At 39.8% G+C, this 114567-nt stretch overlaps 3 protein-coding genes across 7 annotated transcripts; 1 reads left to right on the top strand and 2 right to left on the bottom strand.

Annotated features, from left to right (window-relative positions):
- The first annotated feature begins 18277 nt into the window (after positions 1–18277).
- Positions 18278–28453, top strand: BTBD17 (BTB domain containing 17). The gene is made up of 3 exons (XM_034412741.3): positions 18278–18450; positions 24741–25017; positions 26499–28453. The coding sequence occupies exons 1-3, from the start codon at positions 18312–18314 to the stop codon at positions 27577–27579; spliced, it is 1497 nt and encodes a 498-aa protein (XP_034268632.2). The 5' UTR covers positions 18278–18311; the 3' UTR covers positions 27580–28453.
- A 3517-nt stretch (positions 28454–31970) lies between these two features.
- KIF19 (kinesin family member 19) lies at positions 31971–73105 on the bottom strand. 5 transcript variants are annotated; one of them, XM_034412738.3, is made up of 20 exons: positions 72600–73105; positions 69956–70036; positions 56215–56325; positions 54129–54216; positions 52300–52436; positions 50823–50948; positions 47997–48191; positions 47370–47516; positions 46449–46571; positions 44647–44794; positions 43375–43549; positions 42993–43191; positions 42552–42822; positions 41484–41605; positions 39015–39169; positions 37797–37902; positions 36931–37027; positions 35328–35728; positions 33249–33408; positions 31971–32267 (listed from the first exon to the last, which is right to left on the bottom strand). In XM_034412738.3, the coding sequence occupies exons 1-20, from the start codon at positions 72636–72638 to the stop codon at positions 32113–32115; spliced, it is 3036 nt and encodes a 1011-aa protein (XP_034268629.2). In that variant the 5' UTR covers positions 72639–73105; the 3' UTR covers positions 31971–32112. The 5 variants fall into 5 exon arrangements, with proteins under 5 accessions (XP_034268629.2, XP_087743168.1, XP_087743167.1 ...); XM_087887042.1 differs by lacking the exon at positions 31971–32267 and adding an exon at positions 70123–70240 and having other exon boundaries at positions 32952–33408; positions 72600–73052; XM_087887041.1 differs by lacking the exon at positions 31971–32267 and having other exon boundaries at positions 32952–33408.
- A 5431-nt stretch (positions 73106–78536) lies between these two features.
- On the bottom strand, positions 78537–111561 carry DNAI2 (dynein axonemal intermediate chain 2). Its single transcript, XM_087887047.1, has 14 exons — positions 111358–111561; positions 108256–108446; positions 105112–105273; positions 104827–104948; positions 103145–103287; positions 101774–101887; positions 100166–100305; positions 99225–99347; positions 89254–89477; positions 86087–86222; positions 84570–84716; positions 83680–83907; positions 81324–81368; positions 78537–78670 (listed from the first exon to the last, which is right to left on the bottom strand). Exons 2-14 carry the CDS (start codon positions 108436–108438, stop codon positions 78644–78646), a joined length of 1794 nt encoding a protein of 597 aa, XP_087743173.1. The 5' UTR covers positions 108439–108446; positions 111358–111561; the 3' UTR covers positions 78537–78643.
- Positions 111562–114567: the final 3006 nt, after the last annotated feature.

The following is a 114567-nucleotide window of genomic DNA, read 5'->3' as shown; positions in this document are numbered from 1 at the left end:
TTAGGCCAAAAGGCTTCTTCAGACCCTGAGATCCCCACTTGTCCAGAAACATGCAGTTCCTCTGGGAGACCTAATTTAATTAACTTTGTGTTTGCGGGCCTTATCCTTTGATATGTGGATTAGGTCTGGGTAACTTATTTAAGGGTTTGAGGAAGTTGCTAATTTTAGTTGATTAACATAGTTTCAGCTTGAATGTCAATTATCTAGTGGAGGCACTGATGTTGCCCGGCAGTGGGTGTGCCACAGCGAGGCTTCCTGCCTTTGAGCTTACCTATAGCAATAGTATGGTGGATATAATCAAATCGGAGGACATAGAGCTGGCACAGAAGGAGTGAAAAGAGGTGAAGACTGCTAGAAGCAACAGATTGCTTCGCTCTCGTCCTGCTGACAGTTTGTGTCAAGATCAGCCATAGAGGTGTTTTTTTTTTTTTTTAAAGGTTACTGTGTCTGCAATTTAATGTGATCAAAGCTGCCATCTTGACTTTTTTTTTTGTTGGCTCCTCTGGCATCTCTGATGTCGATTCTTACTCCCTAAAGTGGTTTTCCTCCCAACAGAGAGCTTCGCGTGCATGTCTGTGTAATGCATAGTCTTCTTTAACGTCGCCTCTTTTTTCCTCTCCCAAAGCTGAACGTTTTACGATGCATTGGAGATGCAGATGGAGACGAGAACTTTGAGAACCTTTAGGTAGGGGTACCTACTACGGCAAAGAGGATGTTCCTCCAGGATCCCTGCCCAAACCAATCAGTGCTTCAAAAGTGAGTATCAATAGTTTGATTTGGACCTGGAAAGAGACAACAGCTAGTGCAGATGGACAAGCTCAAGCCTAATGTGTTTGGATGGGCAGCTCCCACGCAGCAGCTTAGCTGTCCTGGTTTTGATTAACTGGCACTTTTGGACAATGTTCAAAAGCAGTCCCAGATATATTACAGATCATCGACCCAAGCAGGTGGTTACCAGAATGTGAATAATCGTTGCAAAGTTTTTTTTTGTCCAAGAACATCAGCCAACCCATTGATCAAACATGCTTTGAGCCACAGGTTCTTCTAGTAAACAGAGAGGAGGCCCAGACGGCATGCTTCCCTGCTTAGATTAGATCAGGGGAAGGCAACCCTTCTAGGCCTACTGAATTTCTCCCCCTATTTTTTTTTTCAGTTATGAGAAGTTGTATATCCAAATATATTTTATTCTTTATACTGTTTCCATCTTCCCTTAAAATATCAACAGAATCCACAATAGTTTGAGAATCAGTGTCTCCACTAGATAACTGTCAGTCAAGCTGAAACTATGTTAATCAACTAAAATTAGCAACTTCCTCCAGCCCTTAAATAAGTTACCCAGACCTAATCTACATATCAAAGGATAAGGCCTGCAAACACAGAGTTAATTAAATTAGGTCTCCCAGAGGAATTGCACGCTCACAAGAATAAACATATCTTCACACACACATGCACAAACATACACAAACACACCTCAAGTTGTACATTCAGCACATAGACATTTCACCCTGGACAAGCTCCCCCTATAAAAATCTACCGTTGTACCCCATTTCTCTGCAGCCTGCCCATATAGGCAAACTGTTTTGCTTTTAGGAATAAATGTTTCTTCTTTCCTCACAGCTGTCTGGATCCCATTTTTATTTATTCTTGTGCAGCCCTAGCTCGAGTTGGAACCCCAAATTATTCTTCTGACACAATGATTGAGGAATGTGGCAATGATGTAATGACAGTAGAGGGAGAAAAGGAGAGATTTTAACCATTTACTTCTACAATACTTTTTTGGAGGTGTGTGTGTGTGCATTGAACTTATTGGAATCCAGCTATTTATTTATTATTTATTAATTCAATTTGTATGCCGCCCCTCTCCGAAGACTCAGGGCGGCTCACAATGCATTTAAAATCATTATAAAAAACATTTAAAAATTAAGAACATTAAAAACATTAAAACTCATTCACACCATTCATGGCCGGAACTCACCGGATCGCAAGAGCGAGATCAACAGCCCCAGGCCTGCCGGAAAAGCCAGGTCTCACCGCTTTTCGGAAGGCCAATAGGGTGGGGATGGTCCGGACCTCAGGAGGTAACTGGTCCCAGAGAGCTGGGGCAGCCACAGAGAAGGCCCTCCCTCATGGGCCCGCCAGCCGGCATTGTTTAGCTGACGGGACCCGGAGGAGACCAACTCTGTGGGATCTTACTGGTCATTGGGAGTTATGCGATAGAAGGTGGTCTCGAAGATACCCTGGCCCTGAGCCATGTAGGGCTTTAAAGGTAAGAACCAACACCTTGAATTGTGAACGGAGACCAATAGGGAGCCAGTGCAGCTCACGGAGAATTGGTGTAATGTGGGTGTACCTAGGTGCACCCACGACAGCTTGCGCGGCTGCGTTCTGGACCAAACCTTTTGTTTGGCTGTTACTGGTGCAAACCTTTTCTCTCCACTTCCAAACAAATAAAAAAATCTCTCTCACACAGTGGTGGTATTTAGCCAGTTCTATCCGGTTCGGGCGAATTGGTAGCAGCTGCTGTGGGAGGCTCCGCCCACCCACCTGGACGTCATCACATCCCATTTTTGATGCTCTGTACATGTGCGGAAGGCTCTGCGCATTCGCGGAGGTCGTGTGTGCACTCATATTATATATCTACATATATTATATCTACATATTATGTATGTAGCGAAGGTAAGTGAATACCATCCCTGCTCTCACACAAGCACACACGCAAACACGTTCCCTGTGAAAGGAGACAGTGTTAGCAAGTGGCTTAGTGTGGTTCCTCCCTGACTCATTGGGGTATTGGTGTGTCAGGGGGGAAGAAAAGCACAATCACACTTGCAAGTTTCTGCTACTTTGGCTTACCTTAATAAAGTGTAGTTTTAGTTATCCCGCCTGATATGGTCTACCTTATCAGGCTGCTAGATAGAATTGAACTTGGCTCTGGATGATACACCCATGCAGTTTTCTTCCGTGAGTTATGAAAGTAATTCGCCAAGCTTCTCCTTGGATCTTTGTCCTTCTACTGTGTCATGAATGTTACCAGGAGGTAGAGCAGGGGTGTTAAACTTGTGTTGTCATGGCAGCGTCACGCGACCTATTGCAACTTCCCCGCCCCTTCGCTAAACTGGGTGTGGGAGTGCCCAGCGCGTGACGCATCCGGCCCATGGGCCGCGAGTTTGACAGCCCTGAGGTATTTATTTATTTATTATTTGTATTTCTATGCTGCCCACTCTCCAAGGACTCTGGGCGGCTTACACCAAAGACAGTATACTAAATAGCATATTGCCCCCAATAATCTGGGTCCTCATTTTACCCACCTCGGAAGGATGGAAGGCTGAGTCAACCGTGAGCCGGTGAGATTTGATCCGCTGATCTGCTGAACTAGCAGTCAGCTGAACTAGCTGCAGTACTGCACTCTAACCACTGTGCCACCTCGGCTCTTAGAGCACATTAGCAGGAGATTTTAAAAACACATCTGGATAGCCTCTGCCATTCACTTAAGAATCTCTCATTGAGTCCATCACCTGGTTCAAGAACTGCTTCACAACATCAGCTGCTTCAGAGGCAGAGCATATTTCCATCTAGGTCAGTGATGGCTAACCTTTTTGGCACCATGCGTTTAACCACCCAGACCCCTAGCATGCACCCTGCCCCCCACGCCCCCTGCTCCCCACACATACAAGCGCGACCCCCATGCATGCACGTGTGATCACTCATGCATGCGTGTGCGTCTCCCCATGCGCCTCCTGTGCATGTGCATCAGAGACCCCAAAACCAGCTGGCTGGTGGGAAGCGCACAAGCATGTGCGGCAGAGCTGAGCTGCGATGGCTTGCGTGCCCGTAGAGAGGGCTCTGCGTGCCACCTGTGGCACATGTGCCACAGGTTCACCATCACGGATCTAGGTGACATCTCAGCCCATCTCCCTATTAAACTTCTCCCAAGAAGCAAATTCTTACATGGTTCAAAGCAGAAATTCTATGATCTTGTTAATGAGGAGACCCAGATGGCATAGATGCTGGAATGTTAGATAAGTATTAGGAAATAATAAGTTGGAAAGTCTGCTGAGCCAATGACACTTACTGAAAGGCCAATGGGCTCCTATGAAAATTCATCTTCTTATCCTATTCATAGAAAGCTAGTGGCCTTCAGTGGTTACTGTTTGTGATTATTCTCTCCAGAATTACAGATGGCCTGCCTTAAATACTACCATAGTTATTTGAATGCATCTATTGGGATGCTGAATGTTGGAGCAGATGGATCCTTGCTTGGTTAGTAGAGCTTATATTAAAAGTCACTGAGATAAGAAGGAAGAATGTTACTACGTGATGCCTCTTGGAAAAATGGTACATAAGGAACATAAATCAGTCAATCATTGTCCTGTTAGTTTCCTATTTGACTGAAAGAGAGACGTTACAATATATATTTTAGGAGTTATGGGTGAAGCTTGAAAAGATAGAAATACTCAATTTCTTTCCATGAAAATTCTGAAAAATTGGTTTAGCTAGTTACTGATATGGTCAGCTTGACTTCAGATGGGAGATGGTATCCGTTAGTTGAAATATATATGCTTTCCATCTGCATTCTGTTTTAAATACGCAACATTAAAAAATATGGAAGGAGAAAATAAAACTGGAACAAAGCAGCATGCAGTTAGCATATAATTTAGACCCAATGCTTTTTTTAAAAAAATGTTTATTTTATTTTAATACAAACAGTTCATCTTCCATTAAACCGTGTATCATCTGTGTACAAATATCTAGTGCAGTAGTAATTAAAAATTACAGTCATATTCATTACATTGGTATTAATTCTCTTTTCTTATCTTAATACTAATATACTTAATATATCTAATCATAATAACAATCATCAACAACATACTTAATTCTATCTTAACTTATATTTTACTAATCTTCTTTTATTTTTAGCTTTCATATTTATTCTCTAACCATCGATAAAATACATCCCATATCATATAGTATTCAGTTTGTTCCTTCTCTTTGATTGCAAGTGTTAGTCTATTCATTTCTGCACATTCTAATATTTTTCTGATCACATTCTCATCAGACCCAGTGCTTGATAGAATGGGGATGAATGAAGCTCTGCACCAGGGGTGGGTTCTACTTACCTTTACTACTGGTTCGCATCATGCCCGTGTGTGTGTGCTGGCTTTGCTCATGCATGCGCTCTTCTGCACATGCGCAGAAGCTTCTACGCACGCACAGATCACTTATGATGCCATCCGGGTCAGTGGGCGGAGCCTCCCACCGATTTTACTACCAGTTCTTGCGAACCGGTCCAAACTGGGGGCAACCCACCACTGCTCTGCACCCAAAAATAGCAAACAGAGATGTGATTGCAACATTGTCCTCTCGTCAGAACTAGTATTCCAAGAGAAAGATGAATCTTAAAGAAAAAAAAAATCTGTTCTGCTACTAGTAGATCTAGTAAGACTGGGAAGACTTCATGTATGCTAAGAATCCAGAAATGGAGCCCTGGGGATTTAGAGAGCAGATCAGAACAACCTTAGTCCTAGGGATAGTAGCAAGATTGGGGTTTGAGATCCTCCATGAGCAACATTTTTAGCACAACCCAGCTTCTGGCCTCTCTTCTGAAGGCCATTTTACACCTGCCTTTTCTCTTTGCTTGATCAGAGAGCCATGTTGTAGCCTTTAGTCATCATGTGATATTATCGGTTAATGCTGTTGTTATTATCGGCTAATTCCTCTATTTTACAGATGGCTGCATTTAACATGTGCTCATCTGGCCATTTCAAGCATCCCTTGGCTGATGGATTTTTTCCTTCTTATCAGCTGTGTAGAGAACAACAACATGAAAGGGACCTGGCGTATGTGTCATACAACCAGAACACCCAACCACACCAAGGCAGGAGAAAACTTTGAGGCATCTTCCTTTGCTATTCACCTAATAGAAATCTGCTGTTATTCACCAGGTTTCCATTATACCACTAATTAAAGAGGGGGTGAGGCAATGGTGGGATTCCTTTTTTTTTTTACTACCGGTTCTGTGGGCGTGGCTTGCTGGGCGTGGCATGGCTTGCCGGGCATGGCTTGCTGGGTGTGGCAGGGGAGGGATACTGTAAAATCTCCATTCCCTTCCCAATCCAGGGGAAGGTTCCTGCAAAATCCCCATTTCCTCCTGATCAGCTGGGACTCGGGAGGCAGAGAATAGATGGGGACGGGGTCAGTCAGAGGTGGTATTTACTGGTTCTCCGAACTACTCAAAATTTCCGCTACCGGTTCTCCAGAACTGGTCAGAACCTGCTGAATACCTCCTCTGAGGTGAGGTACACGGGTGACGTGTGAAAAAATATGAGCATGGCCACTGCTTGTCTAAGCCAAGGTATGTCCCTGAGTTCCTTTCCTCTTATTGATCTCAGTAAGAGGGGGCTCCTATGTTTCCTCTTTATCTACCTATCCAAAGCTGATTTTTGTTCTCTTGTTTTTCTCTCTCCGTCGCTTTGTTTTTCCTCTTATAGGCTGTGTGCCTTTTCTCATCAAGCTGTTGTTTTTCGCACCAATGGCTAAATGAGCCGATCAGCAGATGGACTGCCAAGTGATTAGCCTACAAATGGCAGGCAGCACTGAGCACCGTTGCCACTAGTAATATAAGAATCCATATTTGCCTGGTTATGGCACACTCACTTAGTGGCAGGTAGAGATAGGTGTGAGTTGACAAATGGAGCTGTACTTGATATCTGAAAGGGCCAAGGAACTACTTTGTTTTTGATCTTTGATCTCTTTTTCCCCAGCTGCACTTCATATTTTCAGCTTGAAATAATTCTTTCTCAAGAGCCAAATCTTTCTCTCCTGTTCTTTTCTAAACTTGGATCTTCCTTCCTTCCTTCCTTGCTTCCTTCCTTCCTTCCTTCCTTCCTTCCTTCCTTCCTTCCTTCCTTCCTTCCTCCCTCCCTCCCTCCCTCCCTCCCTCCCTCCCTTCCTTTTTTTCAGCTTGGAATATTTCTTTCTTAAGAGCCAAATCTTTCTCCTGTTCTTCTCTAAACTTGGATACTCTTTCCTTCCTTCCATCCATCCTGCCTGCCTACCTTCCTTCCCCCTAAAGGTTATATTCTAATGGTGCATTTTTAAAAAGATATACATGAATATATCTATAAAACAGGGTCAGCAATTCAGCAGACCACAATCAATATTGGGTTGTGACAAGACATGTAGGAATAACTTTGATCATGAGATGAAACTACCTTGGGTTCTACGTGCCTTTTTAGCCACATCCTTGATTTCATAAGCAAGAATGTAGAAGAAGAGCTAAGTTAGTCTGCAGAGGCTAAAAAAATCAGGAGGAACCAAGTACAATAGCACCTTTTCCAATACACGGTATGTGTTTTTGTGAGCTGCAGCTCATTTCATCAGATTCATCTACGTTGAATGAAAGATTACAAATATTCCTCGACTTGTGACCACAATTGAGCCCAACATTTCTATTGCTAAGTGAGACTCTTGTTAAGTGAGTTTTGCCACATTTTATGACCCTTTTTCCACAATTGTTAAGTGAATCCCTGCAATGGTTAAGTTAGCAAGATGGTTGTTACTATGTTGGCTTTCCCATTGACTTTGCTTGACAGAAGGTTGCAAAAGGGCATCACATGATTTTAGGACACCGCAGTCGTCAGTTGCCAAGCGTCTGAATTTTGATCACATGGCCCACGGGGACGCTGCAATAGTCATACATGTGAAAAATGGTCATAAGTCACTTTTTTCAGTGCTGTTATAACTTTGAACAATCACTGAACAATTGGTGTAAATCGAGGAATACAGGTATGCTTTTTAATAAAATTGTTAGCTGGAAAAGGTGCTACCGGATCTTTATTTTATTTTTTTTATTGCAATAGTTTTACAATTACATTTTCACCCCTTTTCCCCCCCCCCACAACCCCCCCCACACTTCCCAACCTCCCTAGCCCTCCCTAACCCTCCCCTCCCCCCCAGACTTCCACACAATATAGTCATGTCACATAAAGAAACCCCCCTTAATATAAAACTTGAACCCCTCCCTCCCCCCTTATAATTTTCATTACATTAAAATATTTCTAATACATTATTTTCAAATGAAAGCTATTTGGTACTTCCTAGTTTGGTATTTGTTCTGAATATATTCTATCCACTTTTTCCATTCCCATTCATAAGTCTCTTGTGAACAGTCCTTTAGATATGCTGAAATCTTCGCCATCTCCGCAAAACTGGCCATCTTCAAAGTCCATTCCTCAATAGTGGGCAAAGCTTCATTTTTCCAATATTTACCTATCAACAATCTTGCTGCTGTTATCATATACAATATCAATTTTGTTTCACCCAATGTAAAACCCTTAACTATACCCAACAAAAACAATTGTGGAGAAAATTGAATTTTTTTCTTCAAAACATTCTGCATGACCCACCAGATTTTTATCCAAAAAGCCTTAACTTTCCTACAGGTCCACCAAACATGATAATATGTAGCATCTAAACAGTCACATCTCCAACATTTTGGCTGAACATTAGGGTACATACACGACAACTTTTTGGGATCTAAATGCCATCTATAAAACATTTTGTAGAAATTTTCCCTCAAATTCTGCGACTGTGTAAACTTAACATTCTGAACCCAGATTTTTTCCCATGTTTCCAGCATCACTGGTTCTTCAAAATTTTGTGCCCACTTAATCATGCAATCTTTAACTAATTCGGTTTCTGAATCCCTTTCTAACAAAACATTATAAAGCCTTTTGATATGCATTGGACCTTTCTCTTTTATATGTCTAACCAATTCTTCCTCATGCAACATAATACCAGTTTTTTGGTCCTCTTTCCATCTCAATTGTAGTTGATTATATTGTAACCAAGTTAAATTAATCCCTTCATCCAACAGTGTCTGTAATGTCTTTAGCTGCCATCTGCCCGCATCTGTAAAAAGAACCTCTTTGTATAAACCCCCCCCGAGTGACATTATATTTGTATTCCACAAAACGTGACCAAGATCCAGCCATAGCGGTATTTTATAATCCCATTTGAATCGGTGCTTCTTCCAAACTCTCATTAAGGAATCTCTAAGTATATGGCTTTTAAATAGTTTATCAACTTTATCATCATAAAATAAGTAGGCATGCCATCCAAATTGAAGATCAAAACTTTCTGCATTCAATATTCCAGTCTTTTTCCTTCCAAACCAATCACTTGTTAGAGTCAAAGCTGCTGCATCATAATATAGCTGTAGGTTTGGAAGTTTAAGGCCTCCCCTTTCTGGAACATCTTGCATAATTTTCAGTTTCACTCTCGGCTTTTTCTCGTTCCAGACAAACTTATTCACTCCAGTTTGCCACACTTTCAGTTGTTTGTCACTTTTAAGCACCGGAATCATTTGAAACAAAAAAAGAAATCTTGGCAAAATGTTCATCTTCACTGCTGCTATTCTTCCAAGTAGAGACAGCTGCAGTTTTTTCCAAGTCTCCATATCTTTCTGAACCTCTCGCCACAACACCTCATAATTATTTTGAAACAATTTCATGTTTGATTCTGCAACCTGAACTCCTAGATATTTTACCTTAGGTACAATCTCAAAACCTGCCCTCCTTTCAAGCTCGTGTTTACGATCTTGTGTCATGTTTTTAACTATCATTTTAGTCTTTTGTTGATTCAGTCTAAAACCTGAAACTTTACCATAATCTTGTATAATGTCCTTCATCAGGATTATTGATTCCATTGGTTGTGTTAGGGTCACAACCAGATCGTCTGCAAATGCTTTTATTCTGTAATCCTCTTGCCTTATCATTATACCTTTCAAGATTTTAGAGCCCCGTATTGTATTTAGCAAGACTTCCAATGTTAAAATAAATAGAAGTGGGGACAACGGACATCCCTGTCTTGTTCCTTTTTCAATTTTAAACTCTGTTGTCAGACTTCCATTGATAATAATCTGTGCCTTTTGCTCTTGGTAAATTGCTGAAATCGCCTGTATAAATTGATCCCCAAAGTCCATCTTTTTTAAAGTCTTTAGTAGAAAATTCCAATCCACTCTATCAAAGGCCTTCTCTGCATCCAAGAAAACCAGCACTGCAGGGATCTGTTTATTCTTCTCAAGATATTCCAATAAATCTATTACTTGCCTTACATTATCCTTCATGTATCTGCCCTCGATAAATCCCGCTTGATCATCATGAATCACCTTTTGAATTACTGGCATCAACCTGTTGGCTAATACCTTTGCATATATTTTATAGTCTGTATTCAGAAGAGAAATTGGTCTATAATTCTCTGGTTTTTTAGGACCAACTTGCTCTTTTGGTATCAAAGATATAAAAGCTGTTGTCCATGATGGGGGTATTTTACCCCCTTGTTGAATATTACGAAATAGATCTCTAAGTTGTTCCACCATCTCCGCTTGCAAAGTTTTATAATACACTGCTGTCAAACCATCCGTTCCAGGAGCTTTGGCTGTTTTTAATTGTTTAATTGCTAGTATTATCTCCTCCTCTGTTATAGGATAATTCATTCTTTCCTTTTGTTGATCAGTAATTTTTATAACTCTTTTATCATCTAAGTATTTTTCTATAAGTCCATTCTGTATCTCCTCTTTAGCGTATAGTTTGGAATAATAGTCCACAAAAGCTTCTTTAATTAATTTTTGTTGAAAAATTTCTTTCCCTCCAATATCAATACTATCAATAGTCCGTATACTCTGTTTTTTCCTCAATGTGTAGGCCAACCATCTGCCCAGTTTATTAGCATTGCAAAAAGTATTATGCTTCGCATATTGTAAGTTTGTTGCAACTTGTTCCGCCATCAGCGTTTGAAATTGGTCTTTCAAGAGTTTTATAGCACCACGTATTCTTTCATCTGTTGGATTTTTAATAAGTAACTGTTCTTTATTCTTTATTTCTGCTTCCAATTCAGATCTTTTCTTTTGTCGTATCAATCTATGTTTAGAGTTCATGTAGATAAGCACCCCTCTCATATATGCTTTGCTTGCATCCCACACAATTTCTATTGGGGTACCTTTATTCAAATTTATTTCAAAAAATTCTTTCAAGTGTTTCTTAAGTTCAATTGTATTTTTTTCATATCTGAACAAGTTCTCATTTAATCTCCAAGAACGTCTCTCAGTCTTATCTATCTCCATTTCTATCCATACTGGGCTATGGTCAGTCAAAGTTCTTGGAAAAATCTTTGTTCTTTTTGTTTTAACAAGCAAGTCATCTGATAACAAAATGAAATCAATCCTAGAGAAGGATCTATGTCTATCTGAGAAGAAAGTATAATCCAATTCTTTTGGGTTGTGTATTCTCCAAATATCTTTTAATTCTAGATCTTCTTTCATATCAAAAAAGGTCTGAGGTAACCTGATCCTAAACTTCACCAAACTCCTTTTATCTAATTTAGAGTCAATTACTCCATTCCAGTCTCCCATGATTAAAATAGATCTATAGTCCCATTGCAGTATTTTGGTATGTAACATTTTGTAAAAGTGATCCTGTTGTTGATTGGGAGCATAAATTCCGATCAAAAGAATTTGGCCATTTGTTGTAAGTAATTCAATTGCTACAAACCTACCATCTTCATCTGCTTCTATAATTTTAGCCATAAGCTTTTTATTTACATAAATAACCACCCCATTCTTTTTTTGTGACGTTGAAGATATAAAATGTGTTCCAAGTTTGGAGTTTATCAAATATTTTTGATCTTGAACTGTAATATGCGTTTCTTGTAAACAGATTATATCATTATTAAATTGTTTCAAATATGTGAATAATTTCTTCCTTTTCTGTGCTAAGTTCAACCCATTCACATTCCAAGATAAACACTTAAGCGTCATCATCATCTTTCTGGAACAAAGAGCAGAATAACCGAATATCATCCGGAATCTTCGGAATCGCTCCTCCCATGGCTCCAGTCTCTTGTATAGTAGTCTTAGCTCCCTTCTTGTCTTGTCTTTCCTGTTGTTGTTGTTGCTTTTGTTTAAGTAACTTAGATTGAGCTCGAGTTATACGTTGATCCTTAACTTCTATCATCCCAACCGGGTCCAAAATTGGAGAAGGGTCCAGCAAAGGCTCATCCAGAAAACCTCCTTCTGCACCTTGCACTTCCTCTAGTTCCTGCTTAGACTGTTCTTGCAATTCTCGTTGAGGTTGCCTCTCATCACTCTCCTTAATCTCCAAAACTGTAGATGTACGTGGGGATGGTGTTCTTTCCTTAAGAATAGAAGTATAAAATTGCTCTGCCTTCTCCACGGTATTCAGACGATGTCTTTCTCCCTTGTATCTCAAAATTATACCAGCTGGGGCGTCCCACCGGTATTGTATCTGTTGATTTTGCAATTCCTTAACAAGAAAGCCAAAATCTTTTCTGGTTTTCAACATTTTAGGTGGTAGTTCTTTGTAGACTCTAATTTGCGAGCCCCCCACTTGCACAGAGGTGTAGAAGGATTTTTGCAGGATATCATTTCTTATTTCTCTGTCTGTAAAATATATGACCACATCTCTAGGCAATTGTCTTTGTCTGGCCACCCAGGAATTCACCGGATCTTTATTTTTAGCCATACCCTATAAATGTAATAATATGGAGTGGAGGTTAGTCACAGGCAACTCAATGGCTCAGTGTACTTAATGTCTTCCCAACAGGTATCCCAATGTAGCCAGTAAGGTTTCCTGCAAACATTATCAGTCCATAGCTGAAGAAGCTTCTTGGATGAGAAACGAAACGTCTTCAAAGTAAAAACAGAATATCCAGTTGCCTCTTGAAAAAGCACCTTTGGGGTTATCAGTCCAGGCTGAGCCAACATAAGAAAGGCCCTTCCATCACTCCTCTCCCAGTACGAACCATGATAACTGCTGTCCTAAGTATCTCTTCTTGGTTTAGTTACTAAATCCTTAATACTGAGAAGAGGAAAAAGAGTCTGATCAGATGACAGCAAAAGCAACAATTACTCTGATAGAGATAAGGAACTGATTTTAATGTACCTTTTCACTTATCCAGGCTCGGTAAGGACAGTTCTCAAGCTTTGACCGAATCCTCCTTTGCCTTCTGTCTCCAAAAATATTTGTTATTTGAAGTATCAGCTCTCGATGGTAAGGTGCCTAGATATTCAATCCATTCATGTGGCCACTAGGAGATGCTCTTTGTCCAGAGTGGTATGAAATGGTATGAAATCTATTGTCTGGCAGCTCAAAGATACCAATTCTATCTGTCTATCATTCAACCTGCCATCTCTATGCATAGAAGACTACAGTGGAAGAACGTTAAAGGGTTTAACGTTAAAGTTAAACTGAATAATCAAATTAACTCAAATGAATTTTTTTAAACTAGACAGGGACTTCAGATGTCATCTTTTGTTATCTATTTGTCTCGTCCTGCCAAAGTAGAAGACTGTGCTTTGGGAAATTGAAAATATTTAAATCGGCCCTGAGATTATCAGTGGGTAAGGAGATAACTGATTCAATTTATTAGTTCTCTGATTTGAGAATACATCACTTGAGAAATTTAGATATTTAATTATATAAATGTGAACCACTAAAAATGTGGTTTCCAGACATAGGTGTTTTATTGGCTGAGTGACTGTTAATGGGATAAAAAAAAAGAATAAAATGTATTACTAACTTACTAATCAAATGTAGACATTGATTCTAGTACAAATGAAATGAATTAACTGTGGAGCCCAATTAACTGCTGAATTTAAAGATATTTACATATTATTATAAATACGTGATTTTCTGAATTTGATTAACAGATGATCCAAAGTCCATGTAGCATTTGCCATACTATATTTGCTGAAAATCACTGAAGAGTAATTATCATTTTATGTTCTTTAGCTATTCCAAGTGTCCAATATTAGAAACTAATAAGTAGATCAATCCATTCATTTAATTTCTGTTACGTAATGTATATTAAAAATATATTTATAAGGGGTTGGATATTCTAACTTGATCAACATACTATTGGTTGAATTCTCTCCTGCTTGGAAAGATGTTTGCACATAAAATAGTGTCTTTAGCAAGCTTTCAAGACTCTGTTATCATACCCTAAATAATAAAGTAGTGTTCCTGTAATTCTTGTGGCATATGTTTCCTGATCTTGTCACCTTCAGACATCAACCTTGAAAGCCTCCAGAACTTCTCTCTGCCCCTTAGAATAGAATAGAATAGAATAGAATAGAATAGAATAGAATAGAATAGAATAGAATAGAATAGAATAGAATTTTATTGGCCAAGTGTGATTGGACACACAAGAAATTTTTCTCAATGCTCTCAATGTACATAAATGTACATAAAAGAAAAGAATGAATGTGGAGTAATTTGGACTTACTTTCTTGCGTTTTCTATTTTTCCAGGACATTTATAGTTTCCCTCCCATAACAGATCATACATTCTTCCATCAAGAATCTATCCATGACCCTTTATACTTATGACAATTCTTTGGTCATTCAGAATGGAAAGCTAGACACACAGAGCCTATATATAATGTAGGAACATCTCTAGGGGTAGCATTGAGTCTTTTGCCAAGTGAACCAAGAGGGGATATTACAAGAATAATGGGCTACTTCTACAACCATATTAAAACCCCTTGACAGAATGATTAGGAGCTGAGTAGGCTCCAATTATACAGGCAAGGCTGCTAAATAGGGGTGATTGGTTCTGAGGATGGGACTCCATTTGCTGGGCCAAGAGAAGTCGCCCTGCTGTGGATGTGGATTTTTGCCAGCGAAAGTTGCACGGAGGGGGCCTCCTCTTCCTCTGTCTCAGCACAGCCTCATTTTCATCTATCCCAGGGTCATGCTCTGGCAAACACAATGACTTTCATCTGAGATACATCCAATTTGGTCACAGCTGGGGAAATATTAGCTTGTTCCTATTTATTGAGTAGCTGTCTGGATTTATGCAGACATCTGGGTTGAATTAAGCAAGCAACTGAAGTGTAAACTCTTCTCTGCCTCCTCCTGTGCAAGCTTTTCATGTCTGGCCCGATAGTTTGATTCCCATCTCGCTGCCCAGATTTGGGCCATCCTGCCATCATCTCCTTTCCCACCGTCTCAGTCAAGCTATTTTCATAACTCAGGACAAGCAGAATGATTTGAAACATTTGAAGCTCACATTTACATCATGGCTCCACAGACATTTCACTCTTTGGCACTGTTAGATTACTGAGAAAATTCAGATAATGAAATAAAAAAAAAAACCTAATGATAAAAATCCAGTGAGTTCTGAACACTGCAAGAAGAAATAGTGAACAGATTACTCGATATATTTAAGGGCTTCAATATACCCCCCGCCCCAACATTATTTTTGATTTAAAAAGAAAACCAATTTCCCCGCTGCAACTGTTTAAATTACCCAACTGTTATACAGTAGGCAGGGTATCCTTTTAAGAATGTCTCTTCAGATAAAGCTTCATTTATTGATTAAATTGCACTTTATTGGTTGTCACTGGAGGAAAAGCATCTATAATATTTTACCATTAATTGAACGTACAGTATGCATATAGAATACACATGATAAAAACAAGGATAGCTTTATACGATGATTTACTATGAAGATGAATTCCCTCTCTGAACAAAGTCCAAATGGCAATCTGTATGCATGTAAACATGAAAGAATGTATGACAAATTACAACTAGAAAAACTGACATAATTACACACACACACACACACACACAGTACGACTTTTGTAAAAATGTCATAACGGAGATAGCTCTGATACAAAAACGCTGAAATGGTTCAAGAGAATTTTTACAGAATGGGACAACTCGCCACAACCAACTCACTGCAGCCAACTCTCTATGGGATAATTCAACAAATGCAAAAATTAAATTAATTTTGACTTAACAGTGACCAATAATAATAAAATAAAATCAGTCCAGAAATACAAGATTTACAGTAATTTTGATGCAAACGTGTTCATCAATAATAAAAGTACCTGAATGAAATCATTAATACAGTATTGAATTGGCAAATTATAATGTCTGGTGACAAATTGGTTGTGATGAGTTGTCCTAGACCCAAATTTTTATACTATTTTTTGTTGAGAAGCTTAACATAGTCCATATGGGAGTCTTTCGTTATATTGTCCTCATAACAAAAACCATGGTTGGTATGTATGCATGCATGTATGTATGTATGTATGTATGTATGTATGTATATGCATGCATGTAATATATTTTTATAGCCACTCAACTTGCAAATTGCAGCTCTGACTAACTAGTGTTGGATTAAAAGCAAACTATAAAGCAACAAGATGCAAACAACAGAAGGAAAAGAAGCTGAGGCCAACCCACAATCAGTCAGTTTTCTACTGTATCAGACAGGTTCATCCAGCACCCTTGTGCAACGCCTGGGGGAAAGACCTTCTGGAAGGCCAACAGAGCCAGGATTATTTGAATCTTGGGGCAGAGGTATGTAGCTCCAAAGGGCAGGCACCACAACAGAGAAAACACAATTGCTGGGTCCCATAAATGACTCTGTTTTGTAGAAAGGACTTGAAGCATATCCAACCTGTTGGATCTTATGAGATGGGCAGAATTAATAGGTGGTCCAGCAAGTAACCCAAGCCTGTGCCATGAATATCCATCTATCTATCTATCTATCTATCTATCTATCTATCTATCTATCTATCTATCTATCATTTATCTATCATCTATCTATCCAGTTCATAATTCAATGAATTCCTTGGTCAACTGGCAATTTGAATATGGGTTCTTCTCTCCCCATTCAATACTGATAAAAGATGTTCCATGCCAGGTCAGTTCATTTATGGCTGATTCATATTCCTTTCACATAATATTTCTGCATGAGCAGATATAATCAGCTGGATCTTTCCCACACTGTTGATCACCAAACTGGGAGCTCTGTTTTCTTGAAAAGAGAATAGATGGAGAGTGAAAAGTTAGGATACTCTCCAGAAAAAGCCTTAAGCATCATCTATGCATAGCAGGGTTGGGTTTCAAAACCCGTTGCTACTGGTTTGCTCATGGGAGCGCATGCGTGCGCATGTGTGACGCTTCTGCACATGCGCCAAAGCATCCGGGAGGGTGGGTGGAGCCTCCTGTTGCCTCTGCTACTGGTTTGCCTGATCTGGGGCGAACCGGTAGCAATCCACCACTGATGCATAGACTTGCCAATTTTAATTTTTTTTATCTCTTCTTTTGTTCTAATTTTGATAGATTCTGAACTGCCTATAATGTGGACAGATAAACCTGGTTCTAAGTTATTAGCCAAGCATTCAGTCAATAGATTACTGTACACTGAAGTCTTTATTGGCTACACAGGCCAATAACCTTATGAATTTGAAATAGTGCAGGACGCTGTAAATCTCTGCTGGGATGCTGAATTGCAACTTTCAGAGTGCAAGCCAGATTTTTCTTGCTTCCTGCTAGTAAGTATATTTAAGCGTATGGTAGTAAGGTCATATACTTATATATCTTGCAGGGGAGATATTATAATCATATGTAACACAGTCCACTCTCTTTCCCCCTTCTGTGATACTGCCCAGTTGCGATACTGTGGAAATACCCTCATATCACTGTTTAGCTCATTTAGAGATTTTATCAGATTTATCTAGAGTGCTATGCGATGTCACTGGAAAATTAGGCTGTTCGCTGAAGACTATTATACGGTGACATGCACCTCTTTTGGAACAAACAAATGTCAAAAAGCAGAATATCCCATACTTTAGCAAACAGAGAAAAACTGAAGTAAGGAGAAATTTACTGATAGTGAGAACACTTAATCAATGGAATAGTTAGCCTTCCGGAGTTGTGAATGTTCCATCACTGGAGGTTTTCAAAAACAGACCGGAGAACCATTTGACTGGGATGGGCAAGGGATTGAATTAGATAGAAGACCGAGATCTCTTACAGCCCTATGATTCTGTGTTCTATGAAGCTCTGCTGCAAACCTTCAGTCAGCTGATAACAACAGACCCATCTACCCCCTATAAAATATGCAAAGATAAAAGCTGGAGAGAGAATTCATTCCTTTGTAACATTCTTTCTATCTTCAGTATTTTTGGACCGTTGTGTTGGGAAGAAAAGAACTTTTCTAACTTTTGAAACGGAGATACCAGAAAAGCAAAAGCGAAAAGATGGATGCCCTTTGTTCAACTGCTTAGCTTCCAGCTTGCTGAGGGATCAAGGTAGCCTTACTTCCTCAGGGAGACTCTGCCAACCTCCTGGGAGTCCCACAATGCCCCAAAGGCATCCATTCACAATCTTAACCGGTTTCCTTGGTAACAGCTGTTACTAGTTTTCCACCAATCAATGGCAAGCGGGACCGGGGGAGTCAGTGTCCTACATAAAGAGTCAGACAGATTAGCCCGCTCAGATGAGGGCTTATTCCTTCTCTGGACCTTCTCCAGGAAAAAAAGCCATGGCTAAAGGACTAGGGACCCAGCAAGATGCACCCCGGCGATGGGCCTGCTTCTTGGCTGCCCTGTCACTGCTGTGTCTGGCTGTCCAAGCAGGTAAGAGGGAAGGCTTCTGGGAAAGAACACTCCAGGTGAACTTGCTGGGGTTGGTGGTGATGGAAAGGTGGTATGGGGGTCACATTGGTGCATGGTATGAGTGTGGAAACCCCAAAACAGTAGAATGGGGAATGTTTCTTGCAGAAACATTGGAGTCAGCAAAGGCTTTTCTAAGGAGTGTTCTCCAAAAGTGTGTTAACCACGTGCAATGCATTTATAATAGATTTTTTTAAAAAAAATCAAATACTGTAGCCTTAGACGGTCGTATAACTTCAGCATGAGGAAATAAGAGGAATGAGTTGGCCTCTTCTATTCCACAGCAAAGCATTCAACATTGCTGACTCCAAGGTTAGAAAAGCGCTTAGCTTCATATTCAGGAGCCCAAGAAGTTGTGATCTTGCTCTCTAACTATTAAAGCTCCTTGAGACAGCAATAGTCTCAAGTCAAATTAATGTGTGTGGCTTGAACAGACCGTCAAGAGGGTTTCAGATCTAACTTGAACAGAGTGAGGATTCTCATAGCTTTGAAACTCTGACCCTTTTAGCTTTCACCTAGCAACTCACTTGGTCTTTAAACTCTGATTTAATAGGACTGTACTGGAAAGAGCATACATGCCTTGGTATCTTATTTGCCTTCACGACAGCCACTTGGATTATGTCTGAAATAGAAAAGGGGGTTTCAACAACAATAGCAAACCACACAGATAACCTCTGGTACCTTTTTGCTGCTGGATTTCATGTTGTTCAGAAAGGCTGCATCCTTTACTTTCAATCTTCAATTCAGCTTGATCAGAGCAGGATTTGTTTCTAGAGGAAGCTAATCCTTTGGCTGAGATAAAGATTTTTTTTAAATATATAATCTAAACCAGACTCGCTTGGCACTGAAGGGTGCAAGAAAATCAAAAGGAAAAGTCTGGCTTGAATCAGTTGATAGACCAGCTGGATGGGAGTTTGAATGGATAAAAATTCATGACTGGGAGTTATCTTTTGACTGTATTTACTGTGCTGCCGCCACCTATGCAAAAAGAAACGATGATATTGGGAATGAGATTGTGTTTTTGTGTTTTAATGTCACTTTTTTGACATTCTAAATGTTAGCTATTAGCACTTTGTGGCAAGCCAAAGGCATGAACTTTCTTCAATTTTGAACAAAGAAGTGGGGTGAGGTGGGGAGTTGGAAACCAGGGTTAAAATGAGAAAATGGCCTCATTAATATGCTCTGCCTCACTGCAAAACAAGCATATCAATTTCCCCACAGCCGAATGCAGGAAGCACCTCACATAAACATCAAACGAATTTGGAATACGGCTATGTGGAAGCCCACAAAAAACGAGCTGCAGAGAGAGATGGACAATATGAGGCTGAAAGAGGACATTGTGTGGTTGTTTCCCTTCTCCTCTCTGGAGCGAAGAGTCACCAGTGTTTTTCTTTTTGAAGTGACTTCAACAAAAGTGATGTTTTCCTAGAAATAACCACATTGGGTGCCTTTCTCTTTAAGGAGCCTTTTTCCCACCGCACTGTGTGCCTCTTTGTCCTTGAGAGAGAGGGAGAGAAAGCGGGTTTGTTTACTTGCCATTGAATGTTACCCTTTTATCACTTGCCCAAGTTCGACTGGACGCAAGAACTAAGCCAGGAGACGGAGACTGTGAACAGGCTCCGCTTTCTTTCCCCCAGAGTGGCCCTGAAACACATCTTGGCCCGGGGCAAGCATTTAATTCATTGGACGGCAGTGATTTCATTGAGTTAATGATGGCTAGGGAGCCAGAGGCTGAGATCCAACTCCCAAGAGTCGTGAAGTGCCTGCTCTGACACCCTCAAGGAATAGCAGGAGTAATTGCCATCCTCCTGAGCTTCAGACCATCTGGGGTTATAGTACAGTGTAATTATAAAAGGCTATCCCAAATTGCAATAAGCTAGACATGGTGAGGCATAGTAAAACTCTGAATGTGCCGGTCATCTGGGTTCACTTATATAGATCTAGAAATGATTACAGCAGCTTCTCAAAGTCCAGGAATATAGGTTGCATAAATAAATGTAAATAAGAACCTAATGCTCCTCTTTTAAAGCAGGGTATCAAACTCAATTTCATTGAGGGCTGCATCATGGTTATGTTTGACCTTGGGGTGCAGGGAGGGTGTGGGGGGGCGTGGCCAGCTCGACATCACTCATGTCGGGGGGGGGGGCTGTAGTGGCACAAGCACTCTGCCAGTGAAAACGGGCTCCCGAGCTCTGTTTCCAGCTGTGATGGCCTCCTGCAGCCCTCTGCCAGTGAAAATGGAGCTCAGGAGCCTGTTACTACAGGGGTCTTGGGCCACTACAGGTGCCCCTGACATGAGTGATGTTGATCTGGCCATGCCGCGCCCCCCCCCCCCGAGGTCAAATACAACCAAGAGCTCCATTTTCACTGGCAGAGGTACTGCGGACTGGTCATTTGCTGTTTCCAGGGTGGCCCTGTGGGCCAGATCTAAGCACCCCATGGCCAGATTTGGCCCCCAGTCCTTGAGTTTGATACCCCTGTTCTAAAGTCAATGAATTAAGCACATCAGGGGTGGGTTCTAAATTTTTTTACTACCGGTTCTGTGGGTGTGGCTTATTTTGTGGGCATGGCTTGATGGTCATCTAACAATTATTTAGGATTTAGCAGCGGTCCTGGTCTACCAGGCTTTTAACTGCTTGCAGACCTGTACCGATCTACCCATTTATTTTCGCAGGCACTGCTCTACTCATTTGTTTTTTAACATTGATCAGCTGTAAGGCCCTTTGAAGCCCCGTGGCAAGAGTTTAAACAGTTTTTTTCTGTCTAGCCGATAGCTGGGACTCAGGAGGCAGCAATAGATTGGGGGTGGGGCCAAATAAAAGGTAAGAATAATGCGGGGGTGGGGGAGGCACGGGGGGTGGGGGGCGCCGGGAGGGCAGAACAGGTTTGGTGATGTCATATCATCACTGCTACCGGCTCGGGAGAACCGGGCCGAACCCGGAGGAACCCACCACTGATTGAACCCACCACCCACCACATCCCTTGATTGGAGTCATCCTTAAACACAGTGTTGTTTTGTGCACCAAATGAAGATCATTTCAAAGAGTGAGCATCAGAGATCGTTTCCATCATATGATATAAATGGATAATGTGCCATGAGATAGCCTGTCAAGCCCAGATATTATTTCTTTCTTTCCTGCCTTTATTATTTTTATGAATAACTCAAGGTGGCAAATACATCTAATCCTCCTCCTTTCTCCTATTTTTCTCACAACAACCCTGTGAGGTGGGTTTGGTTGAGTAACAGTGAATGGCCCAAGGTGGCTCTAGCTGGCTTTCATGGCTAAGGTGGGACTTGAACTCACAGTCCCTTGCTTTCTAACCTGGTTCACATCTATTCTTTATATCTGTCTCACCCCCTGCATCAATGAGTACTTATCACAAACACACTTATACTATGCATGCATACACATTTATACAGTTACATTAAATCAAGGATAGGTTGCTTTCTCCAAAGTCTAATGATGATTTCCTTGGAAAAAAACACAGCCCTTGGAAGAAATACATAACACAGGATTATCTCCTCTTAACTCCAGTAAAAAGATGTTGGCCAAACACTTAAGTTCCTTGTGATTCAGAAATCATTGTCGATATCTAGCACAACATCACTCCTTTCATATAAGCAAAGTGGTTATAAAAAGCTTTATGACAAGACATAGCTTTGACCATTATCGTTATTCTGCAAATAATATTTCTCATAGCTTTGAGCTAAGAGATGCTGAAATTGTGATGGATTTTAAGAAGGAAAAATGTCTATCCTTGATTCTTTCTACATGCAGAGAAGATTGTAACTGCTTGATTTGTGTATGCTTTTGAATCAGTGTTTACTGCTGGCAATTGCCTGGATTAATCCCTGCAGGTTTCTTGGCAAGTATTTTCAGAAATAGTTTACCCTTGCCTGTTTCTTAGGGTTGAGAGAGAGGGACTGACCCAAGGTTGCCCATATGACCTTGTGCTTAAAATAGGACCAGAACTTGTGGTCTCCCAGTTTCTAGCTGGTGCCCTAACCACTACTAGAGCAAACTGGCTCTCTAGCTTCTTGATAAATGACCATAATAAGGAACAGCATATCCTATGAAGACACTGCAAGCAATATCCATTTTGGGGGCCCTATTATTCACTTACACCAATTCAAGTGGAGTCATTATTGTCCCCCATCACCAGCAAACACTACCACAGAGTTTCATAGCAGCGAATGCACCCAGAAACAGAGTGATGTATCTAGCTAACAGAATCATTTTGAAGTTTAAGTAAGGAAGCTGTTCTGTTTGTGAGCTGTTTTAAAATTTTATTTACGTGAGGGGTAGCGTGTAAACTTAATTTGATGGGCAACGTGGTGTTCTCTGGTAGTTACTCAAGCCACACTTAGAAGAATAGGAAGCTTGATTGTGCAGATAAATTATGATGTAATGCTGGGGTCATTTCTTGCTTTTCCCTTTTGTGGTTTTCCCCCCCATACACCATGGTTTTGGATTTCACAATGATTTTAGGCAGAAGTAAACTGAGATCTTAGATTCCCAGAGGATCCTTTTCATGGCCGGGAGATTCTCTCCAGCCCCAATGGCTACAACTCAGCAGCAGGGTTTCCCATCATTTTGAGGCAAAAACACATGAATATTCTAGTGGAAGCTATACAATTGTCTAACAACAAGGATGCCCAAAACTGCCAAACTCTGCACAAGAATCCTGGCTCTGTTTGGTAGGTTCACATTGGCCTTTCTCCAATGTGAAAGGAAACAAGTAAACCTAGGAAAACCTAGGGAACAATTTTGTTTCTTTCCCTAATCCACAGATGGGTACATGTTTGATGGCCCTAGGACCCCAATTAATGCTCATCAGACCTCTAGACAAAGTAAATAACCATGGTTAGCTGGAAACGTTATTGAGAGTAATTACATTACTGTGAAAAGCTTTCAAACTTCAGCACACAATAGATACATAATTATGGTAAACTGTGCCAAACTTGATTGCAGAAAATACGACTTCAATAACAGTGGTCAATGCTTGGAATGCACTACCTGACTCTGTGGTTTCTTCCCCAAACCCCCAGAACTTTAACCTTAGACTGTCTACTGTCTACTGTTGACCTCACCCCATTTCTAAGAGGTCTGTAAGGAGCGTGCATAAGGGCACCAGCGTGCCTAATGTCCCTGTCCTAATGTTCCCTTTTATTCGTATCCATTTCATGTATTGGCATGGGCCCTGGGTATCTACGAGACCGCCTTCTGCCACCGATAGCCTCCCATCGACCAGTACACTTCTACAGAGAGGGGCTCCTCCGGGTGCCGTCAGCTAGACAATGCCGGCTGACGACCCCCCAGGGGGACAGCATTCTTTGTGGGGGCCCCTACCCTCTGGAATGAGCTGCCCCCGGAGATTCGTAGGATTACCAACCTGCGTACCTTTTGCTGTGCTCTAAAAACATTACTATTCCAACAAGCAGGGCTGACCTAAATAATAATATTTTTACTATTTTAATGGGTTGTTTTTTAGAATTTTCGGCCAATTGATTTAATTGTTTTAACTTGTTTTTAATTTTTCTATTGTCATGGTTTTATTTCTGGCTGTACACTGCCCTGAGTCCTTCGGGAGAAGGGCGGTATAGAAATTTAATAAAAATAAAATAAATAAATATTAATAATCAAGTTTTCTCTTATATCAGTTATCTAATACATGCTTGACAAAATAAATAAATAAAATGAATGTTTACCTTTTGGCTTAGCTTAGTGGTTCCCAACCTTTTCTTGGCCATGCTCCACCTAAGCATGTCTAAAATCCTGATGCCCCCCCCTCCCCGCCATGACATTTAATACTTACTATTCAAAAAGTGAACTCCTACTCACACAGAGGAAGCCGAAAAGGCCATTAACTTGCTTTAAACAAGGTTCCAAATTGCCCCCATTAAAAATCAAATTGCCCCCCCCGTGGGGCGTGGGCCCCACATTGGGAACCACTGGCTTAGCTGCATGGAGAGGAACCCTGGGTGAGTAGAATGCCACAGAAAAAAATATGCCATGCTCTATTTGTTTTCCTTCTTGCTTGCATGAAGTTTGGTGCAAACTGATTTGAATAGGAGGATATATAACAAAGTCTGGTTGCAAAGGTATCCTATCACATTCTCTTGACAAACTCCTGACTTGAACCAAATGTTAATAACAACATGTCCCTATGGCATTGCATTTTCTTCTGTCCTACTTTCCTGGCTGAATAATCTCACTGCCCATTCGCGCTATTTTTGATCCTATCGACTGCAGTCCAGAAAGCAGATGGCATCGGGGATCCCACAGCGGCTACCATCAACCATTCACACTTACTGCTGAAGCGGCTTCAAGAGCTTCTCCTCAATGGGAACACCAGCGACACCACCCTGAGGGTCCACACGGCTGGCTCTGATGAAATTAAAGTCTTTCACACGCACCAGCTGATGCTCAGCTTACAAAGCGAGACCTTTGAGACTCTCTTGCAGAACCAGACGGTGCTTGACTTACATGAGCCACCTGACAATGTGGCCCTTTTTGAAAAGTTCATCAGGTAAACGGGTGGTGGCCTGCTCTCAGGGGTGGGCTGCTGGGGCTTTGCAGGGGTTCGGGAGAACCTCTAGCTAAGATTCTGTATAGTTTGGAGAACTCCCAAATCCCACTCTTGGCTTGCCCTGCCCATCCAACCTTGCCCCTCCCAGGAGTCCCCATGCGGCCTGTTTTGGATACATATAAGTGCAGGGCATGCGTGGATGCTCAGGGAGGGCAAAAAACGGGCCTACTGGAAGTTCAGGAAGACTGGAAATGGGTCCGTTTCTGGCCTTGAGAGGGCCTCCAGAGTCTGGGGAGGCCGTTTTCGCCATCCTGGAGGCTCGAGGAAAGCCTTTGGAGGCCGGAGGGGGCAAAAATGCCCCCCTGTGTTGCAGGAAGCCAATTAGGCCACACCCACCATGGCCATGCCCACCCAGCAACCGGGCAGAGAACTCCTTGCTAAAATTTTTGAAGCCCACCCCTATCTGCTCTCCATACAGAGAGAGGGAGGGAAATTCCATGGATTAGTAAGTTAGTGTATGAATTGTTTTCATTGACTCCATACAAGGAGGGGTGCTGGATTTCTGAAGGGAGAGTTTTCTTTCAGGTTTCCCTCCCTCATGCCTACTGACCTTGTTGACATGACCTTGAATAAAACATTGTCAGTGATAAACAGGTTTGAGAACACGACTTGCTAAGAGGTGAAGGGCTTTTCTGACTGGCTCACTAACCATAGTATCACACGATCCTGCTCGTTCTAGGGGTTATGAGCGCAACACTGGGTTCAACTCCACCTCCTGGCCCATTGTGAAACAGCCTACACCCCTCTTGGCTCTTCCAGGGCTTCCCGCTTTCCACTTGCTGTTTAAAAATGACTCCTTTGAAGGGAGTCATGTAAGTCTGGAACTTGGACCTGCCCTTCTGTTATCTGCTTGAGATTGACACAAGCATTTTCTCTTGCTGGTCATTTGTCACCATTTTTCAGTATTGTTCTCTTTTAGGCAGCAGGAAAATGGGAATTCTTCTGCTGTACCGAAAGGTCATCTTTCCCACTTCTATGACCGATTGTATAAAACCTGGCAGCACAACTCTAGATTATTAGGGCTTAGAGAAATAGCAAGAGAAGATTTGGGGAGGCGGGGTAGGGAAGCAATTCTCTTCTTTAAGTTTGGGATTGCAGATCTGTTGGAAGGAGGGAAGTGAGATAGAAGTGGCTCTTTAGTCATCACAGTAAAGCTGCTCCTGCTCGCTTAAGCAGAATAAGCACAGCAATATCGATCACATGTGGATGGGCTGGATGATTTAAAAAAAAAAAAATGCCCAGCAGGGGACACACATCCAGATTTGATACTTATAAGAAATGCATACTACTTTTACTACTTACTTGTGGTGCTGAATCGACTAGGGGATCCTCATTAAAAGGGAGGTTTTGTTGTAAAATGTAGGCATGATGATTATTTAACTTGATATGAAAGACAGATTCTCATTGCCTTCTTTCTCTAGGTATCTGTATTGTGGTGAGATCTTCATATTCCTCCACGAAGCCATCCCACTTCATCGTCTAGCCAGTAAATACCACGTGTCCAGTTTGCAGCGAGGGATAGCGGAGTATATGAGGGGCCACTTGGCTAGTGAATCAAGCCAAGGCCATGTGGTGGGATGGTACCATTACGCAGTGGGGATTGGTGACGAGGCTCTGCAGGAGAGCTGCCTCCAGTTTCTGGCCTGGAACTTCTCTGCTGTCATGAGTAGTCCTGAATGGGCCTCTGTAAGTCTAGATTTGCTGCTACTATTGCTTGAAAGGTCTGACCTAGTTCTCCAAAGTGAACTGGAGTTGTATGCGGGTGTAGAGAAGTGGATTACCACATATCAGCCTGAGGACCCTGTAGTGGAGAAGATCCTGAGATCCCTGCGTTATCCTATGATCTCCCCTAGCCATCTTTTCCACCTGCAGAAACAGTCTCCTGTGATGGTGAAACACTACAGCACTGTGCAAGATCTGCTCTTCCAAGCCTTCCAGTTCCATTCAGCTTCCCCAATCTATTTTGCCAAATACTTTGATGTCAACTGTAGTATGTTCCTGCCCCGTAACTACCTCTCCCTCTCTTGGGGGTCCCAATGGGTCATTAATAACCCTGCTCGAGATGACCGTAGTACCAGTTTCCAGACCCAGCTGGGCCCCAGCAACCATGATTCTGCCAAGAGAGTGACATGGAACGTCTTGTTCTCTCCTCGTTGGCTCCCGGTGAGCCTACGTCCTGTCTATTCCGACTCGGTCTCTGGAGCCATCCAACCTATCAGAATCGAGGATGGACGTCCCCGCCTGGTTATCACTCCAGCCACAACCAGCTCAGATTTTGCAGGCGTCAGTTTCCAGAAGACCATTCTGGTGGGCGTCAGACAGCAGGGCAAACTCTTTGTCAAACACACCTATAACTTCCATCAGAGCACAGATGAAGTTGCCGATTTCCTGATATATGCCGACTTGCAGAAACGCTCCTCCGAGTACCTGATTGAGAATTCTTTGCATTTGCATATCATTGTAAAGCCTGTCTACCACTCACTCATCAAGATCAAAAAGTAGAAGGGAGATGGGAGAAGACACAACTGGACACATCATGGGAAGAGAACCGCTGGTTGCATTGGAGGATGGCAGCGATTCTACCATTCAGTATTAAAGTGTCTGATGCAGGCTCTCTCTGCATCTTTAAGTCATATTGGCCCTGCTGGAGAAACTCTGATAATTCATTTACAAAACAAGCTTCCTTTGAATCTGAGGACTTTGTTTTCTAAGAGGCAATTAATCAGGGAGTGGAGGTTTCTCTTATCTGTCTTTCCATTGTTTTAAGATTTTAACTCCCTCCAATTTGAAGAGACTCAGGTAGAACTGGAGATTCTCATGGTGCTTTGGAATAGGTAATTATCAAAGATGTCACATAGATTTTTTTTTTTTTTATCTTTATCACCTAATTAGAAACTGCCTTATGTTCCCCTTGTTTCCCCAGGAGGTTTTGTTCCCTTGAGATAATTACAAACTGATATCCTGACAGAAAAAACCCTTTGGAATTAGATTGAAATATCCTGACAGAAAAACTCCATTGGAATTAGATTGAAATATCCTGACAGAAAAAACCCTTTGGAATTAGATTGAAATTGGTGTGTGGTTATTCTTCTGTCTACCTTCAGATCTCCCTTGCTTCCTCTAGTACTTTACATACCAACTGCAGGGAATTTCCATGGAGATAATGTTATGTGTGAATTAGGATGTAGTTCCCTGAATCAGTTGAACATGGTTCTGCAATATGGATTTCTGCTAGTTTTGTATTGGAAGTGTTATTGTTACTTGGCCTATTACTATTGTTACTTGGCCTATGACTCTCCTTAGTCATGGAGATTCTGCAGATTTTTGAAACCATATAAAATTCTGCAAAAAATAAAATAAATTCCATTGTTTGTCCTATGCCTACTGCTACTGTCCATAGCTTTTTAAACAAAACTTACGGAGTTATTTTGAGATTGGAACTGTAAATCTTATGTGGAATAGGAAGCGTAACTAAAATATTACAAAACTGATTGAAAAACAGCCCATAAAAACCTTTTTTTTTTTTTTTTTAACACTCTGTGTGATCGAATGTATGTCAACTAATGGCCGGATGATATTTTTTCAGCCCTGTGCAAATCAGAAATGTCTATCATAGCTACTTCCATTAAAAAAAAAACACCTCTAATGCAGATTAAGATCCCCATCTCCTAATACCACATACTCCAAATAATCTTAAGTAACTACTGCAAAAAATTTAGTGGGCACATTGCTTACTCCTGGTTTAAAACTCTTTAATCGCCATTTAAAAATGGCAAACGTGGCAAGCTCGTCTTCTCACCGTCATTGCTCCTTCTCTGTAATATTCTCCTAATTAGAGTATAAGACAACATGGCTAGATGATGCCTGTGGATGGGGCCTTTTTAACATGATAAATGAAAAACAAACCAATCTTTGTAAGTATATATACATCTTGATATCAGAATATCTCTTCCAAGACTTTTACTATTAACCTTACCAAGTGTGAATCGGTGGTGTATTTCTTGACTGCTGGTTTTAAAGTTGATAGTCAGTTCTAAAAGGCAGAAGTAATCCACTCTTTCAATGTCTTCATTGTTGGTTCTAGGATTAGTTGCTGTATTTGTTGTAATTTGTTTGTTGTTTTTTTTATATTTAATCATTCTTTCACTATGTTCCTTGGCTTTCATTACTAGGGGTCCCAGAGCCTTTGCATTGTCTACCATTAGAGTAATGCCACCAGCACTGTACTTGAATTTCAAAATCATGCTCACCTTCAATCCAGCTTCTCCAAAAATATATTCAACATGTAAGTTGACTATATAAGGAGAGAATATACAGCTTTGTCTGTCTCAGTCTTTAAGTCAGACTTTCATTACGTTCCATCCGGACTGTGGCTTCCTGCCCTATATTTAAACTTTACATGAGAAGTTCTGGGATTCTTATTCTTCTAAGGACACCCCACAGCTTCATATGGTCAACACAGCTGAGGACCTTTCTGAAACATATTGGCTTCTTCCAAGGGTGATATTCACTTACCTTCACTACTGGTTCCAAATGTGAACACGCACGCATGTGCAGAGTGTCAAAAACGGGATGTGATGACATCCGGGCAGGTGGGTGGAGCCTCCCACCGCTGCTACCGGTTCGCCTGAATTGGATAGAACTGGCTGAATACCACCACTGGCTTCTTGGAATTCTTTGATTTTCTCAAAAATCCAGTACGCATCAGCAATAATGCCTTTTCAGGGGGAAAAAAAAGCTTGAATATCTGGCATTTCCCTTTCCATGTACAGCTGTAATCTGTGTTGGATGATCCTAAATATTACACTTCTAGCATGAGAAACTATGAATTTGCACACACTGTTAATTCTCCTGTATTCACACTCCTGAAAGACTGTATTCTTTCAATCCGTTAGCCACTGAGTCATTCCCTAAGATTTGCTGGCATAATTTGGCTAGAACATCTACACATTCTTCTTTGCTTGCATTATTTCTGCAAATACTCCATTAATTCCAGAAGCCTTCTGATTTGGTAATGACAACAGTGCTAAACCAACTTTATCTTCCAGTGCTAGAGCTTTTTTTAAAATCAGAATATCTTCTAACAACAATACAATTTTTTACTTGGTAAATTACCAGCAACATAAAATAATAAATAGGGAATAGAAGATAACAAATACAAGCAGGATCAACAAAAAGAAATAAGTACAATTATATATTGGCAACTTTAAAATAAATCAAATGTGGTATACTCTGAACATCCCTATTGCAATAATATTTATTTACCTAACACTAAAAAATCTAATATATTAAAGTTATACCCTAAACTAAATGTCCTCTAAAATTATTTTAAAAATAACTGAATAAAATGTTGATGAAAATAGTAGTCTTTATTTCTTTAATTGGCTTTGCCTTATTAACACCATGGGAGCATAAAATTTGACTACTGCACAAATGGTGGCCGGATTTGAGTCTTCTAAGATGTGTTGGATGTTGACAACCTTAGTATGCAGAATTTCAGAAGTTCCATCTTTGTTCTTACTTGAACCAGTTACTGCTGTCCATTGACTTCCTTCAGCATGCGGATTTGAGAGTTGGAAGATTTCTTCGAGACGTTGTTTTCTGTGTCTGTTTCTGTTTTTAATGTCTGTTTCTTCTTGTTGGTCTTTAAATTTTATTTTTTTTTATTCCCTCTTGATGTCTTCATCTTTTGTGTCTTTATCCAATTCCACACCATTTCAATTCACTGATGTGTAAGACATCAATATGTAGTTGAACTGTTTAATCTTTTACTATGTTGAGTTTCCCTGTGTTCGCGCTTCTTAAATTCCATGTTTTCCACTATAATCTTGCCTTTAGCACAGCCAGTGTGACTAGTGACTAAATGACTGGTACCCAGTGAACTTGGTGACTGAACCTAAATACCATCATAGCAAATCCAATGAAAGAAGAGATAGGGGTGGGTTGATAACAGAGAAAGGTAAATAGACCCAACTGGAAAAAAAATGAAGTCAGATTTTTTTTAAAAAGGAAATTGGGAAAGTGGAATGACAAAAACAGCTGGATCCTGTGGGGAACTCTACAATCATTAGAATTAGGCAGTAAATAAAGTAGAGGTGGATTAGACAATGATATATCCAAACCTGTTCAAGATTGTTGTAAGCAGATCTTTGTGATAGCATAATATGAAGCATCACACATATTGCAAGAAAGGACCCTTGCAACAAAAACTACAAGAGACTGGAAGGATTCTGGAAATACTCTGATGGTGGTATTGGATATTGTTTGCTGTCCCACTTTATTTACAGACAGAGATACAAAAGGCAAGATTTGGGATTCCATCACATACTTTTAAAAAAATCTACTTGCTGAAAAAAGCAATAGTGAATTGTTTTGGAAAAACAATTCTTGCATCCAGCCCAGTTAAAGGATCATCTAAAAATCCATGTAACCCCAAAGGTAAGTATATCCCAGTCGTGAAACTAAGGATGATGCTTGATTGACAACAGCCCCCTTAGTAGAGAATCATGGCCATAGGTAGACATAGTGTGGTTTCAAATGTTGTCCACAAACCTTTTCCTCTGAAGGTCACTGTAGAAAGGTGCTAGTTAAATATATTGAAATTATTTGCCTTGGAATGATGCAAAAGTACAGCAAATGCACACAGCATATCATCTTATTGCCAGGTTACACCAATGCTGTGGCACTGTGTCCTCCTCTAACACATAGTTTAAAAACTAAAGAGCTGTGTTTGCACAATAACCAATCTTCCACACCTATCTTGGTATTACAGCACTGGATATATCTGGTGACAGCCTTCTGTGTACCCATTCAGACAACTACTCATTTCAATTTGGGGGAACCTAGTCCTGGAGATTAAAAGTTTTTTGTGGCCAGAAAATCCTCTTGGCAGCAGCACTGCACCCCACCAGGCAAGCTTTTAGGCCTTCTGTTCAAGTTGGCTATTTCTCTCTAATGCCTTTAGCCACAGTATTCTGACTGGCCATCAAATGCACCTCCCTGGAGCATCTCAACTTCCCTGTGTCCCTTCAGAGCTTAACATCGCCAGTTCTTTCCATCTTTGCCAGGAGGGTTTGTCCCATTCACTGTGACATAGTTCAAGCGTGGGGGGTACTGACTGGGCTGGCTTATTTTCTTGGAGATGCCACTTTGATGTGAAGCAACAGAAAGAGAGGATGCCTCACTGGGACCTGAAGGAATAAAACCAGAAATGAAAAAGAGGACAATCATTAGGGTTTGTACATGGCTACATCACAAGTTGGGGAATAACTGCACAGCCCCTTAATAGGTCCTTAGGCTGACCTTCAGTACAGCTGTGCCATCCCCAAAATCAAACTATCTATCTATCTATCTATCTATCTATCTATCTATCTATCTATCTATCTATCTATCTATCTATCATCTATCTATCTATCTATCTATCTATCTATCTATCTATCTATCTATCATCTCTATCTATCTATCTATCTATCTATCATCTATCTATCATCTATCTATCTATCTATCTATCTATCTATCTATCTATCTATCTATCATCTATCTTTTTCTCTCTCTCTCCCTCCCTCTTTTTTCCTTTTTCTCTTTCTTTCTTTCTTTCTTTCTTTCTTTCTTTCTTTCTTTCTTTCTTTCTCTTTCTTTCTTTCTTTCTTTCTTTCTTTTTCTTTTTCTTTCTCTCTCCCTCCCTCCCTCCCTTTCTCTCTCTCTCTCTCTTTTTCTTTCTTTCTTTCTCTCTGTCTCTCTCTCTTTCTTTCCCTCCTTCCCTCCCTCTCTTCACATTCAAGAAACTTCTGACAACTAGACTAGTCCCTGCAAATTTTTTTGGCCAATGTTTTCATCAGTGGTTTGCTATTATCTAATATTGAAAAAGAGAGCGACTGGCCCCAAGTCACCCATCTGGCTTGGTACCTAAAGCAGAACTATAACTCATGGTCTCTCAGTTTCTAGTATTGACCATTACACCACTACAGGTGGCTTTCAACCTTCAAAGGCAAGCTGGTAATGATTCCAGACATATTGCTTTAAAGTAAAAGAGGTAGATCTAGTATGTGCAGCTGCAGGACAGACATCTTCTGTAAGGTGGTGACGTTCAAATTCTCTGCTGCAGTCATCAGAGACTTTGCTGCATTGAGGAGCAATAACAGAAAATTGTGATTTGGCTGATGCTCGCATACCTGAGGAGGGCTGGACTTGTAGAAGCCTCACTCTTGACAACTGCACAGCAGCTCTTCCAATGCCACGGATATTGTGCATCCCTCCTGCTGCCATTATCTTGTGTTCAGAACTGCTTTCCAGGGGATGTCGTCGAGAGGCATTGTTCTTTGGGCCCTGGAGCTGCCAGGGGCAAGGGATGAATACACTGGTACAGAGGGTATTTCAGGAATAAGGAAACTCTTTTACCCCACCCTGAATTATTAAAGCACAGATTAGGATCCATAAACCAAGAAAAACACTCTGAGTTTCTTCTAAGCAGTTTGCTTTATTATTCCTCACCTATAAACAGAACTTTTGCCAAACAGAAGCAGATTACTTGCACCATTAAATATAACCTTTGAGAACTCCTAGGGAGGAGCAGTCTTAACACTCTTCCACCAGACCAAACTATCTAAACTTAACTGTCTCTTGTTCCTCTGGAATGCAAACCCTCCCTCCCAGGAATTCAGACTAGGTTCCACCACACATTCTGCAAGGAAGATTTGAGTGGGAAGATTTACCAGTTACCAGTTTGGAACAGAGAGAAGTATGTATTGGAGATGGTGTGCCAGTTATGTACTCTGAAAGACCAGTTTTCTGATTTGGTATAGAAAGGAAAAGTGGTCAAATTGATGGGTTGACTTTTCCTGATTTGCTTCCTCCAGATGTGCATGACTACCACAGCCCTATCCAGTTGATCTTACTAAGGACTGTGAGGGATATACATTAAGAATTCGGCTAGGAACCAGTTCAGAGGAAGTTATTCTATAGTTCCTATGCTTCTGATTTTGCACCACTGGGCTTTCAGCAGCATTCCCACTTGTCATTTATAGTTCCCAAAGTTCCCTATGCTGATCTCAAGAGAACTGTAGTTAGGGAAGGAGCAACATTCATTGCACTAACTCAGTGATGGCTAACCTTTTTGCCATCGCGTTCCAGGAGGGGGGCGGGTGTGTGTGCACGTGCACGTGCCCACACCCATAATTCTATGTGCCCCGCCCCCATGCATAACCCCCCTGCTCCTGGCACGTGGTGGCCCAGTAGGCCCGTTTTTCTCTCTCACCTGGCTCCAGAGCCTTTCTAGGTGTCTGGGGAGGGTGAAAACGGGCCTTCCCCCCCCCCCCCCGGAGGCCCTCCAGAGGCCAGAAATGGCCCGTTTGCCAACTTCTGGTGGGACCAGAAGTTGGCAAATGGGCCATTTTCGGCCTTTGGAGGACCTCCGGGGGGTAGGGAAGGCCATTTTTGCCCTCCCCAGACTCCTAGAGAGGCTCTGGAGGATGGGGACAGCAAAAAAGGGGCCTTCCAGTCCCACTGGAAGTTGGTAAACGGGCCATTTCTGGCCTCTGGAGGGCCTCCAGGGGGGTGGGGAAGGCCGTTTTTGCTCTCCCCAGACTCCTAGAAAGGCTCTGGAGCCAGCTGAGAGAGAAAAATGGGCCTTCCCCACCACCCTCCCGAGGCCCTCCGGAGGCAGGAAACAACCTGTTTACCTATTTCTGGTAGGCCCAGAAAGCCCGAAAATCAGCTGGCCGGCACACGCATACGCACCGGAGCTGAGCTTGCATGCCCACTGATATGGCTACGTGTGCCACCTGTGGCACGCGTGCCATAGGTTCACCATCAGGGCACTAACTCATTGCACTAATAATTCATTAATGTAGTTTCTGAGATCTCAGAATTGAGGGGGACCTCACGTGAGCTTTTGCAGCCTGCCTTTAGGAGAAAACAGAGGAAGACTATTACCTCTTAGGACATTGAATCAAGAGTTTATTAGGAGAAATAATCAGCTTAGGGCACTCGATTGCATCAGCGTAGCAGGCCAAGAGTTCACTCCAAGGCTTGCTGAGTGGACCTTGAAGATGGCAGCAGAAACTCAGCACTGGGATTCTGATGCAGCCTGCTAGTGAATTCCTACTTATGCTTGATTATAGCAGAAGCAACCTGATGGGAGTTAGCTTTGGCCCTCAGCTATTGAAGGGAAACCACCAAGGTACCGTCATTGACTGTTTTGCTGTGAATCTTAAATCTTAGCTATTTATAGTGTTGGGATAGGGGAGACGTACCCTCTGTCCAGTAACCTCAAATGAGCGTGACCGCCGTCTCCTCCTCTTAGCCTCTAGTGATTCTTCTCTCTTCTCAAGTTTCTTGCTTCCCTTTTTGTTAACCTGGAGCCAGGGACCAGGGGAACGTCTGGGGACATGTCTCCCAGGAGCAGTATCCTCTGTACTGCTCGACAGATTGTCCTCGCTGATGGCATGTTGCAGGCTGGGACTGGCGGGTTGGCAGAGGGCGGGGGTTTCCCGGCAAAGGGTATCCTCGCTTTCACTCAGAGAGTGGAGGGAGAGGTTGCTGAGCTCCTTGGTTGGCTTCAGCAGGTTCAGCCTATCGGATTCCAGGACTCGTGAACGACGCCGGGCAGCCTTCACCGCAATGTTTTTGATGCCGCTCGCCATCTCCTTGTGTTCTGCCAGAGGTGGAAGCATGTAGCAAAATTAAAAGCTTTTCCTGGATTCCCTTTGCTAGAGTGCCAGCGGCCTGGCAGGAAAAAGGAAAGGGTGGAAAATGCCAGAAAACAGCTTACGGTCTTTTCAAAGTGGGAGGGAGGCCCTCATTGCATTCTTTTTCTGATCTGATGGGTAACTGGGAAGAGTGAGGCAGTTAGAGTTCCCAGTAAGTCAATAAAATAGGTCTCAGCTGCAGACTATTAGCAGCCTAACTACTCATGGAGCGCCATGAGGAAACACAGAACCTTTCAATATTTAATTATAGGATTTGTATCTTGCCTTTATTTTGTACAACTCAAGGCAGAGTACCTAATGGTCCTGCCTATTCTTCCTGCATGAGCTGAGAGAGTATGTGTTATGACCCCGACTCCCGAGCCTGTCCTAACAGAGGAAGAGACTCAGAAGGTGATGGGGAGGAACTGACAAGGCCTCCCTCTCCAGAACCCTCCCCTCTGGCAGTGCCTCAGGTTCCATCCGAAGGCCAGGAGGAACAGCCTGGGATGTGCCAGGAGGAAGGCATATCGGAGCACCAATTGATAGGGAGCGGGGATGATGAATCCTGGCTTGATCCCAGGCAGCGTTGGAGGGAGAAGCATGCGCGGCAATGGAAGAGGCATGGGAGGGCCAGAGATTGAGCTGAGTCACGGAGCCACGCCCCACCAGGAATAAAAGTGGGTGGGATTGCTCTTCAGGCTTTGTGACGGACAAAGTTAAACCCTGCAAGTCACATCGTGATCTCTGAAATTCGACTTGGATATATTTCGGACTGAACATTGACTAAAATCTTGTCTCGTGGATAATTTGTTGCTCCTGGGACGGACTGAAGATAAGTCCTCTTCTACTTTATGGGAGTGGAAATGATCTTGGCAGGCATTCGGCAGTTTGCTGCCAAAACCTTGGTCTGCCAAGAATTCTAATCTATTTATCTAATAAAATATTGGCAGGCTTGCTTGGTATTACATTTTCCTGTGTGAGGAGGGGGGACAGAACAGTGTGACTGGCCCAAAGTCATCCAGCTGGCTTTTAGGTTCGAGGGAAGACTAAAACTCATGATCTTCTGGTTCCCAATTTGGCATTCGTGATCTCTTGGTTCTCAGTCCAGCACTTTAACCACAACATCAATCTGGCTCTCAATAAATATCTAGCATACGCTGTATCTCACCTCCATGCATCAAGATGCCATCAGAACAGTGATCGCTGCTGTCAGGGGAAGAATTCTGGTGGCTGCCCAGGATAAGCAAACTCTCCTGGGGTGTATACTGTGAAGAAGAAAGGAGGCAGGCCATATTAAATTATACAGAGCTTTCCCTGATTGTTATAGCTCCTCCCCTAGTGTACAGTAGCAGCCAAAGTTGCGCTAACCTTTTGGGAAAAGTGAATTTTCTAAAACTAGCTAATAACTACTTTTTTTGGGAGTAGCATCATAAAAATATATATTAATGGAAAGATAATTTAATCAAGAATGTAATGCAATAATTTTTATGAAGGATTTGCTATTAGAATAGCAGTTTCAGTATAAAGAAGGAAAGTGAAACACGTAGAAAAAACGAGATGCACAAAAATTATCACCATAGAAAAAATGAGATATACAAAAATTATCACCATTGCAGTTAATACTTAGTTGGGTAACCTTTAGCATGAATTACGGCCTTACAACGTCTTCCCATGAAGTGAACCAAGTCTTTTAGTTATGGAGCTGTTATAATGTGAAACCAAGATTGAATGATTTCTTCTATTAACTGGGTTTTATTGCTGGATGGCTTCTGACTAACAAGTTTCTTTAGTCTGCTCCATAGATTTTCAATTGGGTTAAGGTCCGGGCTATTCCCAGGCCATTCCAGCAGTGGAATATGATTATCTTGAAATTAAAAAAAAAAAAAAAAGTGGTGTTATTAGCCATCAAACCTCAAAAAAAAAACAGTTTTCCCAAAAGGTTTCCACAATTTTGGCCACTACTGTAGTGGTGAGATCCTGTTTGAATCAAACCATCATATGCATGTCAATCCCCATTTTCTCTACTCTTCATACCTCTTGACTGATCATGCCATTGACATGGATCGGGGGTGGAGTCATCACTGCTGAATGTTTCATCTGCCGAGCCCGAGGTCTTGCCTTGAACACCTGAACTGCTTCACTGTGGAGAAAAGAAAGATAAGTACTTGCTAATTTCAGCACAGCACTAGGCAAACAGACCTCACGTAGCTCCAAACTCCCTTTTTATGGGCTGCTGAGTCTCCACTCCAATCAAATTTAACTGGCAAGACTGCTAAAAATCAATGGCAGGCTGATTCTTAAAGGGAAAACACACAACAACCGTGCTGTAAGTTCTAACAAGGCTTGAAAGAAATAACTAAGAAAATAAAATCCCTGCCCTGTATGTCTATGCGATGGAGTCCTATCCACTGGGAGATGTGATCTGAATTAGATCCTGATTGTGACCGAATGGCCTTGGTTGTTTTTGGTTTTTTTAACCCGTTCTTCCAACCTTCCAACAAGAGGAAGTGGTCTTCATGACAAACTATTTCAAGAGAAGTGGGGATGCATATGGGTTGGGGTCAGACGTGGTATTCAGCGGATTCTGACCAGTTCTGGAGAACTGGTAGCGGAAATTTTGAGTAGTTCAGAGAACTGGTTAATACCACCTCTGACTGGCCCCAGCCCCATCTATTCTCTGCCTCCCAAGTCCCAGCAGATCGGAAGGAAATGGGGTTTTTACAGTATCCTTCCCCTACCACACCCACCAAACCATGCCTATCGAGCCATGCCATGCCCCCAAGACACACCCACAGAACCCAAAATTTGAAACCCACCACTGGTCGGGCTATGAATTGAAAAATAAGGAAGACAATATTAAAGACAAAGTAAGAGGAGGGAGGCCGAGAGCAGTGATGGAGAGAAACACGAAAGAGAAAGACAGAACATCTAAGAAAATGGAAGACAAAAGGGACAGGAGTATATCGACTGTGAGCACTGAATGCGTCTGAAAATTTGCACCCGCTCTCTTAATTTGGCTTTGGTTCCAGGAAGCCTTTCGCTCCAGAGTTTTCAAAGACCCACGTTTCATACAGGTAGACTTCCACTTAACAACAGTTTATTTAGTGAAGAATTGTCCCACTTGGCAACAGAAATTTTGGGCTCAATTGTGGTCGTAAGTCGAGGACTACCTGTATTCTGTGGTGGATGATCCATCCAAATTGGAATGCCACTCTTCTACCTCCCTTTTGAAGAGTTCCGAACAGTTCTTACCTGTCTGATGCTGGAACAAGGGGTGGGAGGGTATTCTTCCGAGAATCCCGCCAAGGCAGCTGCTGACCCTCAGAACCCAACGTCTTGACACTCTCTTGGTCCGAGTCCAGAATATTTTCTGCAGGGAGCGGGGGAAGCTTTGGCACAGAAGTCTCCTGCACATAAACATTTTCTTCATTTTAACTGTTTTTATATTTATCTTTTTACCATTCTGTAAGCCACCCAGAGCTACCTTATCGATGAGATGGGCAGCATATAAATTTACTAAATTAAAAAAACTAAATAATAAAACAAACGAATGAATGAATAACAATTTGAAATGAAACTGAAATGGGACTAATGTAGAAGAAGTATTTTGGAGATTTTTCTGGGAACAATAGTGAAGGGTGGAATTGAAACAAATGCTTCAAAGGTTAATGTCCAAGAAAAAAGATGGATGAAAAAGATGTCACAAGTACTGTGAGAATGCTGAAAAACTCTACGGCTCTAGGAGTAGATAATGGAAATATCAAAATAAGGAAATGGTTTATTTATATGCAATAAACACATAATGCAATTATTATTGTTCATTGTATGTGTAAAAAGGCCCATCTGTTCTTGACTATTGGAAAATAGGGGGAAAGTTAGCAACTGAATGAAAAAAATACACAGGTTATTTGTTAAATATGTCTGGGAAGATGTTTGACAGAATTCTAATCAAAATGGTATGAGAGGTAACAGTGTGCAAAATCCAGGAAGTCTAATAGGGCTTTATGCAGGGAAGAGAATGCTGATTTTTTATTTTTCAGCAAGTCACTGAGAAATGTATGAATGTGAGAAAGATTATTGCACAATGATTGATTTAGAAAATGCATATGATATTTTGAATAGGTTGTATTTATGGAAAGTTTTGCACAAATATGGAATCGAACATCGATTCCTGAATGTGGTAATATGTGAAGCGTGTAGTAGAAGTGAAGTGTGTAAATAAATGGAATATTTAGTGATTGGTTCAATATTGGTCATAAAACAAGAATATATGATGCTCCCTTAAGTTACTTAATGTATTTATGGATCAATGTTTAAGGAATGTTAATGCAATATTAGAGATGAGTTTGTTCAGATGTGAAAATATGTGTGTGTGTGTGTGTATGCATGTATGTATGTATCTATATATTTGAATAAAGAGAGAGCAGCAAATGTTAGACTGTAGATGCAAGAAGAAATATGCATTTGAAAACTAATATATTACAAGACTGTTGTGTTTGACAGTGAAAATTAAGTGAATGACTGCAAGTTTCACATAAATGGCAACAAATTAGAGCAAATAGATGTAATTGTACCCATCTGTATTGGTAGAAGATGGGAAAATGAATGGAGAATTTTTAAGGTATACAAATGGTGGGTAGAATGTGTAGAATGAATGCCTGTCAAAAGAAGCAAAAATTGCTACATATAAAGAGATGTGTATGCCTCCATTTTTATGTGAAAATTGAATATTTCAGAAGGATCATAAATGTTAGTTGAATGCAATGAGAATGGGTTATTTAAGAAACTCATATGGTAAAAACAAGAATAGAGCAAGGAATGAATGAATGTTGAATGAATATGGACTGAATACAAGAGGAATACTCTCGGCATCTATCGAAGTCATTCCACTTTACTAGATCCATTGGAAGTGGATTCAGTACAATTCAGTAATAGTTTTTATGTCCAACATTCATAGAAGATGATATGAAGAGATTTTCAGGATGTTTTAACAGGATTTCGTTTTTTGTTTTTTTTAAAAAAAATTATATACTCTTTGCTTTGCCTTTTATTGGAAAAACTGATTTGTTTCTTGATACTCAGGAGGTTTTTTTCTGGATATATCATTAAATGCAATGATGGGTTCAAGAATAAAACAATCAGTGAAATTAGCTTTTCACTCAATATTCAGAAGAAAAAAAATGCGAGATAGACAGCAGAAGAAAGAATGAACTGTAAAATTGATATTTACCACATAATCTAAATGACTTACTGGAAAGGGTGATGGGCAACTTGAACGCGAGGGCCTTCCCTTTCCATGATTAAAAAGTCTACCCTGACCCAATATTACATTTGCTATATCCAACAAGGTTGTAAGAGCCGTGGTGGCACAGTGGTTAGAATGCAGAATTGCAGGCTGACTCTGCCAACTGCCAGCAGTTCAATCCTGACCAGTTCAAGATTGTCTCAGCCTTTGATCCATCCGAGGGTGGTAAAATGAGGACCCAGAGTGTTGGGGGCAATACGCTGACGCTATAAACTGCTTAGAGAGGGCTGTAAAGCACTATAAAATGGTATATATAAGTCTAAGTGCTATTGCAATTGTCACTCTCTGCATAATAGGATGCCTAGGCTTCTTCTGCTGGTGCAGACAGTTTGTTCTAAATGTGGATACTGCTGAGGCCCAAAGATATTACTTTTGAGTGAGGTGAAAGGATTTCAGCAATGAGAACATCAATGTACCTTAAGAGCTCTAACAGTTGCTTGATTCATGGCTGCCATTCGATCTAAGGCCCCTTCTTCCAGTTCATGCAAGTAAATCTGATACAGTTCTTCCAGATGGGATGGCACCACTAGGTGAGACTCTGGCAGTGAGAAGGGCAAGCAGAAATGAGATCACACAAGAGAGGCAAACAGACCACAGAAGCTTCAACACTGGTCTACAACTGAGATGACAATCCCTTGTAGTATGAAGGGAATGGGACAGATGCTATGACTAGGAAGAAAGACACCAGATACTTTTGATGGGAAAAGCATCAATGGCATGATTGAATAGGCTAAGACAGGGTGACAAGCTGCAAAATAATCCTGGGTCTCAAACACATGACCTGTACGTGGCCCTTCAGGATGATTTTATAGAGCCAGTATCAATAAAGATAAAACAGAAAAACAGAATGCCCCTTGTTTACATATAGACAAGTATAGCATTAAAACGCTCCATTAAGTTCTATACAGTTTGTTCCTAAGGTTAGTTTGAAAAGACTTCATTACTGTGATCTTCAGGTTAATGAACTAGTGTTGATGCTTCTCCCATTATGATTTGAGTTTCAGACTCCTGAGCATAATACTGTGGGATGCCACAAAATTGTGAGGCAAAAAGGTTTTATAATTACATTTGAGAGAGGCCATCAATAGATTATAAGCAAAGGTAAGGCATGTGAATCTGAAAGAAAGGATATAGACCTCTGTTGTGCCTCAGAGAAGTCTGGGAAAGTAGATGATTATTATATAACATCTTTTATTTTCTTACACACAACTTCCTTGATGCAAGAACTGGGGATCACAGAGCCCCCCTCTACCACATTGTATCAAGAATGTATGCGTGTGTGTGTATCCCTGTACCCATGATATACACATCCATCCACCCATCCATCCATCCATCCATCCATCCATCCATCCATCCATCCATCCACCTACCTACCTACCCACCCAGTAAATCATTCTCCCCAGCTGGGTATTAGAATCCAACACCTCTAGAGGGCACTAAATTGTGAAAAATTGATCTGCACTGGGCAACATAGATAGTCATACCATGAATGATTTGTCGTTGTTCTTGGATGATGCGGTGACAGAGGCTGCGATAGTGCTCACAGCGACGCATAGCTCTCTCCTGATGACGGATGAAGTTGTCCTTGAGAAGCGTACTTGATTGTATGGCTGTATTCTCCACTTCCAGTTCATGTACCTTACACAGCAAACTCAGAACCTCTCTCTGCTCTTCTGAGCTGATGCACCACGGCAAGGCCTCCTCTAGCCGCTGCCCACGCTGCCGTATTTCCCAGAAGCGCCTTTCCAGCTCTGCCTGGCACAGAGAAGAGGTACAGAGTCACAGAGCCAGTGAAAGCCATGGATAGCGGATGGGAGGAATGTTGCTGACTGCAGGCTGCTCCACTCTATAAAGTTGCAACATCCCTTTTCCCTTCCCTCCCTTCCTTTAGCTAATATTCAGTCCACCCCACCGGCTTTTGACACCTTCTGCTTATGAAGTTTATCCTGCTCCCCCAGGAGAATAGTGATATGTTCCCGAGCTGCTGCCACTTCCTGTGGCTCTGGTACATCTGAGAGTTCGTCCCCAGTGTCAGAGTCCTTCTCATTTTCATCTTTGTTGTAACTCTCTTTTCTTTGCTCCTCTCGCCACTTTTGCGCTCGACGTGTCTTCTCCTGTTCCCAACTGCAAAGAGGGGGAAGAGGGGAAGGAAGAAAGTTTGAAGAAATGCCTTATGGTCAAGAGCCAGCAAGTGACAGGCAACTGACACATCTAGCCTAAGCTCTCAAAATAAGCTGATGGAAAACAGTGAATTACACAACCAAGGTCCTAGGAATGTGTCCTGTTTGTTCTCTGCTGTCTGCTTACTCAGCAATGGTGAGGAGATGGCGAGAGCTCTCAATCTGTATCTCCATGTAATTATTCTCCAGCTCCATAAGGTGGCGACGCACATCCATCTGTTCCCGAAAGGTGCTGATCAGCTGTTCCCGGAGCTGATCCATCTCCTGCCTCTCAAAATGATTCCCACGGAGCTGTACTTCAGCTATACAGAAGGTGGAGAAAAGAAGTGTAACTGATACGGGAAATCCAACCAAAGTGCTAAGAGAAAAGAAGCTACAGAAGAGCCAAGTTTTTGCTCCCTTTGTTCCATGCCTTTCTATTTCATCCATGCTTTCTGTCTAATTGCCTGCCTCTGACTTTTACAAAACTTTCAGTGCCTCATCAAACCTGTCAATCAGGAGATCCCTTTACAATCCGTAAGACAGAAATATCAACCTATGACCCACACACATACAGAACACATATACACATTTCCCTTTCTTCTTTTTTCTACAGGTGTCAAGATGACATGGCAGGCATATTTCTGGAATGCTTGTGGAATGTGTAATGTAAGACTTTAAACTAAATTGTGCTGGATCAGGAGAAAAGCCTCTATCTTTCAGTGTCCCATTTCTCAATAGTGGCCAAGCAAGTATCAACAAGGAAAATCACAAGCAGGATTTATTTATTGGTTCGATTTATTTATTTATTTATTGGTTCGATTTATATGCTGCCCTTCTCCGGAGACTCAGGGCGGATTACAATGCGTTAAGCAATAGCCTTTCATACTTTTGTATATATCTGCTTAGTAGGGCTTTTGGCCCCCCCTAAGCGGTGTTCTTTTTTTATACAAAGTCAGCTTATTGCCCCCACAATCCGGGTCCTCATTTTACCTACCTCGAAAGCATGGAAGGCTGAGTCAACCTTGAGCCTGGTGAGATTTGAACTTGCAGTAATTGCAGGCAGCTGGTGCTAGTTAACAGCACTTTAGTCTGCTAAACTTTAGGATGTGACAATGAAACCTCTTTCTAATGTTCCTTAGCAATTAGGCATTATACAGAGGCATATTGCTTCTAACATTAAACACATAATGCATAGCCATGCATCAAAGTGACATGCCTCTGTATAATGCCTAATTGCTAAGGAACATTAGCAAGAGGTGTCCTTGGTCACATCCTGCTTGTGATTTTCCTTGTTGATACTTGCTTGGCTGTAGAAGATTCCTGGAAGATGAGGTTATCCACACTTCATATATGGATAACCTCATCTTCCAGGCATCTTCTACAGTTATCGTCATGCTACAGCAGCAATTCAGTCTACCTTGAATACTCCGGATGTCTGACCGTATTGGACGGGGCTCTTGTTGCTCAATTTTGCATTGCAGCCGGTGAATTTCATGATGGAGTTCAGCAATGATACTTGTGTACTGAGCAATGTGGTAGGAGACATTGAGATGGTTGCGCTTCACCTTTAGGAGAGGGAGAGGGAGAGAGGGAGAGAGAGGCGGGATGGGGGAGAGAAAATTACACTGAATGAATGTTGTGTGTGCAAGGAGACTCTGGCAGCATCCAAGACTAGTTAATTATTTAAAGCTCACTTTTTTTTTAGCGTATGGCAGGTGTTAGCCAGGGATCACCGAAGTGGCTGGCTGCCTCTGTGAAAGGAACTTTTTATCTTACCCACGGGATGCCCGAATGCCAGTAGGCAATCGGGGGAGGCTCCTTTCCTGTCCCTACGCAGTTTATTCACTCACAGGAATCGAGCCACCGAGCTGCCGGCCTCAGTGGAGCGCCGGCTCAGCGCCTTACCACGTGAGCCACCGCGGCCCCACTTAAAGCTCACTAATCCAGAGTCTTACAACAATTAAATATCTTGTGGTAGTGAGTAAAGAGAATGGCCTTGAAGAATAGAGAAAAAATCCATGACCAAGGCAACATTCAGATAAATGAGACTTAAAACTCAGGCTAAGAAAGTAAGTTTGAAAGCATCTCAGAACCACCATCACCCTCTCTTAATTCTCATGAAGATGCACACGAGGAAGCACATTCAGACTTGCAAGATTCTATTGCTATAGTTCTAATACAACTTGAGATCTGCACAGTGTTTCTTAGTGTGGTCTACTTTATAGGGCTGATGCTTTTCAAATACTAGATCGTTCCATAAAATAGTAAAGATGCAAGGGTCAGAATCAATATATAACATAAAAACATTGGTTAGAAAATCAACTGTTTAATTAAGACAAATCAAGACTTTCTACTATCTAATAAAAAGGCAAGAAGGAACCAACAGAGAATTAAGGGGCAAATAGTTCTGTAATTTGATTGTAATTATGAGGAGGCCTTTTCTTTTGGCTTTTTTGGCAACTGAATCTGAGCATAAAGAAGGGTTTCTTTGCCCCATTTTTGTTGCAATCATCTATGGCATCCTCCTCAATCAGCTCCATGGACAAGGCAGTGTCACAATGAGTTTCTGCTTAAGTCATGAGAAGGATTTTTTAAAAAGAGAGATTGCAGGTTGATGTCTAGAAGCTTGTTGTACAGTATCTTAAGCTATTGCCATGTCTCCAAAGCTATTTCATGTTTATGTGTTTATGTAGCAATAAATCTTGATTCCTAATTCTCAATTCTATACTCAGGAACTTGCTTAAAACTTGCTAAAGCAGGAGACCCTGTACAATGTAGTGATATAACACAGCTAGGTAAATTGCTTTATCACAGATTAAGACAGAGGTCACATATATACATAAGCTCTGTTAATTGTAAAACATACGAATCAAGTTCTAAGTATTTATCTGTTCTGAGATTTCAATTTTAGACCTTTTCCTCCTGCCTAAAATTAAATTTCTTTAAATTTATCCTTCTGATTGGAAGGCATTTCTTCAATGATTACATGCCGGTGTGCCCAATTTTGGTTCCTGCCTTACCAGATCCAGCTCCTGCATTGATTAGAAAATATTTTGATGATAAGGCTAAATTAATTAATGTTTTGATGACCAGATCTGGAAGACTGGAGAACCGTCTGAATTCGGGTGAAACAAACTGTGTTATCTGAACAACCTTCAAGAGTTGGAATTCTAGACAAAGCAGAAGAAGCAATAAAATGCCAAGAATGCAGCATCCTACCGTGGTGCGGATATTCTTAGCACGTTCAGCATAGGTCAAGGTGCTGCGTGACTCCTCAAAAGCACTACTTGCGGGGCTGATGTGAGCAATCATGACAGTACGGCTGTTCCCACCTAGAGAATCCTGGAAATAGAAACCACAGGACTGAATATATACGCCAGGAAGCAATACCGGGGTTTCAGCAGCAGTCAGAACTCTGTCTGCAGAAAAGGAGAAACATACAGCCAGGTAGGCTGTGATGATTCTAAATCCAAGCTCTAATACAAAAACTGATCTGACTAGCCAGGCACCTTCCTTTCAAGCCCAATCCCATCAAAGCAGGATCCTCAGCACACATTTTTTAAGCCAGGTTTGCTTCGGGAACCACACTCTTCATACTAGGTATTTGAATACTCAGCTTTTACTTATGGACTTTTTGGGAGTCTGGATCAAGAACTATAAAAGCTTTAATTTGAACTCTTAAGTTTTAGCCACAGTTACCAGTATCTGCTTGGAACTCTCCAAGGTCCTGAAACTGTAGCTTGACCCATCATATCTATACTGCACAATAGGTAAGCGTGAACATTGCCCTCTCTTACATAGGTCCACTAGATCAACTTTTATCTCTTCCCCATCTCCCTCAGTTAGTTTAAATTATTCTTGCCATACATGTTTCCTTTTCTCTGTTCTACCTCAGAAGAAAGCAGGCTGTGTATCAAACTTATGACCAAACAAACAAACCAGATTGCTATTTTGTTTATTGGAACATTTCATTCCACTTTTTAGGGGTAGTACAATTAAGCACATATTGTCACAAACACAGCCCACCCACCAAAAAAAATCTTTCTATTCTGTTTTGCCTATCTATTGAAAATACACAGCTTCTTTTAGGCTATTCACTCTCTCTGCTTTTTTGCCAATCCTACAATAGGAACAGTCTACCTTTAGAAGACGAGTAAGCTTGCTGTCCCGGTAATTAACATATTTGACACCTGTCCTGTCACTGAGAGCATTGATGCAATTGCCAAGAGCCAGCAGAGACCGGTTGATGTGAGCGCCCTCCTTCATACGCTGTCCACGATTCTGCGTCTATGGAGGTGGAAAAGGTAGAATGGACATGAGAATGAAATTGCTGTTCCAACACAGACCACTCCTGAGGCAAGCCCTATTTTTCTGAGATATAATTCTGAGGTCAGATTGAAATATATTTTCCCTGTCCTCATTCTTCTGTCACTAATATTTAAGATGCTTTCATCAAAGGAAAAAACCAATGGAAGGTGGATCTTATCTAGAATCAAATTAAGTTCCTGACTTAAGACAAAATATGGTGAGCCAAAGGAAGAGAAGATTGATGCAAAATGGTCTTGATCCAAATATTAGATGGAAACTATATCATTAATGACATTCCGATGAAGCTCTAAAGAATGAGACTTTTAAATGACTGACAGTGGTGGCACAGTGGTTAGAATGCAGTATTGCATGTTAACTCTGTCGATTGCCAGTTCTCTTTTGTCTCCATGTGTGTTTGCACTTTTGAGGTAATTGGCCTTTTCTCCTCCATATCCATACCTGAGAAGCCCGCTCTGAGCCTGCTAAGTCAATCATGAAGAGTCGGCCTATGCGCACCTCCTGCATAATATTTTTGATGCGGCTCTTTTGGCGCACGGTGACCTGCAGCACTGCATGGGAGCGTGAAGATGTTCGGTTGGCTGCTGTAGGCTCCTGTGTCCGTTGCTTATTGCCCTTCATCAACAACTGCATTATCTACATGAACAAAAACAATGTAAGTCTGACCAAACTATTTGGTGTAGGTTAGCAATGTGCCTCCAGTAAGAACCAGGGGGAGGAACAGGGCAGGTTTAATATAGTCTTCAAACTTTCTAAGCCCTATGTACATGAACAAAAGCCAAAGAGTCAGACATATTGTTGGGTGTTCTTTGGGAATATTCATTTGACTTCTGAAATTTTATCATACCTTTGTATCTCGCAGTATATAAAATAATAAAATTGGATAATAAAAGCAGGATAATAAAAACAAGGACAAATAGGCTGAAAAACAGCTTCTATCCCAGAACAGTAACTATATTCAATTCTACTGTATAGTGCAATATGAATGCAATATCGGGGGTTTTCAATTCAATTGCATAGAATGTGAAGGATGTGTGTTTTTGTTTTATTTTTATAGTTTTCTTATGTATGATGTATACTGTGCAATGACAATAAAGTAAAGTAAGTATAGTATATTATTTTCAGTGAAATTACAAACCTATATAGTCTCCTGTCTTCTCCGCTTTCCAGAAAAAAGATCTATCTGGATTTACTGCAACAGATTGTGCCCTGGTAGCAATAGTTATGTAAAGGGACAATTCTGAAGCAGAAACTTCTTTTTCCCAAAGAGGATGGGACATGGGTTAGCATATTGAAGACCTGGTAATGGAAAGCAATTGTCGGCACTGATCAGGAGTTAGTCAGCAAAAGGCCTTCTCTCTCTAATAACTTTTCAAGCCAAAGTGACTTCCATCTATAGGATAACGGGGAGCTGTGGATGGAGAAAGACAAACAGGACACCATCACCAGGAAAAGGCAAAAGGGAACTTTGAGTCCCAGTATGGGGAATTTTATGGAATTTCAGGGGGACTCAAAGCAGAAAATGGGCAACTGAGCAAGCTAAGAGATGCAGAAGAGCCACAGACACAGAATAACAGAGTTTGAAGGAACCTTGGAGGTCTTCTAGTCCACTCCCTGCTCAAGCAGGAGACCATATACCATTCTGGACAAATGGCTGTCTAATATCTTAAAATTCTCCAGTGATAAGAGTACCCACAACTTCTGAAGGCAAGCCATCCCACTGGCTAATTGTTCTGACTGTTAGGAAATTTCTCCTTAGTTCTAGGTTGCTTCTCTCCTTAATTAGTTTCCATCCATTGTTTCTTGTCCTGCCTTCAGGTGCTGTGGAGAATACGTTGACCCCCCCTTTTTTGTGGCAGTCCCTCAAATATTGGGACATTGCTATCATGTCACCCTTAGTCCTTCTTTTCACTAGGCTAGCCATGCCCAGTTCCTGCAACCGTTCATCGTATGTTTTAGCCTCCAGGCCCCTAATCATCTTTGTTGTTCTTCTCTGCACTCTTTCCAGAGTGTTAACATCTCTTTTATATTATGGTGACCAAAACTGGATGCAGTATTCCAAGTGTGATCTTATTAAGGCTTTCTAAGGCTTTTTTCCCCTAATTGCTAAGAAAGCAGCTTCAATATGTCTCTCCCAAAAGCCTGTTGCAATGAAGTGAATACTAACTAAACAAATTTTCCTTGATCTTGTGCCATGTGGTACATTGGTATACAATGCTCATTATTTTTAGTTTGAATGGCTTGGGTAAGGCTGCCCAAAACAATCTTCTTTAACTGAAGAGAAGCTAGGTCACAGGATTTGCAGCAGTGGTTTTTGTAACTAAATCAGTTAAAACTGCAGAGTTATGCACATTTGCTTGGGGTTACTACTTGTGAGATGAACTTTTGAACAAGCTAAAATTACAATTTGGCTGTCTGTTCTTTGAAATCTCTGTGCTACCAGTTGCTAGGGAATACTGGTCTGATTTTAATTCCTTTCACCAATATACAGTGAAAAAGACTGAATTTCCTGTTCCGCCTCAATTGTGTTTCCTCTTGTGTTTCTTCTTCTGCCTCCACGAACAAGAAGCCCAGTCATATTTCCCAGCTTAAAATGTGTGTTATATCCCACTAAGTGACAAAACAAACAAGTGAAGTTCCCAACTCTAGTCACGTAAATATAGTACAAGAATTAAAAAGGGAAAGGAAAGAAAAGACTTTGTTTTTATGTGTGGGACATTAAACAGAATGCTTTCTGGGGATTCTGAGTTGAGATTGTTCCTCCAAACACAGTTCAAGGAGTCACAGACATTGTGAGAAACAAAAAAACTGAGTTAGGAACTGTTACTATAACCAAATTTGCCAGTTGTTTAAAACAAATGGACTGGATTTGGATGTTCAATCAGATCAGACTAGCTATCCATACAAATCCATGGTAGTCCCTTGAAGAAAGTTAAAGTAATAATTAGGATTACTATCTTGTAAGACTGCATTTGGCAACAATGAATTTTTCCCCTTAACCTTTGCAGGGTATATGAGTCACAGTGGTGCAGTGGTTAAAGTGCAGTACTGCAGGCTACTTCTGCTGCCTACCGGCTGCCTGCAATTTGGCAGATCAAATCTCACCGGCTCAAGGTTGACTCAGCCTTCCATCCTTCTGAGGTGGGTAAAATGAGGGCCCAGATTGTAGGGGGCAATAGGCTGAATCTGTAAACCGCTTAGAGAGAGCTGTAAAGCACTGTAATGCGGTATATAAGTCTAAGTGCTATTGCTATTATTCCAGTTCACCTCCTTAGCATTGATGGTTGAGACTTCTGTGATTCCGGCCACTTGGATGAAACCTTTGGCATCCTCACGCAGATCCAGATAGCCCAAGGAAGGGTTCAGGAGGTCTCGGATCATCTCATTGTAAATCTAATTAAAAGAACAAAAGAAAATGTTCATGGTAAAGGCTGGGGAATTATAAGCAGCTTGGGAAAAAAATTATATACTGGTAGGCTTCAGAATAGACAGAAATTGGTTTCTTGGTCACTGCCTTCTTAGATGCATCCTTCTCTTCTCAGAGATGGGGGAAAACATCTTGTTGGAGGTGCAGGGAAGAGCTCAAAATGTCAGTGCTTAAACACTCTATGAAGCGAAATCACAGAACAGAAGCATCTCCACAATTGGGTTCCATGTCCTAGTACCAACTTGCAACACCTGGAATCCCATCAACAACAGTTTACTGGATTGGAGAGATTAGTTGGTAATCAGGCAGCGCCACCATGACTTCTCCTGTGGATTGAATGCAGCCTGGATTTGATATCCGAAATGCTGCTGAAAATGCTGAAAAAAGGTCACAGCCTGAATCACATCATCCACTAGATTCAATATGGTGCAGACATATGTAAACGTAAGAAAGTTGATTTGAGAGTGAAGCCAGATAGAAAAGACTGGATTTCCAAAGTGTAGCGAAGCAAAATGGAAAGATGATCACTCCATTTTCAAACATTTGGACAGACTTGAGGAGAAGGAGAAAGAATCCTTCATTTCTTCAGGAAAGTCTTGTTGTGCTCAGGGTTTTCTTCCAGCCACTACTTCTTGCCTTTCCTGTTTTGTTGCTGAGTGCTGCTTGTTCCAGGCTGCTAATGTGAGTCAATATTATAGTATGAGTCCTAATGGGTTGCTATGGAAATTATCTCCACATACCATATGAAGTATACATCAGCCATAAAGGCGGAGAGGCTGGAGAGGAGAGGATATATTGGACAAGGAGACAAAAATGGCCGGGTCCCATATAACCTTTCACCATTCAGGCAAAACAGGAGATACGCATCACTTAATGTGTAAATAAATATGAATTCAATACAAGCCTGGTGAACTAGCTACTGGGAAGTATGTCCCTTGGTTATACATGTCCCTTTGTATACAGGTAGTCTTCAACTTACAGCCGCAATTGGGACCAGTATTTCTGTTGCTAAGGAAGGCAGGTATTAAGTGAGTCGCACCAGATTGCACAAAAATTAATGGTGAAGTCCTCATACTTTGGAGCATGTTAAAAACATGCACCATTTAACAGAAATTGGGAAATCAAACACGGTATAAGTGAAGGATTGTCTCTCTGTTCCTGGGAAGATAACTGAGCAATTTCAGACTTTCTTATCCTCATTCATTCTTCATTCATTCATTCATTCATTCATTATTCATTCATTCATTCATTCATTCATTCATTCATTCATTCATTCATTCATTCATTTTTCTTTCTGACCCCTTCAAAGTGACCTACCTCCAGATAGGACATGGACACTTCATACTCCATGTCATTGCTGGTCTCCTCAATAGCATGAAAGAGGTCATTGAGTGTCTGGACATAAATGCCAGGCTCATGATCAGTGCCAAGCATGGTATAGGTCTTTCCACAGCCTGAGATGTAAGGAAAGAGATGAGAAAAATGGTTGATAAAATGGGGAAACATTTCTATTCTGGGATGATCCAAAACTGTCATTACATTTTCTTTGAAAGGAACCTTGCATTCTTTTTTAGATTTTTTAAACCCTGTCTTTATTATTTTTATAAATAATTCAAGATGGTGAATATACTTAATACTCTTTCCCCCTTCCATTTCCCCCTCAACAACAATCCTATGAGGTAAGTTAGGCTAAGAGAGCTTTCATGCCTAAGAGGGGACTAAAACTCACAGTTTCCCAATTTCTAGTCTGGTGCTTTAACCACGACAGTAGCTGCTAAAAATGTGTTTTCTGAGGTAGGCCAATCTATGAATGAAGTTATGGAACAGAATAAAGGTTCAATGAACAAATGACTTTGTTTATGAACAGACATTTATATCTTTGTGCTTCCAGTTATCCTGCAATTAATCAACTAGGGAGTTCAGTTTTCAAACAATATTGAGGTACCACATGGTATCACTGTAGCACACAAACCAATTAAAGACCTCCAAAACTTCCTAAGTAAACAAAAGACCCAACAGCCCTTGGAAAAGAAACCAGGAGTCATCTACAACCTTTCTGGACCAGCAGTGGCAGCGGCAGCGGCGGTGGGGGGAAGGGGATATTTTAGCACATGTGTCTGCCACTTGTGCAAGTGGTGCTTTGCATGCTCGCCTGCCGCTTGTGCGGCCCGGTTCCCAGCAGGCCACAGACTGGTACCGGTCTACAGACTGGGGATTGGGGACCCCTGATCTCTAATATACAGGACAGTAACAGCCACTACATCAGACAAACAGGCAGAAGATTAGAAGAACACATCCATGAACACCAACTAGTAGTCAGAAGACATGATGAAAACTCCTTAATTTCACAACACATGGACAGACTTAACCATAGTTTCAAAACGGGGAAATCATGAGCATCCTAGACCAAGCCAAATCCAAAAACACTAGAGAATTCCTGGAAGTCTGGCACTCAGACAAACTGACCATCAACAGTCACATAGAGATCAACATCATCTACATGCCATTCAAAAAGACAATCAAAAAGCCAAAAAGACCAAAACACCTCATCAGCAACCAACATCTAGATGAACAGAGATTAACACAAAGAGTAACAGTAGACCAACAGTTAAGAAGCAAATAATACTCCAATCAAGGAACTAACAAATAAGTTAATCATAAGCAATAGCCCATTTAAGGAACCACCAATACCACTCTCACAGAGCAAGTTACCAATATATAAAATGAAAACAAACTCCACTCTCTACTAGTACTGATAATGTTACCTAGTTTGGTAATGAAACATCTGCAAGAAAACAACCAAGCTGATAGAGCACCAAGGACTCCACAGTTCAACCCTGAGGTACAAAAATTATCTTCTATCAATACTGAGGAATGACTGAAAAAAGCCACAAGTTAAAACACTTGGTCCGAATATTATTTATCTTTTAGCCCTCTTCTATTTCCCATGCAAAGAATATTGCTTTGCATTTATCACCACAGAGGTAGCAGCATTTCTCAGCTGAGTCCAATTGCTTCCAGGACTATACAGTCTATGCTTGCAAGACTACAACAGCCCACAGCTATAGCAACCAGAGCTTGGTTGTTACCAATTAATTGGAAAATGAAATAGACATCTTCAGTCAGAACTGAGCCTATGTTTTTACCTGTTGGGCCATAGGCAAAAATGGTTGCATTGTATCCAGAGATGATCCCTTCTATGAGTCCTTTAGTGGTGGCACGATAGACCATTTCCTGCAGGGAGATATGAAGAGATATGAATAAATGAAAAACATGAAAGAACTTACTTTTAGGGAAGAAGTAATTGCCCTAAAGATAAAGGGATGGATAGCAATGAACCTTATCAGAGGCATCTACAAAAGGGATAGAAAAAGTCAAGATGGTAATTACAAGTGCACAGTTGAATACCTGTGTGTGAAACTGGCACATGTATAACAGAGGTGAGGCTTCAACTGCACAGTCATGATTGCCAACTTGACTTTTTAAACCCTTTACTATGGATATCCTTGAACTTTATCTATTCCTCTTATGCCAGCAGCTCTTCAATTTGGCTTTGCTACTTCCTTGCTATCTGGCATGCAATCTAACCAGTCTGCCCATGGATCATTGACTGAAGAAGCTGGAATGTATCTTGAGATACAAATAAATAAATAGCACATGGAACAACTACTTGAGACAGTCCCACATGTCAGATTTATTGTTCCAGAATTGACAGTGGTTAAGCAGGCCAAAACAACCTAGATTTATAGATCTGAAACAGCTGAGTTAAAACAAGGCAACGACCCACACTTCCCTTTGGCTGGAAAGGCAGTAAACTGAAATTCTGCTTCTGAGCTAAATCAATAAAATAAAAGGGACTTGATTCTCTCTCCCCCTTGGCACTTGTCGGCTCTTCTCTTGAAATGTTCGCATCTTTTCTTTAAAAAATTCTTGGTTTAAGAAATATGGCATGTTGATATTGGCTATATATACACATCCGCACAAAGTGGGCCATGATGACTCTTAAAATGAGAACCACATCTTCTCTTCAAAAACATTCTGAGAAATAATGATCAATGGTTGCAAAAATATCCAAAAGGCAAGAGATATTGGTTCTGTATTTCCAATCATCTACCATATTTTTTGGAGTATAAGACGCACCTTTCCCCCCCCCCCAAAAGTGGGTGAAAATTTAGGTGCGATTTATAGACCGAAAACGGGTGTTTTTGGCCTCTCGAACCCTCCGTGCATCGTGTTTTTGCCCTCCATGGCCCCCAGAAGCACTCTGCAGGCCAAAAATGGGTGTATTTTTGGCAAAAATGGCCCCATGTTTGGCAAAAACAGGCCATATGGAGCATTGCAGAGTGCTTCTGGGGGCCTGGGAGGGCAAAAATCCGATGTGCAGAGGCCAAAAACTATTTTTTTTTTGTTTCCCTCCTGTAAATTTAGATGCATCTTATAGTCCGAGAAATATGGTATATCTCACAAAACTCTTCTTACTTTACTCCTTCTCTGCTCCCCTTTCTGATTCTCAGCCCATGTATAACACCTGGCAGAGGAGGAACGGATCTTACTCAGGAGCTTTAGTTTCAGTCTATGTGCAAATTACTTCAAAATGGAACTCACAGTTTGGCCTAGCTATCCCATCAGATACTTGTACCACCTCTGACACAAGCAGTAGCAGGCGTTAAAGCAATAAAGCTGAGCAAACGGAGTACAGGATAGAGTTAGGGCATCCTTTGCCTTGTTTTGTATGAAAAAAAAAAATCAGAAATATGAGATTAGAAAAAGAGGAGCTGTGTGAGAAACTGTTTATGTGTTTTTCTTCTAGCAATGTCTGGATGTGCTTCTTCCCATCCCCACAACTGAGTGGCTCAAAGTAGATGGGACTCCCTAAATGTTTCTCAAAAAGGGTGATTTGGCTCAAAATTAATAACCCCTCCCCACACAAAATAAGAAGTATAAACATTCACATATTGTAAGGGGAGCAACTATGGCCCCTTTATGACCTGTGGACTTTAATTCCCAGAATTCCTGAACATAGCTGGCTCAGGAATTCTGGGAGTTGAAGTCCAAAGGTCTTGAAAGTTGCCCACCTCTGCTATAATGTAAATGTTAGTTATTCACTGAATTTCTCTCTTTGTCAATCTGCTGCCACAAATTCTTGACACTGGTTTTCATCTATATATTTTTAAAAAGTCAGGGTTCAAAAAAGTTCCTGTTCTGTTCTGAATGCCTGGGGGCAGGCCTCACCTGAGTAGCAGCAAAATCAAAGGCTACATCGAACAGATAGGATTTCTCTCGTGACCGGTTGGCACGAAGCACATCATCAGGGTCCTCCATTGGGTCCATTAGCACAATCATCTGCAGGAATGGATTGGGATTTTGATAAATTATGTTAGGAGTTTTACTGAAGCGGCAGGAACAAATCTTAACAAGGGAGATAAAGAAATGAATAGTATGCAAAGTATTTTTATCCAAGGGGAACATTTTGCAGTCACATCCCATTTTCAATTCCTTTTTTTTTTTGCCCTTCTGTTGCAAGGGAGCCACAGATAAGATACATGTCAGAACTCGCAAACAGCAGACAGGAATCATGCAATAACTTGGACGCCAAAGAGTAAAACTGAAGGAGATGTAATCACAGCATTATTGCATAAGGTAGGATGTTTGTTAATAAATTCTCTTCCACCTTTGTTTCTGGCCAAAGAGAACTGGCACTATTTCAAAACTCTGCAAATTGGTTTGCCGCTAGTAAAGAGAAACAAAGAAAGAGGCACATGATACTGGCCACAACGCTTCGATCGCAGATCTGGATTTTATACTATATTCATCTCTTGACCTTATTTTAGAAAGATTCTGGGCAAAATGTTACCTTGCTTCAGGACTCGTTACGTGTAACCATGAAATGTAATACACTCAATTGCAAGATTTTCCCTCAAGCTCAACGCTAGTTGCCTAGTAACTGGTTTGCTAGCTCAAAGGGAGGCAATTTAATGTACTTCAGTGATTAACCATCACCTATCACGTTGCTAGGGATTTATGAAAGGCATAATCCAAAACATATGGGGGGCACAACCTGCCTACCTTTACGTTAATTCCTTCTAATCTAATAGTAAATATACCCTACTTTAGGAGTCTATATTTGTTCTTTAGCTGGAAGACCTTATAACCTCAAGGTGAAACAAGCAAGTAGCTTAAGAAATAGAAATCTGAAAAGATGCCGGGGCAGAAAGGCCAGTAGGATTGTTGTATGTGTTCTCATCCAATATTCCTAATGGTCTGGAGTTGCCACCCAGTTATTTTTCCTCTCATCATCTCAAAGGCATGTACAGGTACAGGTGGTTCTCGACTTACAACCACAACTGAGCCTGAAATTTCTGTTGCTAATCAAGGCAAGTGAGTTGTGCCTCATTTTATTACCTTTTTACCACAGCTTTTAACTGTATCATGGTGAGGGCTGTGGTGAGATGGCCATCGTGAGTTGGTTGTGATGAGTTATCCTAGACCTATGCTCTACAGGGTGACCACGTGGGCAGAAATTGTGGGGGGGGAGTTAGGCAGATGGGGCAGTTGAAGGGTAGATAGTCCCTTGCCCTGGAAAAACTGAGGCTTAAGGTTGGGAGGGGCCAAGTCAGAAATGGCTTGGATTGGGAAGGGTCCTTGCCTACTGACCATGTGGGTTTTGCTCAATGAAGGCAACAAGTACTGTCCCTAAGCGAGGAAGGTAATGTGATGTTTTGCTTAATGGCCACTTCACTTAGCAACAGATTTGCTAGTTCCAGTTAGGGTCATTAAGTGAAGATTACCCGTACTTCTAAGAGAAACTTCTTGAGTTCATATAAAAAAGGCAAAGGTTTCCCCCTGTCTAGTCATTTGTGACTCTAGGGGGTGATGACCATCTCCGTTTCCTAGTTGAGGGAGCCAGCATTTCCGTGGTCATGTCACCACGACACCAAAGGTGCATAGAACGCTGTTACCTCCCCACGAAAGTGGTACCTATCTATCTACTTGCATTTGCATGCTTTCAAACTGCTAGGTGGCCAGAAGCTATGGCAAGTAATGGGAGCTCACTCCATTGTGCAGCGCTCAGGTCTCGAACCTGGGCTGTCAGCTTTCCAGCTGACAAGCTCAGTGTCTTTAACCGCTGAGCCATTGCATCTCCTTGAGTTCATATAAATAATCTTCATTTAGCAATTGACTTGTTTAGCAACCATTTGTAGTTACAATGGTGATGAAAAAGTAACTTTGCAGCCAGTTCTTGCATTTATGACCTGTAAAGCAATGGAAAGATCATAAGCACAGTCATGGTTTCTCTGAGCAACCACTTCACTTAACGACCAAATTGCTGGTCCCAATTATGGTTGCTAAATGAGGATTATATTTATACTAAATAAAAATCAAACAAATCATAAAGACGAGAGCCAGTTTGGTCTAGCAGTTAAGGCACTAGGCTAGAAAGAGGGAAATTGTGAGTTCAAGTCCCACCTAAGACATGAAAGCTAGGTAGGTGACTTTGGGCCAGTCACTCCCTCAGCCCAATCCACCTCACAGGGTTGCTGATGTGGGGAAAATAGGAGGAAGGTGCACTGGATATGTTCATTGCCTTGAGTTATTTGTAAAAATAATAAAGGTGGAATACAAACATACAAACAAACAAAAAATAATAATCTAGTGCAGAGGTGTCAAACTCGATTTCATTGAGGGCCACATCAGGGTTGTGTTTGACCTCGGGAGGCTGGGGTGGGCCTGGCCAGCTTGACATCACTCGTGTTGGGGGTGCCTGTGGCGGCCCAAGCACTCTGCCAGCAAAAACAGGCTTCCAAGGTCCGTTTGCAGCTGCGATGGCCTCCTGCAGCCCTCCTGAGCTCCGTTTTCACTGGCAGAGGCACCGTGGGTCTGTCCTTTGCTGTTTCCAGGGTGGTCCCATGACCAGATCTAAGCATCCCATGGGCCGGATCTGGCCTCCGGACCTTGAGTTTGACACCCCTGATCTAGTGCAAAGTGAGAACCTAGCCTCAATGCAAGCTTTGATATTAAGTTAATGGGAAGCTGATGACATCCTATTCATTGCAGCTATATAACTTACATCTTCTCCAGTAACTACTTTCTTTGTATTTTCTTTGTCTTTCTTCCTGACGTCATCTCCACAAGGTATAATGGCTATTAATAGCCAGGCAAAGGGCCCATGGATCTCTTGAGTACTCAAGACTGTGGCTGTGAATTGGCTTATATCTAATTAGACAGCCTAGCTATAATAGGGGGAAATGTGCTGGGAAATACTCAGAGGGAGGAAGATCAAGTAACTGGAAGCTGGGATGATATTCCATTGCACCTCAGAACTATGGGTAATGTTGAAGATGCTAATCCTCAGTTCAGGGACAGATCAGGTCTCAGCTGAGATTATTTTGATTGGGGTGCGTTAACATCTGTCTCTTGTCTCCACGGTCCTTTGTAGCTGTTCCTCACTTCAGTGAGGAAGGACCTAAGCTACTCCAGGTATTTGATAGACCCAGTAGTGGTTTTAGAGGGGCTTGGAGTTATTCCTGACTCTCTGGCACAAGACTTTAGTTGCAGCTTGGAATGAGTATGTAATGAGTCACACCTGTACAGATTCTCTTTGATCATGGATCCTATACAGCCCCTGATTTATGGAGATCAGAGTGAAATCAACCAATATTATTTGTGACTATAAAAGTGGCAACGTATGCTTGCATTTCTGCTTATTGCATCCACAGACCAGATGGTCAGAGGCCTTGTTCTTGGTGACCAGGTCCCTTCTGTTTAAGGAGGAACAAGAGGAATCCCTCACAGAACTGCTATGAAGGTTATTCTAGATTTCTGTTGGACAAAATCACTCAATTACACTTGGAGTTTGACTTGTAGACACCTGTGTTCCAGAGCCATGCCCCTCCTGACTGAATAAAGCCTCCCAGAAGATTGTATGAGATTGGGTCCAAGTAGTAGTCAATGCCTCTTTGTGGGAGAGTATAGTTCTACTTGCCTGGAAGAAAGTGGTGGTGGATTTCCTTCTCAAGAAGTCATTCTTGGACCTTGACAGTATTGAGCAACTTTTGTCCAGTTCCAATTGGAGATGGTGATAAGTGCTCTGTTTCAGAGAGTCCTGAATGATGCAGGTATCTAGACCCTTTTCAATTAGGGTTCAGATTCGGTTACAGCATTGAGATAACATTGGTCAGCCTTCGAAGAGATTGGGATGAAGGTGGTATATGGTATATCCATCCTGGTCTTCCTGAATTTCTCAATAACTTTTGTAACATTGACCATGGTATCCTTTTGGATTGGTTTCAATGGTTAGAAGTGGGGAGCACCATTCTGCAGTAGTTCTTTTTTCCTCCATAGCTGGTTCCAATCAGTGTTAATTGGCACTAGGGAGGTCTATCCGTAGGCCCTTTTATGTGAGATGCCTCTGGGCTTGGGCTTCTCACCAGTCCTGTTTATCATCTATATCAGGGGTCCCCAACCCCTGGGTCACAGTCCGCTACTGGGCTGTGGCCTATTTGCAACTGGGCTGTCCAAATGGCGGGCCAATGTGCACAGATGCGCAGTTCAACTTGTGCAAGCAGCAGGCCAGTGCACATGCACAGCTCCACTTACACAAGTGGAGCTATGCATGCATGCACATGTGTGGCACCAACCCACCACTTGCACAAGTTCAGCTGCACCTGTATGTGTACGTGCATGCGCAATGGCCCTGCTTGCAAGGCCCAGTTCCACTCTTCTCCCCCTCCACCAGGCTACCAAGCCGCAAAGGTTAGGGAACACTGATCTACACGAAACTGCTATGTGAAATCAATCAAAAGCATGGAGGCAGTATCATTAGTATGCAAGATATACTTTATTATATATCTCCACCAGAGGTGGGATTCACTCACCTTCCCTACTGGTTCGCAAATGTGAGCATGTACGTGTTAGCTTTGCTCGCACGTGCCACTTCTGTGCATGCGCACAGCCTTCTGTACATGCACAGTAGTCACGCATTACATCCGGGTGGGTGGGTGGAGCCTCCTGCTGTCACAGCTACGGGTTCGCGCGATCCAGAGAGAAGCGGATAAAACCCACCACTGATCTACACCCAGGCCAAGCAAGTAATGCTGTTGAGGTGCTTGCCCAGTACCTAGTGGCTATAACTGGTGGGGGGCAGGACTGACTGCAATTCAACCCCAGCAAGATTGAGTTGTTTTGAGTTTTGGGCACCCTAAACTCTAGTGACTTGTTATCTTTGTCTCTTAAAGGGATAGAATTCCCTCAGAAAAAGTTGGGATGCAACTTGGGGGTCTTCCTAGACTCACAGCTCCTGCTCAATGAGCAGGTGGCAGCTGTGGTCAGGAGGTTTTTGGGATAAATTCATCTTGTGTGCCAATTGTATCCATTCCTGCACTAGGAGGTCTTGCTCACAGTCAGTCCTGCCTTAGTTACTTCTCAACTGGATTATATGACATGTTCTTAATGGAACTACCCTTCAAGACCATGTAGAAGCTACCAGTAGTCCAGAATGTAGCAGAGAGCACCGTCACTCCTTTTTAGTCCAATCTATCATACAGCAAGGAAGAAACGAGGGAGAACCCCATGTAAACTGGAGTAAAAATAGAACATAGAACAATATATATTGTAAGAATGTTACTTTTCATTAGCGTCTTGAGAAGGAGGCAGTTCTATGGGATCACCTCAAACATCTGTAAACACCACTTAAAATCCTCTCAAGAGTCCTTCAATGAAAGCACCTTTATACTGGATCAGATTTATCTGTCACTACAGTGGCTTTCTGGGTAGACTATCTAAACATTAACATAATGCAGTAAACATAGAACACGGAATGGCCCGTGAGCTGTTATAGTCAGCATTAACGAATGGATTAATGAGGTGTCCACCCATCTAATCGTTTTAGGGATAATTAATTTTCTTTTGTGCTGCTCCGATTCCTGTCAACTTTAATCTGGAATGACAGAAAGGACAGGTCTATACTAGCCAGGGGACGCTACTGATCAGGTGTCTGTTTATTAGGCTTAACTCCCACAAGATCAGCAATGAGAGAGAGGGGGGCAGGAAGATGAGGGCATGCATTTAGGTTGGAGGGTCAACAGTGTTGCCATGGGACACAACTGACTTCCAGCTGCACAGTTGGGGCTTCTATCAATGCTGCATATTTACTCTTATGTTTTGTAGTCAAACTTCAAAACATACAATACAATGTAAATTTTAATACATTTGAATCTTGGGAATGTTTCCCATAGGGTTGTGGCTGATCTGTTGGAAAGAATTCTTAGGTTCTTATCATAAAATTTGTTCCAGTAATATCCCCAATAGCTGTTGAAATCGATTCTATGCCTATATTCAGTAGACGCTCAGTATTTATTGAGGATCGAACAGTGGAGAAGTAGAAGTGAATACCTGCTATAGAAGCAACTACTAAAGGCATAGTAGATGTCAGCATGTCTCCCCCTCCCCCTTACACCCTGTGAGCACAGCCTGTTGTCTTTGTGTATATAGAGATCAGATTGCCTTTGACAGCGACATTGGGTTGGGTTTCACCATTTCCAAGAGGCCTTTAAAGGGACTATGTGTAAGGCAGTCATTAATATCAGGGAGCAGAGAGACTGGTTTAAAAAAGCACAAGAACAAATTAACCAGTGGTTAGATCTCAGAATAGTATTGTAGAAACCTGAATTCATGATATTATTTACTCTTAAAGATATCTCACAAGGGTTTTCAATTCTTGTGAAGATTCAAAGTCAGATATGTGAAGCAAATGATGAGTGAACCCTTACACCCAGGAGTGAAATTCAGCAGGTTCTGACAGGTTCTAGAGAACCGGTAGCGGACATTTTGAGTAGTTCGGAGAACTGGCAAATACCACCTCTGGCTGGCCCCAGAGTGGGGAGGGAATGGGGATTTTGCAATATCCTTCCCCCACGAGTGGGGAGGGAATGGGGATTTTGCAGTATCCTTCCCCTGGAGTGGGGTGGGAATGGAGATTTTGCAGTATCCTTCCCCTGCCACACCCACCAAGCCACACCCACAGAACCGGTAGTAAAAAAAATTGAATTCCACCACTGCTTACACCTCTCTCCCCAGGACATGTGTAGCTGGTAAATTATGTAACTGGTAAACTATGGAGGATATCTTGGGACTTCCCAATATTTTATAGCCTAATAACAGCTATAGTCAATATTCAGTTTAAATAGTCAAAAGCTGCACCTTATACTAAATAGCATTTTAATAACAGTCATCTGATTCAAATGTATGAATTAATGTATGTTAAAGGAGGGAGGTAGAACATTTGGCTGGGCTGAATACCTCTTGTTATAGGTTTTGTGCTACAAAGGCAGTAATAGATATAACTTGCAGCTACCACATTTCTTTTTGAGACCTCAAGCCCTACAAAAACATGCTGCTAAAATTTGCGGCAGGCAGCCTAGTTGAGTTTTAGAGAATGGCTGAAAATCGCAACCAAATATTATTAAATAATTGGTCCTGCTCCCTTGGCCATTGGAACAGGGGAGATGGAATTGCACAAACTGACTATAAAAGGGAGAAAGTTATTCTTGACAAAGGGGTCCAAGGCTGCTTTAGTTTTCATCTGAAGCTAAACATTGTTCCATCAGGTTCATTTAATTCTGTCATCACAGGTGTGCCAAGGACAGGATTTCAAGAGCAACACTGCTGCATGAAAAGGAATAATGCACTTCTTTGTAATGAATAAAAGGCTCTGTTAAAGAGAAGAGCCAGTTTGTTGTAGTGGTTAAGGCATCAGGCTGGAAACTGGGAGGCTCTGAGTCCTAGTCCTGCCTTAGGCACAAAGCCAGCTGAATGACCTTGGGCCAATCATTTTCTCTCAGCCCTAGGAAGCATGCAATGGCAAACCACTTCTGAAAAACCTTGCCAAGAAAACTGCAGGGACTTGTTCAGGCAGTCTCTGAGAATTTGACATGATTTAATGGATGAAAAAAAAAGAGACAGAAAGCATCTTTGGTAGGGAATATATTGCTAAACACACAAACAGGTATGGCACCTGCATTTCAAGAACAAATAGTAGGAAGGAACCAAAGAAAGGGTTGAACGGTTGAGAAACTGAACTTTTCATGTGAAGGCTTAATAATGATTGCTTCCACGCAGAGAAAGTAAAATGACTTAATTTCTATTCACTGCATGTGATTCAATTCTCATGACAATTCTCTAAAATGATAGTAAGGATGCTGTAGCTGGCAATAAATAAAATGAGGCCAAGGATTCATGCAATTACTTCTGTTCCTCCTCCCCACTTCAGCTCATTTACACTGCAATGTCTCTTGCCCAGTAAGATATAGCTGACTATGAGAAACCAAAGGTTCCATATGCAATCTGCAAACTTTAAAAATCTGGTGCAGCTTTTAACGTGTATAAACAATTTTTCAAAACCAAGGAGATTATATATTTATAGATTATATAATTATAATTTATTAATCTTAATATGCTAAAATTTACACGCACAGACACCTACATATTCAGGGTACATAACTGATGGCTCACATTGATATTTGTGATGTAATTTTATATTGCATTGTAGCAATGCAGCCTTCTTGTCAAGCTAGTTGAGTTTTGAATGAAGTGTCATTATTGGATAATTAGGCAAGGATCACCTCTTAAATATGCTAACCAGAGGCATCCACAAGCTCTGCCCTTTGGTACGTAGGTTCATATGATGTCACAATGCATACACAGAAGAGGAGGCGTTTGCAATGGTGTAACATTGCTTCCCTTTTTTTTTAATCTTTTGTCCCCCTCTGAAGATGCCTATAATATTTTTTGCAATTCCAAAAATGTCCCAGGATTATGTCACTGCAATCTGATAGCGAAACGTTGCACTCATTTGGTCACTTATTTATTATTTATGCAATTCTATATTGCCCTGATCAATTGATATTAAAACATAAAATAATGAGCCACAGTAAAAAAAAATAATCCTCAGATCAATATAAATAGCTGGAAATGGCTGCCCATTCATCATCAATTCAGGGAAAAAAGTGATCACTCAAAAAGGAGAGTTTTCAATCTGGGTTTTCTTAAAAATAACAATGGGACAATCATGGAGAAGGCCTGGCTTGTGGTTTGCATTCTCTTTATCTGTCATAATCACAAGAAGTTGACTATTTAAGATTTAAAGTAGGAATATTAAGCTTGTTAAACACCTTGCTGTTGTTCTTACCATCTAATATGCTGTTTGGTTGCAGAATCTGCTGATTTTGCACTGAAGTTAACTAGTTCTTATAGTGAAGCTTATGAAGGCATGTTGCAAGGCTGAGTTTTTTCAGCCTACTAATTTGGGCTGAGAGGGAGTAAATGGCCCAAGAACAGACAACTCATTTTTTTGTGCCTAAGGGAAGATTATAACTAGGTCTCCTTGTTCCTAGGTCAGCACATTAACCAATAGATCATCCTGGCTCTATCTTGTTGGAAGATTTAATGTGCCTAATTTGGGCAAAAAAACCCCTTCAATAGCCCACATTCTCAAAAATTGGCTTAAACATTGGCTATCCACATATGATGTCATCGGTTATGCAGCCCTTGGGTGGGGGGGGGCAAGAAACAATTGAGGCCAAGGCTACCTTTATCAATTTCAATCAGCTGAAGTATCATTTTGCAGGGTCCAAATTTTCTGGTTTCCAATATAGCGGATGCATACACTTTACACTCAGCCTTTACAGGATGCTGATACAAATAATTATTTAACAGCATTTGAATATCTCTGTATTTTAGTCTCAAAAGGGGATTTGTACAGATTGATATACAGCCGCTATTAGATCTCAAAAAGAATAATACCAAGTCTTAAACACAATGAGGAAAGTTATTTAACATTATCAATTTCGGATTCTAAAGTGGACTTTATACGATATAGATCTTTCAATTAGTTGAAGGCAAATATCCTGGGGGTAGACAATCTGTTGCCATGTAGGATCCAATTTATACCTCCCCCCCACCGCCGCCCCAGCATTCAGAGACAGCATCACCCAAATATGGTGGCAAAATAACCAATTACTGACTGTATAATGCCTCATCATAAAAGTAGAAATGGAAGATCTCCGACCCATTCCCAAATTGCCTGAAATTGTATTGCCATAATTCACCAGCAAAATCAACATGCTGAGCCTTTGTAAACTTTTCAGTTTACAACCTGAACTTTTAAAACTTCAGAGTTGTTCTGTTTACTAGCACATTTAGTATATAACTGTACAAACAATCTTTTTTAGATCCTATTGCTGGAAGCATTCCTAAAAAATTCTTACCATTTTCACAGCATTAAATTAACAAAGGATCAAAATGTGGAATTCTACAACCATAGATAGCCTCCTATTTACATGAATAATTCTTATTCTTATACCTGAAAATAAATTTATTTGCACACTAGAGTGAATTTGAGCATCTTTTCTGCTATTGGCGATGGGGAAAAGAATTTGTTAGATTTGTATTTTGATATTAACTGACGTAGTTTGTGCTTCTAAAACTAATAAACAATTATTCTTTGGTATTTATACTTCTTCAATTGATGTGATTTCATTCTTTGATTAAAAAGTATTTTAATCAAAAGGCTCAGATTATGGACAATTGTCTACCAAAATTAAACAAAGTATGGAATAAGGCATTTTTGTGTATATAAAAATGAATACAAAATGACTTAGGCATGTTCATGGACACTAATACATGTAAAGAGCTGAGCAATTGAGTTAATCTTACCTGAGGCGATGTGCATATTAAAAAAATGCATATTTTTAAATAATCATAAATTGAACAGGGCTAATTATTCTTTTTATGTGGATATAGTAATAAAATAAGCAATGGAAAGACCAAGCTGAGGAACGCCCAACATATTTTCTTAATTTGGAAAAGGGAATCTGATACTACTTGACTGGAAATAATTTCTATTGTGGATATAGTGTTAAGTGAGTTCTGACACCTTGGAATGAAGCTAGCAAGCACCAACAAAGACTGCTTGGTAACTTTTACTTTGTGGCCCTGAAAATTACTTCTGATTAAAATGAAGTCCTGGCTCACTGCCAGTCCAAAAGGCATTAGTCTTGAGGAAATGCACTTCAGCTCCAGGCAGGGATGTGGTTGTATATCTACTGCCTGATATCAGGCCCAGAAGCAATTCTGATGTTGTTCCTTCTTACTGCTTAATTCCAACCCTGTTTTGAATCCAATACCTTATTGTCATGACGACAAATCACTCCTGTAAACAATTTGCTGGCATGGTCCATAAAGCATTGTCCTCAGCTGGATGGGGCAGTGAGAAAGCTGTCTCCATGGCAACCTTAGTTCTAAGAAATAAGAAGCGACCCCTTCACACTGTATTAATAGGGGTACACAAATAACTATAGTAATCAGTTCAAATTTGCCTTTTTTTTTTTTAACTACATGCTCCTGTTCTTAAAACAACAACAAAGATCTACATGGTTTCTTTTCATAATGTTGTCACAGAAACTCCCTCCCCTCCTCCACATACACTGGTCAAAGAGCCAAGGAAATAGTACTGTAAGGCATGATAATTGAATACTTTGGAGGAATCATTAGATATTTGTCATTTATCTTTGATTCCTTATTTTCAGACTTGCCCCAAACTGTGGGCTACCTCAACAACCATCAGTTTTGCTAATTATTTCCTAAATGAATATTATTTCCATAATAGCCCATACTTATTTGTTTCATCTTAGGCAAACAGTGTGGACGTACAATAGGAAGCTATAACTAATCAGAATATTCTGCAATGTTCCGATTTAAAAGAAAAACCTCTTGAATACATCAATGTGGCTGAAAGCATGTTATAAACATGCCAATTAATTTTAAAAGTGTATTTTCCCCCCTGATTTTCTAGAACTGAAACTTCATGGCAATTCTCCATCTTTAATTTCTTCTGTGGTAGTTTCATTATGAATAAATAAACTATCTAGATGGCCTCATTTAGAACAGCTGCCTTTTAGATGACTGATAATTTGCAATAGTCATAAATCTTAACTTTGGAAAATGATAAAATAATATAATATTACATTATTCTGTCTCTTGCTAACTGCAATTAGCTATCTTTTGAAAGCATTAAATCCAAGTCACCTAACACATTTGCACAATTTTTATCTTTTTCAATTGCCAGCATTATTTAATCAACTGTTTATTTGTTGCTGTTTTTATTCATCTACTTTCCTAATTAACAGATTGCCTAACTAAGAGTATAGAAAGGACTGGTCTTTTGGAGAAACTGGAACTTTTATTGGTATCTTTTAGATTTTTAAAATGCTCCCTTTGCTTAATTCCATTCCATTTTTGGTTATTTTATGTACCAGTATATATTTGTAGTAAGACTATGTAATATGACATGCTGTCTTTACGAGACAGACATTTAATCACATAGTTTTGACCTGTAAAGCTTAGCAGTAGCAGATTATTAAAATGCTTTGGCCCTCTGCAGTGGGCAATGTATCACCCTCACTCTTAAATAAAAGATTCAGTTCAACTGCCTAACTTACTATCTCTTCTACAAGGAACTCAATCAGCATACACAACATTCTTTGTTTTGATCTATCACTGCACCTACAAAACCAGCCAAAAATGTATAACTCAAACAAAATCTATAATTTAATCTAAATTATTACAATTATAGTTTAGTCTAATTTTCCCTCTTCATGCTAACTGGGTTTTCAGCTTGTCCCTAAATACTGAGTCAGAATTGCCCCATTTAGCTTGTTAGATATGGGCGAGGGGGAAGGGATCAGATTTCCCCAAGAGATTAAAAAAGATTGATCCATGGTTTGATAAGAACCAACAGTGGCAGTTGATACTTGTTTTTAAGAGATTTAGAATTAGCATACCATGGCACACGCACAATGGGTTTGTCTGTACAATAAATACAAGGGAGACTTACCAAACTCATTTCCCCAAACTGCAAAAACTGTCACAAATGTTCAGCCATGATGTAATTTCTCAATCCTAACAAATATAGCATGTAGATACAACATTGTGGCTCCCACAGGGGACTGTCTGGGTCTCAGGAGTCAGACTTGTTAGGTCAATCATAGTCAACTCTTCTCATTAGTTCTCAAGAGAAGAGAAAATATATCCTTTTAATCAACATACTAATTTCCCTCCTGACTTCAGTAAATGGGAACCAAGCAAGGCTACTTAGCAGTTGCTAATAAGATATATTTCCGAGAGCTTTGATGGCCAAGAAGAGCCTCAACTAGATAAGTTCAGTTTTTGAAGAAAGTGAGAATAGCCTTTAACATCCATGCTCTGAAGAACTTCAAGCAAGCTTAACAGCCACCCAGAGCTAAAGAGGAAAGCTCTTGGGAACACATCACTTGGGAAAAAGTATACTTTCTCAAAGTTACAGATGGCAAATTATTTCCTTGAAACTCCGGTTCAAAGGATCAGACTTTGATCCATTATGTGCTGCTTTTTATTTGTCTGAGACCTGGTTGCTGCCAGTCAGAGTATACAGCAGCAGGTTAGATGGATGCATAGTCTGAGATCTATAATAAAGGTGTTTTTATTTTCGTGTATATGCCGAGACCAGCAATCTAGTACCAGCCTCTGGGCTTTGCTCCATTAAGCCTTGCCAGCATAGACAGTGGCAAAAAAATTATAGACCGTAACTCTGAGCTCTGAATAGAATAACTTTTCCTGTGGTTGGAATGCCTTTTCCCCCCTCATCTCTGGAATTCAGAATAACTTTCAGATGAGGTGGTACTGACCCAACAAACTTTCTTTATGTTAAATGGTAATGTCTCCCCTCACTACTGGCTCCTGTATATAATCTGAACTCAAACTCCAGACTTGCATTATACTGTATTGATGTGAGTTTTTAAACAAATGAAATGTGTTTCCGCCTCATGTGGGAGGGGGGAGCATTTCCTGAAATTCATTTTAATTCTAGCTTCAAAGATCAGTTCATAAAATGAGGCTCAGCTAAATTCTACCCATTTATCAGAAAGGGTTCTCACAATACCTGGTCATCCACTTTGTGAGCAATGAGTGTGGCTCCTTCTTCCAGCTCTGCCATGCTGATTGGCCGAATGCGAAGTGCCACCTAAAATACAAGAAGATGGATGAATGACTGAGGTATCTTACAATTTGTGAAATAGTCAAAAGAACAACAGAGAGAAAAATGAGCACCTGCATGGAAGTCCTCAGTCTCCGTGCCCTGGCCATCCAAGGCCGAAAGTGTAAGCAGAGTTTCTTCAACTCCCAAGTTCTTCCCTGCCCAGTGTGCCTCACCTGAGTCCGTTTATCACTGCAGAGAGAAAATCATCTGTGTCTCTCTGAGGCCCTGGCAGGTAGCCGCAAACAGACAATGAGAGGCTTTTTCCTTGGGAGGAAAGGAAACACCACCTGGACAGCAGCATTTCTGGAACAACATATCCAGCTACAGCCACGTCAGCCTATAAGATTCATCCCATTCAATCTCTAAAGCCTCCAGAGATTTAGTGACTTCAGTTCACCGTTTCCCATGCAGACAACAAAGGGGTGAACTCCAAAGCACAACTCCCTCGTCTTATCAGCAGGGCTTTATCTGTTATCCTGAGATGAATTTTAATACAGGATCTGAACCCATGGAAAACATCTTACTTTCTGTTCCTCATGCTGTTTGAGTAGAAACCAGGAACTTCTGGCCATCATCCAAAATTTGCTGAACCACAACTATTAATTTCGCTCACCATTGGCAATTCTATAGTATCTGTTCAGAGTTGTTCAAAAATTGCAATGAGGAGGCCAGGCAGTTTCCCTTCTCCAAACCTAGAAAGTACATCCCATGGCATTGTTGATTTCAGAGACAATTAAACTATTTTTTGTGAAGCTAGGCGAAATTTCTATGATGGGTTCATTTTTCAAGAAAGATGTCTTCCTTGTTGTATAATACCTTGGAAGCTCTGAAATGATTCTTTAAGGAGTCTTCTTTCACTTTTGAACTCTATTTCATACACTTTTCTCCACATACACCCATCATAGCAGTCCCAAAGGTGCTTTTTCAAGAAGCAAGTGGACTTTCTGGTTTTTCTTTGAAGACATTTCGCTTCTCATCCAAGAAGCTTCTTCAACTCTTCTGAAGCTTCTTGAATGAGAAGCGAAACGTCTTCAAAGAAAACCAGAAAGTCCAATTGCCTCTTGAAAAAGCACCTTTGGGACAACCACGACCTAGATGACTGAGAATCTCCATAGACATCCCCCATCATAGCACTGATGACAAAAGTAATCACTTCCAATGCTCCAGTACAATAGCAATAGCACTTAGACTTATATACCACTTCACAGTGCTTTACAGCCCTCTCTAAGTGGTTTACAGAGTCAACATATTGTCCCCAACTATCTGGATCCTCATCTTATTGATTTCAGAAGGATGGAGAGATACAATAGATTTGTATTTCGATGCAATATATTTTCAAAATAGCTTTACAAATGTTGTCCTTGAACTGAATGTTTAATTGCACATTAATGTGCAATATTTATATGCAACTTTCATTAAAAGACAAATGAATGATTTAAATTATGCAACACAGCTTATAAACCATGTTTGAAAAAGCTATACACATCCTCAGCAAGAGATAGCTATTTCCAATTCATTTTTTTTTTGTGTGTGTGTGTACTTTAGTGAGCAATCAAGGCTAACTACACATCCTTTCCATTCATATTTCTACTGGATTCTGCTGCCTCCTTCAACTGCTTTATTTTACACTGGAAGCTCCAGGGAGTAGAAATCTCTTTTACTTTTCTTCATATTGCTCAACTATACTGTATGTACTAAAAATGCAAAACATAATAAACTGTATAAGACAGCAAAACTGAATCTGACCAGGAAAGCCCTTTCTTATCTCAGCATCAATTTATAAAGATAAAGTTGTACAATTAACATTGTGCTTATAACATACATTCCATGAACACAGAATTATGATCAGAAAACACCCACTATTTTTGAAAGGCCCAGCTAAGGAAAACTTTAAAACAAAGAAGCTGAGCATCACTGACTCCCATTTTCTTTGGCACTAATGACAGAGAGCATTGATTAGTCATACAAATCCAAACAACTGTGTCTAGGTAACAAAAGATCATAATATGGAGAAAATGTGAGTATTGTTCTCTTGAGCTGGGCATTATTTGTAGTGCAGTTTGACCACTTCACTCTACAGCATAAGATTTAATGGACTTTTATGTATATTGCTATTTCAATTTATGGGACAGACTACGTTGATGGAAACAGGTAAGGCCAGATCCCTCTTGAGATGGGACAGGTCCCTTAAATCCAGAAGAAAGCCTTACAACCATCTACTCTCATATTTCATGTACTTATTAACGAACACATCAAATAATTTCATTCTGCTGCATTTGGTGGTTTCTTCTTGCCACTAGAACAGAAGAAAACAGTTTTAACAAAAACCCTATTAAATTTTCCTTTCCAATTTCTAATAGCTCCGCAAGGGCTTTGCACAGTCTCTTTCTCAAGCTATACCAACTTCTTGCTTTTATTGTTAATACTGGCTAGGAATCATGGGAAATTGGAGTCTGACTCTTTTGGGTCTCACCCTCCAGGCCCCCCCAATTTTTTGCCCTGGTTATTTTTACTGCCCGAAAGAGGCGAGGAAGTCACTTCCACTCACCGTGAGCTGCTGATCCTTGGACTCTCTGGTCTCCTTCATGATGGTAACTAAGTAGCCCAGACAAGGCAGGCTCGGGCAAGCGAAGCTACAGCACGTGTAGATCCCCCGCGCACTGCCAGATTCTCAGGACTCCTGGATCTCGTCAGGCGCGATTTCTGCTCTGAGCTAGATTAAATCTCCCCGCGAAACCAATGACAGGTGTTTGGGCGCCGCCATTCAACGGGTAATGGAGTCCCCCCCCGCCCGACCCAATTATACCACCCTCCCTTTGGAGAGACAGCTGGCAAGCGGACGCCCAGGCTGAGTCTCCCATCGGAGAGTTCTGCCGCCGCCGCCCCCGCCCTCCATCTGGGACCGGTGTGCAGGGAATCTGCCGGTGACCGGCCGCCGCCTCTCCTCGCCTGCCTCCTGGTGTTTCGAGTCCCCTGGAGATCTTTCCAAACTGTACACAACAACCGGGTGCGCGGGAGACTTCCTCTGGCTGGTTCGGTGGCGCACCATTGGCTGAGTTGGGGTTTGAGCGGCTCTCCATCGCTCTCTGCCGGCCGGCGTGGAAGGAAAGGCCGAGATCGCCCGACCTAGCCGGGAAAAGCGCGCCCGGTCTCAGAGGCGCGACTTTTGCAGTGCACGAACCGGAGGCTGGAAGGTTTGACGGCGCCGTCGATGACATAATTACTCTCTTAGCCTGCGCAGGGCGGCGTTATTTCCCCCATAAATCCGGAGGAAGATTCCGGTGAAGGGATGGGATTACCGGTGGGAGCTCTTTAATTTGTAATTGGCGCGAAAAGGTGAATGGTTTACAATAGTCCTTTCTTTGTTCATTAAAAATAATTTCATTAGGTATGTTTTTCCTTCCATACATTGTTTCTCAAACTTTCTTCGGTTGAATAAACTGAATAAACATTTGGGAATGCAGGGAACATCGAGTGAAGCCAAGAGGCCCCTTTCTAATTTTTTTTTTTTTTTTGGTCTTAAGAGCATGTGAGTTCACACTTTTTGGCAAATAAGATGGTTATGGTGGCATATTCCTCTAATTTAAAGGCTTTTTAAAATAGTTTTTGTACCCAAAATGTAATCTAAAAGTATGTTTATATTGTTATTTTGAATTTGAATTATTGTATTGTAGAAAGTTAGCACCCACCCCTTTCCTAGAAGAATGAAATATTTTAGGAAATATTAAAAAAGCATAATATTATATTTCCCTGGTTGAGAAATGGAGAAACATGTTTTAAAGACAAAGCAGCTTCCACCTTCCTGCCCCACCCTTTGTCAATGGGCCAGAGGCAGAAACTCAATCCTTTGTCAAAGGATCATCACCTGCAACACAATAGGGGCAATCTAACAACAGAAACTAACACAATGGGACCCATCTAGCAGCAGAAACTCACCACATGGCACCTGGGAAGATTACATCTAAGACCCCCACCCCCAGGAGTCTGACAACCAATCAGGATACTCTTTGGGGCCCCAAGAAGTTCAAAGCCAGAGAGAGCATAAAACCCGGGGACTCGCTGTATCTTGCCCTTTTCTGTTCAGGAACTCAAACCATGTGATCCTGTCCACCATTAAACCATCTTTCAAAGCAGTCTCCATGTTTCCAGTGTCTTTTTCCCCACTTGGAGCTGAACCCAGAAGGATATTTCTTCCTACAGTATGTACCTCTTGGCATAACAACAATATTTCTTAGGACAAACTTGCTGGTCATGAATATTCTTCAACAAAATGTATTGATTAAAAAGGAGCCAGGGGCAAGTGAAATCGTCATTCATTGTATTTCATATTGGTACTTTTTGTAGTGGTTGTAGAATAAGGATGCTATGGAGAAATACTTAAAATAATCACCTGAACACCATATGGTTGATAATGGTTTCACTTGAGAATCCCCACTCTAGGGGTTTAAGGTATACACACCATACACATAATTTTGATTTTTCCCTTAGCTTGAGATGGGTTGGACAGAGAGATTTGTATTTAGTCTAAAGTCCGCATAGTTTCCATGGCTGAACCTAGGTCTCCCTATCCTAGTGCAAGTGGTCCAGTGGGAATCCCCTTAATTTATGCTAATTCAGGGAAAAGAAATTTAAAACAAGAAATGGATACATGAGGAGGCAACATGGCAGTCTCACTTAACATCTGACAGATAACCGTGGTGTAATATAATCTAAGGAGATTCCAGTTCCACCACACAGATGATCACACCTGCCATACTAATAATGAGATTGTGTTGAAACACAAAAGTATTCTGTAGTGTGGTGAGATGTTCCCATTGTATCACACAGCGGACATACAATAGGCACAGTCATCCATTAGTTGGGCTGATCCTCTTTCAAAGCCAAGTCTGGGCACAAGAAACCAGCTGAAAAGATCCAGACATTTCCACTGGCCAGAATAGTCATGGAGGGCTATGCGCAGGGTCCAGAGAAAAAGGAAGCTGGTCATTAGGAATTAGGATGGTGCCATCTTTTGGAGGATCATCTGACGTCATGATTGATAGAATGCCCATGAATTATGGCAGATTGCATCCATAGCTAAGGAGGGAAAATGCTAATTTAGCACTGAAACTGTTGCTTCAGATAATGGGCAGAGGATCAGATGAAGGTAACATCGTAAGAAAAAACTTGTTGTAGCAGCATTTTGTGTCATTGGATACAACCATGGAAAGATATGAGAGCTAGGGTGATATAGTTATTCATTTGTAGTAGCATTAGTATTACATCCCTTTTCATATAAAGGGAGCCTAAACTATTTGCAGTACTCAGAAGACTTGTAGAAATCAGATGTCTGCTATAACTCACAATTATGAATAGGTGGAGAAAAGGAGGAAAACGAGGTGTATAACATCAAAGGGCTAAAGAAGGACACATTTCTGCCATTTCTTATGATCTGTAGAGATTCTCATCCAGGTCATGGTTGTCCCTAGGGTGCTTTTTCAGGAGACAACTGGCCTTTCTTGTTTTTTCTTTTAAAGGTGTCTCACTTCTCATCCAAGAAGCTTCTTCAGCTGTAACAGGATAGTGGGGAATGGAAGGATTTATATTCCTTGCACACAGCTGGTAATTTGCATCCTTTTAGAGAGTTGTTGAAGTACTTGGAGGTTTATCTGTGTCCTCAGGGTGACCTGAGTAGCGCTCCTGGTTCCTGTAGTCTGCAATTTGTCCTCAAAATTCTTTTCAAAAGAAAAAATAAGGAAGACCAGTTGCCTCGTGAAAAAGCACCTTTGGGACTACCATTTCTTAAATTTGAATAGAGTTATCACTTTTTTCCAATTGCAGAAAGTCTGGTGCCTTTTAGAATTACTTATATTATATTACTTTCTTGCTCATTATTATCTCTATTTAGGCCCTCGTTTGGTGAATATATGTGCTTATTTTAAAAGTATAAGAGCTTTGTCATTGTAAAACATGCACATAGATATATGAAATAAACCTGGACCATGAAGGGAACAAGGATATTGATATGATCAGCTAGCAAATGAGTTAGTTCAGAATGGAGAAATTGATATTCTAAAGTAGAACTTTCCAAACAGTGATAGCAAGATTTTGTTTATTTTTAGAAGAAACTTGAGGGAACTCTGATCACTGTGACAGTATCAATCAATGCCAAAGTATCTTTTAGCTATCCTACTACCAACCAATGAAAGAGTCTAATGGCTTGAGTTGACTTGGCTAATTAGCAGTTTGAAGTTGGCCTAAATTTGTCTGTTTTTTTTTTCTGTACCACCATTGGCCTGTTAAGGCAATCTCCTCCAATCTTCTGCCCCTCAAAAATGTGGGACTTATATTACTATGCTGGCAGAGGATGTTGGGAGCAGAATTTCAAGAAGTTATACCACACTGGGGAAGTTTGCCTGAGTGTTTTATAGTGGGGCCACAGATGCCTTTCTGAAGCATCTGATGATAGTCAGCATCTTCCACAATGAAATATCCTTACATATAAAGCAGAGGCCAACAATCCCATATATTGCCAAAGCCAGTAGTGCCCATGGTATTTCTAAATAGTTTCGTGCTCACTGGAGCTAACTAATCAAGCATATACTTGAGCTTTTTACAATTCACTCCAATGTCCATGAATGCTTAGGTTAAATTATCCAGGGCAAATGATGTAATGATAAGATACGCCAGTGAAATAAGCATGGAGCAAGTTGTGTGTGTGGGTATCTTTCAGGTTTCACATTGCTGGCTAGGGCTACTGGAAATTGTAGTTCATTCGGAGACTCACAAGTTTCCCTACATTCAGTTACTTGCCTGAGAGGTTGAATGGTTGTCACCCCAATGCCTCCACTTTGGGATTTTAAAGTGTTAAATTGCCATTAACATTACTCCTAGGCAGAATGCTGGTTGGGTGTGGTTCTCCTCCCAGTATATTTTATGGGTGGTAGAGTGAGAGATGCTGTCTGTTCAAACATTACTTGTCCTTTGAGAAAAGGGTGTTTTCCTGTCATTCTGGAAACAATAAATATAAAGTACAGATGGCCCAGATGCTTTAATGTGGTAATGGTGGTGGGAAACTTTAAAAAAAAAACCAGAGTATAGGAAAAGATACTGTGTCTCCCCAAGTACTGTTCATACTGTGATAGTCCTGTGAATGGGTATGTAATGAATTAGCACATTGGGAAAAAGAGAAGATAACCATTGTCTCCCCAACTTCTCATTTTCTGTGGTCAAAACAAAAAGAAATTTTACCCCTTCTTCTTGGAAATAAAGTGTTTGTAATGCTGAAAATAAAACCTATCTACTGGGAACCGTAATAATCTACCAGGACTTTACATGTCAATCTTTCAGGGTAACATTTATAAAGCAACAGATGGGCACGGTATAGATTGCCAAGCTACTCCTCTCCCCATTGCCCTTGTCATTCAGTCCTAGACAAAAGTAGAGATTATCTTTCTCTTCTCATTTTCTGAAGCTATGCTCTCTTTAAGTAAGTTTAAATACAGTAATAATTAATACAAAGAGAATAATACAAAAATAATAACTAATACAAGCATTTTTCTAACACGGGGAGAAAGATACACAGCTCCACATTTCCAGCTAGCAGAATCCAAAATAAATTTAGGGGGCTCAGGGTGGGGATATGGGCAATTAGCAGCCATTTTGCCTTTCAAAAGCTGTTACTCCACCTGTTGAGAGAATCAACTCTGGAAAGAATAATATGATGTACAATTGGTGGGAATCGGTAAGGGACAAATCAAATTCAAAACATGGCTTGCAGTTACAGTTTAGAGGGTAAGCCCAATTTGCAGATTTCCGGTTTTGATATGATAATAAATTACAGTTTGCCACAAGCCAAGAAGTACATAATGAAGCAGACATAAGGGGAAGTATTAGTCATTAAGGGCCAAGTAATTCTATGACGTGGTTTATATATTACTCTAAACCAATTATGAGATTTGTATGGTTTTATGGTAGTTGAGTATCTCATGTGAATGCAACATTATGGCTTGTAAGCCATGATTTATGGCCTCTTTGCTCTAGTGCAGTGTTTCCCAAACTTGACCCTTTGAAGATGTATGGACTTCAACTCCCAGAATTCCTCAACCAGGCATACTATTCCTCAACCAGGCATACTGGCTGGGGAATTCTGGGAGTTGAAGTCCATGCATCTTAAAATAGCCAAGTTTGGGAAACACTGCTCTAGTGAATAGAAGGTCTGCTAGACCAATTGTAATCACATTGCTGACTCATATTCAGATTGCTCTTTTCTCCCACCCTACCCCAACTCAGAAATGCTAGTTTATTTTCTTATTTTTTGTAAGTGTATGAATTTGGACTTCATGGGGTGTAGATTCATGTGGATGCTTTCTGATCAATTGACTAATTACAGCTTGTTTTTATTTTTTGTCCCTTTCAGATTGAGAATTACAGTATGTTTCCCTGGTAGAGACATTTAAAGCTAAGTTTGCTGGTTCCCATTAAGAGTAAAAGGAGAAGAAAAGAGTTATATGTTATTATTTTTATTGAGTGTACTTTTTATGTAGAAAAAAATAACGAGAGAGAAAATAAAGCACCAAAGGAAATGAAAACTTCATTCAGGCAAGACAACATTCACTCCTCCTCTTCTTCCTTTTCGTCCTATGGGGGGGAAAAAGAATTATTTTTCCTCCAAATTTTTACTAATCATAATGACCTATCAAAAGGAAATACCATGTTTTGAGTTCTAGATTAGTCACGAACTTTTCTGAATTTTCCATCATAAAAAAACTCACCACAAAAAGAAAATTAGAAGCCAGAAATGTTTTTATCATCTTTTAAGTGATAGTTTCCGAATAAAATTGTTTTAAAATGTGAGCAGCAATACACTGAAAAATGAAATACCTGCAGCCAGAGGTGGGTTTCAGCAGGTTCTGACCAGTTCTGGAGAACCAGTAGTGGAAATTTTGAGTAGTTCGAAGAACCAGTAGTAAAAATTCTGACCAGTCCCGCCCCCATCTATTCTCTGTCTCCCAAGTCCCAGCTGATCAGGAGGAAATGGGGATTTTGCAGTAATCTTCCTCTGAATTGGGGTGGGAATGGAGAATTTTTAGTATCCTTCCCCTGCCATGCCCACCAAGCCATGCCACGCCCACCAAGCCACACCCACAGAACCAGTAGTAAAAAATTTTGGAACCCACCACTGCCTGCAGCCTTAGTTAATACTATCTTCGATGTTGTATAGATGGATCCACCTGACTAGCTGAATGTGCTGCTCACACTTTAATGACCACTGGGGCTATATTAATAGGCAGAATGGAAACAATACTAAGTATAGGTAATCCTTGACTTACAGCCATTCGTTTAGTGACTGTTTGGAGTTACAACGGCACCAAAAAATGTGACTTATTTTTTTCGCATGACTGTTGCAGCATCCCCATGGTCACATGATCAAAATTCAGGTGCTTGTAACTAGCATGTATTTATGATAGTTGTGCTGTCCCAGGGTTATGTGATCGCTATTTGTAACTTTCCCAACTAGCTTTGAACAAGCAAGGTCAATGGGGGAAATTAGATTCACTTAATGACCGAACAAGTCACTTAACAACTCTAGTGTTTCAATTGTGTCAAAAAAGGTTGTAAAATGGGGCAAAACTCACTTAACAACTGTCTTGTTGAGCAACAGAAACATTGGGCTTAATTGTGGTCGTAAGTCGAGGACTACCTGTAAGGCAATTTATGCCAAATTTCCAGGAATGAGCGAATAAGAAGGCATTCTCATCTAGTGTAAGGGTTAAAATATTGGGTCTGAACTGTACACACCAACCTATACATGTAGTATATGTATCTATGTGCACATGTAGCCGTATAAGCTTGTATATACACATCTGTATGGGGCAGACATATCAATTTTGTAAAATTAAACAGCACTATTTTCCTCCCACCTGCTCACATGCTTAGGAAAATTCAACAAAACCTAATCCCTCCCCTTGCCTTGAGAAATCCTGGTCCTGCCTATTAACACAAAACTTTAAGAAGTGTCACCCCTACTACCAAACGGTTGTCTCCTGTACCAATAAAGGAGAATTTTTGTAGCTCAGAGTGTGAAATGAGGGGTCCTTGGTGCTCTCTGAGCTTGTTTATTTTCTTGCAGATCTTTCATTACCCAAACTAGGTAACATCATCAGTGCTGGTTGTCTCCTGTGTTCTAGATATCCATCAACTGATACAAATCTGCATCCTAATTAGAGTGATACATAGTATGTTGATTCTACTTGAAGTAGTTTTTATTATTTAGTTAGTCAGCCTATCTTCTAAAATTATGTAGTTATTTTATGTAGTTATTTTTTTTAGAAAGAGCCACAGCTTAGTCATACTCCACTTTGTATCAAGGCTGCAGCTGTGGAGATGCTCAATAGTATTAAGTATCTGGGGGTGTAGATAACTAACAATCTGTCTTGATCTCTTCATACGTTAATCTTTAGTGAAGTGTGCAAACCAGCGTTAGCATTTCCTGTGTCAGATGAGGAGAACAAATCTTTCTCCTCCTGTTCTGGCCACTTTTTACAGAGGCATGATTGAGAAAGTTTTAACAAACTGCATCACTGTTTGGTTTGGTGGCAGCAGTGCCTCAGATAGAAAGTCCATACAGAGAGTGGTAAGGACAGCTGAGAAGAATATAGGAAGCTCGCTTCCCGTTGTTCAGGATACTGCTTATAAGTGCTACGTGCTCAGAGCTCAAAGCTTTGTTAGAGACTCCACATACCCACTTCATGGTTTCTGTTCTTCCCTCTGAGAGGAGGTTTTGAAGTATTTCTAGCAGTACTATTAGATTCTGTAACAGTTTTGTTCCCTATGCCATCCGTCTTGTAAATTTGCAGGTTTTTTGTTTTGCAATGCATATGTATACATTCAAACTAGACTGACCTTTCTCTGTGTCATATATGTATGTGTACGTGGTTATATGCATAATGGTTATCCTTTGAGAGGTGAATGCAATGAAATTTCATTTTAAGGTATGCTGATTAGTGTATATTTAAAGTAACAATGAAGTATTCTATTCTATTCTATTCTATTCTATTCTATTCTATTCTATTCTATTCTATTCTATTCTATTCTATTCTATTCCTGTTTCTATTCCTGTTTCTATTTCTATTTCTATTTCTATTCTCATTCTGGAGATTTGAAATAACATGAACAGAATCTATAATCTGCCTCAACATTGTGCCCTTCAGAAATTTTGGAGTGATCTCCAGCGAAGGTTCTCAGTTATTGGAAGACTGATTCATCACAAAATGTGGAAAAGGATACCAACCTTAGGAAGAATTACTTCACTGTCATCGTCTTCAAACTCCCGCTCCTAAAACATAAAGAATTTTCAATAGATGAAGTAACATGAAACTGATCCATACATCATTCTTCAAATCCTGCACTTTGTTACCTCTGAGCTCCCAGGAACCTCACTGCCTACAGGAGTACCTTCACCCACATGAACTTGCTCAAATTTTAAGACTGCAGTTCCTCCTGTTTGATCCCCAGTTAAATTAGACCTGTTTGGTGAGACCTAAAGAACACATTACCCAGATTGCAGAACTAATTCTTTGGGAAATCCAGCCAATCCATTATTTGATGCTTTTAAACAGGCATAGATTAAATAAAACAAAAGATGCCAAGCATAAACAAATGAACAAAGAAATAATTGAATATAAAGTATTTCCAGTTTTGCTGAGAGAGATGAAGTTTTAGCTGATATATATTGATGCTTTTTATAAACTTTACAAATCCTTTGACACTGAGGGACCATCTTTTCTCATATGAACAGTTGCCAAAATCATCATTGTAAGCCATTCATCTTTGCAGCACAGGAGGGTGGCTACTGGAAACCTGGTATTTTTTTTCCTGAGTGCATCCTGATTTTAGCATTCTTTCCAAAGGGAGATTTGTTTGATGGTATCATGCTATATTTTGCTAACGGACAAAATACATCCTGTTCTTCTGAGCTTTAAAGTGTTTTATTGTGTGATTTTAATTACATAATGATTTAATAATAATAATTTAATAATTTATAAATATGTATGTCTCCCAACACCCAACAAAGAAAATAAAAAAAAAAAGATGGCAACTGCGATGAAGCAATAGATTACATGGATTATATCTCTCCCACCATTCTTGCTGTTGGTTTTATTTCTGTTCTATTATTAATTTTAGATTGTTGCACAAATCTAAATTGTTTGATTTTATGATTTTTCTTACTTATTTTAACTTTAATTTTCATACAGCTGCTCACTATTAAATTTCTCTGTTTCTTCATGCCCAAGATGTTATTTTTATTACTGTTTTAACCACTTGCTCATTAATAGGAGAAATAAGTGGAAATGCTTAGAGGTTGGATATGGATCTTTAAGAGGAATGAATGATCCCCTAGAAAATACCAACATTCTAGGCTGCAATCCTGCAGAGTTAGGTTATTCCTCTGATGCAGAGGAATGCTCTGACACAACCTACAGGTAGTCCTTGATTTACAACTGAGCGTGGAATTAGGGTCATAAGTTGTGCTGATCAGCAAGCCGTCATGTGATTGACCTAATTTTTGATCATTGAGTATATCACCATGGCCATTAAATGAATACTGTGATCATTAAGCAAATGCCACAGTCATTAAGCAAATCCATTGTCTCCAATGAGTGGTTTTTTTGTCAGAAACTGGAAATAAATACTGGGTTTTGGCAAAAGGAACCCTATAGTAAATCGTGGTCACATGATTGTGGGATGCTGCAAATAGCCATAAATGTAGGCTGGTTGCTGGGTGCCCAAAATGCAGTCACATAATAGTGGGGGAACTTTGTCTCTGGGTTGTAAGTACTTTATTTTTGGGTCTGTTGTAACTTCAAATGGTTTTTAAGAAACCAATCATAAGTCGAGGACCACCTGTACACAAATTCTCATCTTTCCTCATGAAAATAATTAAATAGTTATCATAACTATGACTATTTTTAGAGTTCTACCTTTTGCTTTGCAAAAATGCTCCTGTATTGTACAGTAATCTACAGCAGAGGTGTCAAACTCAAGGCCCGGCGGCCAGATCTGGCTCGCTGGGTGCTTAGATCTGGCCTGCAGGGCCACCCTGGAAACAGCAAAGGACCAGCCCACTGTGCCTCTGCCAGTGAAAATGGAGCTCAGCCCGAGCTCTGTTTTTGCTGGCAGAGGGTTGCAGGAGGCTCTTGCAGCTGAAAATGGAGCTCATGAGGACTGCAGGCGGCCCTCCCTAGCTCCGTTTTCGCTGGCAGAGAGTTGTAGGAAGCCATCACAGCCAAAAATAGAGTTCGAAAGCCGTTTTTGCTGGCAGAGCGCACACGCCACCACAGGCGCCCCTGAAACAAGTGACATCGAGCTGGCCATGCCCCCCCGCCCCCCCAAGGTCAAACACAACCCTGATGCAGCCCTCAATGAAATCGAGTTTGACACCCCTGATCTATAGTATTGGGAAATTGCCTTTCCCATCTTTAGTCTGAGATGGGATTAAATACATTATAAGTACCACCCAACAAATATTTTTGTAAGACTCTCCATCCTTTTTTGGTGTTTTGTTTTGTACTCATTATATTTGCCACTCAGAAAGGCCTCCTTTCCCCACAGCCCACCGAGCTTCCTGTTACCAGTTGCATAGTTACCTTTTCCACTTTTGATTTGGCTTGAGCTCGTTCGCGGCGCCGGAGTTCTCCTTCAATTATCTCAAAGAACTCTCTATGCACTCGTTTCATAACTTCCTGTGGCTTTTCTTCCTCAACATCTTCTTTGGCCTCTTCATCCTTGCCTTCCAGCTTGGTTTTCTCCTTGAGACGCATTTCACGGTGGCGTGCCTCCAGAATCTTCTCTCGCTTCGTCTCCCGCTCAAACATCTGAGATGCACATTGTTATGGGTGAAAGGCATTCAACTAAGTTCTGCTCATAGTTATTGTGATAGCAACACTCTTCTATTCTACAGGGTACCAATAACAGGTAGATAGTGGGAAAATTGCCTGTCACAATAATATATTACTGAATGTTTGTATTCTACCAGCAGCAGCACTCTATTGATGGAAGGGATCTGCTGTTCACTTACTGGCTCATAAAGCAATAATTTGATGAAACTGATGAACTGTTGCTTGTATACAGTGGCTTAGCTCTTTTGACGGACAGAATTAACAGATTACCTTGGCTGGTTTATATCAGTGAAAGTAAAGGCTTCCTCAGGCTGAACTTTGATACCTGATAGCCACATAGCCTTTTTTTCCCCCTTGGGAGCAAGATGGAAATGTTTGTTTTGCTTCCAAATATTAATCAGCTCTGACTCTGATTACCTTTTTTTTTTTTTTTTTTGAGATCCAGTCCAGATTTGCTTGGAACTATCATATGTTGTGGCATTTATGCTAACAAGAATACTAAAAAAAAAAAAAAAAGGATATAGAGAACAAAGATGGAAAACTAGAATTCAACCCAGAGAAGGAACAATCTCACTTCAGTTCTCAGAGGTTTGCTTGTCTGGCACTTTGCCCATTTGTGACAATCAGGAGATACTCACTGCTGAGGCCAGGTTCTTCTCATTCCGTTGCAAAGTACAGAGGCCAGAAGAAAATTCCAGAAGCGTTACTGTGCCCAGCTTGGATCCACAGCCAATAAAACGCCCATTATCCTGCAAACGCAGACTGAAGAGAGGCTCATCGCAGACCTGGTGGAGGAAGACCAATTCAGGAGACAAAAAAATATATCCATGTCAACTCTTTCGCATGTTTACGACAACATGTAAATTTACCATAAAAAATATGTAATCCTCCTAGAAGGAGCCATTTAGGCCATTGAGTTCAACTTCCTATTCAGTGAAGGAATCCTAATTAAAGTTATCCAGTCTCTGTTTGGAGATATCCAGCGAGGGATAATTCACCACCTCCTTAGGTAACTGACTAGACATTCAGCAAGAATTTGACTTTCTGTTAACTTTAGACTTCAGTGCACTGAGTACTAGAGTGCAATTGCAACCTGTTTTGAAGACCTCGGATCTTATTCTAATTCAATTGTCAAACAAAAGGGATTTCCCTCCCCATATATTTCTTCTATAAAGTTGATTTTTATATTGTCTTTCAATAGTAAGATGACCGGCATATACACTTAATAAATAAAATAAAAATAAGGGGAAAGAAACCAGATTTATAAATTGGCATTTCTGTTTCAGCAGTGATTATTATTCTTTGCAAACAGTTTTACACGGAAACTTTAAAGCACTTATTAAAATATGGATTGGGGCTAGTTTCCATTATGATGCACACTGGGCTGCAAAATTTCTAGGGTCCAATTTTGCTGGGACCTGAAGTTTAGTCTTTCGAGCTTTGGCACTTGTACTGGAGCCCATCTTCAGAGTGTGAAAGTTTGGAAGACTACACCTTGAGTCCTGGTGACTGACCAAGATAGGATCCTGCAACATTATCCTGGGACACATATATTTGCCTTCATTCGTGCAAAATTTCGCCTCAATGAAAGAGGCAAATTGTGTGATTGACATGCCAGTACAGCAGCATCAAAACAATTGTAGTGGGTATGAATCAGAGGTGGGTTTCAGCAGGTTCTGACCAGTTCTGGAGAACTGGTAGTGGAAATTTCGAGTAGTTTGGAGAACTGGTAGTAAAAATTCTGACTGGCCCCGCCCCCATCTAGTCTCTGCCTCCCAAGTCCCAGGAAGGAAAAGGGGATTTTGCAGTAATCTTCCCCTAGGGGGGGGACGGAATGGAGATTTTACAGTATCCTTCCCCTGGAGTGGGGTGGGAATGGAGATTTTACAATATCCTTCCCCTGCCATGCCCACCAAGCCACGCCCACCAAACCATGCCATGGTTTGAACTGGTAGTAAAAAAAATTGAAACCCACTACTGGTATGAATCCCTACAGAGCCAGCAAAGTGACCTCAGTAGTATGAGTTGATACATCAAATCAGAGAAAGCTTGTAATTAATGTAACTTAAGAGAGAAGATCTTACAACAAAAAGATCGGGATACAGAAACCCATGGGGCAAGGCATGCGTGGTTGTTTTCCATGTCCTTAAATTACCTTCAGGTGGAGTGTGGGATCATTTTGTTTGAAAAGGAAGTCCCACACATCAAGGGTCCCATCCATCTTAGTAGTGAAGAAGACAGCTGGTCGAGTTGTGCTCCAACACCCATCTGTGAGATAAGCCATATGGTATCTGCCGAAAACATATTGTTTATTTTTTTTCTGTGCTAGTCTCCCTATGAAGATCCTACTTTGAAAGATGGCCTAGAAATACTCTAAATAAGTAAATGTTTATTCTCTTCTATTACAAAGGATTCATTTAAGATAGCTGCAATTTGTAAGTCCTTTTGTACAAAGTACATGAATCCTACTTGTAAATGTTGAGGTCTGAACTTGAAATACCTGCATATTGTCCTTGACTTAGAACAGTTCATTTAGTGACCATTTGAAGTTACAAAGGCACTGAAAAAAGTGACTTATGACCATTTCTCACACTTAATGACCGTTGCAGGATCCCCATGGTCACGTGATCAAAATTCAGACACTTGACAATTTACTCATGATTTTTGCAGTGTCTCAAGATTTATATGCTCACCTTTTGTGACAGTCTGACAAGCAAAGTCATTGGGGAAGCCAGATTCACTTAACAACTGTGGCAAGGAAGGTCGTAAAATGGGTCAAAATTCACTTAACAAATGTCTTGCTTAGCAACAGAAATTTTGGATTCAATTGTGGTCGTAAATTGAGCATTACCTGTACTAAATACTTTTATAGAAATTTCTTTATTTCCAATATTTATAGTCCTCCTTAATCCTAAGAGACCCTGTAGTAATGGCAAGATAAAATATATAGTGTAAAAATTAAAAGGGTAAAATTTGTAACAAAAGTCAACTATCAGCCAAAACGCACATTTAAACAAGAAGGCTTAAACTTGTTTACAAAAAGCATGCAGGCTTGGGTGTCATCTATTTTCCAGGAGAAAAGAGGAAGATATTCTATTCATTCATCCTTTCATCTAACCAACCATACATGTGGTATGTGCATATGTATATCATCTATGTGTGTGGATATGACAAAAGTGAGAAAGAGAATGAGGCAGAACATGCTAAATAACAATCAACCAATAAATTCTGTAATACCAAGTGGGGGTAGAGGGGAGTGAGGTTTGGATAAAAGGGCAAACCATTACTGCCGTCATAGTTCTTCTTATTTGGAAGTGTTGAAATGTATATAAAACAATAGCCTTCCCTGTGTTTTCAGCAAACAAAAACATTTCTGATCAAATAGTTGTAAAACTTTGAAATCCAAAGCATTTCAAGCCGCGTTTCAATTCATGAACTCAACAAAATGGTTAGCTTTGATTTGGAAGGAAGGCCTTCCCCCCCACCCCCCCCCTCAGCCTGGACTTCTGGTTTCTAAACAGAGGATTAAAAAATGGTTGCCATAGGGATTAGGCTTCAGTCAACCTATGAGACAATGGACCAGTGTGAAGAAGTTACAAAGTTGGAGACTTCTGATGGCTCTGAGCCCAGAATGTACTCTGATAAAAAAATTAGGATTATATGACTACTGCCCAGACAAAAGGGAAGCTGTTTTGGGACAGTGAAAAAAAAAAAGCAATATGATTTTTTTCCTCCCAACCTACCATCTGCTAACACAGGACCTTCTTCTTTTTAGTTACTGTAATACAGGATGAGGAGTGGGAGTACTGAAAAAGCAGAATGTATCAGAAATAGAAAGAAATTAGGGAATGTGAGACATAGAAATTATCTCTTCTTTACCAGCTCTTTTCTCACTCCAATTAATGTGTTAATTATTTTTGCAGATTTCACTTTGTTATTGTAACACATGCTTGTGATTTTTAACTTAAAGAAGCATTTCTTTATTTAAATCTAACTTGGCAGATAGAATCCATCTAAGTTTAATTGCCGGTCTCACTGTTCCGTTTCCTACCCATGAAGAATTTTCAAGTGAAACTCAAAATTGGCTATTTTTTTAAAAATAGTTTCTTCATTGCTACATGGATTAAGATGGATACTTTGCTTTGAACCTCCACGTAATTCCTCTGGAATATGCCTTCTTCCCTTTAAATAGGAATGTATGTAAAACAAAGTTATGCCATCAGTGGCTAAAACATTGAGCTTGTCGATCAGAAAGGTCGGCAGTTCGGTGGTTTGAATCCCTAGTACAGGTCTCCTGCGTGAGCAGGGGGTTGGACTAGATGACCTTCAAGGTCCCTTCCAACTCTGTTATTGTTACTGTAACTGACTTAGAAACCCCAAAGGATGGAGAACTAATGAGGTGGCTGCATTACTACGGACATCCTCCATTTGTTATTCCTGTTTAACTGTTTTTATAGTTTTTAAATGCTTTTAATACTTATTGATGATAATTATTTTAGATATTTATTGTTTTAGCTTTGTTGTATGCTGCCCAGTGTCACTTGGACGTGAAATGGGCAGCTCTATACATTAGATAAATAAATAAAATGTAAGAACTACTTCACTTTGCTCTTCAGTGCAAGCAGTTCCCCACTTTACTTTTCATTTAATATCACATTACATTTTATATGAAACGCATTCAGACATGAAGATGCTAATAACACCTTTGTGATTAAAAAAATGTATCATTGCATATGTTTTTGAGAATGAATTTCAATCCATTTTATCAGATGGGCTGGGATCCACAAAAACCTATGCAATAATAAAATGTTAAGACCTCTTTGATATTCTTATAGAAAGTATGTGAAACAAATATTTTACCTGCCTTTTGTTTTCTGTTATCAGTATTATTGGCAGGGTCTAGGAAGAGGGCCTTTTATGCTGCTGCCCCTGCATTGTGGAATACCTTGCTCTCAGAGGAGAGGAAAGCCCCCAATTTCTTGGCCTTCTGCAAAGGGGTCAAAACTTGGCTGTGTAGTCTTGCGTGGGGGACACAGGGGCCCAAACAACCATGGGACTGGTTGGCTCTACAAGAATACCTCCCCCCCCAATTCACCTGTATTCTAATCCCCTATCTTGAAATTCTTCATCTTTTAATTTTTTAAAAATGTTTTATAATTTTTTAAAAAATTAATCCTAAATTATTCTGATTGTAATGTATAATTTTACTGATTAAATTGTACTCTGGGCATCCAGAGTCCTTCTCCTAGGAAGATAGGCGGTTAAGAAATATGAACTATAAATAAATTAAATTAAAAATAATGGCTTTGCAGAGTTACCTACTTAGTCCACATGATGCATGATTCTTTGCTCTCTTCCGACCAAATGCGTGCTGTCCAATCTCCAACAGTCATAAAGTTCTTGGGGTAGAAAGGATTTCTTGACAGAGAATAGATGGGGCCGTGGTGGCCACTGAACGTGCAGACAATTTTTTCAGCAGGTGTCTTTGCCTTGCGGTTACAAGAAATTACAATCCCTTGCTCTGTTCCCACCATGAATTTGGTTGGCTGTGGAAGGCCAATGAAAAGTTACAAATTACTTTACATGTTTGGAACTTCTATTTGCTTGACAAACAAAACTTCCTAAAAAGGAACAATCTACCCATCTAGTCTGCTCACCAGTGATACATATGGAGAAGAAAGACAGGGATAGTATTATTTTCAGAAACAGTGCTGCAGAATTTATTAACAAAGTCTAAACATGGCATTCATAATATTCAAAATGACTTATGATTTTATTTTAGCTGGTCATCATGTGGTGTACAAACAGGATGTACACATAATTAGCACCTGTGTTTATGTTATGTTCTCACCTGCATTGGCCACAATATTTTGATACCTTCACAACAGGGTACAGCAATAACCATTTAATATGAAAGACAAGCTCTGTGACATTGAAAAACAAGTTCAAAGAATAATATGAAATAAAGTTCATACTTTAGAAGCAAACATGATTCGAGAAATTATGTCTGTTACCCTAAATAGTCAGTTTATAATTCTCCAGCAAAGCATGGATTGTGTATGTGTTAATATTTTTTTCAATGCAGGGGAAAAGAAACCTGCTGCTTTTATGAACTTTGTATGAACTTACTTTATTTCAAAGCTCTGATGTTAGATCTGGAGCTTGTATGTGTGCTCATCCGTGTATGTGTGTGTGTGTGTGTGTGTGTGTGTGTGTGTGTGTGTGTGTATTTGACAGAGAGAAAGAGAGAGAAAATAAGACCACAAGTGTGATGGACAGTGATGTCCTTATCAATTTAGCCACCCTACCATTTCTCAGAAAACTACATTCACCTTGATTAGGGACTTGCTTGACCATGTAACAAAAAAGAAAAATGATGTTTATCGAGACCTGTTCCTACTGGCTATAGCGATAAGGCCACAGCAATTAGCTCCCTGGTAAATTATCACTGGTCTCCCTCCCCACACCTCAAGTAGCAGTCTCTTTGGAATGAGATTTAACATGGTGTTTAAAAAGTGTGTTTGCCAACATGGAAATGAGCAATACGTTGCCAATTGGATTTGCAGGATAAAGAATTCCACTGGTACCCACTATGCAGTTTTCAACCTTCATCTGCAGACTTCAAAAAGGGAAGTTAGATAATGTGATGGTATACAGGCATGTTTGAACAGAAGGCCCTCTGGAGTATGAGCTGAGTTTTCAGTTATAATAAATATTTCTATGCACATTTTTTTTTTGAAAGAGGAAGGCAGTTATGCACTAATGTCCACTCATTCGGTCAAGGTTCTTCAGAACTTGTCAACTCTCCCAATAAAGCCCTAACAACTTGACACCGTGGCTGTCAAGATATACTACAAAATATTCATAACCATGCCATTAAAATAAATTGTAGGTCTAACTGCATGTTTTTAAATTGATATTTCATTCATTCTCCATATTACCTAAACACTTTTGCTGCTATGGGTTTCATCTCCAAAAGGCATTTCCCTCTTTTATACAGGTAGACTTTGACTTACAAGCATTGGTTTACAAAGTTACAGCAGCACTGAAAAAAGTGACTTACAACTGGTCCTCGCACTTAAGACTGTGGCAGGATGTCCACAGTATGTGATTAAAAATTAGGATGTTTGGCGACTGGCATGTATTTATAATGGTTGTCGTGTCCTGGGTTTATTATAGTTTATGTATTATATTTCTAGAAAAAAGGAAAACAGCACAACATTTCTGAATTACAGAATTACAGGTAGTCCTCAACTTACAATGATGATTGAGCCCAAAATTTAGGTTGCTAATTGAGAAATTTGCTGAGCGAGTTTTGCCCCATTTTACAACTTTTCTTGCCACATTTGTTAAGCGAATCGCTGCAGATGTTAAATTAGTAACATGATTGTTAAGTGAATCTGGTTTCCCCATTGAATTTTCTTCTCAGGAGGCTGCAAAAGGTGATCATATGATTCCGGGACACTGCAACCATCATAAATGTGAGTCGGTTGTCAAGCATCCGAATGTAAATCGGTGATCATGGGGATGCTGTAATGGTCATAAGTGTGAAAAATGGTCATAAGTCACTTTTTTCCATGCCATTGTAACTTTGAATGGTCACTAGGTGAATTGTTGCAAGTCAAGGACTAGCTGTACAGTTTTTCTTTCTGTATGGGAAGAATGCTCTGTTTAGTTCTTGATAGGAAATTATTCCAGATTTTAAGATCCATTATTTCATGCATTTTTTTTACTTAATAGGTATTATAATTAAAAAAGTCAAAAAAGGAAATAAAAAACAATACTAATAAAAGGACAAAATTAAAAAATATTAACATTTATAACAATGATATATAAAAAACCAATATAAGCAATGAGATATTGATGGATAATTAAAATTTCAGATAACCGGCTATTATATCATACTGCTAATATATTCTAATACATTCTTTAAAACCTTAAAATATTATAAGGTATTTCATAGTTCATTTATAGTGAAAACATTTTTCTATTGAGCTTTAAGATATTAGTACACATATTGCTATCCTTAGTTTCTGATGCTGTAAACAAAAAACTTGTGGGAAGGACTTGTGAGAGTAGGGGGTAAAAATCAGCAGATTCTGACAGGTTCTGGAGAACCAATAGCGGAAATTTTGAGTAGTTTGGGGAACCGGCAAATACCACCTCTGACTGGCCCCAGAGTGGGATGGGAATGGAGATTTTGCAGTATCCTTCCCCTGGAGTGGGATGGGAATGGAGATTTTGCAGTATCCTTCCCCTACCAGGCCCACCAAGCCACATCACACCATGCCCACCAACCCACACCCACAGAACTGGTAGTAAAAAAATTTGCATTTCACCACTGCCTGAGAGGTTGTGGATTGAGTAAAGACTGGACCATACAGATGCTTAGATTTACTGGAAGTCAAGGGTGCTAGAAGACAGAATCTTGCGGGATCTGAATAAAATAAAGTTGAGATGAGGCCTGAATTGGAGATTTATTTAAATGAACTTGCAAAGTCTACATCTAAAACAGAGATTGCTGTAAAGACTCCATATCGTGTTTTTGTTTACTGAGCAGCAAGTTCAGAGCAATGTATCATAAATAAAAGCATGTGGTTTATATGTTGCGAAATTTAGGATCAGACTCAATAATATCATTAAATGTTAAAGGTTTAAATATATATCCTTTTATTTACAATAGGCATTCTATATTCACTGAATATTCACAGATAGAAGCAAGGAAAAGGGGTGAAGGTGGCTCCTTATATATACAATGGGTGGAGCTATAAGTAGGAGTGGTGAGTCATGAATACATTAAGAAATAAGGAATAAGTTAACCCTTGATGTTCTATATACATACTATTTACACATTGGAGAATAAGGCATTTATATCTAACAAATCCCCCTCTAAATGCCGATTAGTTATACAACACCAATTACATTCAGATTCGGGACAATACAATACATTTAACTTGGAAGTTAAATATTTATGCTGTTTAGAAGGTAAAGGCTTTGTCAATATGTCAGCCACTTGTTCTGAAGTATCACAGTGTATTGCTCTTATAAATCCGTCTTGAGACAATTGTCTTACATGTTTAAACTTTATATCTATGTGTCTGGACCTTTGTCCAATGGCATCTGATCTAGATATTTCAATAGCTGCTTTGTTGTCTTCATTCATAACAAAAGGTAAAGCGGGCTTTTTCCAAACATCTGAAATCAAATCATTAAACCATACAAGGTTATTCGCAGCTTTGGATAAGCAAACATATTCTGCTTCTGTTGTTGAAGTGGCTACTAGTTCTTGTTTGCCGGTATACCAATAAACTGGACAGTTATTTAAAAAGAAAATATAACCTGATGTACTTTTTCTACAGGATGTATCTCCGGCCCAATCCGCATCAGCGTAACATACAAGTTTTGGTTCATTATTATCACTAGGTTCTAATATTAGACAAAAATCTAATGTATTTTTCAGATATCTTAAAATTCTTTTGACAGCTTCCCAGTGATACATAGTTGGCTTGCTGACATATCTGGACAGTAAATTGAGTGGTAAGGCTATATCTGGTCTAGTCCAATTTGATATATAAAGAAGTGAACCTATGATTGACCTATAAAAGGTATTGTCCTTAAATTCAGGAGATGATTCATTAGTATTTCTGAGAAAGTCAGTCTGCATAGGAGTATCACAGGGTTTAGCATTGGTTAAGTTACATTTGTTCAAAAGTTCTATAATCTTATCTTTTTGATTAAGTTTGAATCCTTTTCTAGTTTTGTTAATTTGTACACCAAGATATTTGTTCACTTTCCCTAATGATTTCAGTGAAAAATGTTCATTTAATTTGTTTACAAAAGTTTCCCTTCTTTCTTTATGCTTTCCAATATACAAAATGTCATCAACATAAATCAATACAAATTCAATATTGTCATTACTCCTTTTGACAAAAAAACAATTATCAGCAGATGTAGCATTGAAATCCATGGTTTTAAGTACTTCTACTAGACAATCATACCATCTTTTACCGGATTGTTTTAATCCATATAGACTTTTGTTTAATAACCAAATTTCATTTTTGTTGGTGTATTGGCTGTGGGGGGCCCTCACATATATTTCCTTGTCTAGCTTTGCGTGTAGGTACGCAGTCTGTATGTCATATTGGAATACATCAAGATTGAGTGCTGATGCTACCACTAGAGCTGTTTTGACACTCTCTGTTCTTACAGTGGGGGAATATGTGTCAGTGTAGTCCTCTGGATACTTTTGTGCATAACCTTGGGCAACTAACCTAGCTTTGTACAGGGTATTACCTTCTTCCAGGTTTTTAATTTTATATATCCACCTGGTACCAATAATTGTTTTGTCCTTAGGTGCAGTTGTAGGTGTAAATACATTTAATCCTCGCAAACTTTTCATTTCTTTTTCCATGGCTAGTTCCCATTTTTCTTTTTCTTCACGAGGAAGTTTTAGTACTTCTTCGTATGTATTAGGTGTTATGGGTTCATCATCCATATGCATTACGTAGTCCTTATATTTATTTGGCATCTTATTCCTGTTGTTCCTAATAATTCTTTCAGGTTTGCTATTGTTATCATGCATATATCTTGCTTCCTTTTTTGTTAGTGTATCAGTCTTTATTTTGTGTTGACTATTTGTCCAGGTTTTTGTTTTGTTTGTTTGTTTGTTGATATTTTGTTTATCTACAGTTCTTTCTTCATGATATCTTGTTTCTTTATGTTTATTTGGGAATATCTCATTAAGATGTAGTTTGGACCAATTGGCCTGTTCATGGAACACGGCCGTTCTGGAAACTATAAATTTGTTGTTGCTATCAATGAATCTATATCCTTTAGTACCAGTTTCGTATCCCATGAACCTAAGTCTCCTGGATACATTTTCTCCCTTTCTTCTTAACTGTTTAGGTATGTGTACGTCTGCAGTGACTCCAAAGATGTGCATATGTGCTAATTTTGGTTTTCTATTATACATTACTTCGTATGGTGTTTTATTTATAACACTGGACCAGGTTCTATTTTGTGTGTAATTTGAATAATGTAAGGCTTCTGACCAAAATTGTTTGCTTAAGCCGGCATCCTCTAATGTGCATCTAATCATGGTTTGTAACGTGGAATTCTTTCTCTCTGCAATTCCATTTTGGAACGCAGAAAATGGACTGGACGTGTAATGTAGCATTCCCCTATCTTTTAACCATTGGGAGAATTCTTTGGACATGAATTCACATCCCCTATCTGTCATAATTTGTTTTATTCTGGTATTATGTTGCGTTTCTATGCGTTTATAAAATTCCTTAAATTTTTGAAAAGTTTCATCTTTGTGTTTCAGTGTATAAACAAATCCATAACGACTATAATCATCCACTATTGTCAGGAAATAACGTTTCCTATAATTAATTGATGGGGTTAGTGGGCCTACTAGGTCCATGTGTACTAAGTCAAAAATTTTGTTAGTTGATCTAGTAGATTTTCTTGGTCTGGGACTAGTTTTCAGTTTTGTAGATTTACATACTGAGCATTCTAAATAGTTTTCACAATTTTTTATTTTGACACCTTCTGCATGTTCAATCATTTTTTGTACTACAGGAAAGCTGGCATGTCCTAACTTCCTATGTAAGATATGAGCACACTCATCATGGATTGGCTTACCTATTTTTGGTTTTTCTATATGGTGTGTATCAGTATGATCACTAGATATTTTACATTCATCATTGTCACTGTTGCTAACATTTTCATCATCTATTTCTACACAGTCTTCTACATTTGAATCAATATTGTGTAACCATTCTTCTTTTGTTATTAGGTAAGGTAGACCTCCTTTAATCATCACAGTACCTATATTACTTTTATTTTTCTCCAAAGTTGCTTTTCCCTTTGAGAAAGTTATATTAATGTCAGAGTCTCTACTTAGTTTTATGGCACTTAAAATATTATGAGGTATTTCAGGTATTAACAATACCCCCTCTATTTTTCCTAGACCAGGCAAAGTTACATTCCCTCTGCCTAATACTTGAACCTTATCTTGGTTAGCTACCTTTATCACAAATTTATCTTCTGTAAAAGAAGACAATATATTTTTGTTATTAGTGGTGTGATTTGTTGCTCCAGAATCAATAAGCCAATTATTGTTCTCATTTTGTTGTATTTTTGTGTTGTCTTGTTTATTTAGTCCATTCAGTGAACCTGATTTTCTGTCTTTTGAATTTTCTCTGCCCCCTCTATTTTCTCTATAATTTGGTGGACTTCTATGTCTATGTCTATCTATGGAAGAATGTCTATAACTGTGTCTGTTCATGTATTCTGATCTATGTTTTTCTTTTGAGAATCTGGGGCAATCTCTTCTATTGTGTTCCTTGGATCCACAATTATAACATTTATATGCCTCATTATATTTTTCTTGGAAAGCTACTTTCCTAAAAGGTTTGTGTTCTACGTGATTGCTAGAACGATTTTTTCTTGAATTGTCTTCTGCTATCAATTTGTTGGATAAGCTTTCTATGGATAAATATCCTAGGTTAATAGTGTCTAAGTGTGACATAAAATTGTCCCATGATGAATCAAGTGAGTTAATAATAACACTTTTCATTGTTTGGTCTGAGATCACTTCCCCCCTCATATGCAGTTCAGCCCTTATTTTGTTTAAAGAAATTAAATGCTCACTTATAGAAACCCCTGGTTTCACTCTAGATGAAAAGAAATCTTTAGACATTCTTGTAGTAGTAGCTACACTGTCACTGTGAAACAAATTAAACATGCATTGAATAATTTCTGAAACAGTCAGGTTTGATTTGATGCTATAATACATTGCAGGACATACACTAGCTATTATTAAGAAAAAAGCTTTATGGTGTAAACAATCTATTTTCAAAGTCCAAGGTCTTCTTGGGGGACTAGTGATAAAGAATAACAGATTCTCTTTCATAAAAACGACCTGGAGCTGCTGGTACCATTCTTGTAAGTTAATACCGTCAACCCTTAGCTTTGGGAAGTCACTGGGTAAGTTCCCCACATTATTTTGTCCGTTACTTACAACCTGAGGCAGTCCGTGGTCTTGTAGATGTAGAAAGTTGCAAAACGGCGTGGGGATGTCTGCAACGAGTCTGCGCGGTTCTCTTATCAATTCAAATCTTCCCGGATCATCAGCAAGACTTCGCGCATGCGCGTTGTCCATTTCTCCTTTGGCGTCGTCGTGGAAGGTTCTCTCCTGGCTGGTTCGCTCGTCCCGCTCCTCTTCAGACGAGTCGGTCTCTGGCTCGGTCTTTGGAGTCCTGGTGACGGTGGCTGCTCTTCTCCTTCTTTTGTGAGCGCTGTCACTTGCTTCAGTCTTAGGTGTAGGGCGGAATCGGCAAGGTTCTCTGGGTTCTGGTGTCGTCGTTCTTGAAGTTAGGGTGGAGGCATGCAGGTCTCGAAGCATCGGTTTGTTCGTTTGCTTCTTTGGTGATTCTTTGATGATTTTCAGTTTTGGCCCAAATGCAGCAAAAAGCGTTTTCATCGCAGACTTTGTTTGGGACTTTGTTGAATCATCTTCACTCTCCGATTCAGATTTTTCTGAGGATTTTGAATCCTCCTTCTCATTTTCATTGTCTGATAACGTATTTCGCGCCAGAGATTTTGAACTGAGCATTTTGATTGGTTCTGCTTCGCTCATCTTGGAGGTCTGTTGGAACCAAGATGGCTGCCATTCAAAATTTCGCGCGGGATCACATCTCTTCTTCCTTTTAACGATCTCTTCTGTAGTCATATTACTCACAATTTTTGGTTCTTTAGACTTCTCATTGGCGACGTTTTTTCCTCTCGCTGCTCCGCTGGTCCTCAGCATTTCTTGGAGGTTCGCGATGAGGTTTTCATCATTCTTTTGGCTTTTTAATAGTTTTAATATTTCTGACCTGAGTTCGTTATTCTCTATTTCGGTTTCCTCCTGGTCATCATTCTCATCTATTACTTCTTCATCTTCAGTAGTGTACTCTTCGGTTTCTCTTGAGATTGCATTTGTCGATTCGTTGATTATTTCTTGTTCTGTTTCCATTTCTTTGCTGTAGGCCCTGGTGTTGGGTCTATCTTTCTTGGACATTTTAATTCTTTTTTCTTTTATTGAGTCAATTAACCATCCTCTGCTACCAGATTGTTGCGAAATTTAGGATCAGACTCAATAATATCATTAAATGTTAAAGGTTTAAATATATATCCTTTTATTTACAATAGGCATTCTATATTCACTGAATATTCACAGATAGAAGCAAGGAAAAGGGGTGAAGGTGGCTCCTTATATATACAATGGGTGGAGCTATAAGTAGGAGTGGTGAGTCATGAATACATTAAGAAATAAGGAATAAGTTAACCCTTGATGTTCTATATACATACTATTTACACATTGGAGAATAAGGCATTTATATCTAACATTATATTCATGTCAGGATTTGGGAGATAATATTTAATCAGAGAAATATATATTTTGAAGTCTGAAGATAACATATCTGCCTTTCTTTATAATTAAAATGAGCAAGTGAAATATATTTTAATTTATAATACCTCCATCTGACCATGGATGAATACTACATTTGCTACAATATATTGGACTATACAATACTAACAGACAGAAAAAAATATTAAGAAGAATTTACATTGCTGTTGCTAAATTATGTTTAATGGTGTGTTAACACTGTGAAATTACCTTTTTCATATTGTTTTGTAGGACTCCAATACAGTGTTAGTTTAATAGAATATTAAAAATGCAAGTATAATTTTATCTTCCTTCAATAACTTTGAAAGCCTTAGCATTGCAATATTTCTCTCATAAGCAATCCATACCAGTTCATTGGTGCATTGTTCTATCATGCCCTTATGTTATTTTTAGTTGTATCACAGTCTGAACAAGGGAAATTGAATGAGGAGGGTTTGGAAACCAAAGAGAAACCAAACTAGATTGCAATGCTTCTTTTGATTAATCTTGCTTTGCAAGATTACACAATATTCTTTATTGAGTACCTGCTATTCTTTATTATGAACACAATATTCCTTATTACAAAATCATGATTTTCCATGACCAGTTTATATAATTTTAGTTTCTTTTGATGCCATCTTAATTCAATTTTTTTTCAAAGGAAAAAAGAATAGAGCGTTCATTATTGCAATTTCACTCAAGAACGATATATATATATATCTTTCCTGTTCTAGTCATCTACGCTTTTACTACGAACTAGGAATTATGATGGATGTTCTACCGGCATCCAAAACCTAAGAACAGAACCAATGAAAGATTTTAGAGGAAACATAGAGAATATCCAATAAATACTTACCATTGTTGGCTCAAATTCCAATGCAATGGCTCCTAAAGCATTTTCTAGGTTGCCTTTTCTACTGATATCCATAACAAGTGTCTCAGTGGGCTCAGATAGTTTACGAATGTCCCACCACAAAACCTGGCCAAAGAGAAATGCATGTTAATTGCTATTAGATTTCTTAAATTGCCCCATGTTTATGTGGATAGTTTAAACTGAGTCAGCAACAATGTGATTGCATGAGAATTGTTTGCTATCCTGTACCTATTTATTGATCTATTCAATTTTACCATCCAGAACTAGGTTGGAAGCTGAAATTATTGTAGCCTATTGCTTTTAAGGTTGGTTTAATTATTTTCTACATGACTATCATCATAGATACACTTTAATTCACATTTTCAGCAGTCTAAACTTTAAGGAATATCGACTGTATAAAACTATGTTCTAAAATGTCCAACTTGGCTTTATACCACAATTATTCTAAAGTATTTTATGTGCTTAACAATTACCCTAGTTTTTACTTTAAATCTAAATTCTGCTATTACTCTCCCAGCTCAGAGCTTTATATGAAAATTTAATGTTCCATAGCTGAATAAATCTGTGATGGATAAAGACACAGAAACTTTATTTACTGCTCTTGGTGTGTACAAATCAGCTAGATTCTCCTAGATACTGGTATTGTGGGTAACTTATCAAACTATCATCAAATACTGGGATCAAATTATTAACAAATGCCATTTGTCACTGAGTTAGCCAAGACTATGTAATGAATAATAAGTGCACAAGCTATTTTTAAAACAACAGAGCGAAGAGTCAAACCATTGCAAACCAAAGTGGTTCTTATTTCTCTGAGCTCTGGAACCATTGTTGCACCTACTTTCTGATGCAAAGACTACCAATTACATTATAGGTAATTGTGACAAGCCACATGATCTATGCCTAGCTTTCTTCATTGTAACCTGTCCGTCAGTGGAGCCTGAGAAGCAATCGGTTCCTGTTTTTGACTGTAGCCAGATAGCATTATACACAGGATCTCGATGACTAAGCTCAACTGCAGTCAATTCCACGGGTAATGATCCTTTCCGGGTGTCCCAGTAAGCTGAGGGATAATGAAAGACAATTGAGAAACATTTAGAAACATTAGTGTTTCATTTTTATTTATTCATTGCAATTATTTTTAAATAAAAATAATTGAAAATGGCTTACAAGTCAAACAATTGCAGCTAAAATTGCAGTAAATAATACAGTAAATAACAATAGCACTTAGATGTATATACCGCTTCACAGTGCTTTACAGTCCCTCTCTAAGCGGTTTACAGAGTCAGCCTTTTGCTCCCAACAATCTGGGTCCTCATTTTACCGATCTTGGAAGGATAGAAGGCTGAGTCAACCTTGAGCCAATGAGAATCGAACTCCTGACAGTAAGCAGTGAGTTAGCCTGCAGTACTGCATTCTAAGCACTGTGCCACCCTGATTCCTCAAAGAAAGAAAAATCCTGGAAGTGTCCTCATCACACAGCTTTGGTTGGAAATAGCCTGATGGATCAGTAGCAGTGATGATAGCATGAAGCATGAAGAGCTCAGCTGAGCAGACTCCAGGAATGATCTTCACCTTTCTTCTCTACTATCCACTCTCAATCCTGTTATTTATTTCTTAAATTTATATGCCACCCATGTCGCCAAGAGGCGACTTGAGGTGGCTTGGAACCAAGTAAAACAAGCTAAAACAGTAAATATTAAAATAATAAATATCAATGTTAAAATTTATTTTAAATTAACAAAGATGGCAAGGAAGAGAGCAGGGTGTAAAGAAAGCAGTATTAAATCTGCCTCTCAGCTATCTTCCCTTAAAAATCATGTTAATACAAGTTTATTGCATCTGATTATTTCAAAATAACTATGTCAAAACGTAGAATGAAGTTAAAAAAACATATGTCAAGATGGGAAAAATACAGTTGTCACTGTTGGAGGGAATTTATGTGATCAAGGTGAAGATTTTACCTAGAATGTTACTTTTGTTTCAGACAATACTTGTTTTGATAACTGATGTACCATTTAACCAATGGCAGAAGGAAATATCCTTATTTGAATGGCAGAGGAAAAAAATCCTGAGTTAAATATAAGGTACCATAAGATGCAAAGGAAAGAAGAGGATTGTAAAATGTTTGCATTAGAGAATTCCTCTTCTCTAATGTATGTAGACTGGGTTTCTGCAGATGCAGCATTGAAATACTTTTGCTATCTGCAGCTTATATGGCATATACTTTGGCAGCTGGAAGCGACAGAAATCCTTCTCATTGGGCTGTTACTGACTGTGTGGGGAGATCTATGAAGAATGAAGTAAAATCATTTCTCTGTTCCTAATATCAACAATAATTCTGTAAAATGTGATTGCAGTTGAATATGGTAAACATTATAGGAGGCATCTTTAAGTCAAAAGCCACATGTAAGTAAAGGATTGGATTGAAATAGATACATCAAATAGGGCCAATTCATCCTGTTTTCAGCAATTCATCGACCAAGAATAAAATTATTTTTTCTTTACATTCAGTATCAGATTTCCCTTACCGATCTGTCCATTGTAACATCCTCCAATTAGGATATGTGAATCTTTGGGGTTGTACTCTAAGCAAACCAGAGGCGAAGCAGGCTGGAAAACCATATCTGGTTTATTGGGGATTTCTAACAAAAAGGAGAAAAAAGATATATGAAAAAAAGGAACAAGCATAGCATAGTTGTCTCTCAAGTTTCCAATTCTCATGAAATGAGGGGTGAAGTATCTATTTTATTCTTCCTCTTCTCACATTCATCTTTTCTTCCTAGGTGCTATAGGCAGTCACCTCTGCTCCCCAGTCTGCTTGCACAAGAAAATAGGGAAAAATCATCTGAAAATGAATGTGCTTCAAAAGGCAGAAAAGAAAGGGTGAGACTGGTTTGCATAGCTAATTACATGAGTTTTTACAGTACAGGTAGTCCTCAACTTACGACTACAATTGAGCTGAAAATTTCTGTTGCTAAGCAAGGCAGGTGACTTTTGCCCCATTTTATGACTTTTCTTGCCATGGGTGTTAAGCAAATCACTACAAGTTGTTAAGTTAGTAACATAATTGTTAAATGAATCTGGCTTCCCCATTGACTTTGCTAGGAGTGAGGTGGCTCATGTGTTTAGGACGCTGGATTGGAGGTTAGCAAGCCTATGTTTGAGACCCAAGTGCTGCTACATGGTGGGGTGAGCTCCTGTCACTTGCTCCAGCTCCTTGATGGGGACAGGAAAGGAGCCCTCACTGGCATCCCCCAGAAAACAGTGATGTCACCAGCTAATCTTCAACCCAGAAGCGTCTTAAATGGTATCTTCAACATGAATGGGATGGAGATTGACTTTGTTTGTCACAAAAGGTGATCACATGACCCTGGGACACTGTAACCAACATAAATACATGCTAGACCACAGGGATACTGCAGTGGTCATAAGGGTGAATAAGTACCTTTTTTCAGTGTTATTGTAGCTTCAGATGGTCACTAAACAAATGGTTGTAAATTAAGGATTATCTGTATATACAGCCATAAAATCATTAGCTGGTTGAGAAGTAACATGCATTTCTGTACAAGTGAAAGAAGTACTCAATATGGAAATTGGGATATCAGCCTCTAAGCAGGCCTGTTAAAAAGCTGCTTTCTTCCAATGGAGCTGTGAAAGAGGGATGATCCAATCCCTCCTTGCCTCTCCTATTGCTTTTTGGAGCATTGGTTACAAAGAAATATTTCCTCCTGTCTGCTTTCTTCACACCAGGTAGGGTGACCATAACAAGAAGACATTTCTGGTAGTGAAGGAACGGCTCAGTCAATTAAGAATAACATAAAATAAAATAAAATAAAAAAGCTGTATAATTTTTACAAATACTGTATACAAATCATAACAGCAGTGTTTTCGCCACTTACCAAGATCCCATATATATGAGTCGTAGGACATATCTTTGGAACTCCGTTGGAACTCAAGGTTGGAATAAGCTACGGCCAACTTCCGGCTTCGGTCAGGGTGCCAAGAGAGATGAGTGGCAGTTCTTTTAATTGGGTTTGGGTCCCTTTCATATAAAAGCCAAATAAATACACATTTAAGCTGCATTCATTTGCTAAAATGGATTGTACTGTGACATTTCTCTGGGAAATGTGTTTCATATACATCTGTCATAGCAGATCATGCTTTAAAAAGACCCCCTGGGAGTACATTCAGTGGGGAAAAAATACATAAAAATGTCCTTTTTAAAGTCCCAAATGCCTATAAATCCTTACACTGAAAAAAAATTATTTAATTACTTTAAGACCACATGACTTGAACATAGCATGCTGCCATATAAAATAAGAATATTGATGTATTTTTTTCAATACTTTCTATAGGCTGCCAACAACTGTTTTCTGTAGTCTACATTGAATAAATACATATGAGATTTTCTATTGCAATAAATTAGCACAAATAGGTGCCAAAATGGAAATTTTCAAAAAGCAGGAAGAGAAAACATTACGAACTGAGTTTAATATAATTGTCTTGAACAAGGGAACTTTCCTTAGGAGATTATAGTACAAAACAACTGAATTATAGTTTAAGGATAGAACAGCTGAAGTACAGTTATCCAAAAGCTTCACCTCTGCATTCTAGGAGCTAAATTAAAATAATGCAGAGTTATCACACTGTATATGTCAATTAGTCTTTCATTTCAATACAAGAATATAACTGGATCCATGCTCCCATTGTTGGCAACCAAATGTCAATCTGTTTAATATGTTACTATCTGTTCTTTCTACATTTCATTTTCTTCTGGCCTCATTCATAATCCATCTGGGTGGCAGCAACTAGCTGATCTTGACTGACTTGGAAAAGCTAACTGGGGTCAGATCTAGTAGTATTTGGAGGATGAATCATCAGGAATGCCCAGCTGGACTGGGAAATTGAAAAAAACATGAAAGAAGGCAGTAGCTGGTCTATATTGTTGCTAAGAGAATGACATGAACTAATTCATGTGGTCACCAGGAAATAAGCTCAGCTTGGGGGAAGGTTTATCTCTCACTCTTCACAATTTTTCCATCCCTCATACATTCTGCTGTCTGTATCTATAAATATATCAGTCTGGAATCTGTGAGAGCTCCTTGCATCTATAAAAACTGACCTTACAAATGCTTGTGCTACTGTTTGTTCATCTGTATAGGGTCACTTTTTGGTTACAGTAGATTAGCATGGGTCTCTAACCTTTAAAAGAAATAGCAGAGATTCTTCAACTTTATTTAGTTCTATATCAAAAGCTGGAAGAAGGATAAATGAAGAATCAGTCTTCAGTCTGCCATTTTATATCTTCCTTGGTTGCTTTGAATTATTTGCTAGTAAAAAGGATTTCCAACTCACATATCCTTATGGCATGGCATGGCATCAGAAAACTAACAATTTGAAGTAACTTGCATTCTTCAAGTAGAGTCTATCTAGATTATTTAATATGATTAATGTCCATTACACATATTAGAACAACAGTCTGCTGCTTTTTTCATGATATCAACAGCTATAACAACCATTCTAGCAACAGTTTCTCTGATTGGATTAAAGCAAAATTTGAAAACATGTTTTTAGCCGTTACCTGAAAAGATTAATAGTTTTTGCGGATGGTGGCTCTTCGGTAACTGCTGCTGTCTCCTCCTCCTCAAAATACTCCTCATAGATATTGATGGCATTGTTCTGTTTGATGCAGTGATCCATCAACTATTTTAATAAAGCAACAGAATCAATCCATGAATGACCGTGAAATTATTTGTTAAATGTAACAGGAACAAAGATGGAAAAGAAGAAAAAATAAAAAAGACAATATTCAAGTTTTTTTTTCAAATAGACCAATACATAACTAAATAGAATCAAAGATGCTTACACTGCCAAGCTGTGTAATGACATTGATATAATTCTCATCCTTTTCCACTTTTTTCCGGAAACGAATGGTCTGTTCCATTTCTAGTGGGTTGACATCTTTAGGCCAGCCACCTTCCAAGTGGTTAATACCTCGGGTTTCCATTTCAAACCTTTCTGTGTTAACCTAATTCGGAAGAAAGTCAAAGCTATCTTTGGATTGGGGTTATTTGTTTTTTATATTTCATCATGAAAAGCTTCAGATCTAAAACTATTATCAATGGTGTTAGTTAACACCACTGACATATTGTATATTGCTAGTACTTTTGCTTGCTTTTTGAAGTATACACATACAGCAAAGCTTTACAGAGATAGTTATAAATGTTGCAGCACGTAGAACATCTTGATGGCTCATTGGATTTTCCATGCATCATACCTGGAGAAGGAACAGCAGTATATAAAGAATGCATTATTAAATATGTGAAAATATTAGATACAACAATACAACACATTGCAAAAATATAAAAACATCTGTTTACCAATGATTATCAAAACTGCCTTTCATCTTACTTTATACTTATTATTATACATACTAATATTCTATAGGCAGGTTTGTATCCAGAAATGGCTGCTTCTTTTTGGAACCTGACCTTCCAAAATAATATACCGAAACTGTTTACAGAGACTTTCGCATGACGTGTGTCAATAAAGATTATTTCTATAATTTCCTGAGATTCCTTAATAAGATCTGGCACAATTTAGTATATAAAAGCCAAGTATGTATTCAGCTACAGAACTAGGGGTTCTCTCTAGAGATACTGTATGTGATGTACATGGCTATGAACAGCCACATGAATGAAAGGAATCTAATGAAGAAAACAAATCAACAGTTCTTCCAAGTGAGCGTGTACCTGCATGATGGTAAGGATTATAGCTTTTGTAAGAGAAATTTTATTTGTGTCTCTCTGTGGTTTTGTGTATAGTATTAATAAGCTGGTTAGGTCTATGATCAGACCAGAATCATCTTGCTTCTCAGTTTTTAGTAGTTTCATAATGCATTAAAGTCCTGCGTTATGTACATTTGAAAATGGAATATGGGACAACACAATATAAGGGACAACACAACAACTCCTCTCATCTTTAAATGCCATGAAACCATAGTCAGCTCTAAGAATTTACATGGTAAGGACTGAAAATTCCACCTTTGACTGGATTTAATCTTTTCTATGACTGCATAAAGTTTAATGATATGAAAATAAATCTTGCACTTGCTTCCCTATTTTTTCTGTTATAGATGCACAGTATACAATGATTGTGCTTAACTATTAATGCTAAAACAGAAAATACAAAAGCAATGAAAACGTATGTGATTGCTTTTGTTCAAACTTGGGATGATAATGTAGTTTTTTTATGGTAACGTATTAGCATGTGAAACCGCAATTGTTTAAAGGCTATAGAGGGGACAATATATTTTTTCTTAATTATTGTAGTTCAAGCCACAGTGGTCTTAAGAGGAACTCATCTATATTTTAGAGAGTAAACAAAGCAGTTTGGTCTAGTAGTGGTTAAGGAATCAGGCTAGGAGGCTGTGAATTCTATTCTTGCCCTAGACCAGAGGTGTCAAACTCAATTTCATTGAGGGCCGCATCAGGGTTGTGTTTGACCTCAGGTGGGGGTGGGGGCGTGGGTAGGGTGGATGTGGCCAGCTCGATGTCACTCATGTCGGGGGCGCCTATGGCAGCCCAAGCGCTCTGCCAGCAAAAATGGACCATGGGAGGTTTTTGCTGCCAGAGGGCTGCAGAAGGCCATGGCAATCGAAAACAGAGCTTGGAAGGGCTGTGTGTGGCTCTCCCAAGCTCCATTTTCACTGGCAGAGGCACCGCGGACCGGTCCTTCGCTGTTTTCAGTGCAGCCCCATGGGCCAGATCTAAGCACCCCGCAGGCCGAATCTGGCCTGTGGACCTTGAGTTTGACACCCCTGTCCTAGACTTTGAAAGCCAATTGGGTGACTTTGGGCCAGTCACTCTCTCAGCCCAACCCACTTCCCAGGGTTGTTGTTGTGGGGAAAATAGGAGAAAGAAAGAGTATTAGGTATGTTCACTACCTTGAGTTATTATAAAAATAATCAAGGTGGATAAAACAAACAATATCCATATTATGGGTGCCTGTTCATATATAGCAGATAAATTCAGCAAATGAAGCTCTTCTCAGTTCTGTGTTAGAATAAGCTACATATTGTGAATCTATTTTGACCTAAAAGATATTCTTAGTGATTGTAAAGGGGGCAAAATCCAGCAGATAATGCTGGAGAGGACAAGTATATCTACTGAAAGAAGCAACTCATTGACTTTCTCATCTTTTCTCTTTTCTATAGCTTCAAACTTTCTCAAATAAATCTTTGTCATCTTCACAGGTTGTTTCTTATAGGAATAATAGCCACAACACTTATGGTAACAGTTACTTGAGGGAGAAAGAATTTATGAGGTTGCTGTTTTGAGGGTAGTCATGTGGCTTCCTTATCATTGAGTTCCAATCTAGATATTACATCATTCCCATTCTTCCTGATATCTTCACCTGGAAAAGTGTTTCTAGATGAAAACTGATTCTCCAAATGGACACTTCTACATATGTAGAACATCACTCTTACAATCCCATCCTACAATTAGTCTACAATATCTGGAAATTATGGAAAACCATAATATCTGGAAAGTGCCTAGATAGGGCTAATCGAAGGTATTAAATTACCTGTACATTTATATCAGTTGGAAGGTGGATGAAAAACACATATTTCTGGATGATAATGTTGCAAAATGTTGTTATTTATTAAGAAGCCTAATAAAGGATTAGAATTTTCTGGTCCTGTCCTTTGAATAATCCTTTTGTTTAAAAAAAACAACAAAAAGCCACATTGTACTGTTGGCAGAGTTTACAATACATAAAGATCACCTTTTTACATGGAGAAAATCTATCTATGTGGTCACTCGGAATTAAAAACAACTCAATAGGATATAATCAATCAATTTTACATGCATGGCTGAACAACAACCTTATATTTCTTGCTTATACAAATTATGCATGCGAGATTAGCCATGGATCTTGTCAGATGATTTCTTTTGAAACAGAAACTAATATACTGTAGAAGTTTCTCATTCAAGATCAAGCAATTTACCTCATGTTCTGACATGTCATGAGCACATTGCACTCCAGTATCAATGGGGTCTCTTTCAATAAAATTTGTTGCTAACACTGGATCTGGCTGAATGTCCACGTTGATCTCTGCTGCCCGATCGGAAAAGTTGCATTGTCGACCAAATTCACTGCGCTTCTTCAAATAAACATAGACAATCTCCATGCTGCTCACTTCAAACAAAAGAAAAGAGTTAAACTGTTTTTCTGGTATTACTCAGAGAATTTTCTGCCCCCAAATTTGTCAATTACTAAGGTACATGAAGCTTGGCTTCAGGTTATGGTAAAAGCTGGATCAGATATGAGGGAGAGCAGTATAGCGTGTTATCTTTACTATTTTTGTGAAACTATTTGAAATGATCATAACACTACTCTGAGCATCTTCATCCAAGACAACATTTCTGATAAAGGAACTTCACATTTCTTCAGCAGTCAAACTACACTATTTTGTTACTAGGAAACAGCTGGAGAACCAATTAATCTAGCAATTTCCAAGGGAAAGAGTAAGTTATTTGTAGGAATCACCTGGATAATGATTATGACTTCATTGGCAAATAATGATGCAATATCTTTAAAGATGTTCCTTGAATACTTACTTACAAGAGTACAGTACTCTTGGGCAATTAAGAATTTTGATAGCAGCTGAGCAAGTGTATTTTTTAGTCTAATATAAAAAAGAGGCAGAGCAGAAATAGCTAAAGCAAGTAAATCTCCTAATATTCTTATCTTTCAATGAGATAACAAATGCAGTATACAGTATGGCAGAACTTGGGGGCAGAGTGAAAAGGGGGATCAGCCTAGAATTCCTATGTAGCCACAAGTGAACTAAGCCCAACCCCTTCCTCCCAGTGCTATTGACCCTTATCTATCTCTAACCAGGTGCTGATTGTTAGTTGAGAAGATTCCCATGCATAAGTTTTTAGCAAGAAATCAGCTATTGCACCTACAGTGCATGCATGGACCTGGTCTTTTGCACCTGACAACGAAAAAAGAAACAATGAAAAGGAATAATGCTTTTTTGTCCTGGAGAAGAGCAAATCAGGCTAAAAGTCCTGGAAAGAAAAGTTTCAAATTTGGACAGGTTTCTTAAAACAAAGCTTTTCAGAGAGGGTCACTAGTTTTCCTGTTAGTAATGGCAACAACCTACTTTGGAACTGTTACCAAAATAATTTTATGGATGTGTCCATAATCCAGGAGGAAAGTAAACTTGAAGATTTATTATAGTTATACTACCCAGTTATTAAAACTTCCACAATCTCCTGTTCATTATACCATAACTTTTGGTGGATCACTTCATGGGATGAAAGTCCATTACTACATGTGACAGACTGATCTTCAGAAGATTATGTCATAGTAAAAGTGTTAATATTTAAAAAGCCATAATATTGTACTTGGGTACTGAAATCTATTGTCTAGTTGATACAAACATTGTAGTGTATAGGATACAAAGCTAAACAATACTTTAAAAAATGTTTCTTGAGATGTGTTATTCAAAAAGTCTAACTTCAAAGACCTATGTCATATAAGTTAAAATTCTTGAAGTTCTGGAATTATTTTGTCAGAATAATTATTTCATATATATCATGCTCAGCAGTGGATAAACTTTAAAAATGAAATATAGAAATATAGAAATAAAACATCATAAAAATTATGTCTATAAATGTAGTTTAGTTCATCAAATTCATAATAATTCTCAAATACTCTGAGGAAGAAATACTTTATCATTATCTGAGTGCAACCTCCCAAGGAAAAGAAAAAGATAAACATTATATGGATGTGTGTGTATACTGTGTATGTGTATATATATATATATATATATATATATATATATATATATATATGCTGTGTATATGTGTGTATGTGTGTATGCATGTATGCATGCATGTATGTTTGTACGTACGTAGATAGAAAGCAAGTAAATACTGTATTTTAAAAGTTATGATGTGACTAAATAATAAAGTCAGTCCAGGCTACTTCTTGTATGTCATCTGAAAACATGGAAACCACAAAACAAGAGGGTCTCTTTTTGCTTGATATGAAGTGAATATTTACAGGTTGTTTTTCTACCCCTTCTCATATGATTGGGATGATCTATATGAAACGTTCTTTCAGGTATCATGCTCTCAAAATGTTTAATACTTGTAACTTAATGCCAATGTCAGATAGATGCCTTGGGAAATATACAAAATGGAAATGATGCAATGGCTCTGTTTTTGTTCACCAGCATCTGATATTGTGAGGCATAATTGCCTCAGCATGAAGTTCCAGTCATGATTCATATACGTACTGTTAGTAGGCAATAAAAGCTATTTTGAATTTGGGGTATTTGGTGAGCAACTCTGATAAAAGAACAGCAGAACAAGAAATGGAAGGATTAGAGAATTGGTCCTGGAAAAAAATGACTGAAGGCTACTGAAGAAAAAAAAAATCAAGAGAGCAGACAAATGATTTTTTGGGGTCCCCCCCCCCCGAATTTCAATCATAATTGTTAAATGCCTGACTCAATTTTGAGATGGGCAACTATATAAATCATATATATTTCTTTAGTTCCTGAGCTTCCTGTATTGTTTTTCTTAATTATTATGGGTACTATAGGATACTGTCATGATGCAATGATCTTGAATCTATAGTGAATGTGAATAAAAAATAAATAAATCTTACAAGATCAAATCTAGATGGGCCACCGGGACCAGAGGTTTACTCTTCCATAAATCTTAATTTGAGCTTAAGGCTCCCTTGAAACTGAATTCTGGTTATTTTGTTTGTTGGAGGCTAGAGTTTATCCTTGAAAGATAAACTTTATCCTTAAAGGATAAAGTATCGGATAAAAAGAGTATCCCCTAAGTGTCTATGGAGATTCACAGGAAAACTGGAATCAGCATCCTGGGATCAGGAACAAGATCTGATCCTGGAGATCATCCCAGCTAGCAAAAACCCTGGAAGGAGGGGGGAGTTTTTTTCGCGTGGGGCGGTTCGAGAAAGAAACCCAGTGGGAGAGGTAGCGGGGAGGTAGGAGCGTCTTCCCTTCTCCTCCGGGATCAAACCCTCCATCAAACTCCCGCCACCCCGGTTCCCGCCTCCTTACCCCGCTCTTCTCCCAGACAGTCCAATATTCCACCTTAGGGAGGCAAGCGTTTACTCGTCTCCTAGCAACGGGTCCTTGGTGTCACGTGACAGCGACAATTTATTTTCTTTAGAAGCCGGGAGAAACCATCTGCGAAGCCTAGTGGGGGGGGGGGAAGGAGGAATGAACGAAGCGGAAGAGAAACAAGACATGACACCCCCCTCCCCCTCCCCCCCGCCATCAATCCTCTCTTAAAATATGGCCATCGAGAGAATAGATTCCCAGATTCGATAGGCAAGAAGTATGTCTTCTGAGTAAGCGCAGAGTGCGTTAGCGCTAGAGCCCAGGCTCTTAGAGCAGAGAATGGGAAAATGCCCAATCAGACAGATATTTTGTAGCATTATCTTAAGTTTAGTGCCCAGGCTTATTGCAAATATTAGGACGACCACCCGTGTACAGGCTTTTTGTCTCACTTCCTTTTTTTGCCTTTGCCCGAATTCAGTGGAGGATTAAGGCTCCCTGGTGCGCTAAGCACTGACAAATCTTGGTGCCCCCCTTCCTTTGTACATACTGTACAAACTTCATTGGTTGGTTTTTTTTCCTTTCTCAACTTTGTGGTGCCCTCTTTGGGTCTGGTGCCCTAAGCACATGCTTAGTCTGCTTAATGGTTTATACACCACTGCCCCAAATTATTGCAGCCTAGTAGTTTTGTTTTTTTCATTTTATTCTTGTCTCCTTCCGTCACACAGAAGTATGGAAGGGAAAAATGATGCCCAACCAAGCGGTGGCAGAAGAGAGAACAATGCTGTGCAGAACTCACGATTAGCACAATCCTCCCACCTTTACAAAATTTATTAAGAACGGAAACCGTCAGGTTCCTTTGAGCCTCAGCAAATGGAACAAATCGCTGAGTCTGATTATTTCGTCTCATGCTGCAGTTCCCCTTGAATTTTATTTTTTGTAGGAGAATGACAACTTTTGACAACTTAAGCAGTGGAGTGCCACTTAAGAGGGCATCATACGTGGACTGTTCTCTGTAGAAAGAGCCATTTCTGAAATAACTACTATTTGCAACAAAAGAGAAAGTCAGTAGCTCAAGGTTGAAATGCTTTGGTGCTCTCTGAATTTGGTAGCTTGCAGATGTTTTGCTACCCAACTAGCTAACATCATCAGTTCCTGAGTGCAGGACTAGCATTGATGATATTACCTAGTTGGATAATGAAGCAAACAGGCAAATGATCAAGCTCAGAGGGCCCTAATGACTCAAAAACCTTATATATTCTTTTCTGTATATTGTTCTGGTACAAACCAAAATGTCATTGCATTCTTATGCAATGCTGTTGACAACTGCATTTGTTGCAGGATTGTGTGTGTGTGTTTGTTTGTTTTGTGATATGATCTGGTTGCAGGTGTACGTAAACAGTCATCAAATCTTGTGAACAATTAGTATCACTGTGGAATGGACTACAGTTTATTACTGATCACTGATAATTAACAGATCACTGATAATCACCTTTTTTCAAGAGACTTTACCTGTCCAACCAGGTTGAGCAGAATGGGCATGCTATGAATCCTGTCAGGCCAAAGAACGTCAGGTGGCTGTGACCAGAAGACAAGCTTTTTCAGCAATGGGTCCTGCTCTATGGAATATCTTCCCTTCACATATCAGAATGGCCCCAACTCTGTTAGCCTTTCATAAGGCCTTAAAAACCTGGTTATGTTTCCATGCCCCAGGTGCTAAATGTGCCAAAGGCCCCATTTCCTGCCTATATTACTAATTGGCCAAGTGCCCTGCTCTTACAGCAATAGCACTTAGACTTATATATCACTTCAGTGCTTTACAGCTCTAAGCAGTTTACAGAGTCAGCATATTGCCCCCAACAATCTGGCTCCTCATTTTATCGGCCTCAGAAGGATGGAAGGCTGAGTCAACTTTGAGCCAGTCAGAATCGAACTCCTGGAGTGAGCAGTGAGTTAGCCTGCAGTACTGCATTCTAAGCACTGTGCCGCCACAGGTCTTTTATGTATATTTCATTTAGATGTTTTTAGTGTTTTATTGGTTTAGTGTTTTTATAGTTTTAAAATGTTTTAATATTTTTAATTGTAATGTATTTTTTGAATTGTAAGCCATTCACAGACAAAATCTATCCTCTTGCAACCTCCAAACAAAGTTGCTCCATTAAATTCATTCAATTTCTATGGTTGCCCATTTCACTGACTGAAATGGGCAGCCATAAAAATTGAATGAATTTATTGGAGTAGCTTTGTTTGGAGGGTTGCAAGGGAATAGATGTTGTGTGTCATGACAGAATCAGTGGGTGGAAAATGTGCAAAGCTAATAAACGAAATGAAAATTCTGGTTGGGAACTTGACATTTGTGAAATTAGTTTTATTCCCGAAATGTTTCATTACCAAAGTAGAGAACATTGACAATGCCTTGACATTGACTTGAATTATATGACCTAGTAGACTGTCATCTCAGCCTTCATCACCCCAAGATTTGACTCGCCCTGACCTTGCTAGTTTTTATTTTTAAGAAGGCTTTGAAGACGTGGCTGATCTTTTGGGTGCTGGGCTAGGATGTTCAATGAGCTTTTCCTGCAAGGTATAGTATATGTTGTGATTTTGATTTTTTTTAAAAAATGTGCATATTGCAATTCTGTTGTTATTGTTGTATGAATAATATGGGCGCAAAGAGCCAGCAAAGAATTATGGCAGAGAACTTGTGAGAGATTTAGATGGAAAATTTATTCTTGACTGGTATTCTTTTTACTGCTTTTTGTTCAAAGTAAAACAAAGGGTTTAAACATCCCTTGATTAGTGTTGTCATTAGTACTATTGTATATTGTTATTTCCTTACACAATTGCTTTCCAAACCACATTCCCATGGCCTCCATCTCTGGAAAAAGAATCACATTAATTGAGGTTTGAATCCTGGAAAATTTTTAATTATGTTAAACTCAAGTCAGAGATGCCTGGATTCCAAACAGCGAATCTCTATTATTTGAAAATACGGGTTGGTGTAATTTCAATAGGTAAGAGAAATTAAGCCTGAGTCTCTTTTTAGGGCTTCACATATACAACTTGTATCTTGATTTTATTACAAACTCTGGGCAAGGAATGTTTTTGGAGGTTGGAAAACATAATTTTGCTTTGGCATCAGCTTAAACAATGCAACATCAAAAAGCTGCTTCTCTGTATTTCATACTCCTTAGATCTGTTGTGTATAAT

This window comes from Pantherophis guttatus, chromosome 2, assembly GCF_059756535.1.
Source record: "Pantherophis guttatus breed Tessera chromosome 2, ASM5975653v1, whole genome shotgun sequence".
NCBI lineage: Eukaryota > Metazoa > Chordata > Lepidosauria > Squamata > Colubridae > Pantherophis > Pantherophis guttatus.
This window is presented reverse-complemented; position numbering and strand designations above follow the sequence as displayed.

What these genes read in the sequence shown, in the direction of transcription:
- BTBD17 (XM_034412741.3), top strand. Translation starts at nt 18,312, where the DNA reads ATGAGGGCTTATTCCTTCTCTGGACCTTCTCCAGGAAAAAAAGCCATG. An exon ending in GTGTCTGGCTGTCCAAGCAG is followed by an intron (nt 18,451 to 24,740) that starts GTAAGAGGGAAG and finishes TATCGACTGCAG; the next exon opens with TCCAGAAAGCAGATGGCATC. An exon ending in CTTTTTGAAAAGTTCATCAG is followed by an intron (nt 25,018 to 26,498) that starts GTAAACGGGTGG and finishes TTCTTTCTCTAG; the next exon opens with GTATCTGTATTGTGGTGAGA.
- DNAI2 (XM_087887047.1), bottom strand. Translation starts at nt 108,438, where the DNA reads ATGGAGATTGTCTATGTTTATTTGAAGAAGCGCAGTGAATTTGGTCGA. An exon ending in AGAAGAACCTGGCCTCAGCA is followed by an intron (nt 83,908 to 84,569) that starts GTGAGTATCTCC and finishes TGTGCATCTCAG; the next exon opens with ATGTTTGAGCGGGAGACGAA. An exon ending in CCAAATCAAAAGTGGAAAAG is followed by an intron (nt 81,369 to 83,679) that starts GTAACTATGCAA and finishes TTTATGTTTTAG; the next exon opens with GAGCGGGAGTTTGAAGACGA.
- KIF19 (XM_087887041.1), bottom strand. Translation starts at nt 72,638, where the DNA reads ATGAAGGAGACCAGAGAGTCCAAGGATCAGCAGCTCACG. An exon ending in ATGGCATGATCAGTCAAGAG is followed by an intron (nt 37,028 to 37,796) that starts GTATGAAGAGTA and finishes TCTTCTTCACAG; the next exon opens with TATACACCCCAGGAGAGTTT. An exon ending in TTGAGGTTACTGGACAGAGG is followed by an intron (nt 33,409 to 35,327) that starts GTACGTCTCCCC and finishes TGCCCCTGGCAG; the next exon opens with CTCCAGGGCCCAAAGAACAA.